Raw genomic sequence first — 144,179 nt, 5'->3', positions numbered from 1 at the left:
GATATTTGTTACATTGGCCAACAACGAACTGATGTCGGTGGCTTCTTCTTCCTCTTTGTTCGGAGGTGTGTACCTCCATGGGACTGCATGGCTGTTTTGGTATGGTAAAGGGACAGGTTTAGCTGCCGAGGGGTGTCGGGGCTTTTGCGAAGCTGCGCCCTTGGTGAAATATATCACCAAAGGTTTAGGCCTTCCAAAACTTCTCTCATCCACGGACTGCATACATATATGCTGCTCTTCTCTTCCCTCATCACCGACTTCCAGTCGACCTTGATCTATCATTCGCTGCAACAATTCCTCTACTGCCAAACATGTTTCCATGCTATGTAGCTCACCGGGATGCAACAAACAAGAGTCCTCTTTATGCCCACCGTGGGGAATCACACCTCCCTTTTGTAGGGCCTCAAAGATAAACCTCCTAGGGGTTGCCACGTCCTTTAAAGGTGAAATTCTGATACTGGGGACAGATGTCGTACCGGATGTCACGACATCACGCTTCAGAACATGCAGATTGTATTTGACTGTATGAACAGATTAAACAAGTAAATAACACAAGAGAATTGTTAACCCAGTTCGGTGCAACCTCACCTACATCTGGGGGCTACCAAGCCAGGGAGGAAATCAACTAAAATAGTGTTAGTTCGAAGATCTAACAGCCACTGTTTACAACCTTCTCACCTAACCACTACCCGTGAAACCTCTACCTAAGAGCCACTCTTAGATATGAGAACCCCTCTCACTCCCTCTCAATCACACTCCCGTGTTTACAAATAAATCAAAGACACACCAGAGATTGCTCTCTGAACAATAGAGATCAACTCTACACAAACTAAAGAGATCAACTCTACACAAACTATAGAGATCAACTCTACACACTCAGGTCCAACACTTGATGTTAGGATAACATCAAGGTGGCTCACAAAACACTCAAGTCCCAAAACTCACAAAATAACTCTTCAATCTCGGACTTGGTAGAAAACTCGTGCAGCCTTCATGTTTATATAGCAGTGTGCGTTTCTGGGCTGCAACTACTTGTGCTGGATGAGATCTATCATTTTCCTGAAAATCTGCACTTAAAGATCTAAAAGATACAGTTTGATCTTTTAGTTTTTATCTTTAATCTTTAATCTCTGAACGAACTATTCAAGTTTGTAATTCGAACTTTAATTATCTTTTAATTCGTTCCTAAAGATAGATCCCCAAATCTGTTGCTAACTGCACATTAATCTGTTAAAGATATAACAGATTTATGTGTCCAGTATTTTCGGGCCGGATGTCAGGGACATTGTATCCGACATCGTGGATCCTGCATTGTGCATTGTGCAGCAACTCCAGTATTTTCGGGCAGGATGTCCTGGACATTGTATCCGACATCGTGGATCCTGCATTGTGCATTGTGCAGCAACTCCAGTATTTTCGGGCAGGATGTCCTGGACATTGTATCCGACATCGTGAATCCTGCAGCTTCAATTCTTCATTTGACATTTCATCTTGCCTTGTGCATTGTGCAGCCCGATCTGATTCCTTGACATAACGTTGGACATCATGTGCAGCAATTCCAGCTTTCCTTCATTGTCTAAGTGCTTATGTTTTAACAAAATCTTAGCCAATCTTTTAAAACTCAGTAGAGCTAAGCACTAACAATCTCCCCCTTTGGCAAATGTTGTCTAAAACATACTTAGACACTTCCTGAGCAGGTACGAGCAGTTATGCAAGTGGGATCAGCAACTTTCATTATCAGCGTAATCAAGCACAGCGGAATTGGTAGTGGCGACAGCAAAATTCTGCAAGTTGCAAGTCGTTTCCAGGATGTCAAGACATCTCACGTGACATCAGCTTTCTGCTCCCCCTGTCTCCATGCTCTTACTGCAGCATCTTCTATCAGCTACTAGTCTTTTCCAGGATGTCAAGACATCTCATGTGACATCAGCTTTCTGCTCCCTCTGTCTCCATGCTCAGCTACTAGTAGCTTACATCAGTCATCATCAGCAGCAGCAATAAGTCTCCCCCTCAAAATCATGAATCATGCATACATCGTATCCTACTGCCATACATCATATTGCATACATAGTATCCTACTACTCAAAATCATAAATCATGCATAATACTATTACTCCCCCTTTTTAGACAGAATTTGACAAAAGTAGAATGCATGAACTTAAAGGTGCAAATATTACAGACCAATAGTAATCCATTGTTCAAAGGGACATGCCCCTATAGCCAGTAAAGGTGAAAAGCAAAAATAAAGGTCTGATGATCATGGGGTGGCTTCAGAATCATCATCTGATTCTGTATCCTCTGCTGCATCTTCCTCTTCCTCAGCTGCTTCTTCTTCTTCCTCAGCTGCTTCTTCTTCTTCCTCAGCTGCTTCACCATCATCAATGCCACTGTCTGAGAGTCTTTTGATCAGGCGTTCCAGCTCCATTTTCTTCTCTGTGGTGGCTTTGATGGTTGCTTCCAGCACCTTGCATGTGTCCTTGAGTTCAGCAATCAAAGCATCCTTGGACACAGCACCTGAAGCAGCAGCTTTCCCTGATGTCGAGACAATGTCTGGGACATGTGTCCCCTCAAACAATTTTTAATGCAGGGATAGAGGTGATTCTCTCTTCATCACAGAGTCAGTGTAGTTTAAAATATTGGGATGTTGACTCAACATAATGCCACACAATACAGTTGGGAAGGCAATGGGTAATTTGACAGCAAAGGATTCTGAATGCTTAACAGTTTGATCAAAAATATAGTTTCCAAAATTAAATTTGGACATGGTTCCAGCAGCATACAGAAATTTACCCAAACCTGTGGCAACAGTGGAAGTATGATTGGTGGGTACCCAGTTTGCAGCGCCAATCCTGTGCAGAATTGCATACTTCACACTTAGCTTCCCTGCAGAAAGCTTCCCTTTCTTTGGCCAATGCTGGACTTGTTTGGCAGTGATTTCCTTGGCAATTCGATGCTCAGACACAGCAATATCCACCACTCCTTCAGTTGGTCTGCCCAGGTATTTGTTGATTACAGCAGGGGAGAATCTAACACACTTTCCTCTGACAAACACTTTCTGATACTCATCACTCTTTCTGTTTGTTATGTCAGAGGGAATGTTGACAATAAATTCCCTGACTAGACTTTCATAGCAATCTCCCAACTTGGTGACAGTTTTCAGCAGTCCAGCAGCCTTGATGAGGTCCATGATCTCCTTGCAATCCAAGGCATCTCTTCCCAGTTCTCTTTCCAAGGCAAGTCTGCGTTGATACACAAATTTCCACCTTTCAACATTGCCAATGGAGTGGAATGAGATGTTGTCTAATGGTGCATCAGGGACATTTCCAGGCACCTTTTTCCCTGATGTCTTGGCCTTCTTGATGTCGGGAACATCTAGTTCGACATCATCATCAGAATCAGATGAGGAAATTTCTTTCCTCTTCTTGGAAGGGATTGCAACTTTGCTCCGTCTGGATGTGGTAGGAGTGATCGGAGTGCTCTTCTTCTGTGCCATAGTTTTGATTCGTCCAGACCTCTTAATGGGGGTTTTTCCCTTTCGGCTTTGTAATCTTTCTGCAATGCCAGGTGCCAACTTGTTGGCAATGGGTTCCTCATCAGATTCTACTTCTTCTAGGTCAATGAGGTCACCTGGAGCAGGTTCTGGTGCCCGTGGTGCAGGGGTCTCCTCTGTGGCTTGATCATCTTCCTCTGTTGATCTCTCTTTGCTGGGGGAAGAGAGGACTTCAGCATTTGATGTGGAAGATGTTGGAACATCTTTATCAGCATCAGGAACAGAAACATTTGGGGTGGAAGATGTTGGAACATCTGTATCAGCATCAGGGACAGAAGCATTTTTCAGAATGTTACTCACAATACTGCGGATCTTCTTGTCCATCTCCGTGTCTACTTCCCTAGGACTTGTTGCAAGGCTAGGGTTTTCAGAAATCTTCACTCCCTGTTGTCGTTTGGGAACCAATTTTTCAGGAATAGGGGCTGAACCAGGAATCATTTGTATGGGCTGGATATTGAATTCAGGTCGTTCCTGGTTTGATGGTGCTTTGGTGGATGATGGAGATGATGGTACAGAGGGTGAACCAGGAGCTGAAGTTTCTTTTGGTGAGGTAGCCATGGAGAAGCAGAGCGTTTGGAATGATTTCGTAAGTCTCTGAGAGCTGTTGGGGAATGCTGAAAACGAGATTACCACGAAAATATAAGTTTGAATGAGGAATGTAGAGGGACGTGTGAAGCAACGGTCGAATTTGTTTTGGCTCAGTAGTGAACGTGCTATTAATGTTAAGTGAGACGTTTGAGCACGTTCAGATAGCAGTAGCTGCTATAATTCCTCTAGCAGACAAATGCCCAGCTTGCCCCTCAGTTTTTCAAACTGTTTTGCATCCAATGCCTTTGTGAAAATATCTGCTATTTGTTCCTCAGTGTCAACATGCTCCAGTGTGATAACTTTATCATCAACAAGCTCTCTAATATAGTGATGTCTAATGTCAATGTGCTTGGTTCTGCTGTGTTGAACAGGATTTTTAGAAATATTAATAGCACTCATGTTGTCACAGTACAATGTCATGACATCTTGTTCGACATTGTACTCCTTCAGCATCTGCTTCATCCAAACTAGTTGTGAACAGCTGCTTCCTGCTGCAATATACTCTGCTTCAGCAGTAGATAGAGACACACAGTTTTGCTTCTTGCTGAACCATGAAATAAGATTGTTTCCCAAATAGAAACATCCACCAGAAGTGCTTTTTCTGTCATCTGCACTTCCAGCCCAATCAGCATCACAATACCCAACCAGCATTGAATCTGAACAATGGCAGTACATAATCCCATAGTCACTGGTGCCATTTACATATTTCAGAATTCTCTTTACTTGATTCAAGTGACTCATCTTAGGGTTGGCTTGATATCTTGCACAAACACCTACTGCATAGGTGATGTCAGGTCTGCTAGCTGTTAAATATAGTAAGCTCCCAATCATGCTTCTGTACAGACTTTGATCAACACTGGTGCCAGCTTCATCTTTTAACAGCTTCAAGTGAGTAGGTGCAGGTGTTCTTTTATGGCTGGCATTTTCCATCCCAAACTTCTTGACAATGTTCTTTGCATACTTGCTTTGTGAGAGGAATATGGTGTCTTCCATCTGCTTCACTTGGAGTCCAAGAAAATAAGTCAGCTCTCCAATAAGACTCATCTCAAATTCAGATTGCATCTGTTGGACAAAATGTTGAAGCATCTCATTCGACATCCCTCCAAACACAATGTCATCAACATATATCTGTGCTATCATCAAGTTTTCAGCATCTTGTTTGACAAAGAGAGTCTTGTCAATTCCTCCCTTCCTATACCCTTGCTGAGTAAGGAACTCTGTTAGCCTTTCATACCAAGCTCTTGGAGCTTGCTTCAATCCATAGAGAGCCTTCTTGAGCCTGTATACATGATCTGGATGAGTTGGATCTACAAATCCCTTTGGCTGCTCCACATAGGCTTCTTCATTCAGGTATCCATTCAGAAACGCGCTCTTCACATCCATTTGGTACAGCTTGAATTTGAGGATGCAAGCTACACCAAGCAACAGTCTGATGGACTCAAGTCTAGCAACTGGGGCGAACGTTTCATCAAAGTCTACACCTTCAATCTGAGTGTAGCCTTGAGCAACAAGTCTGGCCTTGTTTCTGGTTATAACACCTTCTTCATTGGTTTTGTTCTTGAAGATCCACTTGGTGCCAATCACATTAGTTCCCTCGGGTCTTGGAACTAGCTCCCAAACTTCATTCCTTTTGAATTGCCCCAATTCTTCTTGCATAGCATTGATCCAGAACTCATCAGTCAGTGCCTCTTTCACATTCTTGGGCTCAATTTTGGAGACAAAACATGAGTTGGAGACAATCTCAATCTCCCTTGATCTTGTAGTGACTCCTCTGTTTGGATCTCCTATAATCAGCTCCTTGGGGTGCATCTTCTGGATTCTAATGGAGGGTCTCTTGTCAGGTTGGTTGATGTTTGATTCATCTGTAGCAGAATCAGAGTTTTCTGCATTTTCTGCACTTTTAGCTGTATCTGCTACATTGTCTCCCGATGTTCTGACATCTTCTTCGACATCCTTCTTTCTTGCTGGAGTTAGATCATCAACAATCACATTGATGGATTCCATCACAGTTCTGGTTCTGGAATTGAATACTCTATATGCTCTGCTGTTTGTAGAGTATCCCAGGAATATCCCTGCATCACTCTTGGGATCCATCTTTCTCCTTTGCTCTCTATCTGCCAAAATGTAACATGGACTTCCAAAGATGTGGAAGTGCTTGACAGTTGGCTTCCTCCCTTTCCAGATTTCATACAGTGTGGTTGGAGTCCCTCTTCTAAGTGTGACTCTGTTGTGGATGTAGCATGCTGTGTTCATGGCTTCAGCCCAGAGATTATAGGGAAGTTCTTTGGCATGAAGCATGACCCTAGCAGCTTCTTGCAAGGTCCTGTTTTTCCTTTCAACTATGCCATTTTGTTGTGGTGTAATGGCTGCAGAGAACTCATGAGTGATGCCTTCAGATGTGCAGTATTCAGTAGACTTGCTGTTTTCAAATTCTCTGCCATGGTCACTCCTGATTCTCTTGATGACACAGTTTTTTTCTCTTTGAAGTCTTAGACTCAACTCCTTGAATACTTCAAAGGTGTCTGATTTCTCTCTGATAAAGTTGACCCAGGTAAATCTGGAGAAATCATCCACAACAACATAGGCATACCTCTTTCCTCCAAGGCTTTCAACTTGCATAGGCCCCATCAAGTCCATGTGAAGTAGTTCCAGCACCCTGGAAGTGGTCTGATGTTGAAGCTTCTGGTGGGACATCTTGACTTGCTTTCCAATCTGACATTCACCACAGATTCTGCCTTCTTCTATTTTCAGATTGGGAATGCCTCTAACAGCACCTTTGTCAATGATTTTCTTCATGCCTCTTAAGTGCAGATGTCCAAATCTTTGATGCCATATTTTGACTTCATCTTCTTTGGAGAATAGACATGTGGAGGAGTAACTGGTTTCTTGAGGTGTCCATAGGTAACAGTTGTCCTTTGATCTGCTGCCCTTCATTAGAACTTCACTCTTCTCATTTGTCACCAAGCATTCTGACTTTGTGAAGTTTACATTGAATCCTTCATCACACAGCTGACTGATGCTGATCAAGTTTGCAGTCAGTCCCTTCACCAGCAGTACTTTGTCCAGACTAGGAAGTCCATCATGGACTAGCTTTCCCATTCCAGTGATCTTTCCTTTAGAGCCATCTCCAAATGTCACATAGCTAGTGGAGCAAGGTTCAATGTTCACCAGGAATTCTTTGACTCCTGTCATGTGTCTGGAACAACCGCTATCTAGGTACCAATCTTCCTTAGCTGATGCTCTAAGTGAAGTATGAACAACAAGACTAACAGTCTTGTGTTTTGGAACCCACATCATCTTCCTTCCGATGTTGCTGCTTTGAGTTCCATGATGTGGATGGCCATGTAAATGATAGCAAAAGGGCTTTATGTGACCATACTTGCCACAGTAGTGACACCTCCACTTCTTTCTTTTGCTCTTTTTCTGCTGCGTTCCATGATGTCGAGACCGATGTTGTGACATCGTGGCTCCAGTGCTGTTTTTGGCAGGAACAAATCCTGTCATGGTTATTCTGCCAGCAGATTTATGATTAAACCCAAGTCCTCTCAGGTTTCCAACATTCTTCCCAAGCTGTAGCACCTCATCAAGCATATCTGAGCCTTTATTCAGCATCTTTATTGATTTGGTCATGTTTTCCAGTTTAGAGTTCAGAAAACCAACTTCTCCTTTAAGCTCAGAGATCTCCTCTTCATGTGCCTCCTTCTCAGCCTCCAGATTTGCAATGACCTTCTTTAGTTGTGCTTCTTGCTGAAGGATCTTCTCACTTTTGATGCATAGTTCTCTATAGGATATAGCAAGCTCATCAAAAGTGATTTCACTATCTGTATCACTTGAATCTTCAGCAGATTCAAATCTTCCAGTGAGTGCATTCACATCTCTGTCAGAATCACTTTCTTGTTCACTCTCTGTATCATCAGACTGACATACAGAAAGTCCTTTCCTCTGCTTTTTGAGATGAGTGGGACATTCAGCTTTGATGTGTCCATAGCCTTCACACCCATGGCATTGAACTCCTTTGCTGTGACTGGGCTTTTCATCTGACTTTTTCTGGTATTCACTACCTTTCCTGATGTCAAAAGGGATGTTCCGGACATGTGGTTTCTGCCTCCTGTCCATTCTGTTCAGCACTCTGTTGAATTGTTTTCCAAGGAGCACAACTGCATTAGTCAGACCTTCATCAGTATCCAGGTCATACTCATCTTCTTCTCCTTCATCATTGGACACGAACGCCAGGTTCTTGCTCTTCTTTTCAGTTCTATCCGAGAGTCCTAGCTCAAAGGTTTGAAGGGAACCAATGAGTTCATCTACTCTCATGTTGCAAATGTCTTGGGCCTCCTCTATTGCAGTGACTTTCATGTCAAATCTCTTAGGCAAGGATCTGAGGATCTTTCTCACCAGCTTTTCATCTGTCATTCTTTCTCCCAAGGCAGTGCAAGCATTGGCAATTTCAAGAATGTTCATGTGGAAGTCATGAATACACTCTTCCTCCTTCATCTTCAGATTTTCGAATTTTGTAGCCAATAGTTGCAATCTGGACATCTTCACTTTGGAGGTTCCTTCATGAGTGGTTTTCAGGATCTCCCATGCATCCTTGGCCACTGTGCATGTGTTGATCAGTCTGAAGATATTCTTGTCAACTCCATTGAATAGAGCATTCAAAGCTTTGGAGTTTCCAAGTGCCAATTCGTCTTCTTCTTTTGTCCAGTCTTCTTCTGGCTTCAATCCATCAGTGGGCTTTCCTTCTGTGTCCAGCATCTTGGGATGTTCCCAGCCTTTGATGACAGCTTTCCAGGTTCTGCTATCCAGTGATTTGAGGAAGGCCACCATCCTTGCTTTCCAGTATTCATAGTTGGTTCCATCCAGAATTGGTGGTCTGTTCACTGGTCCTCCTTCTTTCTCCATGTTCATCAGAATTTATCTCCCTAGATCTCACTCAGTGATTTCGAGTGCCTGCTCTGATACCAATTGAAATTCTGATACTGGGGACAGATGTCGTACCGGATGTCACGACATCACGCTTCAGAACATGCAGATTGTATTTGACTGTATGAACAGATTAAACAAGTAAATAACACAAGAGAATTGTTAACCCAGTTCGGTGCAACCTCACCTACATCTGGGGGCTACCAAGCCAGGGAGGAAATCAACTAAAATAGTGTTAGTTCGAAGATCTAACAGCCACTGTTTACAACCTTCTCACCTAACCACTACCCGTGAAACCTCTACCTAAGAGCCACTCTTAGATATGAGAACCCCTCTCACTCCCTCTCAATCACACTCCCGTGTTTACAAATAAATCAAAGACACACCAGAGATTGCTCTCTGAACAATAGAGATCAACTCTACACAAACTAAAGAGATCAACTCTACACAAACTATAGAGATCAACTCTACACACTCAGGTCCAACACTTGATGTTAGGATAACATCAAGGTGGCTCACAAAACACTCAAGTCCCAAAACTCACAAAATAACTCTTCAATCTCGGACTTGGTAGAAAACTCGTGCAGCCTTCATGTTTATATAGCAGTGTGCGTTTCTGGGCTGCAACTACTTGTGCTGGATGAGATCTATCATTTTCCTGAAAATCTGCACTTAAAGATCTAAAAGATACAGTTTGATCTTTTAGTTTTTATCTTTAATCTTTAATCTCTGAACGAACTATTCAAGTTTGTAATTCGAACTTTAATTATCTTTTAATTCGTTCCTAAAGATAGATCCCCAAATCTGTTGCTAACTGCACATTAATCTGTTAAAGATATAACAGATTTATGTGTCCAGTATTTTCGGGCCGGATGTCAGGGACATTGTATCCGACATCGTGGATCCTGCATTGTGCATTGTGCAGCAACTCCAGTATTTTCGGGCAGGATGTCCTGGACATTGTATCCGACATCGTGGATCCTGCATTGTGCATTGTGCAGCAACTCCAGTATTTTCGGGCAGGATGTCCTGGACATTGTATCCGACATCGTGAATCCTGCAGCTTCAATTCTTCATTTGACATTTCATCTTGCCTTGTGCATTGTGCAGCCCGATCTGATTCCTTGACATAACGTTGGACATCATGTGCAGCAATTCCAGCTTTCCTTCATTGTCTAAGTGCTTATGTTTTAACAAAATCTTAGCCAATCTTTTAAAACTCAGTAGAGCTAAGCACTAACAAAAGGTTTAGACCTGCACGACCTATCTGACTCAATGGCATTAACCGCTCCCCCTCCATGATTGACGAGCGGATTGGTTTTCACGTTGGGCCGATCCTCTTGGAATGTCAGCCATCCAGCATCTATCAAATATTGGACCTCGTATTTAAGGGCCAAGCATTTTTCGATGGAATGCTCCGGGGTATTCCCATGGTACTTGCAAGTTGTGTTAGGATCATACCACTTTGGGAAAGGGGGTTGGAAGATCTTCCCGGGAGTTATTACGACCAGTTGGTTGGCGATGAGGGACGACAAGAGGTCTTCATACGTCATTGGGAGTGGGGTGAATTCTTGAATTAGCCTCGGGGGAAAGCTCCTCATTGCGTTGGAATTGCCGGCCGGGCGAGTCGTGGTTGGAGTTGGAACTTTGGGGGCCTCCCTCTGGACGGGTGCCTTAGGCTGCACGGGTGCTGAATTAGAGGAGTTCCCAGTGTGAGCTGAGAAGCTCGGATGATGTTGCGCGTACTGATGTGTACCATGAGATGTCTGCGGGGGTTTGACCCATGCGGGCGTCGAAGTGACGGCGTGGGTATCTCCCTCCTTCCTTTTTGCCCCAGTTGCTCTGATTCTTTTAGCATTGGCACTTGTGAAGGAAACGTAATCGAACTTCCCTCTTTTCAACCCTACTTCGATTCTTTCCCCGATGAATACTAGGTCCGCGAAGCTGGACAGCATGTAGCCTACCAACTTCTCATAGTAAAACACTGGCAAGGTGTCTACCGTCATGGTGATCATCTCCCTTTCAACCATGGGAGGAGCCACTTGTGCTGCCAGGTCTCTCCACCACTGTGCGTATTCTTTAAAGGTCTCACCTTCCTTTTTGAACATATTCTGTAGCTGAGTGCGATCAGGAGCCATATCGGAATTATACTGATATTGCCTTAGGAAAGCAATAATCAGGTCCTTCCAAGTACGGATGCGGGAAGCTTCCAGATTAGTGTACCAAACAACCGAGACCCCGACCAAGCTATCTTGGAAAAAGTGTATTAATAGCTTCTCATCCCTAGAGTGCACGCCCATCTTGCGACAATACATCTTGAGATGGTTCTTGGGACAAGTCGTCCCTTTATACTTGTCGAAGTCCGGCACTTTGAATTTTGGGGGGATAACAACATATGGTACCAAGCAAAGATTCGTCATGTCCGCGAATGGATAGTCACCAAAGCCTTCAACAGCCCTCAATCTCTCCTCGAGGAGATCGAGTTTCCTTCTTTCTTCGGTCGCCGGGGGTGGTCCTTCTGTGGACAAGATTATTGGTTGTGCTGTGAGGTTGGGCTGAGGCAAAGTGTTGGGTGTCGGCCCCTCGGCGGGGATCGGGGGGTAGAACTCGACATCCCCTTGGGCATACTCTTGATGATCTTCGTGGACCTCGTCGGGCTGTCGAGGAGGCTCCCCTTCAAGGATGGGGGAAGAGACATGACCCGCATCATCTTGCATGATTGGCGGCGTGTAATTAGGTGGAAATCCATAAGGGTAAGCCGCCTGGTTGTATCCCAAATGGGGGTTGCTGTTGTGCCCCAGTGTGTTCCTTCCTCGTCCTACCGTGTTTGGAGGATGGTGCGCGGTAGCTAGGAGAGTTGGGTCTGCTTCGGCAGCCGAACTGACAACGGCAGCGGTGGCCACGTTTTTCTCCATGAGTTGCCTCATTCCTAACATGGCCTCCATCATGGAAGCCATTTGTTCTTTCAGAGCCGACATGTCGGCTTTCATCTGTTCCTGTGTCTCCTCTTGATCACCCATCGTTCTAGATTTGGATCTGGTGCGATAGGGATGCCTTGGGGCATGTTTAGTTATGGTGTTTTTCCTAGAAAACCCAAACGTGAGGAGTAGGTAAAAAATTATGAATGCATGCTAGGGATAGAATGCAGGGGTGATTTGATTCGCACGGACTTTTGGAGTAAAAACATGGGATAAACTCATTTTATTCAAAAAGTTTATAACTAGTCAAGATCTGAGTGACAATACAAGTTCCCTAGCGGTTTCTAATTATATGGGCCATTAAATTTATCATATGCTGACAATAGTCGAGAAGTCCGTGGATCTCCTCGGGGGCGGAGTAGATGTCCGCCATTGCTTTGGCCTTGGCTAGCAAACGGGGAAGTTCTTGACTCCCGTTCAAGGTAAGAGCAAATTGGTCCATCCACATGGTTGTCTCTTGGTGTAACGAGTCGATCACCCTTCCTCTAGCCTCCTTTTCCGCGTACACTTGGGCATACTTGTCCGCCACCCTATGCTCGTGGGCCGTGGCTAGACTTAGTTCTTCTTGGTACTTGGTGATGATAGCTAACATGTTGGTCTCTGTCTCGCATAAACGCTGAGACAAGTTTCTTTTGGTCCTTGAGCAAACAGCTAACTCTTCTTTTAAAACCATGATATGCGCTCGTGATCGGTCTCTCTCTTCCCTTCGAAGCTTGAGATCACTGTTGCTGCCCCCACAACGCTCCACGGAATTTGTTATGGCCATGCTCTTCCTTGCGAGCCCTCTTGGTTTCTTGTTCAAGGGCTTTTGTGGTAGCTACATTTTCTTCTCGTAACCCAACACACTCTTTCCGGACGTCAGTAGCAACCAACTTGAATTTTTCTTTGACAAGTCTCGCTTTTCCTAGTTCGGTTTTCAGAGCTCGGACTTCTTCATCCTCTTCCGGAGCTTCGAAGTTCTCTTCGTTGATAATATTTAACTTGGCGAGCCAATCTAAACCTCGTGTACGAACTTTCAGCCATTCATGATAACCACCAATGATGTCATTACGAATTCCCCTAAGTTCTTTATCTTTCCTTAACGGGCTTTCCCACGCCTTATGGACTCTTTGTATAACCTTGAAATTTTGCGCGCCAAAATCTCTCACAAGGAAAGGAGACAGGCTTTCTTCCGTCGGTGCTCCCCTCATGGGGTACCCTAACTGTCTTATAGCAAGTGCGGGATTTTAGTTAATGCAACCCCCCGTTCCTATCAACGGGATGTTTGGGTAGCCCCCATATGAGAAGAGAACTCCGCCCTTTCCTTCTTTCCATCGTGGAAACCAGTTGACTGTTCTGCCTCCTATCCCAGCCAAGTGTTGGTCCCAATCTACTCTTTTTTTTCGACACACGAGCGATGGCTTCGGAGCGGACATGGATGCCTTATGTCTTGTTGGAATAAGTGCGAAACCAACCATACACAAAGAGCGGGTAAACAACAGATGATCCGTGCACTACTCTTTTCGCACCTTCGGTCAAATGTGTCAAATAAGTCCGCCAAGACAGCTACCACCGGGCTCTTTTTGCTATTGTGATATGCAAGGAAAGCATCGATTGCAGCTAGGTCCACCAAACCATCCACATTTGGAAAGAGGACAACCCCAAAGATTAGCAATGCTAATACATCCATAAACGGGACCCACTCCTCTTGATTCGCCATATCTCTCGCCTTGCCTTCTAAGTACTTCCGTGGTAGGCCCACTATGCCGTTTCGAGTTTGCTTTACGCGGTCCAATCCTCTCGCCGAATCCCTGACCACAATTGCAATTTTTCTCAAAGAGGGAAGAAACCCGGAGAAAAGATATGGTTTCCTTCCCCCAAGAGGACATCCTAGAATCTCCTCAAATTCTTCAACGGTCGGTACTAATTGGAAGTCTCCAAACGTGAAGCATCTCAAGGGCTGGTCATAGTATTGGGTGAGTGATACAATGGCTTCTGTGGATATCTCTGCTATGGTCAAATCTAAGATCTTTCCGTACGCCTTGCGGAAGGCTTGCATTTGGAGAGGTCCCATCAACCGCCCCAACTCCTTAATGCTAGTGATATCTAGGCCCTTAATCTTGACTTGATAAAACCTTTTGCTAGTTTGATTTGTCCCCATGTTTACTAAAGTGAAATAAAAACCCGGTGCGAATCAAAACTCCGACATCTATCATGGGTGGAATGGATGAATGCATGAAGGAATGCACATGACACAGATGCAATTTATGAATACGGGAGCTTGGGAAATTGTCTCCTTCTTAGATACAACGTCTTGGGGTAGCAAAGTGCCCAACGTATGTATTTAAGAAGGTGACACGGACCCTCCGTTGGTTTGCCCAAGAGAGGGGATTAAGACGGACCACACACATGATGCATATGCGAAAGGTACAATACGGGGATGTACATAGTATGACAATATTCACAAACAAATATAAGCAAAAGGGTACATGACACTTATGCATGGCAGTGGAAAAAATGGAACACAGCGTGTTTGCTCCGTGCCCCTATTTAAGGGACATATATGGGAGAGAGCTAAAAAGGTTTTTAGTGATAATCCCCAAGGTGGTCATATCTCTCTTGATGGTCTCTAGAGATATCATCCTCTTCGAAGAACATACTGCAGCAGTAGGGACTACTAGCAACAATATGTTTTCAAAGAGAAAAACTCTAGATGAGGGTTCACTGTAATCAAGCAAGTCGGAGACCTAGCATGATCACAGATTCACCTCCACTCCTTATGTTCCCACGAACCCGGGTATAGGGCCCTTTTTCAACTCACCGTGTGTGCAAATAGTGTTGGTGTTTGTGTGCATCAAATGAATAAATATTTACCTCATGCATACATTTTAAAAACGCACTAAAAGCATCAAAGAGTTATATACACAAGAACATAAGAAAAATAAAGGGAAACCAACAAAGGAGGATGTCATGATAAAACATTGCACAAGATTAAATGGCCTAACTCTCAAAAAATAGTCCCCAGTGGAGTCGCCAACTGTCGCAACCTACCCTTCGGCGGGAGGGCGACGCGTGACTCGTAGGTGCGTGTTCCAAGAAAGGAATACGCGGGGAGTCGCCACCAACGTTTATTCGAGGAAAACGTCAAAAAAACCGGAAAACACGTGGTCTACGAACTTTAAGTGAAAGGTTCGGGAGTTGTATTTACGCACGGGGAAGGTATTAGCACCCCACGTGTCCGTCACACAAGACGGCAACCTTTAATCAAATGTGCAAATATGACTTCAATTTATATTCTTTTCCCTTTTTACGTTCTTATGTCTTTTTTATGCCTTTTTATGTTTTTATCTTTTTGTGGTCGACAAGGGGCGTTTCCCTTTTCTCCTACGTATTCCTCAATTGTGATGAGAAAATCAGACCTACGTAGTTCTTTTGTGAACAAAGCGTTTTGGTTAAGTTATTTTTATCCTTTTTTGCAAGATATGTTTTTATTGAATGAAAGGTCATTTTGGACCATTAGATAATCTTTCGATTCTTTTGAAAAGTGAGAAAAAAAACATTAAGAAATTGGACCATTAATTATTTCTTTATTTTTGAAAGAGATAACAAAGTTACATATTGGTTTTAGGCTTTTTAGAACTCTACACTTAACCCATAAAAGCGGAAAAGACCATTTCAAGGCGTTGAACCTTTGAAAATGATGGCTCTTTTAGGCGATGACAAAAGTTTGGTTTATGAATTGATTTTAGCCTTAGTTTCACTTTGGTTATTAGTCGATTCGATTAAGAAAGAAAAATCCCAAAGAGAAACGTCCGATTGATTTTTTTTTGTTTTATTTTACTAAAAGATATTTTTGATTATTATATTATTATTTTACCTCTTTTTGATTTCCAACGTGGTTATGACATGACCGAACGGTCGGATTTCATTTTAACTGAAATTAACGGATATTACAATTCAAATGATTGGTGGAAATTTATTTTATTTTTTGATTAGGCTAGAGAATGACTTAAGAAAATGACTAAAGCACGTCAAAAGGGTGTACGAAAAGTAAATGAAATGAAAATAAAAGCACGTGAAAACAAATGAGGACCACTAAGGGTACATAGAATGAATTAAAAAGTTCGATTTCGGGAACTTACCGGTTGAAGACCGAAGAACGATGAAGAACGAACGAAGAACGTTGAAGAACGGTTGAAAATCTTCGCGAAATCACCCACGGAAACGTTACAGAAACGTTACGGAAGCGCCTCGGCTTGGATTTTCTTCACGGAAACAATTTTTTTCACTAATTTCAAGTGATTCTCGAATTACCAAGAGGGCTGAACATTTTTTCCCTTCACTTCTCCCCCTATTTATAGCAAAATAGGGGAGAAACTTGCCACCCAGCTCGCCCAGGCGAGCTCAACTCACTCAGGCGAGCTAGGTTGCTTCCTCCAGAAGCAACCACCTTCTGGAGGAATTTTCTGGAAGGCCCAAGTGGGCCTGGTTGTTATTTGCACCCCCATTTTTACTAAATACACCCCTTGCTCTTTTTTTGGTATTTTTTTCGTAACGTTACGAAACTTTATGAATTTCGTAACGATGCTTGTTTTCTTTTCGTAATGTTACGAAACCTTACGGATTACGTAATCATCCCTTTTTTTCCTTCCGGAACGTTACGGAACTTTACGGATTGCGCACTAATACTTCCTTTTAATTCCCGGCATGTCACAGAACTTCACGGATTGTACTACAATGCTTTCTTTTGACTTCCGGCATGCCACAGAACTTCACGAATTTCCTAACGATGGGTGCCAAGTACCTCGAAGTGGTCAAACGAGGGTCGTATCCCAACAACGGATGGTCCCTGGACAAAATTAGGGTATGACACCTGGCTTCACTTCTTTTATATTGTGTCCTGTCAGACTAAGAAGAAGGATGAAGACAAAGGAAATGTGATAAAGGGTCCTATGAGACTGAGAAAGGAAGAAGGACTTCAAATGGTAGTGCGAGAAGGAGAACAAAGTACAAAAACACGAACAAAGGAGAAGAAACCTAACCTTTCATGAAAACATAGTTGCAGCATCGTAAGAGTCACAATGAGGTTGCAGCGCGTCACGACTAATGTCGACAGTGTTGTTGCAATGCCTCGAGAGGTTCCAATGCCATCGATGACCGAGTTACAGTGCCGCGAGAGGTTGCAAATTAGAGTGCCAAAGCGTTCGAGTAAGAGTGGTCAGAATGAGAGTGGGAGTGATGAGAGTGAGAGGATTCAAAGTTACTGAACTTTAGGGTTTTCGGTGCCAGACAATGATTAAAAGATCTCACAAAATCATTTTCTTAAAAAAAATTGATGTTAACGAAGTAAACTCAACATTGGTTTTTCAAAAAATCGATGTTGAATTTTCTCTACATTCTTCAATAACATCGGTTTTTTAAAAATCCAATGTTAACAAACTCGTGTTAACATCAATTTTACGAAAAATCAATGTTAACAAACTCATGTTATTTATGAGATTGCCACCACATTTTGGTTAACATTGGTTTTACATAAAATTGATGTTAACTTAACAATGTTAAAGCCATTATTTGTAGTAGTGATTTCACAATGAAAAGTAGGTCTTTTGATGTCATTTATGCATTCTCAATGCTTGTCAACCAATGGATAATCTTCCATTTGCAAAATATAACATTTATGATTAGACACAAATAATTGTAGGCATAATTCATATATAACAACGAAAGATTATAGGAAAGAATAACATGAAATAGAAGATAGTGCAAAATTTATTAAACAAATAGATAATGAATGAGAGACATTCATATATATATATATATATATATATAGAGAGAGAGAGAGAGAGAGAATTCTTGTTAGTTAAAAAGATGAAAATGTCATGAGTCCAAAACAATTGGAAAGTTGAACGGTTAAGAGTTTCCAATAACACTAAATTAGTAATATAATGGCTTAGAATTTATCAGTATCATTACCAAATAGTTATGCACATTTTTAAAGGTTAATTTGCAGAAGATGAAAAGTCAAACACTTTTATGACTAAATGAGTGAACTTACATTGGAGTATATTTAGGTGTAGAACAATAATGCATTAAACACAAGAAGAAAGATGGAAGGTCTATGCATGTTAGTTTTGGGCGAGTAAAATTTACTTGCAGAAGTAAGAAATTTCATATATTACAGGTTGTGTCGCTACTTTAACAGTAAAATCTTGATTTTTCTTCTCTAGCGTTCTCTAAGGTTGAACCACACAAACCTCTTAACTTCAATATTTTCTCTGATACCTTGTCATCCTTAATGTAGGGCTGCTCGAGCAATGCGCTCCTTAGACCTCAAGTCTTTTTCTTTTTCGCCCTTAGTGGCAAATTTGAACCAGATGTGAAACTTTTAATGAAAATTGACATGAAGACATAAATGATTATTCCATTCTTTTAATAATAATATATCAAATTATTAACCTTTAATATGTTATCAATTTAAAACTACAAATACGATTTTAAAAACAATAAAAATAAAGATGTAAGGAAATAAAGATTGAGGTTAGCGGAAAATACAAAAGAAAGAAAATTTGTATATAATATAAATGTAACATGACAAGATAAATAAATGTCACAGTGACGTAACAATTTTGTAATTACATTAAACTAGTAAGTCAAGACCTTAATACATAACATATTAATTTTAAAAAATTTCATACCCCATTTTGTGCCAGTTCCTTTTGTGCTTCCCTCTTCCTACTCCACGTGGACTCCTTCCCTTCTCCTTCTCCCTCTTAGGGTAATTTTCCCATTCACATAACACAAGCAAAATATATTTTTGTTTTGTTATCTTTTTAGATGCACAATGAAAATGTATTTTCACTGTGTGTGTTTTTTGTTCTTACCAAAAATATATTTTTGTTTTGTTTTATCTTTTTTCGTTGTCTTTGTTGAGATGCATACCAAAAATGTATTCTTATTGTATTTTTTTATGTACATTCCCATTTTTGTATAGATTTAAATTTTTTATGAATTTTTAAAAATTATTGATTAATATTTTTGTTAATAATTAATAATTTAATTTTTGCAAATTAATATTATTCTATTTTTATTTTTGTGATGAAACAAGAAGGCTTAGCAAAGTGCAACTCTGGGGGACGAAGACAGAGGAGGGAGGGCGGGGGCAATGATCAAGTAGGCGGTTGATTTGTGTTGACATTTGTATTAATTATGTATTTAACTTGTTATGTTGTATGTATAATTGTTTTTTACGAACTTATATTTTACAATTTATTTTATGGTCAGATTATATTTTTTTTCTTTATCCACTAGTTAAACAGTTCAAGTCTAGTAATATAACAAAGAATTCTTAATTAAATTCATAAAAAAAAACAACAACAAGCAACATTAACTGCTCATGTGATAATAAAAAATAAAAATAAAAATAAAAATAAAAATAAAATAAAAACACCCAACAAAATTATGATTATATTATGTTATGTAATGAATCATGATTCCGTCTTATGTTTTGAGAGTAAAAACAAATTAATTGCAGAAACATGATTTTGCGGTATATGCTCCATGGCAAAATTTTAATTTCCAGGAAAGAATATTTTCAAGAAAAGTCACCACCCATGTGCGTAGTGAGAATTCGTTCCAAAGGATACAAATTTTCAGGGTCTAGCCGGCCAGCTCCAGAACCTTCAACCACAGCGCCACGACACTCCTAAAACCCTAAACCCCTCCCCCCTTCTTCCCTCTATATACAAACAAACTAGCCACCTTTCAATTCCTTCACTCAGAAAACAGAGTTTCACATAGAAACATCACTCACCGCAAAAATGGCGACAAGAACGCTGCTGAAGCTAAAGCCAAACCTCAAACTTCCGTTACGTTTCTTCCGCAACCCCACTCTGGCCCTGACCCGACCCGTTGTCCCGCTTACCCGACCCGTTTTCCCGCTTGCCCGACCCGAATCCCCCTCGCTCGCCCTCTTCAAACCCTTCACCGTTCAGTTCCCGGGCATGATCGCAAGGCAAATGGCCACTGCGAGGTCGCCACGTGGCGCCTCAAAAAGGAACGAGGAGAAGGAGGAGGACGGCGGCGACGACGATGATGATGGTGGTGCTGATTTTGACGACGAGGATGGGTTCGATCTTGACGAAGAGTTCGACGGTTCCGATGAAAGTGACGGTTTTGATGACGAGGAAGAAGAAGAGAAACCCAAGGGAAAGAAGAAGAGATGGTGACTTTTTTTTATAAAAAATAAACTTTTAAGCTTTGCTTTTCCGGTATCTGTCATCGATTTCGGATGAATTAGGGTTTTCTCTGTTGTGTTGTTGAATTTTACTTCAATCTTTATATGTTTCCTATTTCAATGGTTTTCTTTTTGTCTATGGCTTCGTTTAAGCCCTGCAGAATCTTCATTCTTGGTTCTGTAGGGGGAAATGAAAGAGAGGTTTTTTGTTTACCATTATAGTTTTCTTTTCAAGACTATTTTTCATTTTGGGTTGGTCAAGAAACAATTTATGAAGATGGGCGATTCTTGTCATGACAATAGGTGGTGCCAATAAAAAAGACTTCGTGATGATACTACTCTCTGTTCTGTGCCACCTTTTCATGTGGGTGTCAAAATAGGTGACGTCCATTTGCAAGGCTTCTCATAAAAACAAAATCTTTTTCTAACTAAATTTTTATATAAGTTTCTATCACTATAATTTTTTATATTAATTTTTTAAATAAAACTTTTTTTTTCTACGAACTGAAAAATGACAACAATAGTTTTCTATTAAATTCTGTTTTACAACTATATTTTATTTCTACAAAATTTTAAATAAAACTATTTATCACTCTTCAAACTAAAATATGACAACAATAATTTTTTATTAACATTTTTGTATTCTTGTATCACTAGTTTTTTCTATTAAATTTTTAAATAAAACTTGATAATAATAAGTTTCTATTAAGTTTTTCTATAACTATACTTTATTTCTATTAAATTTTAAATAAAACAAGTTTTTCCTCTACAAATCTAAAAAAAAAAGCAACAATAATTTTTTATTAAAGTTTTTTCTTTTCAACTGTACTGTTTTTTACTAAATTTTTAAACAAAGCTACTTTTGCTACAAATCTTATAAATTACAACAATAATTTTTTATTAAACTTTTTTTATAACTATACTTTTTTCTACCATTTATTTCTACAACCATAGTTTTTCCTAAAAAGTAACAAAAGAAAAACCAAATATTTTCTATCTATACAAATATTACTTATATTTTCGAACAAAATATTATAGGAAATATTTAGTTCCTACAAATATTATACTTTTTTCTATGACTTTTTTCTACAACTGTTGTTTTTTCCTACAAAGTAACAAAACAAAAACCAAATATTTTCTATCTATACTAATATACTTATATTACTTATAATTTTTGAAAAAAAAATATTATACGAAATATTTAGTTCCTGCAAATATTATAGAAACAAAAGTAACAAATATGTTCTATCTATAGAAAATGGCAACCAAATGTTTCCTATAATTTTCAAACTAAACTTAGGCAACCAAAATATTTAAAAAAATTATTTAAAAATTTAGTTAGAAAATATTTTTATCAAGAGAAACCTTGCATAGTGATGCAATCACATGGATCAGAATAACATCACCATGACACCTAATTCAAAAGGTGACACAAATTAAAATGGCGTCACAATGAAAGTCTCTTCTATTAACGTTATCCATTGACAAAAATTACTTATTTTGATAAATTATTTTTTGACCAACTCAAAATGGAAAATAGTTTTAAAAAAACTATAATGGTAAAAGGAGAAGGGGGAATTTTGAAATTAAAATTAAAGATAAATAAAATGTTTGATTAGTATTTTTTTTTATTTCTTTAATCAAATCAAAGAAAATGCATCTATAAGTACCTGTAGCTTTAAGGTTTGATTTGTTGTATTGTGATTTTTGTTGGTGTGTTGGAATGAGTGAAAAAGAAAGAAAAATACTAAGAATTACGCTTGGAAAGAAGTTTGAGTGATGTAAAACCATTTCTAAAGCGAGATTTGATTTTTATTTTATTTTATCTGGAATTAAAAAAAGAATCTTTATACAGAGCAATAAAAAAACTATGTAGAGACTACAATTTTTATGGTATAAAACAGCTAAAATTCTACAATCGGTAGTAAACTACTAATTAAAAGAATTATGTACAAACTAAAATTTATAGTTTTCTAGTATAGGAACCTAAAAGGAGATAACTACATGTACCAAATGAATAGTTTAACCCATTATTTTTTAGACGGAGTCTAGGGTGGAAAAACTTGTGTTACATCAACTCATAAAAATATAAACGGCTGAATTTTATTTTTATTTTTTCTTTTCTGTTTTTCCCTAATTTGTCCTTCTCACTCGGGCCAGATGCTCCGCCTTTCTGTTCGTCTTCTTCGTTGTCGTAACCCTCTTTTCTTTTTTGTTGACGCACTTGCAATGGAAACTATGGTCAGAAAACCTTCAGCTTCTCGACGTTGACGTACGCGCTGAGGCAGATGCAGCACTCTGTCTCCTCCGTCGCACGGTTCTGCGTCGACAACGCCTGGTGCAGAACAACCGGCAGCCTCTTGATCACGTCGGGTTCGAGGTCCACCTGCTCCTGTTTCGGCGGCGACAGAGGCTGCGTGTGGTGTGGATAGACGGCGTCGAAGCGGCGGGGAAGTGACAGATCTGGCATGCGAAGACAAAGAGCGCATTAAAGAGGAGGAGGATGAAAAAGAGTTTGCATGTGGATTTCGGTGGTTTGGTCATCGAGCTCCATGTCGTAGTGCCAATTGAGTGAATCCGAGTCCCGAATCAGCATCGTGAAGGATTTGATAACGAACCAGTGATGCCGAGCAAAACGACGTCATTCTAAATCACCGCACAGAGTTATGAACAGTGAAAGGATTTGCGGGAATGGCGAGGTGGGTTTCATGGAGGAGAAGAAGTTGCAGGCGGCTGGAGGTGGTGGAAGGGAGAGCGACGAGAGAGAAGGAAGCGATGGGACAACTCTATAAAATAATAGATTAATTGGAAAAAAAAGAAAAATAGCATCCGTTGATTTTAAAGTTAATAATATATCCAACGGTGAAAATAAACTGGTGGGAAACTTGACAAAGTGAAAAATAAACTTTCTCATAAAATTAGTCTATTTTTTTTTTGTAAAAAAAAAATAGAACTAGTCTATTTTTTAACTATAATTTCACACAAGCATGTGTTCCAACAATCACTGCCTAATACTAAATTAAATTCTCCAAGATTTCCATGCTTCTAGGTTTGGAACTCATAATGACTGATATGATGCATATAATGACGGCAAATTGGGCAACTGGGTTTTTCCTCTAACCAATGCTTTATACAATCACAATGAAAAGTGTGGCCACAAACAGAGAAAACAAGGCACTCTTCCCCCTTCTTAAAATCCTCCAAGCAAATTGCACACTCACTTACACATGATGATGCCATTGCTTGGCTTCCAAAACACAATACACATCCTAACAGCTTCTTAACTTGTTGCCTCTTGCCACCCCTTTTTTCCTCAACAACCCAAAAAAGCTTATTGAAAACCCTCACTACCCTTTGGTTATTTTGTGGTGTTTGTGCATGAAAAGAGGTTCTTTCTCTCAATTCTCTCCTATCTTGCATGAACCTGCAAAGGAAGAGGGTGGTGATGTAAAGGGCTAGAAGAATGGCCACGGAAACAATGGGTGACAAAACGTAGAGGCACATGAAGATTAGTGTTGTGATGGAAAGAGCAGCAATGAAGGAAAGCATGGGAGGAGAAGGCGGTGTTGGTGATAAGAATGCATGGATTCTTGGCACCCTGTTGTTGTTGTGGTGGTTGTGGTCCATGATGTGACTGTTTGAGCACAGATTTGAAAGCTTGACATGCTTGTTCTTATTTGGATGCAACAGGGACGACATTGATTTAGGGAGATTAAATACAGTGTGAAGAAGAGTTGAGTGCCAACCAAGACTGGTTCCCACAAGTATGATTTTGAATTTTGTTGTCTATGTAAATACTTTAATGATAGATAATATTATCCAAGGAATTTTTTTTTGTTTTAATACTTTATCATTTTTATCAAATTTGTTTCTATTTAATGAAGTGTAGTTGGATTGAATGACAAAGACATTATTAAAAGATGATTTTTTTTTTCAAAATGAGATGATTGTTGTTATTTGCTCTAATATTGAATTATTGGTTTGATTGAATAACTAAAAAAATAAATCAACATTTCTTTCTTGTTTCGGGTGGATGAATTTTTTCAATTGAAAAATCTTCTATATAGATAATATGCATTCCAATTTAGAAACATCCGAGGCCAAAGTTATAAGAATTTTCTAGAATGTTAGTTAAATTTTGATGAACTCTTGAGACTTCACTTATGTAAATTTTTATAAAAAAATTACACAACGACATAGATAAATACAAAATAAAAAAATAAAAAAATGTAAAGAGATTAGAATTATAAATAGTTTAATTTGATGTATAGTGTAAGTTAAGATTTTTAGAAAGTTCACCATTAATTAGAAATAATTTTAAATATGATTTCTAGAAGAAGAATTATAAAAATAATAAACTTATTTTATAATTTATTTTTAATAAGTGATTGAAAGATAATATAATATAAGTGAATTGTAATTAATTTTTTTTATAAATATGGTGTCTTAAATGTTCTTAATTACTTTGAAAAGTAAATATTAAATAATTTTTATATAATAAATAAATTTGATTCGGCCGAATAGATTATAGAGGAAACTGTTCAGCCAGCTCAGGATCTACGCATGCAGCGGCTCTTACTATTAAAAAGAGAAGTATAATTATGTTATCTTATTAATATTTTTAAATATTTTATAAATGAATAAAGAAAACATTAATTAGTGTCATAAAGTCACTAATTAATGAAATAAAGGTATTTTTTCTATTTAAAAGTAATTATTAATACTAGCGGACATTTTTTTTTCGCTGTTCTATTTTTATTTTCTAAAGTTAATATATTTTTACAATTGGACAAATGGTATTTAGTATCCTAATAACATTCATTAAAAAATTTAAAATATAAATATTTTATGTAAAGCAAAAAATTGCGTTGTCTATGACCTTCTTTAGGCTCTCATATGATTTATATAATAAATATATTTTTTTAATTCCTTAACGTCCTAAAGAGACTGATTATCAAGACTCTTTAAAATCTTACTATACTTATTACACATGCAACAGTAAACGTATATTTTATTTTGTCCTAAAATTAATATAGATAACAATGTATATATAAGAAGATCATTTGTTACCATGCATCAAAATTAACGTCTTATATGTAAAAAATTATAAAATAAAATTTGACACTAACTAAAAAAATTAATAACACATCAAAGCAGAATTATTACAATATATCAAATTTAATACAATAGATATGTATTGGCGTAATATCTAACATTTTAAAGTTAAGTATACTTGAGAGTTTTATTTAACAATTGATCTATTATTTACAAAATTAATAATATGTGAAGTATTGTGATGATGACACTAAAAATCCACTTCCATGTTCTTTGGCAACCTCTTCGTTGAAAGTTGAAACCTACACTCATTGATAAAGGAGATTTGAGAGATAAAATAAATAAAATTAACAAACAGATCAACATTAACAATTAAGAGAGATAAATTATAACATATTGATTAGTTTTGAATTTTATAATAATAATAATAATAATAATAATAATAGATACAGTCATACAGAAAGTTAAATAAAAACAAATTAGAGAAAAGGAAATAGGTGTCTTAGATCATTAATATGTCCACTAATATTTGGTTAGAATTGTTTAAAATAACGAATTTGAATCAAACATAGAAATACTACTAAAAAATGATTATTTTATGACATATGAAACCATCTTATAATATGATAGATGACGTTTTTATAATTAAAAGAGTTAAATTTATTTTTTATGTTACATATTCTAAGACGGTTATAAGAAACCGTGTTAGAATGTACACTTGTAGCAAAATTGTAAATAAAATGAAAAAGACAATGATGGTTTTTTGTTGATAACCATCGTCATTTTTTATGCCCCTAATTAAATATATCCACTATTGACACCGCGCTACCTTCTTCATCCCTCACCTCTATCATTTATCTCTGTCACCCACTGCAACTCCGTCGTGATGACACCAAGCTCTCGCCGCCTCTGTGAGTCATGCCTTCTGTCACCGTGTTAGAGATTGCTCCCTTATAGCTAAGATGAAATAATGTCCTGTTAGGGTACCCTGATTAGGTTTGACAACACTTAGTATTTTTTTTGGTATGAGGAATGGTTTAGTTGACAATGAAATTCTGTGAGTAATGTCAAGATACAATTTTTCCTAGACTTTGAGTTGCTCACATTGTACGCATTGCTACACACCCTAGTGCCATTAGGGTAACTTCTATTTTCTTTCCATGAAGTTTTGTTTAACTAGATTCTTTGAAAATTGTAGGAGACACATGTTATCTACTTTTGTCTTTAATTTGAGCATGGGCACGCTTCACGAGCAGTTGCACTTTTAATACGGTGAGTGAATGACATCATCTTCTGACTTTCATTGAAGTGGTATTTTACCTTTGTTTTACACTTAAGTTTCCATGAGCACTAACTGTTGTTCAAAAGTTTTACATTTCATATTTGGTTCAGGGTTAGCCTTGATAGGTGTGGCATAAAATATCTTTGGTATTTGTGTGTATGGTCAATTAGTGGTCTAAGCCTCTAATGAAGAACCTGAGTCATTTTGCAAGTAGGATTGTAATATTAAGTAGGATTGTGTGTACGATAAATTTGGCCTTTGACATAATTCGAAAGTGGGTCTTTTTATAAGCTTTGCATAAGCTATTCATATAAGGTATCTAAGAGAACTTGTAATACGTATGTTAAAAACATCTTCATAGCTTTTTTTTTCAATTTTAAATAAATTGACTCGTTCAATGTTGTCCTATTATAAAGAGTTTGACAATGATTTTCACCATAATAATTCAAATATTGATTTTCATTGCAACAATACACTACACATAAACATCTCATCCCCTTACATGTCGGGTTAAAGTGATGGAACTCTCACGCCTTATCACTATTCTAGCTGGATCTCACCATGTTTATTGTACTTTCATGTCAAAAACAAATATACTGTGACATTTGACTCATCATAAACAAAGATAATTAAATTTACACCTCTTTAACTAGTGTTATTGATAATTGTTTTTTCCTCCTTGGTTGGATAATAATTTGGCCTTCACATGATTCAAAAGTGGGTCTTTTTATAAACTTTGCATAAGCTATTCATATAAGGTATCTTACAGAACTTGTAAAAATAAGTTAAAAACATCTTATATATGGATTAGTTATAATGTTAACATAAGTTCATAAGTTCTTGCTAACACTATCACAAAAACTTAACATATGATCTTAGTCATAAGATATTTTTATAAGGTCTTTTTATAAGTCCAACAAAGTTTTTATAGTAAGTTCTTCCAATTGGGACCTTAGTTATTTGATTTGAGGGTGTGTTTAATAAATTGATATTGAAAATTACTTGAATGATATGAAGTTATCTACAACTAACATGTGAATATACTCAAAATGTAGGGAGTTTTTGTTATAGGTAGGTTGTTGCCAACTTTTGTATTTTTCATCTTTGTAGGTATAAAGTTTAGTCTTCTTTGTCCTTACTTGTACCCCACTATGAATATGATTTTAGGGGGTTTTCCAATAGAATGAATGTCTGTAAGTGACATGTAAATTGGTTCTATAATTGTGCCTCCAACCCCCCCACCCCCCCCCCCCGGGGTGGTTTGTTGATGTAGCTTCATGTGGAGCTTGTAGGCCTTGGATCTTCTTCATCAATAGAGTCCTTTGCTTCTTGAAGATTAATGGCAGCAGAATGGAAATGGAAGAATGATGATTGGAGGCGCCACCTCAAGGAGATGAGTCTAGAAGAAGCTCACCACCATAGGAAGCCATGAATAAGAGCTTGAAGGTAGGAGAAGATGAAAGTAGGGAGAAGGAGAGAAGGAGCACGAAATTTTGTTCCTCAAAAGAGGTCTGAACTTGGAAGTGTTATTCTCAAATGATCAAAGTTGAAAAAAATGCACACACATAGCCTCTATTTATAGCTTAAGTGTCACACAAAATTCGAGGGAAATTTGAATTTCTATTCATATTTCACTTGAATTTGAAATTGAATTTGTGGAGCCAAAATTTCACTAATTATGATTAGTGAATTTTAGCTATGGTTCAGCCCACTAATCCAAGATCAAGTCCAAGATTCTCCATTCAGTGTGCTTAGGTGTCATGAGGCATGTAAAACATGAATGACATGCACAAAGTGTGACTATATGATGTGACAATGGGGTGTAACAAGAAAATGCTCACCTCCCCCTCTAAAATTTAATTGGATTGAGCTTCTCCCAATTCAATTAAATTTATTTCCAACCACACACATCAAATATTCACTTAATGCATGTGAAATTATAAAACTACCCTTAATACAAAACTAGTCTAGGTGCCCTAAAATACAAGGGTTGAAAAATGCTACATTTCTAGGGTACCTTACCTATATTATGGAGCCCTAAATACAATGCCCAAAAATAATGAAACCTTAATCTAATATGTACAAAGATAAGTGGGCTCATACTTAGTCCATGGGCCCAAAATCTATCCTAAGGCTCATGAGAACCCTAGGGTCTTCTCTTGCATCTCTAGCCCAATCTTCTTGGAGTCTTCTATCCAATGCCCTTGTGGGGTAGGATTGCATCATTCCCTCCCCCTTGAAAAGGATTTGACTTCAAATCCCGAGGTTCTTGAAACTCTAGGCTTTTTTCCTCAACACCTGTAAAAAGAACAAAAACATATGTATTAGTGGTATTTGGTATGTTGAAGTAAGGTAAGGTCTGAAAACCCATTTCCTGGGCATCTTCCCATGAAGGAACATGGTTCCTCACCAACTCAATGAGTGGTGCTACAAGTATAGAAAAATATGGGACAAACCTTTTGTAAAAGTTTGTTAAGTCATGGAAGCCCTAAATTTTTCTTATACTTGGTGGAGTGGGCCACTCATGAATGACCTTTATTCTCTTAGGGTTCATGGGGACCCCTTGATCACTATTTAAAAAATTAAGAAAAATAATGCAATAAAACATACCTTTTTCTATACTTTCATGTTGATTATTCCTACCAAAAAGTATGACAAACCTAAGATGTCCCATATGAGTACCTAAGTTTGTATTGAAACTAAAAATAAGAACAAACCTACCTAATGAGTCCCTATGTACACAAATCATGAAGATGTTGGGTGCACGAGTGATTTTACAAAAGAGGGTTGCACCACTCAAAACATTCATCATACCACCTATTTTAGAAATTTGGTGCCTAATAATACCTATTTTGGGCACCAACAAAGCACAAGGATTTAAGCTCTTGAAAACCAAACTTTCATCCAACAACTCCTTTACTTGAGGAATAAACTCAAGCCTAAGAGGTGTGGCAATGCTAACAAGTGTCTTTTTATAAAAGAGAAAATGTGGAGGTTGTCTAAGAGGGAAAATTTCTTTAATATTTGGCTTTATTTCAAAATACCTTTCCTTTTTAGCTAACGTCTTGGAGGAGACACTTACCTCCTTACACTCCTCCTTAACCATTAAAGGTTGTCCTTCTTCTTAGGGGTAGATCTCTTCACTAGATTCTTCCCCTTTTGCTTCTTCACTTTCACTAGAGGAAGGTGAAGTAGTAGCCTCATCTTGGCTACTATAAATGTCTTGGCCCCTCATAATCATGGTTTTCTTGGTGGGGGGCATTGAGAAGTAATGTGTCCTCTTCCAAGACATTTAAAGCACTTCATGGAGCTAGTCTTCTCTTGCATACTAGCCTTAAGGGGTTGCTTTTCTATTGTCTTCCCCTTATCATTTTTGGGCTTAGAAGGTGTCACCCCTAAGATGCCTTGACCGTGGTCTTTCTTTGGATAAGAGTGAGAGCCATAATATTTTGAAGTAGACTTCATTTTAAGTTGTTGCTCTACCCTTATTTCCCAATCTAAGTTAGCCTCTACATTGTCCTTCCCATGGAAGTATGAGAGGTTAATGTTAGCCTCTTGAGGCTTTCTTTCCTTTTCTCTCCTGTGGGAGTAAGGTCTAAGATGTGACCTATGCCTTCCTTCATAATAGTCACAAATTTCTTCACTTAGGCTCTTGCAAGAGTTATGACTACTATAGGAGGCATGTTTTTCTTTTCTTAACTCTTTTAGTATTTTCCTTCTTTCTTCTTCCCTTATTTGTTCCCTCTCATCTTGATTTATTTTTACCCTCTCTTTTCCTTTTTCTTTTCTTTCTAGTTTTTCTTTCCATAACTTGAGGGAACTCTACTCATCTAAGATTCTAGATAGAGGGTCCTTATGACTAGTATCCTCGCCATTAAAACTAGATGAGTGATGACTCATGTTAGTTCCTAAGTTATGGTTCTTTCTTGTTGGGGGTTTGTAAAAAAGGTAAAAGCTAAGGTTCCAAAAGAACTCAAGATAAGCGTGATAAGAAATAAGAAAGTACTATGCAATAACAAGATAAACTAGGTGTGACTAGTAAAGAAAATAAACTATGAAAGTAAGCAAGAAATTAAAGTGAAAGAAATGTAAACTAGGCAGATCCTAAGAGTGTTTGGATGACCTCATTTAAGGTTCCCAACAAAACACTCACTATCCTAAGGAAAAATTGTCTAAAATTATTACACACAAATGGAAGTAGGGTGACCTGTTGGAGGCTCCCAACTTACTTCCAATGAAAGGCCTTTTTGTTACAAAATTTGAAAGCAATGAAGGTAAGTAAATTCTCAATTAAAAAAATTACAAAAAGATCCTCAATTTTGGTGGTTGTTCTCTCTTTGGTGATTCACTCAATTTGGAGTGCTTCTTAGTCCAATAGCTCTTAAGGTGGTTGGTCCCTTGCTTCTTGACTCAAATTCTTCAAGGGATGGCATCAATCCTCCTTTCCAATTCCTTATATGGCAACTCACAAACAAGGAAACAAAGAGACAAGCAATAACCAAAGACCAAAAAAATTAAATGAAAGCTAAACCAATATAGTTTTAACAAGACAAATTTTCAAGGATTATTCAACAATTAAAGCAATGAAAAGCACACAAAAACAAGCTAGGACTCAAAGAGAAACCTAGAATGACTCTAGAGTAGAGTAGAAAAACTAAAAAAAAAAGACTCAAGAAACCTCTAGTTTTGGTACTTGTTTTCACAATAATTTTCAATTGAAATTTCAGAACTAAGATTGGTATAAAATAGACACCAGTTATAGAACAAATTTCGAGCCAAAACAACAAGCACACTTTCCTTTCACTTTTTTTTTCCTTGACACTGATTTTTCTGCCAACTTGTGTGATTTTTATTATTTTTTAATGTTATCCAAATCACTTGGTTCTTTTTTTTATAATTTTGGTCTAAATGTCTAGAAAATTCAGTAAATATTTCAGCTCAAAATTCGTAGTAACCAATTCCCAGTAATTTATACAAGTTTGTATGTTCAAGCTGCGAGCACCAGCGATTTCAACCTAGAAATCAAGATTAGTGTTTATGTTGCTTAAGGCTTGGATAATTACAATTTATGTTTGCTTATGCTCAATTATCTTGAATAACACAATTAAATAGAGCTTAAGACTTATTTGATTCACAAATCTAGCCACAACTCAGCACCACAACTCAACTTCATCATAGGCATCATGTAGGAAACTTAGAAAACAAAAAAAAAAGTTCAACAACAAGACTACTTCTAGGAATTGATTTAGAACATGTTATGAACTAAATAACATGCATGAATTAGACTCAAAATTCAAAAGATAGGCTAAGAATGAACATAATACATGAACAAATGTATTTAGAATTCAATCAACAAAATAAAAATTCAACACAAACTTAGAACATAATGTCACAATTATTATGACTAAACATGACTCTAAGACAACATGGATCAAGTGATTTACACTTAAATTTTTGTGCTTTTTTTCTAATCAATATTTTGGATGAAGATTTAGATCTAAAGTTTCAGCACAAGAAGATTATGACTGAAAAATGTTAGAACCTAAAATCAACACAAAAACATGATTCAAAAGTAGATTTATAAAATTTGAACCATAGAAATGCAAGAACAAGTGTAGATCTAAGATTTAATCGGTTTATTTTTTTGAATCTACTCTAAATAGCACCAAACCACAATACAATGGAGGATATACATGGAGAATAATATGAAGAACAAGGAATTAAAGTGAATTGGCCGAACAAAACGATAGAGGAAGCAAAAGAACATCACCTAGATGAAGATGCTCTTGATACCACATGACGTAGCTCCATGTGGAGCTTGTAGGCCTTGGATCTTCATCATCAATGGAGTCCTTTGCTTCTTGAAGATTAATGGAAGTAGAATGGAGATGGAAGAATGATGATTGGAGATGCCACTTCAAGGAGAAGATGAGTCTAGAAGAAGCTCACCACCATAGAAAGTCATGGATAAGAGCTTGAAGGTAGGAAAAGATGAATGGAGGGAGAAAGAGAGAAGGAGCATGAAATTTTGTGCCTCAAAAGAGGTTTGAACTTTTAAGTTTAATTCTTAAATGATCAAAGTTGAAAAAATGCACACACATGGCCTTTATTTATAACCTAAGTGTCACACAAAATTCGAGGGAAATTTGAATTTCTATTCAAATTTCACTTGAACTTCAAATTGAATTTTGTGGAGCCAAATTTTGGAGCCAAAATTTCACTAATTATGATTAGTGAATTTTAGCTATGGTTCAGCCCACTAATCTAAGATCAAGTCCAAGATTCTCCACTAAGTGTGCTTAGGTGTCATGAGGCATGTAAAGCATGAATAACATGCACAAAGTGTGACTATATGATGTGGCAATGGGGTGTAGCAAGCAAATGCTCACCCCCCCCCTCTAAAATTTAATTGGATTGGGCTTCTCCCAATTCAATTAAATTTATTTCCAACCACACACATCAAATATTCACTTAATGCATGTGAAATTACAAAACTACCACTAATATAAAAACTAGTCTATGTGCCCTAAAATACAAGGGCTGAAAAATCCTACATTTCTAGGGTACCTTACCTATATTATGGAGCCCTAAATACAAGGAAAAAAAATAATGAAACCTTAATCTAATATGTACAAAGATAAGCGGACTCATACTTTGTCCATGGGTCCGAAATCTACCCTAAGGCTCATGAGAACCCTAGGGCCTTCTCTTGCATCTCTGGCCCAATCTTCTTGGAGTCTTCTATCCAATGCCCTTGTGGGGTAAGATTGCATCATTTGTGATATGGTGTTTTTAGGAGGGACGGAAAGAAACACAAGGATAAAGAATGATTGAACTGCATTTTTCTTTTTTAAGTTGCATTCCTTCTTATAGTTGTTGGCACAAAACTCAGTTAAGTTTAGTAAGATTTATTAAAATGAATTATCGATGCTTTACCAATGTTTGACAAGCTTGACCAAGCGTGACATTAATGATTAGTGAACCATGTGCCTTAGCTCCTTATAAAACAAGTATAATGTATAACTTCGTTATAATTGCATTGTCAACATTGCATTTTCTGTCATCATACTTGATTATGATTTTTTCTTCATCCTTTTCTTTTGTTTTATATAACTTTTAGCACTTTTCTTATTTGGGTAGACTAAATGGTGTTTTGCATTGAAGGTTTGCTAACTTTTTAAAAGTTGTTCTGACAGATATGTATTGAAACCAAAATATCCTCACGATTCATTTATCAGCATGCTAAAAGGTTAGTGTTTTCAATATCAACATACTACATTATCCTGTTCTTGTCTTTTGTCTTTCTCATTTTGTTTTCCAGAACCAATGTTTCATATCAGGTCTAGCATGAGATCACTTAATACAAAACCATATTTTAGAAGAACTATACATGCATATCAATCCTCTTTTATGTAGATTTGAATATATCTTTTAGACCCACAATATATAGTATGTGAGTCAAATTCCTATGCCCAAGGCTTGCCATTTCGTTTATAATTATATTTTATTTTTGAATTTTGTGTGTATTGATTGCTTCCTATTTCCTTATGCTCCCTTTGAAAATGAACCATGTTCCCATGTTCATTGCATTGCATTTTATCATTGTATATTAACTTCCATAGTTTTATGTGGTTGGAGGATGCTCCTTATGTACCTTAGGCAAGGGAAAGACAGAGAGAATACAACTAGCGCTGCATGTGAAATAAACCAGAGAATGAACTATAGATAGTGCTTCTTTGATTTAGCGTTGTTTACAATGTAGCATATACAGTGCTTTTCCATTAAAATTGTTTATGCTGTATATATTACTGGATAACATGGTGTGGTGTCTTATTGTGTATATTGTGTTTGTTTAGATAAGAGCTATATATTAATTTCATATATATATATATATATATATATATATATATATATATATATATATATATATAACACTTTTTATAAATATATACCCCATAGCAAGAGCCCTCAGAAAGTGCTATGTAATAGGAAAAAAAAAGCGCCGCAAACAAACAAATCAGGCATTGTGAGCATTACGTAAACCAACAGCCATTCGTCTATACGCAAATGTCCTGTAAGGGCAGGTAAAAGTTGTTTTGTGCTAATCTTTGTCAGCCAAACACACTTCCAAATAGTCAAAATACCCATCTAGACAATAATAGAATGCATGACTAGAAAGTGTCTCAAGCATTTGATTAATAAAGGAAAGAAGAAGATGATTCTTTTTTAGGTGGCTTCATTCAATTTCCTATAATCAATACACATCCGCCATGCAATAGTTTTCCTTACAGCTATGAGCTATTTCTGCTATTTTCCATGATACTTGTGCCATTTTTTAGGAACACATTTCACCAGACTTACCCATTCACTATCAGAGACGGGTTTGATGATGTCTGCATCCAACAACTTAGACACCTCTCCCTTGACAACCTCCATCATGTTGAGGTTGAGCCTCCTTTTAGGCAACGACTTAGTTTCTTGGTCTTCTTTCGTATGGATCCTATGGGTGCCTATAGTAAGGTCAATACCCTTGATGTCATGAATGGTCCACCCAAATGCCTCCTTGTTGTCCCATAAGACCCTTAAAAGTTTCCCTTCTTCTATTGCATTCAAACCTGTAGCAATAACAACTGACAAAGAAACAGGGGGGTCAAGAAAAAATTATTTTAATTTGGAGGGTACGGGCTTTAACTCTAACATGGGAGTTTCCTCAATGGAGGATTTAGGATTTGGTCCACTACTCCTTCCAACTCTTCAAACCTATGATTTTTTATTGGCTTGCCATTGCTTTAAGGTTGGAGGAGAACATCAGTATTTCCTCCTTAGTAGTAAGAACTCTTTCTAGAGGATCCTCCACTCCCACACTTGAGAATGAAGATTCCACCAAAGCATCAACGGGATCTCTTACCTTAATTAAATTACAGGTAGGAAAATAGGTAGGCATTTTCACAATATTAGATTAATTAAAAACAACTTGCTCATCACCCATCTAACAGTGGGCTTACCTTGCCTAACCTTTACAACCACGTCACAACTATTGAAGAATAGACATCCTAGTATGATTGGGACATCCCTATATTCCTCCATATCGAGCACCACTAAATCATCCGGAAAGACAAACTTGTCCACCTTAACCAGCACATCCTTAACTATGCCTTTAGGATAAACAATAGACACATGTCACCCTCAAACCTATTTCCTTGAAAATTGAGTAAGGCATTAAATTAATACTTGCCCCATGTCACATGATGCGTAAAAATAATACTCGAACAACAAGTGTATCCTACGCAGTAATAACAGTGGACTAAAATTTCAGATTTCAAACCCTTGAGACTAGTTGTGTTAGAGTATTGTAAGAGATGCTTTTATTCAACTGCAATCTCGGGTAGTTATAGACATTAAGATTAGTTATGGCAATTGTCTTAGTGACATCACTTTCTGTAAATACCTAACTGTCATACCCTAATTTCGTTCGGACCATCCGTTTGTTGGGATGCGACCCTCGCTTGACCACTTCGAGGTACTTGACACCCATCGTTAGGCAATCCGTAAAGTTCCGCGACATGTCGGGAGTTGAAAGAACGTGTTAAGGCGCGATCTGTAAAGTTCCGTAACATTCCGGAAGCCAAAGAAGGGATGATTGTGTAATCCGTAAAGTTTCGTGACATTACAAAAAGAAAACAAGTATCGTTACACAATTTGTAAAGTTCCGTAACGTTACGGAAAAAGAATCAGCAAAAAAGGGGCAGGGGTGTATTTAGTAAACAAGGGGTACAAATAGCAATCAGGCCCACTTGGGCCTTCCAGGGTCTTCCAACAGAAAGCGGTGCCTTCTGTTGGAAGTAACCTAGCTCGCCTAGGCGAGCTGGGCGGCAACCACCACCCTTTTTTCCCCTATAAATAGGGGGAGGAGGGCAGAACAAAAATGTTCGACCCTCCTGGTACCTGAGAATCACTTAAAATTAGTGAGAAAAATTGTTTCCGTGAAGAAAATCCAAGCCAAGGCGCTTCCGTAACACTTCCGAGACGTTTTCGTGGGCGATTTTGCGAAGGTTTTCCACTGTTCTTCATCGTTCTTCGTTCGTTCTTCGGTCTTCAACCGGTAAGTTCCGGAAATCAAACTTTTCAATTCATTCTATGTACCCTTAGTGGTCCCCACTTGTTTCACGTGCTTTTATTTTCATTTCATTTACTTTCCGTACCCCCTTTTGACGTGCTTTAGTAATTTATTTAAGTCATTCTCTCGCCTAATAAAAAAATAAAATAAATTTCCACCGATCATTTGAATTGTAACACCTTTTAATTTCTGTTAAAATGAAATTCGATCATTCGGTCATGTCGTAACCACGTTTAAAACCAAAAAGAGGCAAAATAATAATATAATAATAAAAAAATATATCTTTTAATAAAATAATCAAAAAAATCAATCGGACGTTTTTCTTTGGGATTTTTCTTTCTTAATCGAATTGACTAATAACCAAAGTGAAACTAAGGCTAAAATCAATTCATAAATCAAACTTTTGTCATCACCTAAAAAGCCATTTTTAAGGTCCAACGCCTTGAAATGGTCTTTTCCGCTTTTATTGGTTAAACGTGGATTTCTAAAAGCCTAAAATCAACACGTAGCTTTGTTACCTCTTTCAAAAAACCAAGGGATCATTAATGGTCCAATGCCTTAATTTTTTCTCTCCTTTCAAAAGAATCGAAAGATCGTTTAATGGTCCAATGCCTTAAAAGACCTTTCATTCAATAAAAATATATCTTGCAAAAAAAGGATAAAAACAATTTAACCAACGTTGAGTTATCAAAGAACTACATAGGTTTGATTTCCTTATCACAATTGAGGAATATGTAGGAGCAAGGGAAACACCCTTGTCGACCACAAAAAGATAAAAAATATAAAAAGGCATAAAAAGACATAAGAACGTAAAAAGGGGAAGATAACACAAATTGAAGTCATATTCGCACACTTGATTAAAGGCTGCCGTCCTTTGTAACGGAGCGTGGGGTGCTAATACCTTCCCTGTGCATAAATACAACTCCCGAACCTTTCACTTAAAGTTCGTAGACCACGTCTTTTCCGGTTTTTCCAACATTTTTCCTCAAATAAACGTTGGTGGCAACTCCGCGCGTATTCCTTTCTTGGAAGACACACCCGTGAGTCTCGCGTCGCCCTCCCGCCGAAGGGTAGGTTGCGACACTAACTGTACACCTCTATTAAGTGAATGATGAAACTCTGTTGCTTCCCTTGCTTTTTCATTTTCTTATTTACATATATAAATTTCAAATAAATACCTAAATGAATGATTGGACGTTAAGCTCTTTTCTTTTAATTTCTCTTTTGAAAGCAATGGGTCAATGAAATGATACAAACAAAAAAACAAATAACATGCATAGTTATTGTCTTTGTTAACAAACAGTGTGTAACCTTAGGATCACAAACCACAAATCATACATAATAAAGGCGGGCAAGTAATGGCCATCTCATATGTATTGCTAATTAAGATAATTTGTTGTACTTTAATGACCAGTTACAAAAATGTGGTCCATTGAAAAGCCATATCTACTCCTTTTTGTCCTTTACAAATACATATATCGTCTGTGTGTTTGAATTAATTTTGTTATCACAATTGTATTCCTAGTTTTATCTTAAACAATTTGTATTGCTTGTAGGTACTACTATTTAAGTGCGTAATGAAGTTAAAGCTACCGAAGAACTTCTTGTTGCTTGATTGAACATAAACTCATCTAATTATCACTGTTGTTAATGCACTCATAGTTTCTATTACCAGCATCTTTTGAGGTATGTATGCCATTTTGACACTTATGTCGTTATTACATTTGTTGTTCATATATGAGTATTGTTTAATATTACAATTTTCTGCATTGTGAGCGAACCATAGTTCCCCGTTTGAGATTGAATACAACGATTAATACGGACAGTTTGGATTAATCATTGTATTTAATCTTGAATTGTCTATTTGAACAGTTTGGGAAGACTAATTGTTTTTAACTTAATTCTTACGTATAGGTTAAGTATGTTGTGTTAATTTTGATTAAATTTTTGTTTATTGCATATTGCGTTGTTCTCCGAGTACATAGTTGATCATGGTGAATCCATATCACCACTTTCATGTTGTGTACTTGGAGACCAATGTGAAATGCTGCCGAAATTTCATCAAATTTAACATAACCTACTTAACTTGTACGTATAAATCAAGTAAAAAAGATGTCTTCCCGAATGGGATAGGGTCACACCTTTTTATGAAAAAAGTGAGATTTTCATGCATATGAGATAATGTACCTCGTATCACAGTACACGAAATATGGATCGAAGTTGGATGAAAACAGCACGCATAACTCACAAGTATGAGAAGGGGGTTGAAGATTTCTTACAATTTGTGCAACAAAATGCACCATAAATGGGTGGAAAATATTTGTGTCCATGTGTTAAATTTCTGAATGGGAGACGACAATCATTGAATGACGTTATATCACATCTTATATGTGAGGGTATTAGTCCTACTTATACAAAATGGATATGGCATGGTGAATTACCACAAATGTCAACAATCCCTCTGACTGAGGCAGTTGATGTATCGAAGATCGCATAGAAGACAGGATACGTGATCTTGGGCAAGAGGGTTTTGGGCAAGCTCATGCACCTTATTATGAAAATTTAGAAACTGATTCTAAGAAGCCATTGTATTTGGGATGCACAACCTTCACACAGTTATAAAGGGTGTTAGCTTTGGTGAACTTGAAGGCAAGATTTGGGTGGAGTGACAAAAGCTTCACTGAATTGTTTCTGTTATTGAAGAATTTGCTTCCTGAAGATAACACCTTACCCAAGAATCATTATAAGGCGAAGAAGATATTATGTCTTGTGGGTATGGAATACCAGAAAATTATGATTGTATTTTGTATAGAAATTGGTTTGTCGAAATGCGCAACTGCCCTATATGTGGGGTCTCACACTACAAAGTGAAGTATGGCGAATGCAGTGATGATGCAACCACAAACAATGATCATCCATCAAAGGTGTGTTGGTATCTTCCAATAATACCCAAGTTTAAGTGATTGTTTGCTAATGCAGATGACGCAAAAAACCTAACATGGCATGCAGATGACAAAAAAAATGATGGATTGCTACGTCATCCAACTGATTCTCTCCAATGGAAGACAATTGATCAGTTGTATCCGGATTTTGGATAAGATCCCAAAAACCTAAGGGTTGGTCTTGCTTCCGACATAATTAATCCTTTTGGTAACTTGAGCACCAGCCATAATTCATAGCCTATTTTGCTAATGATTTACAACCTTCCTCCTTGGTTGTGCATCAAATGAAAATACATTGTGTTGTGTATGATGATAGTCGGTCCAAGATAGCCAGGAAATGACATTGATTTCTATCTTGCTCCCTTGATTGCAGACTTGACAAAATTATGGGTAGAAGGGGTTGGTGTGTATGATGGGAATCTTTAATAGAGCTCCAGGTTGCGTACAATGATATTTTGCACCATTAACGACTTTCCATCTTATGGGAATTTGAGTGGATATAGTGTCAAAGGACACCACACATGTCCTATATGTGAGAAAGACACAAGCTACATCCAACTAAAGCATGGAAAGAAGACAATATATATAAGGCATCAAAGATTTCTAAAACCTTATCACCCGTATCGGTGAATGAAGAGAGCATTTAATGGGACATTAGAGATTGATAGTGCACCAAAACCATTGTGTGGACATGAATATTTTGATTGGGTCAACAACATCATAACTATCTTTGGGAAGATAGAAAAAAAGGATGGGTCCGACAATAACATTTGGAAGAAAAGGTCAATATTCTTTGATCTTCCTTACTAGTGCGATCTACATGTATGACATTGTCTAGATGTAATGCATGTCAAGAAAAATGTGTGTGATAGTTTAATTGGCACCCTTCTTAACATTAAAGGCAAGACAAAAAATGGTTTGAAATGTTGTCAAGATTTGGTAAACATGGGTATTCGACAACAGTTGCATCCAGTATCACAAGGACATCGAATGTATTTGCCCCTAGCATGTCACACTATCAACGATAGAGAAAAAAAGTTTGTGACTGTCTAAAAAATGTTAAAGTCCCACAAGGATACTCTTCAAATATCAAGAGTCTTGTATCCATCAATGATCTGAAATTGGTTGGGTTAAAGTCTCATGATTGTCACATGTTAATGCAAAAATTGTTGCATGTAGCTGTTTGCAGTATATTACCTGACAAAGTTAGGGTTGTCATAACTCGATTGTGTTTTTTCTTCAATGCAATCTACAGCGAATTCATTGACCCTGAACAATTGGATGATTTGGAAAATGAGGCTTCCATTATCATTTGTCAATTGGAGATGTATTTTCCACTATCATTTGTTGACATTATGATTCATTTACTTGTTCATCTTGTACAAGAGATATGGTTATGTGGGTTTGCCTTTCTATGGTGGATGTATCCGGTTAAGTGGTACATGAAGGTGTTGAAAAGTTATATGAAGAATCAATACCAACTCAAAGCAAGCATTGTCGAAAGGTACATCATAGAAGAAGTTATTGAGTTTTGTTCTAAGTATATAGAAACTGGTACACCTGTCGGCCTTCCTCAAAGTCGTCATGATTGCACACGGCAAGGTAGGGGAACACGAGGATTCAATGTTGTAACCATGGATTGGCAGGAGGTCTCACAAGCACATCTATATGTACTAAACAACACAACAGAGGTTATCCCGTACATAGATGCTCACAAACAAAATGTGACAACTACTCACCCAAAGATGAACATGATGAGGGTGTTGCAAGAGCACAATAGAACTTTCATTAACTAGTTTAGAAAAACTATCTTCGCTGATGATAGTGCTTCTAAAACATTAAGCTTGTTAGTTGTTGGACCAAATCTCAATGTCCCCCCATGGATGGGTTATGATATCAATAACTATTCCTTCTACACAAAGTCACAGGATGATAAAAGTATCATGTAGAATAGTGGGGGGGAGCATTGATGCTCATTCAGATCACTTTAGTAATAGTGCATCCGATAACAATTCGATTCGAGCGTCCATGCCTTATTTTGGAGTGATTCAAGAATTTTGGGAGCTTGATTACGATGATTTTAAAGTGTCTGTCTTCAAGTGCAACTGGGTTAATGAAAATATGGGTGTGCATCAAAACAAAATGAGGCTTACTTTGGTTGACCTTGAAAAGGTTGGTTACAAGGACGAGCCTTTCATCATGGCAGCACTAGCCAAATAGATGTTTTATATCCAAGATCCGAGTGACTTAAGATGGTCAGTTGTTCTACAGGGGGAAACAAGTGGTATCCCTTACTATATTGATGCTTCAACACTTGATGTTAACGAGATGCCCACCTTTTCCCCGTAAATGCCTTCCATAAATGCTGAAAATGAGGAAAATGATGTACATGCAAATCGTAACGATCATGATGAAGGTTTATGGGAGAATACGCCTACGCTGCGGTATATACCCAAGTAATGTTTAATATATTACATTTTACAGTTGTGGTTATTTACAATTTGATACTTACATGTTGTTCTAATTACTTTGTGTTTACTGATTTTTATTTTTATTTTGGACAGGACCCTTGGCAACACCCCCAAGTTCCCTTCCACCTTCAGATGCTCCTTCAGCAACTATGTCAAGGAAGACTAGACAAACTACCCGACTTAGAAGGTTGACTGTCAATCCTACAACTGGCAGAGGATCAGGCCCCCATAAAGAAAAGTTCCATAGTTACCTGGGGGTAGTAGCGTGGGAAAAAATTTCGATAGTACATTCCAGTTGGAAAGTTGTCCCAGAATCTCTAAAGAACCTAATATGGGATGACATTTTGGTAAGTGCAGTTAAGTAACCCTTTGGGTTTCTTTTTGTTTAATTAAGTTGCAAAGGTTGTCATTGAGTAAGCGTTTGAATACAATTTTTTATTGCACGGTAAATTTGACATCACTGAAGGTTCAACTAACAAGAAAAAGGTCATGTCAAAGGGCACCACGAGATGAAGTCAATTTAAGCCTTCCCTCACCACTAAATATGTATATGCTGACAATGAGGGTCAAGATAAACATGATCCTTCTGCTAAGTATGGTCTGGATCCATAAACTTGGGAACAATTTGCAAAAAGTCAACAAACCCCTAATTGGCAAGTTTGATGTAACTAGGTTTTTGTTAAAATTTGATTTATGTTAAGTTTGTTAAATTCATTATTTAGTGGAAACTGTTTACAATTCATGACATGGAATATGGAAAAAAGCTCAGGAAATTCAAAAATTCAATGACTGCCCCCACTTACTATTTCGTGGGGTTACGATCTTCTAGAAAAAAAACCAATGGACGAGAAAAGGAAGACACGACTCCTACAAGCTGAGTTTATGAAAATTCAGCAATGACCGTCGACCCTCCATCCCCAATTGCAAGACATGTGAAGTGGAAAATGACTCGAACAAAGCGATATAGGTAGATGACATCTACAGCGGCACAACAAATCTCTGAAAAAATTGTGAGTTCATGTTATGAGTTAATTTGAATTAAAAAAATATGGTATGAAAACCATGATCTAAGTTTACAATATAACTCCTTTTTGTGGTTGTTACAAGATGATTTACAGGAATAAACGACACAGGGAAGGTTTGTTCCCGATGGTCGTGCCGACATATTGAATACTGTGCTTGGCCGGTTGGAGCATCCTGGTCATGTTCGTGTAGCTGGGACTGGTGTCACAATCAGTTAGTACTTTGGACAAGCATCACGTGGCTCCAACACTTCATCAGCAACAATCACCATAGAACATTGTTAATATTTGTTTCATAATATTACTGTAATTATTATTTTCATTAACTATATAGGATTCACACAATAATGTGTTGAAACCAGTTGGACCTGTTGAAAGGTGCAATACAGTTGCTGGAGACGATCCATTGGGAGAATTGATGAAGATCTTGTATGATGTTTACTAGAAGCCAGTTCAATTGTCGTGGGATGGGATGAAATTTGGAATTCCTAATGTACAAGCATCCTTTTTCATGACACATGCAGATCTAACTGAAATAATATCAGGTGACAAGTGTTTGAACATATCTATACTACAACTGTGGATTGTGTGAGTAAATTGAATTACAAGGTTTTTTTTATTACCTCATAATGAATATTCTTGACGATATAAAGGGTTAACAATATTGATGTCAAAAATAGGTTTATGGATGACTGGAGTACAAGCTTAGGTCATGGTTCAGTGTATAGTTTCCTTGAGCCTTAGTCTATACACAATGCTAAGGATAGACATCAAGAATGTCAACATTACATTGAAGCATGGGTCAAGGAGTCACAACGACAAGTGTACTTAGGAGCTTACTTGAATCAGTAAGTTAAATTTATGTAGTACACTCAAAATATTTTCATTATACATACCTAATTATAATTGTCGACTTTAGGGCACGTTGACAACTTGTTGTTCTGTGTTCATGGGATAATATTGTTGTTTGGTTTTGTTCTTTGAAGCCTGATATTAACATCAAAGCTGCAATTAACAGATTTTTTTAAAATTTATAATTGATTTAGTGTATAACTATTGTACAATATGTGAAAAGGATTTTGATGTTATATATGTTTATGTTATTTTTATAACAAGTGCAATAAAGACAATAACCAGTACTTTGGAACCTGCACCTCGGTGGATTGAACCAAAGGTTAGTAATTATTTAATCAATAGGTGTTTGCAATGAAGACATTTGTAACTTTGTATGGTTGGAGTGTTAAATATATTTTGTATGTTGAATTTAGAGTCATATTTAAACCGGAGGCTATGAGTGTGGATATTATGTGATGCATTGGATGTGGTGCATAGTTACTAGTGGTTTGAAGAATGAATGGAACAAGGTATATTTACTAACACAAATTTTAATTATTAGTTTGGTTAATATTTGTTAATTAATGTTTGTGGTTGTTAATAATGTCATAAGGGGACAACCTACTTGATTGTTTCCTAAGCATAGGATACTTGAAAGCCAAAAGAAACCTTCAAATTGATTATGCTGAAATTATATTTTTCTTGCAGGAAAACAATAAACCTTCAAATTGTTCGAGACTGTATATAGAATGTTAGATCATAGCTAGATTTTTAATCTCCAAAGATGGTGCATTTGTTATATAATTACTTTTTCTATTGGGATGTCTCTTTTTCTCTTACAATTTTATTTATGCTCTGGTATATTGAACACCTAGAGAATTGGCTGCTTCATTCCACTGATTTTCTCTCTTTGCCTATTTTCTTTGTCTCTCTATGATACTAAATGTAATTTCCCTTGATAAGTGATGCTATTTGTTATACATTGTGAAGGGAGTTGATAGACAAGGTTGCAACAAAAAACGGGTGTTATTGTGTCTGTCCCGACTTCTTCAATGGGGACCCTTTTGATCCTAAGAATGAGAACATGCCTTTACCTGTTTGGTTAAAAGATCATGAACCAGTTAATTCTTACTTAATGATATTGTAAATTGTTTCAATTCAGATGTATAAAAATTGTGACTTGTTTATAAACTATAACACATTCTGATGCATGTTTCTTTATTTTGTAGGAAAAAGGTATTGAAACAACAAAACCTGTTATTGAAGCCTTAAAAAGGGAAGGTGCTTCTACTATTGGAGCTGCTGGTTTTTGTTAGGGCGGTGAGTGCCTTCCAGTTATTTGGTGTTTTGATATGTTTTCCTTTGTGTATCTTGCAATTTCAGCTCACCTTAGGTATAACCTCACAGAATCTATACTAACATTTACTTTACAATTTACTGAGTATGCAAGTGATGATAAATCTTGGTATGTGTTCCTTTTATTGGTTGGATTTAATGCTCTAGTTTCCCCTTGGGACATTCTTTTTACTCTATTTTTCGTTTGGGAAAGGATGAGGACAACTTCAGGAGGATGTGAAATTTTTATTGAATATATGCATTAGCATTAGTTGACCTATACTTAATTGAAGATATGTATCACATATTGTAGTTATAAAATTAAAAAGTCATTAAAAATGAAATAAAATAAAATAGAAACCAATTATGCACATCGTGTGGTATAGTTAGAGCATGATTAGCATCCATATTCAAGAGTTGTCGAAGTCAGGGAATTTCCCCACAATTTGTTTTAAGATAGTAGGTGAAAATATGTACTATTATATTTCATTAGCTTACACATTTTTTTCCAGCGGCATCAATCATTCCCAATTTTATGTTGTCTTTCTCATATTTTAGAATCAGAAGTAGTAGCTTGTGAAAGAAAAATATATACATACACAACAAGGTTATTGCAATTGTAGATATGAACCAAATGAGTACTAAAAGGAACACATGGAAGTTTGTCATCTTGATCCTAAGTTGTTACATTAGTTGTTCCTTGGAGGAATAAGAGAAACAAGTCCTAAAACAAGGTTCTTTGCAGAGGCTATGTCTATCTCATGTGAGCAATTGAAGCTCCACTCAGGTCATTGAAGATATTTGAATTTCATTTGCTGGCTCAAAGCTATATGCATTCACACTTGAGGAGCTAAGGGAAGCAACAAACAGTTTCTCAAGGAGTAACACGCTAGGTGAAGGAGGGTTTTGATCTATTTGCAAGGGTTTTGTTGATGACAAACTTAGGTCTGGTTTGAAGGTTCAAACTGTAGCTGCGAAAAGGTTGGACTTGGATCTCCTCGAAAGGTGACACGGAGTGGCTGGTTAGTTTGCTTTCTCAACTGCCCTTTTTAACTTTTTTTTTCATGATTACTCCTCCCCCAAAATCCCCATTTCTATAAATTTAAGATACCAACATATTTATTTTCTTTACAAAATACTACTACATTTATAAATAAATATCTTAGAAGAATTAATTGAACAACATGTCATGAAAATTGTTGTTTTCAACATATTTTGTTTTCTAGGCAGAGATTATAAACCTTGCACAACTAAGGCATCCACATCTTCTCACGTTAATTGGGTACTGTTATGAGGATGAACATGGGCTTTGGATGATGTATTAATACTTGCCATCAAGCAGCTTGGAGAATCAACTATTCAGAAGTATGTCTCTTTTCTCTCTTCCACTTATCGTCCTTTAATTTTCTCATTTTTTCCTCAAAAGGGTAGGACTGTACATGAAGTTCATAAGGTCATTTGTTGTTGTATCTTTGATTATATCAATAGTAACTCACCCAAAGTCAAACATGATTACAAGATCAACCTGAATAATGACTATGAAATGATTTAGATTTTGGATGTTCTGTTCCATATGGTCCAACACACCTATAATTGTTTCGAACCTCTATGTTTTCTTTGTTTAGTGATGAGTGATTACAAATTGACAATCCAACATTTCAATGCAAAAAATTTGGAGTCTTACCATAAACCAAGGTTTAATAACAGTTTCTTTAGGTCGTTAATATGAACAAAATACTCTGCCATTTATTGCCACCATTTATAAGTCTGAGGAGGTTTCCATGCTTTCGAAAGGGGTGCAAGAACCAACCCATTTTGTGCCATTAATAGACACAGGTCAATGATAATGATTGTACAATGCAAGGATGATTCTATGGTACTTATGATTTGGATTCTGATTGTGAGGGTGGTGGAAATGGTAAACACTCTTACTACGAGGTAGTTTAGGAGAAGAAAGTTAATGTGGGAAGTTGGATGTTCAAACATAAGCTCAAGACTTCAAACAAATATCCATAGTTGATGTTGTATCTGAGAGTTGATGCAACCAGAAGGTTGTTTCTGGAGGTTACCATTATGGCACAAGGGGAATGCTTAAAATCGTATGTAGAGGCTTAATTTGTCCACACTTTGAAATCTATTTTGTAGTCATAAAATAGCAAGCTAGTTTAACAACATTCAATTTCCTTCAATATATCTGGTTTGATTGACAACAATTAACCATTTGGTTTCATGATTGAGCTTCCAGAGTCACCAAATTTTAGCGTCAGGTGGAGGTTAGATATAAAAAATGAAGGACCTAAGAGCCGGTTCTACCTTTTAGACATGGGTAGTTGCTGGAATAATAATGGTGCTCCTTGTGATGGAGATGTGCTAACTGATGTCAGTAGATATAGTGAGATGATCATTAATCCTGAAACACCAGCTTGGTGCAGCCCCATCAGTTTGGGGAACCGTCCACCCACCATTTCATATGACTCCAGAGGACAAAAAAATTTATAGAAATGACACCACCAATTTCCTCTACTCAACTTGTCACTATTACTGTGCTCCCAGTAATGCCAAACACTTGGAGCAACATGTATGCACTTGTGATCCTTACAGCAATCCTAAGGCACAAGAGATTGTTCAGTTATTTCCTGACCCTATATAGGGTGCTTATAGCTATCCCACCAAAAAAGGAGATGGTTGCGGGTGGGGGATCCAAGGATTTGGGAACTTGATATTGGTGGGATGTCAAGTAGACTATACTTTTATCAGGTCAATGATTGATTTTTGTATTTCATTGTTGTTTGATTATGTGTTTGATAAATTATTTGAATTTTTTGGTGCAGGACCCTGACCCTCCTTCTGCTAAAAGAATATGGACTTCTATTGATACCAGAACTAAGATATTTGTTAGTGCACAAGTTGAAGTAGCATAATGGACTATTAGTGACTTTGATGTCATTCTAACAGAGCCAAAGTATAGAATTCAAAAACTAGCTAGGAAGTATTAGACAGCTGATAGAGTCATAAGAGCACTTTGCATGCAATTAGTGTTGGGCTAGTACAAGAAACCTTGAACATGGCTAGTCAACCCAAACATGTCCATGGGTCATTATAAAGTGCATTTGCATTTTAGATTTTGGACCTCATCATCAAATCATGGTCGAGCTAAGTTCATAATTTTGCCCCTAATCGTGGTGGGGAATTAAAGTAATGTTATTGCGAGTGTAAATTTAAATTCTTTCCAAGAAATATACTAATGATTTTGTTTTTGTTGCATTGCACCTTAGGTTCCCAGAAATTATACCTCTAAACTTGGGAACATGCTTAGACCAAAGGATAGTGGACCAACATCTAGGTGGTTGAACCTTATTCATCAAACTTTGAACTCTAGCACAAGCTCCTCCAGTGGAGTTAATTCTCGTACATGCAATCCAAGTCAACATGTACAACAACACTATTATTGCCCAGCAGCAAAACAAATGGTGGGTATTTTTATATTGTTTGTCATTCTATTTCCATTTAAGCATTTTTGTTCTTGAAGAGAGACAATGCTCATATTAGCAGTAACATATGCCATGATCTTATGCATAGACTATTTACAAATTTGTTTATGTATTTGCTTCTTCATTGAATGATTAACCTAAAGACATTTCAAGTATATTAATTGACCCTTAATATCTTTCTTTTATTATGTGTCCATTTTTGTTACAAATTTTCAATCCAGCTTATAATTGTCCATGTATACCATTTAGTGTATAACTCAGCAACAAAATTTGTTCCTTGCTTTGGTATTTGTTTACAACTTATTTGACTATCTGTTTTTTGCACTTCTTCTGTGTTAGCAAGTGAATTATTATGCAACTAGCTAGTCATAATTAGTGCATCATTTAGATGATAAGAAATTGAAAGCCATGAAGTTCATGAAACTAGGATGTCGTCCTCATACATTCTACACTGCATAAGCAGTAAGGTGAGATATTAATCAACTCATCTATTTGATTCTTTCTTCATAGATTATGTATATTTTTTTCTTTTGGTTAATGACTATAGTATATATTTTCTTTTGTATACAGGTGAGTCTCTTTTGAAGTTTCTAGTGATCTCATAATTCAAGTTAAGGGAAGTAGATATCTTCTTCAGAAGGTATGTGAAATTGTTAATCATAGAAATTGGTCTATGTTGTTTAGTAGTGTGGCGGCATGATGTGGTGTCGAGTATGTTCAGATGATATCAAATGATATTGAGAAGGGGAACTTAATTCAAAAGCTTGAGGTTTTCTTCAACTCATGCATTCTACTAGATTTTGGCTTATCAGTAACCAATTTATTTGAAATTTGATATTCATGAACATTGTATTTCTCACAATTCAATGGTTTGATTGATGGACATCACATAAAATAAGTTACATAGTTATTGTCGAAGTGTTTGAATTCTTTTACATTATTTGTAAAAGATTTAGCGTATAACGTATTTCAATATGACATGATTTAATGATTTGAATTATTGTAAAATAGGTGTCAATGAAAGAAAAAAAAACCATTTTATGACGGTTATGACGGAAAAACCGTCTTAGAATGTTATAGCACATTCTAAGACGGTTATGTCCCCAAAATCGTCTTAGGATGTGTTACAACATTCTAAGACAAATTTGGGGACATTACCGTCTTAGAATGTAACACCTTCTAAGACAGTTTTAACTTCAAAACCGTATTAGAATATGCAACATTCTAAAACGATTGCAGAATCGTCATCGTAGAGTCTGTCACATTCTACGTATCGAAGATGAGTCATGACCAACGTAGAACATCGAATTTAACTGACATGAAAAGCCGCTTTTCTAGTAGTGAAAAAAAATATAAGTGTTAATAAAACCACTAATATTTGGTTAGAAGTATTTTATTCGACACATGTCAATCAAATTAAATAATATGATGGTGTGATGATAAATATATGATATTTTAAATTTCAATTTAATAAATCCATAATCAACATTATGTTAGACTTTTAAAACAACATGTAACTAAAAATAAATAAATAAAATCATCTAGAGTATTACTAAAGTATTTGTAAGAAATCACATGTTAAATTTAAATAAATTCATAGATACATGACAAAATTGTAAATATTACAATATTACTATTATATATATACTGTTACATATATATATATATATATATATATATATATATATATATATATATATATATATATACTGTTATATAAACAAATATTTATAGTTTGTCATAAAAGATATCAGAAATGGAAAAAAATGAATTCTTTTAAATTCTAAACGAAAGTTAAATACAAAATATAAATAAATATTTTTTCCATATTTATAACACTCCTGTATCAGAATTTTATAGATGCTGGAATTAAGTTATGAAGCAAATATACGCAGAGACACACAAAATCACACCAACGTTTTTATAATTTTAAAATTGAGAAGAAAAAAAAACAAATATCATAATTAAAAAAGAAAGAAATAATGAATTCAATATGACAAATATAAGAAAAATAAAATTGAAACGAAGCATAAATTTAAACCAAGTTTAAAAAATGTTTCTTTTTTAATTTTAAAACTGAGTTTGATTTGAAATTGAATATGATTTTAAAACTTTCCATTTTTTATTTGCAGGAGAGAAAATAAAATTGAATTTTTTTAAAAAAAAACTGAATTCTTTAAAAATAAATAAATAGAGAAAAGTGGGATAGTTTGAAATTTTTTATTTTTTTAAAATTGATTGTTTTCAAATCCTTGTTCCCATTTTAAACCATATTGATGATATTATTTAAAATAATGTACAATAAAAACTGTTTTTATTAATAAGAAAGTTTTAAAATTTTACTTAAAAAAACAGAAGGGTCAAGTAAGCTTTGAAAGTTGTAATGTTTTAGATCAGCAGTACGTAATTATGATAAAATTTGTAAAACAAAATATTTTTCAATAATAAGAAAGTTATAAAATTAAAAGAAAAGAAGAAAAAAACAGAAGGACCAACCAAGTAAGCTATATAATCGTCAATCTTTTAGTTTAACATCACGTGCTGATAAACATTTAAATAAAAGAATGACTTCAATTCAATATGACAAACATAACAATGAGGAGAAAGAAGAAACAAAATGAAAGAACAATAAGAGTAATGAAAAAAAAAAGTAACTTTTTTTAAGACATCAGATTATGCATATTAAGAAGCAATACAAACAAAAAAAAAATCATAAAAAAGCAAAAGCAAAAAGAAAATATTAAAAGATTTTAAACGAAACACGCAATTTGAAGAAAAAATTATTTTGATTTTAAAACTTCCCATTTGTTATTTTCATCGGCCACCGTGGTCTGTGAACTATCCATTAGGATGTTCATGGTCTGATTTATTAGTTTGATTTTTAGGGAAAAAAATCATCCAAATTAAATATAAAAAATATACGATTTGATTTTAATATAATACCAAATTAAACTAATCTTTTAATGTTGAGTTTGATTTTGTGGTTTTTTATTTTTTAATATATTATTATAATTTAAAATTTATTGACTAAACTTATATAATTATTATGAGAATCAAATGACACCAAAAAACCTTTATCACATAATTGACCAACACTTAATAAACTATGCTTAAGACCATTAACAAGTAAAACATTTTCTATAGAGGTAGAGGGATTCATACCTACTTTTCCAACTCCAAAAATTTTATCTTTGTTGTTGTCTCCATAGGTCACATGTCCACTATTCTTGGGAGAAATATGAGTAAACTTTGATGCATCTCCCGTCATGTGTTTGGAACAACCGCTATCAATGTACTAACTTTGCTTCAAGGAATCCTCTTCTTCGCTTTCATAGTTTTTGGCCATGAGACTTAGATTTACAAATTCATTTTCTGAATCACTTGATGAACCCATGTCATTATCTTCCCAAGTAATATATACTTTCTTACTTTATCTTTGAAGGTTTTCTTGTCAGATTTTTTCATTCTTCTTTTGAAGATTGGACAATCAACTCTTAGGTGCCTAGGTTGATCACATTCATAGCATGTTGGATTTGAGGAGGAATTTTCTCCTTTCCTCTTTGGATTGAAGTTTGTTTTTTTCGATTTCCTTTGTTCCTCAGAAAAATAGTTGTAATAAAATAATGCTTTGAAAATATATATATATATATATATATATATATATATATATATATATATATATTTGATTTATTCATTTGATAGAAAATAAGCCCATATGGTTGGAGCATTCTCGCAAAACACTGTGACCCTGACTGGTCTCCCTATGATATTACCTAGTGAGAGTGACTTGACTTATTATTGTGTGGTTTGTCTTGTCATGTACTCCTAGGCGTCCGACGAGGTTTTTCACTGACATGGTATCACATTGCATATAGGCTTGAGTCTTAACATAACTGTCACATACGCTTGCTAATTGTTTATTATGAAATTGATGTGTTATTATGTCTTGATCGGAGTGTGTGATTCTTGTGTATAGTGATTGATGATTGAAAGGTGTGATTGATGGATGAAAAGTGTGATTGATGAATGACAAAGTGATGAAATAATGTGAGATATGCTAAGTAAATTGTATTCGGCTACTATATGTTGTGTTGTTTCTCTCTAGTAGTTAGAAATGTGATAACTCACTCCCGGTTTGCTGTTTGTGTTTGGATCCTGTGATGATCTTGAACTTTGTGTTCGGGGGAGCAGATGAATAGGTGGATGACTATAAAGAACCTCAAGCTAGAGGACACGGGAACACCACGCTTTGATAGGATGTGACATTAGGATATAGGTTCTATATTAATTGTATGAGACTTAGATGACCTTCTTTGAGTCGAGATGACTTTATTATTTATTTGGACAAGTTTGAATATGATGTAGAAGAAAGTGAATGTGAGCCTTTTACCCATTTGAAAAGCTTGTATTTATAAATGTTTTAAAAATACTTTTAATTAATATTTGAATTTTTATTCCTTTATTAATATATATGTGAGGGGTAGAGGGTGTTACAAGCTACAGCTCGCATGGGTGAATTTGCCTGCACCCCTTGACTATTTTCTATAAATGGTCATGCAAATGTTGCAAAAGACATCCAGTAGCAGAGAAAAAATGTGAGAAGCTAAGGAAGTGAAGAAGAAAGTGGAAAATGAAGCCCAAGCCCTACAAAATTGTGACCGTAGATCGCATCCTTCGTCATTTCTCTTGTTAGTTTTGTGCTCTATGCAATGATCGATTAGTTTTTCTTAAGGATTGGATGTAATCTTTGGCCCTTATGTATCCCTTTTGATATTATATATGTATGAATCTTTTCTACCCATTATTGGTGATTTCATTATGTTCGTAATGCTTGATTCTATTTGATCACTAGTTTCGTGAAATTGGATTTTAAGTTTGACTGGGAAGTACTCTAGAATTTGAACTGAATGAAGTTACTCTTTACGTTACGTTGCTAGGAATAGAGCATAACATTTTGATTGCAAAAATCACGAGACTATGATTGAAATGTTGGAGTATTTACTTTATATGTGAGGGATCGATATTTAGTAAATATTCTTAGGTCTCAAGTACGAGGAATCAACTTGGGATAACTCAATGTGTGCATCAGTAATGTTAGAAAATGATTCATATATGTTAATTTTATTAGGATACTAAGGGCATGAACGATGAAATCCAATCCTACATTTTCCTTGAATTAATTAAATTTGTTATTATTGTTTTTGTAACTTTGCGTATTTCCGACGCACTAAATTCCATTGTTTCCATTATTTCCGTAAATTTCGTTATTTCATTATTTTAAATTATCTTTCATTAACTAAATAAACCCATGATATTTCAATTAAAATTGTACATAACTATTAAACTGATAACTTTTATCCGAATGAACTAAGTCAAATCCCTATGGAGACTATCTTTTTTACAAACCTGCGATCACAATTGGTACGCTTGCCAAAAGTCTAACACAAAGGCAATTACATCAGACACTAGGCAAGACCATAGCTGGTTGGATGCATCTTCAACCCAATATATTTCATGAAACTGAAAAACTAGTTTCACTAATATATTTGCCACTAGGTTCCCACTTCTCTTAGTGAAAGAGAGAGGTAATATCCTTATCCTTGGGGTCAACAACTTGCATTCTCTAAGGATCTCCACTTGGTATGAATGATCATAAGGGTTATTCCTCTTCCACGACAAGTGTTATAGTTGGTTATCAATTTCATAAGTCGTGTTTGAGAAGTAGAGATTGTGTGCTAGTTTAATAGCCCATCTGAATGCCAGTGTCTGTTAGAAGAGGTTCAAAACAGCTGGTAGTGAAAAAGGTTGTTGAAGCTAGGTGATTTCCTTCATTGTCGTGATATACGACCAAAACATGTGCCAATTCTAGCCTTGATTGAAGCATCCAAGTTGAATTTTATTTGAGAGCTTGGAGGGGGTCTCCAAACTTGATGGTTGGCTTCTGTCTTCCATTCTTGTGTTTTCTGTTTGATCCCAAGCCACTTGCCATCTCCAAGACTTGCTTTAACTGAAGCTCCATTTGCAAAAAGACCTATGTGTTCCTCCTCTTCCATATTACCCAAGCCAGTTCAAAAAAATTGCAGTTAAATATGTGTCACGAAGGGATTTCACTCTACGAATGCATGACACAAAACTCATGATCTCAGGTGTGGGGTAGAAACCAGTATTGGAAGCAAACCATATTCTTCATACATATTCACATCCTAGCAAACCATGTTCTATAGACTCTTCCTCCATCATGCACCATGGGCACAAAGGATCAACATTAATTCCTTTTTTAACCAGACTTTGTTTGGCTGGTAGGATTTGGTGGCAAGCCTTCCATATCAGATTCTGGCATTTAGGCACCATGTCAACTTTTCATATTGTGTCCCATAGATCCCTAGTAATCACACTTGATGAGCCCACATCTATTTCTTCCTTCTACATCTTTTTGTGGTATCGCGATCTCACTATGTATATTCCATCTACAATGTGGCTCTATATTAATTGGTCATTTCTCCCCACATCTGTTAGAGGAATCCTACATGTTTCTCTCTCTACCATCAATAATATCTATTTTCCATTGTTTCATTTCTTGATCAATGATATCTAAAACTAACAATGAGTTCTCCCTTTGCCTTCTCAGTGGGTCTTGAACAAGATGGGTTGGGTCAAACGACAAACATTTAACTTCAAACGCCCGTACCTAGCTCCCATTACCAATCCTCCAAAACATCCCTTCCACCATAATATCTTTAGCTAAAATGATACTCGACCAAATGTAGTTGGGGCTATTCCCTTTTATAGCCTCAAGGGGATGACATTTAGGATAACATCTTACTTTAAGAGTGTGTGCCATAAATGAATTTTCAACTGTTATCAAGCGCAACCATTGCTTTTACACAATAGCTTTATTAAAAGTTGTAGTCACTATAAACCTGAGGCCTTCCTCCTTTCTCCTCCTTGATAGTTTTCCCCATCTCATCCAATGGATCTTTCTTGTATCCACAAGCCCTCCAAGAAAAATTTGGAAATCATTCTTTCAATATCATCACAGAGTGTTGGTGGCTATTTAAAACAAGTCATAATGTATGTCGGGTTAACTGCACTACTAACTTAGTTAGAGTTTCATGTTCACTCTTTAACATAGCCTTTTCCTTCCACCCCTTTAGTTTCTTCCACACCTTCTCCCTGACAAATTGGAACACCCAAGACTTTGATCTACTAATGATAGTGGGCAAACTGAGGTATATATCATGACTCTACATCGCCTTTACACCAAGAAGCCTTGTGAGCTAATCAATTTTGGGACTAGGAACATTTCGGCTACAAGAGAATTCTGATTTTTGGAGATTGATCATCTGACTTGAGACATTTTCATAAACCTTCAAAAGAGAAGATATTATGCCAACTTCCTTCAAGTTTGCTCTAGGAAAAAGCACACTATCATCTGCAAAAAAATAAGTGAGAGATCTTTGGAGCATGTGGACATATTTTAACACCATGTATGGATTTCCTTTGGACTTCCTGTTTTTATCATAGCTAACAAAGAATCTGCACACAAAATGAAGAGGTAAGGGGACAGTCCCCTTGCCTCAAACCTCTATAAAGGTGAAAATCTCTATAGGGCTCGCCATTAATCAAAACTGAGAAAGTCACTATTAATACACACCTCATAATCATACCAATCCATCTCTGAGGAAAACCTTTTATGCTCAAAACTTTCTCCAAAAAAAGACATCTCTACTCTATCATAAGCCTTAAACATGACTAACTTGAGCGCAATATGTCCTTTCTTGCCCTTTACTTTCTTCTTCGTAAAATGGACACATTCAAAGGCAATAGTAGCATTATATGTGATCATTCTATTTGGCACAAAGGCACAATGGATTTCATCAACAGTAGGAGGCAAAATATGTTTTATCCTATTAGCAATTGTTTTCATGAGAATCTTAAAAATCAAGTTGCAAATTAGGCTAATAGGTCTAAATTCACTTGGTTGGGATGGATTCTTTTACCTTGGGGATCAAAGCAATAAGAGTCTTTTTGAGATGTGTGGGATCCTCCCTATCATTCAGAACTCTAAGAAGAAGACTTGTGACATCCTCTCCAACGACATGTACTACTACAAAGTAAGGCTTTCTACATCGGTTATTCGAGCCATTCTACATCGGTTTTCAACCGTCGTCGTAGTGAACGCTGTAAAAAGGGGAAGCCTTTTCTACGACGGTCGAAAACGACCATCTTAGAATGGTTAGCATTCTACATTGGTCGTCTCAGAACCAATGTAGAATGCATTGCATTCTAAGACGGTTTTTGACACGTGATCGTCTTAGAATGGTTAGCATTCTATAGCGGTCATCTCAAAACCGATGTAGAATGCCTTTTTTTATTTTTTTAGTTCGAGCTACACTTTTTTTTTTTTACAGAATTGGAGGTTACGTTCTTCAAATACAGTGAGCATTAAAAAATAAAGTAGTTCATAAACTAAACTACAACTTTACAAGTATTGAACAACAATAGCTATAACAAGTGAACAAACAATGATAAAAGCAGAACAAGAAAATAAAACAGGGGAATAATAACACAAGAATTGCAACAAATCTTCAAACTGCACAAACAAGGATAATAAGATCACCAACAATTGTAATCCACAAAAACAAAGGACAAAAGATTCTAACAGAGAAATAGGATAACAAAATATTCCAAACAGGCTTCAGAAACAAAGACATATCTTATGATACATTAGCCTTATTTTTTGTTTTACTCCCCAAGGTACCTGAATTGGATAGTTGCATAAACTTGTCTCCTTTTTAGTATTGTTAGGCATAGGCACGCTGCTTGCCACTTTAGAAGCAGCTGAAACAACTTTAGAGGCAGCTGAACCACTTTAGATTGATATATACTAATATACTACTAACATAAAGTAAAACTATATGTAACTTGCTCCAATGAAAGACTTCTCCATCATCAATACTTAATTTATTTTTGTCAAAAAAATAAACTTCATGCACAAAAGGTTTAGATAACAAATAATTTAAAGTAGAATTGCTACTCAATTTATGTCACAAATTCATGTCACAAACCATGAGTTAAAAAATTTATTTTTATTTGAAATCATGTATGAATGAGTTAAACTCTGGAAGCAAATATTTTTTTTGAACTTTTTCATTATCATTTTTATTTGGATAAACAAATTATATACATCAATTAGGCAACCAGATGTCTTCAATTTTATTCTAAAATAGAAAGAAACAGGTGATACAAGAAAAACAAATATTCACATTATTATTAGAAAAAAGAAACTAAAAGTTTAAAAAAACTGAATATTAAAAGCTGTTTTTTTTTTTTTCAAGGATCCTAGTTTTCTAATCCTATGTAAAAACACGCTAGTATCTATCTCACAAAAAGACTACTAACATAAATTTACTTTTTAAATTGCTGTCACCCCAATATTTCCAGCCACTTCCCTCACAATGGCATGCAACAATCATGGGGTGATGACTGACCTATCTCAAGATGAATAGTGTAAGTATTTTTTATTCAAATCAATAACACTTTACACAAGAAAAAATAATGACAAATTAAATTATTGATATGTCTATGGCTTATTATCATAAAGGATTCAAAAGGAATGGATTGGAATTATATGAATGCATGTAGCAGCCCACAAAATGTTAGAAGAGAAACGATTGTTAGGAAATAAAAAATTCAGCAAAGGTTAGACTCTCATATTATCATGAATATGGGTGCTCAATTCCATATGGAGTGTCCAAAAGCTACTTGCCTAAATGGCATGAATAAGCACAGGCCCCAATTTGGTACATACCCACTAACCATTACTTCAAAAAGCTTTCTTACTACAAACATAAGTTGTGCACACGCTCCAATTACATTTTCATCAATTCCACTGCAAAGCTGCCACATCGAAGACAAAGGTGAGAGGAAAATATGGAAGTGAATATGAATCTTGGAATCTCTTTGTTTATTTATGTTGTCAGGAAATAATTATAGGTTTGAGCAAGGTCAAGGATAAAAGAAAATATATTCAATTTGACGAAAATGTAAGTCAAAATATCATTATTTGGTTTGGATCTCACTGTAGCTTCAGGTCCATCTGTATGGACCCTAAGACAATTCCATCACTATAGGTCTATGGCCATGTCTAGCACCATTTGCACATGTCCTCCTAGTTAATCAAATGTGTCTTAGATAAACACTTTTAATTCTTCACTCATTTACAGTGCTTTTACAAGAAAATTTCTTCCAAGGTCAACATCATGAAAAGTACACCACAATCACCCCAATTTTATAAGGTAGTTTTTTTTAACGAAGAAAGAATTAAGAAAAATTTTAGAAAACATTTTTAAGAGTTTTTATTTTGCATTTATTTATTGCAAAACTTAAGACTTAATAATACACTATTCAAGAAATATTAATTTTTAAGAGTTTTTCTTTTGCATATGCCACAAGTTTTTTTAGGTGAGAAGTCAAGTTTGATCACCTCAATTTCTATGTGTAATTTTTCATTATTTTATTTTTCATGTTAAGAAGTTAAGTATAGAAAACTTGACTTCTAAGTGTATAAACAAAAAATATTTGCAAAATTACATACATAAGTTGAAGTCATACTTCTCACTTAAAAGAGAAAAAAAAAACTCATGACACATGCACCCATAATTGAAAAACGGTGACATTTGAGAAAATAATATTCAAACCTATTACAATTTCAAAAAAAAGTCAAACAAGTATGCTCAAATAAAGATCAATAACAAAAAAATCACATATAGAAAAACAAAAAATAATTTACACATTAACCCCAAACCTAATACCACCCATAGTCTAATTATCCAATCTCAAATCAAGTAGCAAGAAATGGAGTGAATACTTCATACATACCATCATATTCAAGCTAAATGAAAATACCTATTAGTCCAAATATGCATGAAACAAACATGACTCTGCCCAACTGCAATGAATGGAATACGAATCAAAATCCAAAACAAATCTCAAATACAAATCAAACCCACAAATCAAGATGAAAACCAATTTTTTTACCACCCTTATCACTAGTACAAGGCACTTTAAGCTCATGTATTCAATCCATGCTTAGCCTGTTCGCGTAACAATTAATACAGTCTTATCTTTATATTTAATATAAAAAATACTAAAAAATGTATAAAAAAAAGAAGAAGTAAAAACTGTTATATATTTATTGATATTCTTTAGTTCCTTTATTCTATTTTTTTGTAGTCTCTTGAGAAAACGAGTATCTTTAGAAATATGGCTTGACAAGTGTTTCAAGATTGATTAAAGAAATGTGAGAGGATGAAACTGCATGTGGCTGTATTAGATTACATTGAAGACAAAGGTGTCATGAGAAGAAAAGAGGGGTTGTTTTCATAATTAGTAACTAACTGTGACCACCATGTCACAAGGTGGCAACCTTGCTGTTAATAATCATGACAAATGCAGGAAGAAGAGAGTCTTTCCTTCACCTAGTTAAATATAGCATTCAGTTCCAATGCTAAATGGATTAAATCTCCAACTAAAATGGAAGAATTTGGGTCTCACAATAGTTTGATTGAGTGAAAAGAAAAGGCATTGTTTGGCATGGAGCCTTCAAAGAAAGGGACAAGTGGGGATATTACTAAAAATAACTTAAACAACTGGACTGGTAGTCCAAAACTTTTCCTTTACCCCGTACACTAAAAAAACTATGTTTTAGTTTTTTATGTCTTCATTTTAGCAACAATTTTAATTGTTAGAAAACTAATAACAGTATCTAAAACATAATTTTGTGTTACTTGTATCAGACTAAAGCAAAAGAGTTGGCACAGGTAATAGGTAAAATATAATAATTATTAATTAGGGGCAGCAAATGCAATTGAAACCAACATCATGTGTCAATAATCTAATTTCACAAGAAACTCGACAAACAAAAATAATAAGCATTGCCCTTGTAAGTTGTAAGCAACTAAAATACCTATACTGCTGGGACTGAGGAGCATCTCTATTTAATAACGTCTTCCCCACCTGTAACATGTGACTCACTGTATAAAATAGGCAATCATGAAATAGATTGGAGCAGCAGAAATTTGAACATATGCATACATAAATCTTATAATCTGAAGTGACAACAGCTATCAGTTTCTTTACCCCAAGAATAGTCGTCAATTTTCCTCTGAAGATATTTAACAATAGGAATGTGCGCCACAGGAACAACCAAGTAATGCCTAAAAGTTTCCAGGTTCAGATTGGTCATCTCAATTTAATGTCAAAATATATAAAAACAATTGAAAAATTAGTCAATCGTGAAATTAGCAAATTGAAATTGTGCATTCCACTAATTCAGGTTCCAAATTAAGATTGAAATGATATAGTATTTTGTGAGTACCTGAAAGCTGATGGATTAATGTCCTGAAAAGCAACAACCTTATCATCCTGCAATTTCAGATCACGGAATTGAATTACAAAGGAAACAAAAACTAAAAAATGAAGAGAGACAGAGACAGAGACAAAGAGAGGAACGGAGTGAAGAAGAGTATTGCTAGAGGTGGATTTGGCGGCAATCGCACAAAAAACATAGGACAGAGTAGCTCATAGCCATCTTAATAAGATTCCCATTATAGTTCTTGGCATTCTCGAGGTTTGCACCAGCTTCGTCCAGATCCCCCTTGGAAGGCCAACCGGTTCCTAAGATGTGAACCAGCAACTTCTTGTAGCCCAAGGAGTCCAACGCGGAATACACAACATCGATCTGCGCGAAAAGCATGTTATCATAGTGGAGGTTACTGGAGGGGTCCACCATCCCCTAGTTGGGTTGGAAGAGAACGTAGTCCAACGGAACCTGCTTAGGGTCCACCATCCCCTGGCCGTCGTACACGTCGACGAGGTGTCGAAGTCGCCGGACTTGATCTAGCTTTGGTCCTCAAGGACCTGGTTGGTCTGGACGACAGCCATGGAGAAATCGTCGGCGGCAAACTTTTCGATGTCGCGAAACCAGAGAAGGTCGTCCTTGCATTCTCTTTTGGTGGCGGCGGCATTACCGGAGTCGTCACCGTGCCCGAACGGCTTCCAACAGCGCACGATAAGGCTCACCGAACCTCTTTTTTTCCACTTAATAATAAGCCCTTGTTGCTCGCTCAAAAATGCTCTCACACCCGATATCAGCTGCAACTTCTGCAAATCCTCGCTCGAAAATGAGGAGTGAGGATGAAAGTGTTGGTGCACTAGAACGAGTGTACTTGTTGACCTTCACCTACACCTCTGTGGGGGTCTCCACAATGATGGAGGCGTGAAGAGAGACAGAGAGCAAGGAATTTAGGGTTTTCTAAAACTGATGGAGAGAGATTAAAAAAAAGGAGTGAAAGAAAGCCTGTTCGCATTCCCAAAGACACTGTAGTCTCACATTCTACAACGGTTCTTCAATAACCGATCTCATAATGCGCTTTCAAAGACGTTTTTAATAAGGCCGTCTTTAAAATTTTGTTGTTATTTACAAAAATGCCAACATCAATTTTGTTAGAACCACCGTAAAACCTGCGTCGTAGAATGCAACTTTTCTAGTAGTGATGCCAAAACTATTGGTAGAAAAGGGCAAGCATTCCATCCTCACCTGGCACTTTAGTAGGGCCCATTTCATGCAAAGCTTCAAAGAATTCCTCCTCGAGAAGCTTCGTTCTAGAAAATATTACATGTCAACTTCCACACATCCTTCAACAAGCCCCGCACTTCTTCCATATTTTTGTAGTAGAAGATGAGAAAAAATTAAAGAAGAAATTGGTTAAGGTTTCTATATACCTTTCCAATCTGATGTGTTGAATTCACCTTCTTGTGTTGTGAATCCTTGTTGTGAAAAAAGGTTGTATTTTTATCACCATGTGATAACTATTCTGCCCTTGACCTTTGACTCCAATACACTTCGTCCATTTTCAAACACTCATCCATATCTCTCTCTATATTTGCCTCCATCTCCATCACAACATCATTTTGGGTCATCTTTTGCACTTCTCCCAACCTCTTTTGTAGCCTACGGATATTGTTTGTGAAGTTGCCAATACGATCCTTTCCCCCAAGCATCTAGATTCGCTTTGACTTGGGCTAGGTTTTGTGTCACCCCTTGCCTATGTCTCCTTATCCTCACACCCCTTGAACAACTTCCTGACACCCCTCCTTATCCTACATTCACATTTGTTCGAACCTATACCTTTTTTGTCTCCTCCTTTGATCACACCTTTGTTGTTGAGAAACCAACATATTAAGAATAATTGGATATTGATCTCTTTGCATATTGTTCACAAAGGCCTTGTTCAGCTTTTCCTCAATCAAATCTGCACCCTTTCTCTTATTTGTCCAAGTAAACTCATAGCCTTCTATTTCTATGTCCATCAACACCTCTTGGAATTGTGATATGAGATCAAGGTCAACAACATTACCTCCACTATTTTCTCTCGGATTCAAAATCTGGCTCAATCTCCTATGCACATCCGAGGGCTATTCTCTATAGGCTTTTGGCTTTTGAGAATCTCCCACGCTTTTTATTTTGCTCAAGGAAACCATACAAAAATGTGGCTAGAAAAGCATCCCCATGCAGGCCTCTATTTATATAAGTTGAGATATGATTCGGAGACCAAGACTGCAACTCCACCTCAATTCCTTCGCTCTGCATTAGAATAATACCTCCAGCTTTCCTAGCATCTTCCAGTACCTTCACAGTCCACCGCAAACATGTGGTCAAGGCTTGTCATTCCTTTTAATATATTCAACTTCGTAGATTTCTTGCTTGGCTCCATTATGAAAGTTACATCAAGAATTTCACCAAAGAGGAGTTTTCACAAAGCTCAAATTGCACGTGGGTTCCTAGGCCCACGATAATTCCGACTTAGTTTTTTCATTGGTCGTGGCGAGGCTGCATAGCAGCTCCTGCCAATTCTCTCTTTGATTGTTTTGTTGCACTCTTTCCTTCATCATCTCCCTTCATTGTATCCACTTGCATGGCCTTCCACCTGACGCTTTCCTCTTACCACAATTTCAGCTTCTTTTTGTGGCTCTCCTAGCTATAGAGGCGCCATCCTTTTCCACCTCTTATTCAGATTCAGTGTATCCATTGTCGTCTTTATAGGATTATTATGACCAAGAAAGAAACTCTGAACCTCCTCCTCCTTTCTTTCTAAAATCTTTTTGTTTTTGTATTATTTTCATAATTTCCTTCCACTTTTCCTTCTCTCTCCTAATCCTCCAACAACATATGGTAGTTAGTGATTATGCATGTAACATATATTACATCTACACCCTGCATCTCACTTTTCTCCCCCATAACCTCCACAATTTCCTTCTTATCCTTCTTATGATTTGACATTGGCTTCTCCTTCTCCTTCTCCTTATCATCAAACAGACTAGTATGCTTGACCTTCCCATAGATGACTTGTTGTTTGACCTCGACCACTACATTTGGACGTGATGGCAAGGCCTTTAGCCATTGACCATAAGGCATACCCTCTGTGTCTTCTTCCTCCCATCTTTCTACCTTCTCCTCACATTACCTTAACAGATGATCCAACTAGCCACACATATAACATAAATTCCATCACTTTCCTCCTATACTTAACATCATCTCTCTGCACAAGGGTTTCGTTATGTTGATAGAAACCATAATACGCATGAATCTTCCTACGTACCCTACATTCTTCTTATTCGTCCCACATCAAAAACAATCACAAAGAGTTTCCAATTGTTTATGCTATTTCCTTCGTACGATATCCTAAAGGAAGACCATAAACTCTCATCCAAAATAGACTTTTGGATAAATCTACTCCGTTAGGGTTTTGGTCTCCTTTTAGATCTTGCAGCACCAACAATTAATGATCAAAGCTCCATGCTTGGACTATTATTGAAAGACCCCTTCGTAATCACCTTGCCCACCAACCAAAACTCGTCAACTATCTCCTTTACCCCCCGCCCCCTCCCCCCACCTCAATCACCACTTCTTCCTTATCAGTAAACTCCATTTCTATCCCCTTATTCATCCTTGATAATAGCCAAGTACTCACAACCCAAGAGAATCAAGGATAAAAATCAACCTTAAGTAAAACCTTTAGAGTGCTAGGTTTTCAGAAAAACCCTAACAGAGGGAGAATATCCCTATTAGTATTAAATTAACAAAAAAATTTCCTTTCGAAACACTTTTAATCAAAAACATATTTTTTCACTTCTATACTAAACTCTGATTTTCACACCTGAAATTAAATAAACAAGTCTTTTTTATCATTAAACGTGTCAAAGCATGGTACTTTAAGTGTAAAAGTTAGAATAAAAGAAGCATAAAATTTAAATACAATATGTTAATTTTTTATATTAATTTTAATTAAATTAAAATTTCACTTTGATTAGTCACCTAAACAAAATTGACGTTCCGTTAAACAAAATTGACGTTAAAAATCAATAGTTACTTTCTACTAGTATTAAGCTAGAGCTTTAATTCTGATTCAGAAAACAATTACATTTGTATTTTATTTCATCCTAAAACAAAATTGATTCGAGAGTGGAGTTCACATAAGAGAAATTTTAATTTATAGTTGCTTAGAGAGTTATTTTAAAAAGAAAAAAAATATATTCATTATGGTATTTTTGAAAAAGTGAGACAATGATAAATTAATTTCTGAAATATAAAAAATTTAAATTTAATTTCTAAATATATAAAAAATTTGATAGATTGATCTTGATTGAATATGTAAAATCAATTTGTTGTATTTTTATATATTCGGAGAATAAATTTAAATTCTACATCTTAAACTTTCAACGAAAATTGATATTTATAAAAAAAATGACAAGCTATTATTAATTCATGACAAATGATAAATTATTCCTTTATTATAATGTAGCTGTAAAATTGCAAAAAGTGAAAAAAAGGTTATGATGCCAGAAAAGAAAAGAAAAAACACTTGGGACGGGATTTTTAAATCCAAGGCAGATAGATCTGTAGACTGAAGTTAATTGTCCAAAATTCGCCAGTTAGTCACTGAGTTCATCCATTCATCCTTCGCTTATTCCTCTTGTTTGGGTCATGGCAATTTGTTCCTCACTTTCATCGTCATCGTCATCGTCTTCTTCTTCTACATCGTCCTTTGGTTCCTCGAGCACCGCGAAGGCGTGGATCATCCATGGCATTGTGGCCGGAGTGGCGATTGCTGCGGCGGTGGGTGCACGCGCTTACATGACTCGATTCAGCAAGTTTCGGAGCCGGGTCGTGGGCATCATACCCGCCCGATTCGCTTCCTCGCGCTTCCAGGGAAAGCCTCTCGTTCAAATCCTTGGCAAGCCCATGATCCAGGTCCCCCATAACACTCTCTCTCTTTTACTATTTTTCTGCAATTTTTTCCTTTAAATTATTCCTTGTCACTTTAAAATAATATTTGTTGGAGAGCCGTTGATAGTGATATGACCAAAATAGGATATGAGAAATGCTAGCGACCTCTTCTATCACACACACTCTACTTGTAGTTGAAATTTGTTGAAAATTATAAAATGGGATAAGTGTTACACTTTATTTAATGAACCTTACTTATGATCTTGTAATTTTTAGTAAATTTAAACCAATAGGAAGGAGGGTGTTGGAAAAAGTGTATTAGAGAGTGTTTACTGGCACTCCTTATAGTATATATAAGTGAGTGTGACCCTCACTGGCTGGCGTTCGAGGTCGAGTTAGATTCAAGCTCAAATCTTGAAATGGTATTAGAGTTGATTCTAGTGGTTGTTGATGGATCTATTTGGCCACCCATTATTGGATTATATGTGGATGTCTAGTACTGCAGACTATACCGCTGTTAAAGATATTCAATCCTTGATGTGAGGGGGGATGTGTTAAGAGATTTCACGTAGTGTATATAAGTGAAAGACAACCCTCACTGCATGAGCTAATTTTTGTGACTGAGTTGGCCTCAAGCCAAAATTCTAAGAATAATTGCATAAATGTAGTACGGACTCTGGATCTTTCAAGAAAATACATGCTTGGTGATTGCTTTTACAAGAAATGGAAGGTGAAGATTACTTTAGAAATAAAAAATTGGGGGATGTGTTAAGAGATTTCACATAAAATAGTAATATAGTCAAAATGGTGTATACAAGTGAAAGACAACCCTCACTGCATAAGCTAGTTTTGGTAGTTGAATTTGCCTCGAGCCGAAATTCTAAGAATGATTTCCTAAATGTAGTACAGACTTTGGATGTTCGAAGAAAGTACATGCTTGGTGATAGCTTTTACAAGTAAACCGAAGGTGAGCATTACTTTAAAAATAAAAAATTGAGTCTGTGACTCTTTTGCTTTTGTCTTTCGAAAAAGTTGCTTCCTTCTGTTTTACTCATTCGTTGTTGGACTAATATGATGAGTCAGTTCACAGTAAAGACATGTCAGTGATCTAATCAATCAGGTTTCTAGTTTGATATAGAAATTTTGGAATGTAATTCCTTTTCCTTCTAGTTGCCTTGGAGTGTGTGGTTAAGTCTATGACATTTTTGTGTAAGTTCGGACAAATTTGGACCTTCCTTTGTATGACATTTTAATACCAATTAATATGCTGATCAACACTATTGATAACTGCAGAGCTACCATGGTTAACTCTTCTCTGGCTACTATGTATGCTAAGTGTGAACCCATGTAAGAGTGGCATTTTTGTAATATGCTGTGCCTAGTTGAGTTAATGTGAAAGTGTGATTTTTTCTGTTTACATCTCTCAACTATTGTACTTGCATCACTTGTATATTTCTCTCACAACTAGCTAATTACTATTTTGTGATATAGATAGTTTCATCAGAAATTTCCAGTTGAGCAATTGGCCTTTTAGCAAACTATTCCCAGCACCTATTTCTTTTAATTTTTCGTCTCTAATGATCAAATTATGATGTAGTTTACCTTCATTGAGCTGAATTTTACAGAGAACATGGGAAAGGGCAAAGCTGGCAGCTACATTGGATCATATTGGTAGGTCTATCCACATGATCTTCCTCCAATCTGGCATTAGTAGCTTTAATGTATGTGTCTTAGCCTTTCATTGATCTGTAAGTGGTATTACAAAATATATGCCTCCAAGTGGAAGTGTGAAACTAAGATTCACATCTTATTTGTCGCATATGGCCACAGCCCATAGAGATCCTAAATTAGACATGGAGATTTTTGCTTAGAGGGTAAACAAGTTTAAAGTCTGTTTTCATATGCATGTCCAACAATATGTGTTGCTTTTGAGGGGCAATGAGAAGTCTCTCAATTTATGCACAAACACATCCTGGAAATGGACAAGTAAATGACTTCCAATTTCACCTCAGTTGTTGTTTGACTGTTTCTGCATTTGTTCTTGCATGTAAAACCTCTTGTTGGTCTTTTGAAGATCTGCCAATTTTGCATTGCTTTCCTTTCTGAATTTCTAGGTAAACTAACTCAAGAACATCATGATTTGGATGGATTGTAATATAGGGAGATTTTAGTGAACTCTGCATACATGTCATCTGGTGCTTCAAATTCAAGAAAATCAAGTAATAAACAGTTTTACAATTTGGTAGATGTGTACGAGCATGTGCACATCTAGCTAGCTTCTTTGATTTCTGACTGGTAATTTTCTCTGGTTCTAGTTGTGGCAACTGATGATGAAAAGATTGCTGATTGCTGTCGACAATTTGGAGCTGATGTTATAATGACATCAGAATCTTGCAGAAATGGTAAGCAAACTAGTTGCTTATTATATGGTATCCATTCAAAGCTTTTTTCTTCACAATGTTTCATACTCTTTATTTTGCTAGATAGGTACTGAGCGCTGCAATGAAGCCCTACAGAAGCTTGGGAAAAAATATGATATTGTTGTCAACATTCAGGGTGATGAGCCACTTATTGAACCTGAGATAATAGATGGTGTTGTGAAAGCTTTGCAGGTATGGGTTTTTTTCCCCTTAAATTTATTCTTTTCATACCATGGAAAATGCAAATATTGTTCCATTAGAAAAAAAATTAATAACTGCCTGCTTTAGTCTGTAATCGTTATGTGCATGTTTTATTCTGAACAAAACGGTGAATCAATTGTTCCAAATCACTTGTTTGATATAGCATCAGGTTATCCAGAAAATTTTCACATTGAAGTATTGTAACTTTATGGCCAAACGGAAATATCACTATATATCTATGATTATTGGATTTATATTATTCCCTTATAGTCTTACACTATCTATACCAATCCTTACAGGCAGCTCCTGATGCAGTGTTCAGCACTGCAGTCACATCTTTAAAGCCTGAAGATGCACATGATCCAAATAGAGTGAAATGTGTGGTAGATAATCGTGGTTATGCCATTTATTTTTCACGAGGATTAATCCCATTCAACAAGTAAGTTTGAAATAATTAAAGTTCAAATTTTCAATCTTAATTGTTCCTCCATTCACCAAATATCTTGTGAAATTGTTTTACATATTTTGTAAAACTGGATAAATGTTTGCATTCATACTGTAGGTCAGGAATGGTCAATCAACAGTTCCCGTATTTGCTTCATCTTGGGATTCAGGTACTAACGTTAAATTCTCTTATTTCTCTCTAGTTGGCCTTGATAACAATCATTGTTTGTGGTTCATTTGTTTGTTACCATTATCTGCTTCATTTTGAGTTAATAGTTTTCCGTCTACACATCTGCCAGAGCTACGATGCAAAGTTTCTGAATATATACCCTGATCTTCAACCTACTCCGTTGCAACTCGAGGAGGATTTGGAGCAGCTTAAAGTCCTTGAGAATGGCTACAAGATGAAGGTACCCTAAGTTATTATACAAGCACATATTATTATTTCATCCTTATCCTATTGACTTGCATGTTTTTTACTTGCTTATTCTATACTGACCTTATAATCAAATAGCCTTCAATCCAAGTATAAGGTTTGGTTGCCAACTTGCCATTAGATGCGAGTAGTCTAAAACCGTTGTATATTCAGGGTCTCTAATAAAGTTGTCTCTGTCTGACTATTGAATTAAACACTTGGTGACAGCTCTAGTTGGTATGATGCTGTTAGAAAACCCTCTATTAAGAGAGTCTAATGTTAGGAAAGAGAAATAGGGGAGCACCAGGTGATCAAGCCCCTGAGAAAAAAGTATAAGCAAATATCAATAGAAAGGGGGTTACACATCTGCAAAAGAAAGAAAAGAATAGTATCAAGATTGTAGCTACTACTAAATACTGAAACATTATTATACACTTCATCCTTGTAGTTGATGACTGTGGCTTTACTCGTCTGATCTGATGTGGGATAAATTATTTATATCATTTTTGGGCACTTTATAAAAATGTTTATTTTTATTTTCTGCTACAGGTGATAAAAGTTGATCATGAGGCTCATGGTGTTGACACTCCTGAAGATGTTGGAAAGATAGAATCTCTAATGCGTGAGAGGAACTTGTCTTGAACTCTCAGACACAGCAGTGAAATCATATGCAAATTAATCATTAGCACACCGCATCGCAAATAGAAAAAGGGTTCATTTTATTTTTTTGTTTTAGTATAAACCTTCTTGTTGCTTACAACATAGTACGCGTGTTATTATTTATAATATATTTTATTTTATAACATCGGCAGTATGACTAGGTTTCTCGGTTTCTTGTACAATTATTAATATAATATATATGTGCAGAGAATTAAAATTTTAGTCACACACATATAATGCAAGCTATGTATGCTATCAAACAAAGGAAATTAATAAAGCACAACACAAAAATATAGAAATAAGACAGCATCATTGCCTGTTTTACATCGGCTTCTTGAAAAATACTATTAATCTTCTTCTCTGATCATCTGATATATATGTATGCTGACGAGTTCCAGGGTGGGAAAGGTTAACTGGTTTCCCTACATGTCCCCGTCATTTTCTCCATCACTTCAAATTGAGAGAGACTATCGTCATTGTGTCACCTCTACCTCCATTGTAACCACCTTAATTTTTCACTTCCAATGTCGGTGTTCTCCCTTCACCTAAAAACTTGTGAAGCTATTGATGCTCAGATCTCTTCACTCCTCTGCTACCTATAGCACGTCTCACCTCTCTCGTGGTGGTTACAGCACCGAACCGATGCTAGAGCAGAAGGTTGCGGTTATTGGTGCCAGCAACAAGCTAGATTGCACAAACCCTTTTGCTTCTAATGAAGCAAAGACAAACCCTCTTTAAATCTCACACTGATTGAGAAGATACAACACACATAGGAGCTAGTGAGGGAGTTTCCTGTGTTCCGTGGATTCACCATCACCCTCGAATCCTACGAGGATGAATTGCGCACCGGCGTCGACAAGGACTCTCGACCTAACCTTCTTTGCCTACACTGTCAACAAGATTCTTGACCTAATCTTCTTCGTCTGCACTCCAAGTTTCATGTTGATTCAATGTTAATTGGATCGACTTTGATTGTTAGAGGATTGAAGCTTTTGCTTCTTGATTTTCACCTTGAACAAACAATTCGCCCGCAGTCCTAAAGGAATGCGCGATTCATTGCCAATTGCAACACGAGTGTTCATATTGTGAATCAGCGAGAATGGCTATATTCAATATGTGGTTGCTTTGACTATTATTGATATTGAGTTCTGCTGTAGTGTAGCATTTTTTGTGGATTCTAAAATAATAAGGATAATATTTAGAAGGAGGTTTTGCCATGGCAGTGAGGATTAGGGTCTCGGAGGAAAAGGGAAAATTGTGGGTGAAAGGGTCGCAGGGGGAGCGGGGCAAATCGGGGAAAAGGAGGGAAAAAAACAGAAAAGAAAAAAATATGAAATGTCTTTAGCCTTTGATGAGAAAAGCAGTATATTGTACGGTTATAATTTCTTTCCCACTGTGGGAAACCTATTGACCTTTCTCATCCTATAACTCATCATGTATGTTTTGATATGTGTCAGTGTGTGTTTGAACTTTAACAAACTTGTGAAAGAATAGTTATGAAGTCAGAATCAAGAATATCTTTGTATCATATAAAAATCTTGACTATCAAACACTAAATGTAGTCTGAGATGTAAGATGAATCAGCATAAATATTATGTGTTGACCTTTTTTTTCTTTTATCTTTTTATTTGTTTTCTAATTGAAGACTGTGAAGTACTTTTCAACAAGAGTTTTCCTTTAAGATTTTTTCTCTATATTGTTTTAGTTCTTAATGATATTTATTTGTCCTAAGACTAAGTGTGTTTGGAAGGGAAAATACAAATAATATTGAAGAAAATTTTTATACCTTTTTAATGGGATCCATAACTTTTACAGTCCGTTTTAATTAAAAAAATCTTCTATTTTAATCCATCAATTTGATTTTAAAAGATAACAAATCACAATTAAACTCATTTTGTATTTACCATTTTATTAAATAAAATATAAATTAAAATGATAAGGCACAATTTCATTATTAATAGTAAATATTTTATTATATTAAAAGTTTAAAATTTAAAGAGATAAGATTTAAAAATTTAATAAATAATACAATGAAGTAATACAAGAACTTGGTGGATTGATTTGCAAGATAAGACATGAAGATATATTTATCTAGTTTTATTTTTCTATCAAATAAAGGTGTAAATATTTAATATGGCATAATAGGAGTGACTATTTAATAAGCCACTAACTTTAAATAATTATTATTAGTCGGAGTTTATTATAATTAGGAACTCTTGGTATGCCTTAGGATAGTTATATGTATCTCATAATTTTTTTAATGAAGGAGACTTAGATTTTGATGAAATCAGAATTTAGATTTGTGCTATGTGTAAGAGAATTGTTCTCTCTTGATTCGTGTGTAGAATCATAAATTCTTATCAAAGAATTTTTATTCTTTGTGACGAATTCTTTTCAACTTATCTATCTGAAGGGATTGTGGTCTTAATCATTTACATTTCTCATTTCAATCAGTTTTTTTTTCTTCTATAAAATTTGTCTTTAACTTTTGGTCTGTTAAGATGTTGAATTGTGATCCATGAAAAATGGTTCTTATCACTTCGTATCTGAGCAGGGATTCAGCATTTTCTCTATGAATTTGCAACATGATTGTGTTTCACAATTGCATCAAAATTTGCTTTGATTGTCTCGGATTTTAGGCCTTCCAATTGTTGTTCTCGCGGGTTATTATGCTTCACACGTGATCTAGATTTTCGCATCAATGGCAATTTAATTCAAGTCCAGGTGCTTGATGTATAATTCTAATCAGAGCAATTGGTATGTGCTAGTTCAATTATTGTTTCACTTTAAAGTGGTCTAGTTGTTTTGTGTCAATTGTTTATTGGTTAATGCTTTAATTCCCTATGCCTTGCGTCATCTAATCCCAGAATTATGTTCTGTTTTGCGTAAATTTGTTTCTTAACTGTTGATTTGTGTGCACAAGTTTTATATTCATGATCTGTTTATGCGTAAAATTTTATTCTCTGATTTACATATTTTCTCGTTGTTTATGCGCTTGAATTTTGTTTGTTTAAGTGTTATTGGTTGAGTTAAATTTTAATCTTGTGTATGTTTTTTTAATTGTGTCAAATTCTACACATTGTATTCAACGTTTGTCCATAGAGTTCTTGAGAGACTTTTGATTCATAGAAATTTAGTTTGAGTGAGTTTAGGTGTTTTTGCAAATATTGTAAAGTTGAGCACTTGTCAGTAAAAAAAAGGGACTAGAAGTAAACAAAAAATATTGGAGAAAAAGTAAAAATAAAAAATAAAAAAAAAAATATGTCCTATAAAATGTCCTTCTACACTAGTACCAAATTCTTAATTTTTTTCATACATCTTTACTCATTTTGTCTCTCTTGGATACACTAGTCTCACCGTGTAATTTTGAAATTCTTATTTTGTGTTGTTCTTATTCTTGAGTCTTCTAGTTTGTCTTTCTTTGACATTCTATTTTGAGTTGTTCCTTTTATTTCTTTTAGCTTTTATTTGTTTGTCCTTTATTTTTTTTTTGGTTTTGTCTTAGAGTGTCTCTTTCTTTGGACTCTTGAGTTGAGTTTGAAATTCATTACATGTTTCACATTGAATACTATCTTCATTTGGATTTTGGAGGATTTACTTAAGAACTTATAGAGGAACATATGGAAAAAGGCAAGTGTGCACATTACATAAAAAACCTAAAAAGAGAGAAACATGAGTGGACTACCTGTTTTTATCATAGCTAACAAAGACTTTGCACACAAAATGAAGAGATAAGGGGATAGTAGGTCCCCTTGCCTCAAACCTCTATGGAGGTGAAAATCTCTGTAGGGCTCGCCATTAATCAAAACTGAGAAAGTCACTATTGATACACACCTCATAATCATACAAATCCATCTTTGAGGAAAACCTATGATGCTAAAAACTTTCTCCAAAAAAGACCTTTCTACTCTATCATAAGCCTTAGACATGACTAACTTGAGCGCCATATGCCCTTTCTTGCCCTTTACTTTCTTCTTCATAAAATGGACACATTCAAAGGCAATAGTAGTATTATTTGTGATCATTCTATTTGGCACAAAGGCACAATGGGTTTCTTCAATAGTATGAGGCAAAATATGTTTGACCCTATTAGCAACTGTTTTCGTGAGAATCTTAAAAATCAGGTTGCAAAGGCTAATAGGTCTAAATTCACTTGGTTGGGATGGATTCTTTTACCTTGGGGATCAAAGCAATAATAGTCTTGTTGAGATGTGAGGGATCCTCCCCATCATTCAGAACACTAAGAAGAAGACTCATCACATCCTCTCTGTTGCAACCTACCCTTCGACAGGAGGGCGAGGCGAAAGAAAAGTGTGCGTCTTCCAAAAAAGAGAACGCACGGGAGTCTCTATCAACGTTTATTCGAGAAAAACGTTAGAAAAACCAAAAATGAGGTCTGCAAATTTTGAAAATAAGGGTTCAGGAGTTGTTTACGCGTAGGAAAGGTATTGGCACCCCACGTGCCCGTCACAAGGAACGGGGGCCTTTAATCAAGTATGCAACATGACTTCAAAAAAATTATTTACTTTTCCCTTTTTTATATCTTTTTATTTTTGGGATCGACAAGGGGTGCCCTTGCTCCTACATATCCTCAAATGTGATGAGAAATTCAGACTTACGTAGTTCTTTAAATTGAGAAAGTTTGTATGTCCAATTGGTTTTTATGCTTTTGAAAGATTCCTTTTAAATAACAAGAACAAAAAAGGGGTCGTTAAGGCGTTGGACCTTAAACGATCTCATGTGACTTTGATGGAGTGAAATTCAGTTATGCATTGATTTTATCTTGGTTTTGTTTATTAACTTTCAATCTCTTTAAAAGACAACTTTACGGCGCTAATGATCGGTTAAAGTTAAACTTCACAAAAAAAATAAGATTACCAATGATAGAAGGAGGAGATGAATATGCACAAAACAATAAGGGGGACCCCTAAGGGTGCATAGATCACATTCAAATCTTAAAAACAAAACTAATTGATGGCTGCACGAAGAACACCGAACAAGGAACAATATAGGGATTAATCATAGTCGTGATTAGGCAGCGCCTCGACTTCATTTCCTCTTTTTTCTTCTTCTTCACTCTTATTTCTCTCAATTTCCTTCACTACTCAATGCTGGAACCCTTCCTCAGCCCCCCTAGCACGCCTATTTATATGAAAAGGGGAATTTAGGGCACTTGCAGCTCGTCTAGGCGAGCTAAGGCTTAGTCCTGAAGTCACTAGCTTGCCCAGGCGAGCTAGTTCCTTAACCCTGAAGTTGTTTGGTGGCCCAAGCAAGCCAAAGGCTAGTTTGGGCGAGCTAGGGTCCAGGAAACTGAAGAAAAATACTCTTTTGCCCCCCTTTCTTGGTATCTTTCACATTCTTGATCAAAACATTGAACAATCATTTGTTTTGTGCGATAACTGGTGTCGAACAACATAGCTCGGCCAATGAGAATCAAAACATCAGTGAGCGATAGTCCCCAGACGAAATTAGGGTTTGACAGTTGCCCCTCTTTACTTATCTTTTATTGAAAATGAAAAGGTAAGTAAAGATAAGGACACTAATTTCATTCAAGCGATCTTGCTATCCAACTGGCAACTAGCAAAAACCAAGGAAGTGAAACCTGTAAAAAGAACAAACACATCTCGACATGGAAGTATCAAAAGTATTAAGCAAATGATGTTGCAATCTTGCACAACAAAATAGGAGCCATTGAAGTCTTTGGGAATGTAAAAGATAGAAGACATTGAAGTCTTGTAATGTAAAAGACTGAAGACATTGAAGTCTTCTAAATGCAAAGACTAAACACATTGAAGTCTTGAAATGTAAAAGACTGAAGATATTGAAGTCTTGAAAAACGTAAAAGACAAAAGACATTGAAGTCTTGTAAATGTAAAGACTGAAGACATTGAAGTCTTGTAAATGTAAAGACTGAAGACATTGAAGTCTTGAAATGTAAAAGACTGAAGACATTGAAGTCTTGTAAATGTAAAGACTGAAGACATTGAAGTCCTTGAAATGTAAAAGATAGAAGACATTGAAGTCTTGTAAATGTAAAAACTGAAGACATTGAAGTCTTGTAAATGTAAAGACTGAAGACATTGAAGTCTTGAAATGTAAAAGACTAAAGACATTGAAGTCTTGTAAATGTAAAGATTGAAGACATTGAAGTCTTGAAAAATGTAAAAGATTGAACACATTAAAGTCTTTGAAATGTAAAAACTGAAGATATTGAAGTCTTGTAAATGTAAAGATTGAAGACATTGAAGTCTTGAAATGTAAAAGACTAAAGACATTGAAGTCTTGTAGATGTAAAGACTGGAGACATTGAAATTTTTGAATGTAAAAATTGAAGACATTGAAATCTTGTAAATGTAAAGACTGAAGACATTGAAGTCTTGTAGATGTAAAGACTGGAGACATTGAAATCTTTGAATGTAAAAATTGAAGACATTGAAGTCTTGTAAATGTAAAGACTGAAGACATTGAAGTCTTGAAATGTAAAAGACTGAAGACATTGAAGTCTTGAAATGTAAAAGACTGAAGACATTGAAGTCTTGTAAATGTAAAAGACTGAAGACATTGAAGTCTTGCAAATGCAAAGATTGAAGACATTGAAGTCTTTGAAATGTAAAAGACAGAAGACATTGAAGTCTTGTAAATGTAAAGACTGAAGACATTGAAGTCTTGTAAATGTAAAGACTTAAGACATTGAAGTCTTGAAATTTAAAAGACTGAAAACATTGAAGTCTTGTAAATGTAAAGATTGAAGACATTGAAGTCTTGAAATGTAAAAGACTGAAGACATTGAAGTCTTGTAAATGTAAAGACTGAAGACATTGAAGTCTTTGAAATGTAAAAGACAGAAGACATTGAAGTCTTGTAAATGTAACGACTGAAGACATTGAAGTCTTGTAAATGTAAAGACTGAAGACATTGAAGTCTTGAAATGTAAATGACTGAAGACAATGAAGTCTTGTAAATGTAAAGACTGAAGACATTAAAGTCTTGTAAAATGTAAAAAACAGGAGACATTGAATGTTGGATCAAGTGGCCTCGGAATAATTAAGAATGGGGGGTTGAATTAATTATGAACGTGTCTTGACTAATTAAAAATCTATCATTCTTAATGTTACTAGATTCAATTAGGCTTTTAATACTAAGTTAAGAAAGTAAAGAACATAAATAGAAACTTAACCAAAAGTAAAAGTGATAATTAAAAGTACACAGCGGAAATTAAAGAGTGTAGGGAAGAAGAAGACAAACACAAGATTTATACTGGTTCAGCCACAAACTGTGCCTACATCCAGTCCCCAAGGAACCTGCAATTCTTGAGATTTCTTTCAACCTTGTAAAATCCTTTACAAGCCAAATATCCACAAGGGATGTACCCTCCCTTGTTCTCTTTGAATAACCAAGTGGATGTACCCTCCACTTGAACTGATCCACAAGAGATGTACCCTCTCTTGTTCTCAGTATAACAATCCCCAAGTAGATGTATCCTCTACTTGTACCACAAAGGACCCTCCAATGTGTTGGGACAAAGAATTCTCAGGCGGTTAGTCCTTTGAATCTTTGTAAGGGGAAACAAAAGATATCTCAGGCGGTTAGTCCTTTGAAATCTTTTGCTTAAGGGGAAGGGAAGAATCAAAAGAATTCTCGGGTGGTTAGTCCTTTGAATCTTTTGTAAGGAAGAAGAGAGACACAAAAGAATTCAGGCGGTTAGTCCTTCTGTTCTTTTGGCAAAGGGAGAAGAGAATGAAAAAGACGAATAGCATAAGTTTTTGAACAAATAAATTTTCTTGGAAGAGAAAGTGCTGATAAAAACTTTTAGAAAGATGAAGAGAAATGAATCAGAAAATTTTGTAGAAAGATATTGAAAGATTGATTGAAAGATGTTGAGAGATGATGCAAAGATTGAAAGATAGATGATTGATTGATGATTGATGATGTTGAAACTCATGTCATGGTCACATATTTATAATCTCTTGATGACTCAAGTCAAAGCTTGTGACTCTTGGCAATTTCTTTAAAACTAGTCACTTAAAAAGTTGTGACTTTTGAAAAAATCTTCAGAAATAAGTCACTTGAAGAATTGTGACTTTTGGAAATGTATTTTTCGAAATCAGTCATTGGTAATCAATTGCCATTAAGGTGTAATCGATTACACATCAACAGATGTGACTCTTCATTTTGAATTTTGAAAATTAAAACGTTTAGAAGCTCTGGTAATCGATTACAAGTATTGTGTAATCGATTACACAAGTTAAAAATGATTTGAAAATGTTTTATCACAAGTTGTGACTCTTGAAATTTGAAATCTAACGTTTTAAAACACTGGTAATCGATTACTACCTTCTGGTAATCGATTACCAGAGAGTAAAACTCCTTGGTAATGATTTTGTGAAAAAAAAAACTTCTTGTGCTACTAAATGTTTTGGAAAACCTTTTTAGTACTTATCTTGATTGAGTCTTCTCTTGATTCTTGAATCTTGAGTCTTGAATCTTGATCTTGATTAATTCCTGAATCTTGAAAATTGATTCTTGAATTCTTGAATTTTGATTGAAACTTGATTCTTGAATCTTTGGTATTTGCTTACCTCTTGATTCTTTGGGATCATCAAAATAACCTTAGAAGGCATTTCTTCCACATTGAAGTTTTTGATATGTAAAAGACAAAAGACATTGAAGTCTTGTAAATGTAAAGATTGAAAACATCGAAGTCTTGTAAATATAAAAACTGAAGACATTGAAGTCTTTGAAATGTAAAAGTTTGAAGACATTGAAGTCTTTGGAAAGGAAAAGATAGAAGACATTGAAGTCCCTGAAAAATTTCACTAAAATGCAAACACGCTTTGGTAAAGAAATCAAACCCCCAAACCGATCAGAACAACACACATTTTTTTTCAAAAATAATGCGACGAAGAAGGAATGAAAGCATATAGATAGAATTTCTCACAACCAATAATGAGATTAAGACATTTGCATTTCGTTTCTAAAGGAGCATTAGAAGAAACACTGGGTCCAACCGAATAGAGGAAAACCGCACAAAGGTGTATAAAGCTTCACACAGGCAAGTGTTTCATCTTAATTCCAAATCACAGATATGTCATAAATTGTTTTTGCAAGTCATTTCCCATCAAATCAAGGATAATGTGCATAATCATCATGGATCAATAGGACTTTTTAAGGTTAGACTTGTAGGAAATTTTGGCTTTGGTTGCTCTGGTCTTTTTTTTTTTGGTGTGAGTAGGAGAGCAAGCATAAAGATTTGGTTAGTAACTTAAACGGGCGATCACTTCCTACCCCCTTATGTTTTGACCAAGTTACTATCGTTTCCCTTCCTTTTTACTCTTTACAACAACTCTATACATGGTTCAGCCATTGGTTGTTCCAAATAACTTATTTTTCTTTTCTATTTTCCTTTTGCTCTTCTCCATTTTTGATCGATTTTTCTTTTCTTTTCTTTTTCTTTTTCCTTTCTTTCTTTTTTTCTTTTCCTTTCTTATTTTTTTTATGAACATTTAACTTCCTTCAAAAATCCATGACTAACCAAAAGATGATAGAAATCCCCCTTGGAAGATACCCCTGCTCTCTTATCCTAGGGTAAGGTAGGAAACTTTCATCCTAGGTCAGGGATCTAGTAAAAAATCAAATGTCTGGCTCAAAAGGCTTGTAAATGGCAGAAAATAATGTATATCAGGACAGCTGTTTGGCCAATGGCTTAGAAAGAAGGAATGCCCAGATCACTTCCATGAATCATATGTTATAACAATTAGAAATTCATGCAAAATCAATCGTAGAATATATCCATGCGGACACTCAATATAAAATTTATGGTCATGTAATCACTAAGGCTTAGGGTTTGTTTCCATATTCAGATCAAATCAGTGTTTCAACAATTGTTCTTTTATTAGGTCCATGCAAAACATCCGAGTCTGCTTTGGTATTCAGGAAAGTCCTTCATTATTTTTATCCTCATGATACACACATTATTTTCAAAAACCCTTTTTTTTGTGTTTTGATCGGCAAAATTTTCGAAGAGTGCTGGTGATTGTTCCCTTTTAAAAGCATGTTAGTTTAGAAAAAGTTTGAAACCTAGACAAAGTTGTAATCCAAGACTACACTATCAAAAATCAAAGGGCACACGAAAATAGAAACGAAACCACGCATAAGTTCCTTCAGTTTCTTTTTTTGTTTCAAACAATCATCACAATGAAATAACATAACAAAGTACTGAAAGTGATAAATAAGATAAAGACAAGTTCACAAATTTAGAAGGTCCTGGTCGAGAGGTTCAGTCTCCTCAAAGGAAAAAAATCCATCACATTTGCCATATCTCTATCCTCCTCGGCTCCGTCTTCATCTCCTTGGGCCTCTATGGGACCTGCCCCCCTGGAAATTAGGCTTGTTCCCAGGCCATGCGACAGTGGCTCTGAACTGCTCGGGAGTAGGCTACGGGTAAGGATTGGAGTCCTAGCACTGCTGGTGCCAAATGTTTTGCCGCTTGCTGGTCAGCCAAATGTTGCATGTACGCGTGCATCTGGAGCTCCATCCTTTGCATGTGAGCTGAGATGGACTCAAGAGATGGTGGCTGATGTGGAGGTGGCGGTGGTGCGTCTGCGGCCAGCTGTTGCTGCTGGTCTTGCCCCGACTGTTGTGCCTTCCTTGGCATCTAGTACTTCTCAATGAAGGACCTGTTAATGGGGGGGCCAGATGAACTTTGTGGGCGTGACCGGTACCCTATAGAACTGACAGAGGCCTGTGATCAATGCTGGAAATCCCAACACCTTGTTGGACTTCTCTGGGTCCACTGAGTGTCTCGGAGGTGCAATACCTAAAACTGGTAGATGGCATTCGAGATAAGTTGTGCTACATGAACACTGATCTAGGTCAGGATAACGTAGACCAACTAGCATCTAGGCAGTGGGAGATCGAAATTATGATCACTGGGAAGGATGTTGTTGAGCAAAAGCGTCATCCAGATCTAAGTCAAAGTGGTCATGCTAGTGCACATGATCCACACCCGCTTCCCTGCTATGCTTCGTGCAAAATCATGTCCCGTGGAGCACAATAGCTCGCCTATGGCCTCTTCATCAAAACCTGAGACTTGGCTTCTCCTTTCAGCGTATTCACAACGTTGTCCCTCTTCTAAGATCAACGGATGCCCCAGGAATTGGTTGATAGCATCTTCATTATATAGGATCCATTGGCCCCGAACCTAGGAACGCTTATCCATAACTCCTTCTTTAGTGGGTCAGGCGTTTCCGTAGAACTCCATGACTATCTCAAGGTCATACTTAGCCATGGGCTCTGTCAGCTGGGTCCAATGCCTCCTGGCAACCTCTGCCTGGAATTCTGTGTACTCTCCTTCTGCTAGCTGAACCCATCTTTCTTTGAGGAAAGACCAATCCTTAATCGCTTTGAAATGACGCTGATGTTCCTTGCTTCGGAAATGGTGTTCGACAAACTCAATTTTCGCTTGTGGGGTTGCACTAGATCCCTCCCCTGCGGTGGCCTTCCTAGCCCTTTTAGCAGAAAGCTTCTTCGGAGCCATCGCCTACAAAGACACATCCAACTAAAATTTAGCATAAAATTTTTTTTTGCACGAAATACATAACCATATTATTTTAGTTATCCCAAGTATAGCAACCAAGAAGTTAATCAATTTTTGTGTGGTTTTTATTAATTGTATGTGATACCATACAACTAATAAAAATCACAACTCAGTGCGTATTATTTTGAAAGAAAGAATTTGATATTCTACAGCAATTCATGTGCAATGTACCCACCCTAGTGCAGCAAGTTTAGCCAAACAATTAGGCCAATTCAATCCAAACAACTTTAAGCATTCATTAGTGACTCATGTATTTGCATCTAAAGAAATGTCTGAAATTCCAAGCTTAGTTCATACTCTTGGCATTTAATTTATCAACCTAAGTTGATCATACACCTAAAATAATGGATGAACATGTGTAAAGATCATTACCCATTCAAGCTTCAAAATAACACATAGAATAGCCATTGTGACATTTCATCAAACAGTTGGTATGCGCATGTTAAAACATGTACAAATGAGAGATAAGGAGCAACATGACATGCAAATTTGTGAAAGAATCATAGATAGGCCTAGAGCCATCCATTACAGCCACCAATCCAAGCATTTTGATCATGGGTTTACACACCACTCATCTCACATACATTGCAAAGAAAACAACAATCAAAGAACCAAATATCACATGGAAAAGGTAAAATTAGATGGAGATGGCACTTACTTGAATGGGATGAAAGGAATGCAAAAAAAATGAAACAAAAGTGCACAAAGGAAGCTTGATACTGCTGCCAATGGTGGTGCCTCGTGAAGCTTTTGATTTTTGGGGAAAATGGGGTGAAATATGATTCCACCCTTCCCCTATTATTTTTTTTCGTCAGCCATGCTCGCCTAGGCGAGTTGAATTTTATTTTTTTTTTGCAAAGTTTTTGTTATTATTATTATATATATTTTTCCCTTCTAAGCCTTATAATTACGTATAAACTTTAGGTGAATTCATGAGATAATTCAAGAAAAAGAACAAATCCTAAAACTCACAACAAAAAGCATAAAAACATAAAATTAAAGAGCAAAGTTTTAGAGATACTAGGTTGCCTCCTATGAGCGCTTCTTTAACGTCTTTAGCCGGACGCGTGGTCTGTGGTCAAGGCTTTGCAATCTCATCCTCCCTAATTCTTTTCCTTGATTGTGAGCAAACCCGATTATGGACTTAGCATCTGTTGGCACCTGCTCTAATGCCTTGATAAAGGAAATGTTAACATGCAAATGTAAAAAAATACTACGAGATGCTCGTATCACCTTTCCATTTTCCCCTAGGCTTACCCAAGTTTGTGTGGTGCTGGCCATCACCCAAAATGACTCTTTATTCATTTTCCAGTTTGCAAGATACTTTGATGATAAGATGTAGATGCATGCATGTTTATGATCGAACGTTAAACGTGATAATTAAATAGGTGTTGTGATTTCCTCTTTTCGTTATCGTGTTCAATTTTACTTAACGCTTACGGCACCCCTGCTGAACATGCCGAATGGCTCCGAAATATTGATCGTGTGAGTGAGCAAGAAAACGAGAGTGTATGTCCATGCCTGACGACAATAAAAGAGTGCAAAGGACACAACACTAGAAGGAGAGATACAAATCATTAATCCACATTTATTAACGTTGCGATTATTGTTTACAAAGATAGCCTAAGATGTGGCGATCTTAATGAGTCCTTAAGGAGGCCCAAATATTGAGCCTTTGAATTTCCCCAAGTATTACACGTAATATCGCTTGATGATGTCGGAATTCACAGACAAAGGCAACTCTTCATCATCCATGTTCATGAGCAACAACGCTTCTCCTGAGAAAACCTTCTTCACCATAAACGGTCCTTCATAGTTTGGGGCCCATTTACCTCGGTGATCCTTTTGAACCTGTGATACTTTCTTCAGAACAAGGTCCCTCTCGTTGAACTTATGCAGGCACACTCTTTTGTCAAAAGCATTTTTCACTCTGCTCTGATATAGTCGCCCATGGCTCATGGCAGCCAATTTCTTACCCTCAATAAGATTTAATTGGTCAAAGCGTGCCTAGGCCCACTCTACTTCTTCCAATCCCAACTCTGCTAGGATTCTTAAAAAAGGAATCTCCACCTCAAACCGGAGCACAGCTTCTATTCCGTACACCAAAGAGAACGGGGTTGCCCTAGTAGATGTGCGTACAGAAGTCCAATACCCATGCAGTGCGAAGGGGAACATCTCGTGCCAATCCTTGTATGATACATTCATCTTCTGGACGATCTTCTTGATGTTCTTATTGACAGCCTCAACTGCCCCATTCATCTTGGGCCTATAAGGCGTGGAATTATGGTGTTGGATTTTGAAGTCCTTTCACATTTCCTTCATCACCTTGTTTAAATTGGTGGCATTATCGGTGATGATCTTTCTGGGTAACCCATATCTGCAAATTATCTCCTTCTTAATGAATCTAATCACCACATTCCTAGTCACACTAGCATATGAAGCTTCTTCCACCCATTTGGTGAAGTAATCAATGGCGACTAAAATGAAGCGATGCTTGTTTGAAGCCTAGGGTTTGATGGCCCTGATCACGTCTATGCCCCACATTGAGAATGGCCACGGTGCTGCTAACATGTTCAATGGTACAGGCAAAGCATTAACATTATCAGCGAAGGTCTGGCATTTATGGCATTTCCTCACATGAACGTAACAATCATTCTCCATAGTGAGCCAGTAATATCCCGCCCTCAAAATCTTTCGGGCCATGGCATGTCCATTTTCATGTGTACCAAAGGATCCCTCATGCACCTCCACTAGCATTTTTTCAACCTCCTTTGCATCCACACATCAAAGCAACACCATGTCATGGTTTCTTTTGTACAAGACATTCCCACTTAGGAGGAAACTGGCTTCCAACTTCCATAATGTCCTCTTGTCATTGTCAGAGGCCTCAGGTGGGTATTCCTTATCCTTAATGTATCACTTGATATCAAAGTACCAAGGTTTACCATCCTCTTCCTTTTCTATCAAACAACAATGTGCAGGCTCAACACGACATCTAAATTCGATGTATGGCAAATCTACGTGAGGGCTCACTTAGAACATGGACGATAAAGTGGCAAGGGCATCGGCCATCTGGTTTTCCTCTCTAGGAATGTGATGAAATGATATGTCATCAAAGAGTTCCGTCAATTTCCTGATGTAAGCCTGGTAAGGCACCAACTTGTGGTCTCTGGTCTCCCATTCACCTTTCAATTGATGAATCACCAATGTCGAGTCCCCATATACTTTGAGCAACTTGAACCTAAAGTCGATCACCACTCGGATCCCTAGGGCGCATGCCTCGTACTTCGCTATATTGTTTGTTCAGTCGAAACACAACCTAGCCGTGAAAGGTATATATTACTTGTCTGGCAAAACCAACACTACCCCAATCCCATGACCTAGCGCATTAGACGCACCATCGAACCACACAACCCACTTATCCTTGTCCTCATCTTCAACCTCCTCCTCAAACAAGGCCATAATATCCTCATCAGGGAGTTCTGGATGCATAGGCTGATAATCATTTAGGGTTTGTTGAGCTAGATAATCTGCCAAGGCGCTCCCTTTTATTGCCTTCTGAGTGACGTAGACGATATCGAATTCTAACAACAGAACCTGCCACCGAGCTATCCTTCCAATGAGAGCGGGCTTTTCGAAGATGTACTTGACGGGATCCATTTTGGACACCAACCAAGTAGTGCAACTCAACATATAATGTCTCAAACGGTGAGCCACCCATGCCAAGGCAAAACATGTCCTCTTATGCAATGAGTAGTTCATCTTACATGTTGTGAACTTCTTACTCAAGTAGTAAATAGCATGTTCTCTTTTTTCCGGATTCATCATATTATCCTAGCACACACCCCATCGACTCATCTAATACTGTCATTTATAGGACAATAGGTCTTCTGGGAATCGGTGGCATGAGCACAGGAGGATTCATCAAACACTGTTTAATCCTTTCAAATGCCACTTGACAATCATCGTCCCATTGGACAGACTGATTTTTACGCTATAATCTAAAAAGAGGCTCGCAAGTGGCGGTTAACTGTGAAATGAATCTCACTATGTGGTTCAACCTTCCCAAGAAACCCCGGACCTGCTTCTAGATATGTGGCTCGGGCATCTCGAGGATTGCTTTTGCCTTGTCTGATTCCACCTCTATTCCTTTCTAGCTAACGACAAAGCCAAGCAATTTTCCAGATTTTACCCCGAACGTACACTTTGCAGGATTCAGCCTTAACATGTATTTACGCAGTCGCCCGAGCAACTTCCGCAAATTGACTAGGTGTTCCTCCTCCATCCTTGATTTGGCGATCATGTCATCCACATAGACCTCGATCTCTTTATGCATCATGTCGTGGAATAATGTCACCATGGCCCGCTGGTATGTTGCCCCAGCATTCTTCAGCCCAAATGACATCACCTTGTAGCAGAAGGTCCCCCATAGAGTGATGAATGTTGTTTTTTCCATATCCTTCAGTGCCATCTTTATCTAATTGTAACCCAAAAACCCATTCATGAAAGAGAATAGGGCAAAAATGGTCGTGTTATGTGGTAAAGGAAAGTTATCCTTTGAACTGGCTCGGTTTAGATCCCGATAGTTCACGCACATTCGCACCTTCCCATCCTTTTTCGGGACTGGCACGATATTGGCAACCCATTCTGGGTACCAAGCAATGGCCAAGAAACCGACATCAAATTGCTTTTTCACTTCCTCCTTTATCTTTAGGGACATCTCGGGTTTCATTCTCCTCAATTTTTGCTTTACCGAGGAGCACTCGGGATTCAGAGGCAGCTTGTGCTGCATGATTTTCGAGCTCAAACCAGGCATATCCTGGTAAGACCAAACAAAGATGTCTTCGTAGTCTCTCAATAGAGTTACTAACTCATCTCAGACGTTCGTGGACATACAAGTGCCGATCTTGACCTCATTTTTCTCTCCACCAATGCCTAAATTCACAACCTCTGTTTCTTCTCAGTGCAGCTTCACCTCCCTTTCTTCTTGCTCCACCATTCTCCTCAAATCCGGGGGAAGTCCCCAATCCTCATTTTCTTCCTCCTCGGCTTGATTTACTAGCTGCTCAAAGTCAACATCCGAGTCCTCGATATCACTACTTTCACAGGACTCATTGTTGGATTTGCATCAAATCATTTAATCACAACGAAAATAAATATGCAGAAAAATGAAATGGACAAAAGTGCGAGAGGGAACATATCAATAAAAAGGTTGTATATTTATAATTGTGGGAACATTTAAAGAAAAAGGTATGCCCAATAAAAGAAGCAAACCCTAAAGCCTAGGCCCATTAAAAGGGTTCAAACTACTGGATTACATTGGATTTGACACAGAAATCTCGGGTCGCTCCATTATCCGCCAATTCTTCAATTCGAAACCCGGGGAGCACGGCTGCACCCAACTTGGCTAATCTTGGTTGGTTTCTTCTTCTAGCACAACAACCTAATTCTCATGCATCCAGCCCACACTGACAAAGCTTTTGCTAACATGACAGATAAAGACCCTCTCCATCTGTGGTCCCTGCCCTTGTAAATGGGCTAGGCTTCTTTCTTTCCTTTCTAAGGCGACCCTTCTCTTGTCGACATGTGTAGGCTTGTAACCCAGACTGAACCTTCCACGGTTTTCAATGAACTTCACCAAGTTTTTCGTGCCATCACCATTCCGGCCTAAACCCATTCCGGACTCATACCCATCCCTTAACATAACTCAAGCCACCATTAAGGAGGAACCAGATAAACGTGGTTGCACCGAAGGAGCCTCCACATAAGCATTGTTCACAATTTCTAGTGCTTGAAAAGATGTTTCCAATGACTCTTCCGCAGCTTCCACATAGGGTGTAAAGGATGGACAACTCACTAGTATATCTTCTTCACCCGACACTATAACTAGTTGTCCTTCCACCACAAACTTCAATTTCAGGTGCAACGTTGATGGGACCAGCCCAACAGAATGGATCCAAGGCTGACCTAGCAGGTAACTATAAGCAGGGCTTATGTCCATCACTTGGAAAGTTATCTGGCACGTGTGTGGCCCAATTTGAATCGGGAGATCGATCTCCCCTCTCACGTCACGCCGGCTACCATCAAAAGCCTTTACCACCATGGAGCTTGGCCTCATATGCGACACATCAAATGGCAGCTTATCCAATGTACTTTTGGGCATGACATCGAGGGAAAAGCCATTGTCAATGAGCACTTTGGCCACTATGTGGTCCATGCATTTGACGGACACGTGCAAAGCCTTGTTGTGTCCCCTGCCCTCAACTGGCATCTCCTCGTCGGCAAATGTCAAGTAATTGTTTGTAGTGATGTTGTTGAGTATTCCCTCGAAGCCCTCCACTAATATGTCTTGCACTACATGAGCCTCATTCAAAATTTTGACCAACAGTGCCCAATGAGGCTTGGAGTTCATGAGCAGCCCTAATAGAGAGATCCTGGCTGGAGTTTTATTCAATTGCTCAATCACTTTGAATTCACTATGTTGAATGATTCTCATAAATTCAATCGCCTCCTCAGCTGATATCTCTCTCTTGCTAAAGTCATCCCCTTCCCCTGCAAGCTTTCCAATAGGGGCCTCGTCATTCTCGGTCGGACCCGTCTTCTCCCTCTCGCCTATATCTGCCTTTGCCTTCCCCTTGTCTTTCGACCTTGCCGGTAGTTTGGGAGGAGCGAAAATGCATCCACTACGAGTCATGCCGCTAGTACCAAAAATATTTGTGATCTTAGCAGCCAGCATGCCATTCTCGACACATATGACAGACGCATTCTGCCTTCTGTTGGGCCCTTGTACGCCATATTTCCATGGTATTGCCTTGTCACTCTTGTAAAGGGAGGGTGCTGGAGTCTTTGCTATAGGGGGTTGGAAAACTCGGGGTATATGAGTGGTAATGTCCTTGGTGAAATGGATCACCAAAGGTTTAAGCTTGCTTGGGTTTTTGTCACCCAACTGCATGTATACCTCTCCTTCCTCCTTCTTTGCACTGCAGATTTCAATTTGACCCCTACTTATCAGTCCCTGCAGCAACTCCTAAGCTATTGGGCATGTTTCCACATCGTGCGATGCCCCTGGATGCATCAAGCATTGATCTCCTTTGTTACTATCAAGGTCAATTACACCGGCCTCGCGTAATGCCTCCAATATGAACCGCCTGGAAGTCGACACATCCTCTATCTGCTTCGGCTCTCGAGACTTCCATTCTTCCACTGTGTTCACCACCGAGCTTCCATGATTGGAAAGTGGGTTAGTGCTTACATTTGGACTATCCTCTTGAAATGTAAGCCATCCAACGCCAATCAAACTTTGTACCTTGTGCTTAAAGGCCACACATTGCTCGACGGAGTGCCCCAGGATGCCACCATGATAGGCTCATGTGGCGTTAGGATTGTACCATTGATGGGCTCACTACAGCCATTTGGTTGTTGAGCAAGGATGGTAGCAGGTCGGTGTTAGTCGATGAAAATGACTAACTTTTGTGTATAAAACTTGTATAAATTGTATCAAACTCTCCCAATTTATGGTTATTTTGTAATGTTATAAGTAATTTATGTTAAGTATAGGTAATAAATAATTAGTATTTTCATTTTGTGTGTTTAATAATCATTTTCTCTCAATTTCAAGTTAATTAGGTAAGCTTTGGAAAAGGCTGTTTTCACCTTCTCGCTAAGCCAATCTGCTGGCTTAGCGAGCATCCGCAAAGCGCAACACTCCTGGGCTAAGCGCGAGGAAGAATCCAGAAGAAGATGAGCTGTACAGGTTCGCTAAGCACACCACTTCATCTCTCTAAGCACACCGCTTCAGTTCATCCGCTAAGCGAGAAAGGCGCACTAAGCCAAAAATCACTAACGTGCGCTAAGCACACGAGCACGAACAAGGCCACCTATTTAAGCCTGAAATCAGATTTTGTGAAGAGAGTTTGGACTGGGATTCAGAGCTTTGCATGTCTAGGGTTTCTAGAGAGAGAAAGGTCTAAGTTCCAGAGAGTTTTGAGAGATTTTGTTGTGTGAGGATCTGTAGAGACCAGAGCTTGAAGCAGGAGCCGATTTGAGAGCTTGAGATGAGTTTGTGAGTGATTGTGAGATCCTAGAGGTGAAGGAGACATCCTCACCACTTGTATTTTTGCAATCTTTCATCTTGTTCTTCTCTTTGTTGTTAAGAAGGCTTCCTGGTATGGAAAGCTAAATCCTCTGTTGGATCTTCCCTATAGATACCTGATGTAAATATATTTCTATCTATTTAATGATGTTTTGTGTGTTCTCTGTGCTATCTTCTTTTCATTCCAGTATGTCTTTACCTTGATCATGTAGATGCATGCTTTGTTATGGTCATTCAATAGTGGAAACTGGCCTGACTCTAAAGTCCTTGATAGTGCAAGGCTGAGTAGTCGTGCTTTTACGAAGAATCGGGGTGCGATAAGTCAGTTGAGTATGTGTGTCTTAATGCGGTCCTGGTTGAGTTTAGTCTTAGAAGAGGAATCTGCGGACGAGGCTTGATCAAGATTAGGCTAAACTATCATAAGGAATCGGGGTTTAGTATCTCAGCAGACACCATAAGAACACATAAGCATTGTTAGATAGAGAATATCTTTTTAGCATCAAGCACCTATTAGGAAGACCAACGTGTTCTCTACTTGTTTTTACACATCATTTCTCTCGCGTGATTTTCTTTCTTTTTGCACAGATAGTTTATACACTTGTTCATATTCGCACCTACTTTTACACACTAGATGCCTATTAGCTGAAATAGCTTACCAAATAACACAAGTTCCCCGAGTGTTCGATACTCGGTTCTTACCGTTTTATACTACCTGTGCAATCCAGTGCACTTGCCGGAAGCCGAACAAGTTCTTGGCATCATTGTTGGGGAACTTCTTTTTATTTGGGAAGTTAGCTCATTTTTAGGTGTCTATTCTTTATTTGTTATTCTTTGATTGTTTTGTGAATATTCATTCATAAATTCTATTTGTCTATTCCTGTTTAAATGGATAACCGTTGTTCTGTTAGTATTGTATATGCATAAATCTCCCACAGGCAATTTAGTTCCTCTAGACTTAGAAATTGAAGCTACGTTGCGAAGGAACAGGGCCGAGAGGAGAAGGAAACTTCCGCAAGACAGAACAATTGCATCCATTCTTGAGGAGGAGACTCATTTCTCTGACTTATTATCACATGATTCACCATCATCAAGGGAATCTGCCACTCAATTACCTAAAGCCATTACCATGGCAGAAGAGCATGACCAGAGGATTACCCTTGAGTATTATTCAAGTAGTTTAGTACCACAATTTTTTACCAGCATTGCTCGTCCTGAAGTGCAAGCTAACAACATCAACTATCCACATTCCTTAATTCATTTAATACAGGGGAACTTATTTCAAGGATTACCTAATGAAGACCGCTATGCACACTTGGCAACGTTCATTGAAATATGTAACACTATTAAGATTGCCGGTGTACCAGACGAAGCTATTAGGCTCAGCCTTTTCTCATTCTCATTGGCAGGAGAAGCCAAGAGGTGGCTCCACTCATTCAAGGGCAACAGCCTGAAAACCTGGGAAGAAGTTGTTGAAAAGTTCCTAAAGAAATACTTCCCAGAGTCCAAGACTACAGAAGGGAAAGCTGCAATCTCTTCATTTCATCAGTTTCCTGATGAATCTCTAAGTGAAGCATTGGAGAGATTCAAAGGCTTGTTAAGAAAAACTCCCACTCATGGGTTTTCCGAGCCAATCCAATTGAATATGTTTATTGATGGGCTGAGACCACAAACCAAGCAACTGTTAGATGCTTCTGCAGGGGGAAAGATAAAACTGAAGACCCCGGAAGAAGCAACAAAGCTAATTGAGAACATGTCAGCCAGTGATCATGTCATTCAACGAGACAGAACCCACCAACCCACGAAGAAAAGATTGATAGAGCTATCATCACATGACGCGCTATTGGCACAAAACAAGTTGCTTTCTAAGCAACTGGAAATTTTAACAGAAACACTTGATAAGCTGCCAACTAAGTTGTCTATGGGTCAACCTACACACTCTTCTATTTTGTAGGTTACAGGTTGTACCATTTGTGGTGAGGCTCATGAAACACGCCAATGTACTCCCGCTAAAGAAAACACTCAACAAATTCATTATATGGGAAATCAACAACGACAAGGGTATACTCAAGGAGGATTTTCAGGCTTCCAATAGGGTCCATATAGTCAACAAGGACAGTGGAGGACACATCCTGGCAATCAGTTCAACAAAGACCAGAGTGGGCCTTCAAACAGACCAATCCAACAAGGACCTAACATATTCCAGAGAACTACTAAGTTGGAGGAGACCTTAACTCAGTTTATGCAGGTAACAATGTCAAATCATAAAAGCATTGAGTCAGCATTGAAGAACCTTGAGGTCCAGGTGGGACAACTGGCCAAGCAGATAGCTGACAAGTCATCTAGCAGTTTTGTGGCAAATACAGAATAGAATCGCAATGAGGAATGCAAAACTGTGATGACAAGGAGTAAAAGGTTTGTGGAGGTTGAGGATAAGGATAGTGTTGTGCATGAGAAGAAAACTGCTGACAAGAAAAGTACTGATGGCAAGAAAAATTAGGTTAGAGGCAAAAGTAATCAAGAAAAAAAGGAACAAATAATGGTCAAGAACACAAGTAAAGTGTCTACTATCATCATGATCATTTCTATTTCCATCATTGGGGGTGCTACTTGAGCCGCCAAATCCCTCCACCTCAGGGCGTATTCTTTGAAGGACTCATGCTCCCTTTTGCACATGTTCTGCAACAGCATTCTATCCGGGGCCATGTCGGAATTGTACTGGTATTGCCTAATGAAGGCAGCCATTAGGTCTTTCTAGGAGTGAATCCAGGAAGATTCCATATTAGTGTACCAAGTGATAGCTGCCCCAGCCAAACTCTCTTGAAAAAAATGCATCAAGAGTTTCTCGTCCTTCGTGTACGCCCCCATCTTCCGGCAGTACATTTTCAGGTGGTTATTGGGGCAAGTAGTCCCCTTGTATTTGTCAAAGTCTAGCACTTTGAACTTCAGAGGAATGATGACGTCGGGCACTAGGCACAATTCCGCCATGTTGGCAAAAGGGTAGTCTCCACTTCCTTCAATGGCCCTCAACCTTTCTTCTATGTGATCAAATTTTTCCCTTTCCACTATGGCAGGAGGCAATCTTCCCACCGAAAAAATGTAAGGGTTGAAGTTGTGGTTGTGGGCGATACTGAGGGCCCCCCGAGGTGTTTGGCTGGGGTATGCTACCAAATGCTTGCCCCTCAGTGGCATATCCAAGGTAAGGCTCAAAGTTGGCCAGAGTGTGATCTCAGGGTACTTCATGTGTCTCCCACATGGGTTGAGCGACATGTGCATGCCTAAACTGGGGTTGTTGGCTCTCAAGGGGTATATGAGCGGAGTGGTCGACGTTCTCATCGAGCACATGTACAGCATTGGGTGGTGCATAGGGAGGCAAGCCATACAATGAAAAAGGATGCTTGCTCTGGACCTACACAAAATGAGGGCCGCCTGTACTCCCCAACGCTTTGCCTCCCTGACCTACCATATCTGAGACTGGACGATTTACTTGATTGAGGCCAGATGGGTGAGTCGGGTCCACCTCAGTGGCGGTACTTGCGGAAATGATTGTAGCTGTGTTGACCTTCATCATTTTTCTTATACTCATCATAGCTTCCATCATTGTGGTCATTTGCTCTTTCATGGCTTCCATGTTGGCCTTCATTTGTTCCTGTACCTCCTCTATTTCACTCATCAATCTAGCTTTGGCATGGGTTCGGTAAAGGCGCCGTAAAGTGCATTCTTTCCTTTTGATTATAATGATTACAGTTCTGATTTCAAGGAAAGAATGCAATGAGCAATGCAACCAATGTGAAAAGAAAAATAAGCATGGATGTACGTGAATGATACATTGTTGAAGTATTGCAAATTTTACACAGGACATTCAGTAGAACATAGGGTCGAATCAATTTAGATTTTCATTAAAACAACATTGTTCATTACATCTTGTTAGAGTCAAAGTGCAACTAGAAATAAAACATGGACATCAATAGTCCTTAATTTTGTAAATTATTTAGCTCAATCATGTGTTGGCAGTAGCCAAAGAAACTACGTAAACTCGACCCATCTTCTGCCCCAACTTTTGCAAGCTAGTTACTTCCATACTTGGCCCTGACTTGATGAAACCTTTTTCTTAAAACCATGTGCTTGGTTCGACCCCATAATCCAAGGAATAGAAATTTTAATTGTCAATACTTTGACAACCTATCATAGAGATGAATGATTAGGGCACACTTATGTTATGCATGACAAATGTAATTATGAGATCGACATGAGACGCCTGAAGAAACATCCTTTCCTAGTTAACAATGCATTAGGTACCATGTTCACATGATTTTCAATCATTTTTTTAAGAGAAATGAGTGTATAATCCCAACATGGTTTGTTCATAGCTATCATCATGGTACCCAACACATTTAACTAAGAATGTGGTGTAAACTTTCATTCTTCATTGTGACTTTCTTTTTGTTCTTTTTTTTGTTTTTTTTTTTGTTTTGCAGAGGAAAATGCAAGGATCATGCATGAGTGAACATAACATGCGAACGATGAAAATATAATGTACGCAGTTGGCAGAACAAAAGCATGTTAAATGAAGATGTATGATAATGCAATGACTTATGCAAATGCAATGCATGAATATGATAAATGATAAATGCAGGAATGATATGTCCATTACGATGCCATGAAGAGATGCATGATGCGATCAAGGAACAAGCCAGAGTGAGTTTGCTATGTGCCCCCTAATTCAAAAACCTAATGGAAAGGATCCAAAAGTCCATTTCTAGTGATAACTCCCAAGGGTACTTTCATGTAACCTTATCGGTCTCTAGAGATATCATCCTCTTAGATAATACATTGTGGCGATAGGGACTATCAGCAACAATGCATTACCAAAAGAGGAAAACTCTAGATGAGGCATCACTGTTATCAAGCAAGTCAGAGATCCAGCATGACCACAGATCGACCTCCACTCCATATGGCTCACATAGACTCGGGTATAGGGCCTAATATCTCAACGTGTGTGCAAAGGTGTAGGTGCCATGTGTGCATAGAACAAAAATATTTCTAACTACGAATGTAATAGATAGGTAGACACACACCAAACACAATAACATAGCAAAGGTTATATACAAATATGGATAAAACAAAAAATAAAAGAGAAAAGGGAACATAAATAAAGAAGAAGTCATGATAAAACATTGCACACTGATCGAATGGTTTAACTATCTAACAAGGTGTCCCTAGTGGAGTCGTCATCTGTCGCAACCTACCCTTTTACGGGAGGGCGAGGCGAAAAGAAAAGTGCACATCCTACAAAAAAGATAACGTGCGGGAGTCGCCACCAATGTTTCTTCAAGGAAAACGTTAGAAAAACCAAAAAGGAGGTCTGTGAATTTTGAAAATAAAGATTCGGAAGTTGTTTACACGTAGGGAAGGTATTAGCACCCCACGTGCTCGTCACAAGGGACGACGGCCTTTAATCAAGTGTGCAACGTGACTTCAAAAATTATTTACTTTTCCCTTTTTTATATCTTTTTATTTTTCGGGTCGACAAGGGGGTGCCCTTGCTCCTACGTATCCTCAAGTGCGATGAGGAATTCAGACCTACGTAGTTCTTTAAAGTGAGAAAGTTTGTGTGTCAAATTGGATTTTATGCTTTTGAAAGATTCTTTTTAAATAACAAGAACAAAAAAAGGGTCGTTAAGATGTTGGACCTTGAACAATCTCAAGTGACTTTGATGGAGAGAAATTCAGTTATGCATAGATTTTATCTTGGTTTTGTTTATTAACTTTCAATCTCTTTAAAAGGCAACTTTGCAATGCTAATGATCGGTTAAGGTTAAACTTTACAAAAAAAATGAGATTACCGATGATAGAAGGAGGAGATGAATATGCACAAAACAACAAGGGGGACCCCTAAGGGTGCATAGATCACATTCAAATCATAAAACAAAACTAACCGAGAGTCGCACGAAGAACACCAAACAAGGAACGATGTAGGGATTGATCACAGTCGCGATTCGGCAATGCCTCGGCTTTGTTTCCTCTTCTTTCTTCTTCTTCTCTCTTATTTATCTCAATTTCCTTCACTACTCAATGTTGGAACCCCTCCTCAGCCCCCCTAGCACGCCTATTTATAGGAAAAGTGGAATTTTGGGCACTTGGAGCTCGCCCAGGTGAGCTAAGGCTTATTCCTGAAGTCATCAAATCACCTAGGCGAGTTGGTTCCTTAACCCTAAAGCTGTTTGGCGGCCCAGGCAAGCCAGAGGCTAGCCTAGGCAAGCTAGGGTCCAGGAAACTCAAGGAAAAGACCCTTTTGCCCCCCTTTCTTGGTATCTTTTGCATTCTTGATCAAAACATTGAATGATCATTTTGTTTTGTGCAGTAACTAGTGTCGAACAATGCAGCTCGGCTAGCGAGAATCAAAACATCAGTGAACGATAGTCCCCAAATGAAATTAGGGTCTGACACTCTCCAATGACATGCCAAAACTGTTGGTAGAAAAGGGCAGGCATTCCATCCTCACTTGGCACTTTAGTAGGGCCCATTCCATGCAAAGCTTCAAAGACTTCCTCCTCGAGAAGCTTTGTTCTAGAAAATATTACTTTTCAACGTCCATGCATCTTTCAACTAGCCTTGCACTTCTTCCATATTTTTGGGGTAGAAGATGAGAAAAAATTAAAGAAGAAATTGGTTAAGGTTCCCATATCACCACTCTAAACCGCGAAAAAATTAAAGAAGAAATTGGTTAAGGTTTCCCATACCTTTCCAATCACATGCCCTTCATCATCCTTAATTCTCTTTATTGAATTTGTAATGACCCGCCTCGTCGCTACGATATCACCACTCTAAATCGCGAAAATTTCAATTTTTAATTGTAAAATCTGTTAATTTTCTTATGAAAAATGAAAGTAAATTGTTCACGATATACACTCACCAAACAACACACCATTGCTTAAATGAATACATATATATATATATATATAGGTATAGTAACTCAGTACACATCATTCACATAATGGAAAGTAAATTAGTTCATACATATAATTAAATCTATGATTTACATCCTCAGTTCAAAAAAGAATTATGGAACCAGCTACGGAGAAGTTGATTAACAAAACACAACTCTCTCCCAAAATAATCTCAACGTCATCACGTCGACTTGGCGGCTCCACAAAAGAATCTCACTTCACGTACTCTACTGCTGTCATTCTGCTCCTATGAACAAAGGTTCACGGTCATCACAGGTACCAACCATACGGTACAAAAATTGCGAGGGTGAGTTTATTATAAAAGAAATTAATTCTAAAAATCAAATAACCATAATTAGTAAGAAAACATTAACAAATACCATAAGCATACACAAACATCCATTAGTCCAATATACACTCAACAAGTAGTCATCATGCATCCATAATTGCAATCAATCATGCTCAGTATGATGCATGCACCTGACCTCAACTCTCAAATGCAATGTGGTACCATTCATCAAGGAAATAGCCTAAGTGTGTCCACACGCCACTCTCACTTAGAAAAACTAGGCAGTAAGTGTCGAGGTCACCCTGTCGTGCACAGGCAACTCCCCCCCATGGTGATCAGCCTGAGTCTCAAGGGAGTTCTAAACCAAGTGACATGCTCCCAAGTACAAGTATTCCTCCTCATGAGAAACTATAAGTACATACTAACAAAGTTTATACTATTTTCATGCTATGAAACATGGGCACCATCAATGCACTAATCATGGATAATTAAAGATTCTAAGTCATCCCCCTCCAGAGATGCTTAAAACTCTTTAACCACTTTATTTCCCCTACTAGGGATATCCAACATGGTCACTGCACCTCCCATGTACATACACAGCATACATCATCACAATGACATTTTCAACATCATCAACATCTCATCTCAATGTCATTATCAACATCAACATTGTCTCATCTTAATGTCATTCTCAACATCAACATCATCTCATCTCAATATCATTCTCAACATCATCATCATCTCATCTCAATGACATTATCAACAATAACAACATCATCTCATATCAACATAATTTTCAATAACAACATCACCTCATATCAATATTATCATCAATAAAAACATCATCTCATATCAACATAATCATCACAATGAAGGCCGACATGGAAGCCATGAAAGATGGAGAATGAGTGGAGGGAGAGAGGAGAACGAAATTTTGAGAGAGAAAAGAGGGAGAATGAGGTCAGAACTTTGAAGTCTAATTTCTCAAATCATCAAAGTTGCAAAATGCACACACAAGACCTCTATTTATAGCCTAAGTGTCATACAAAATTGGAGGGAAATTTGAATTTCTATTCAAATTTCACTTAAATTTGAATTTGAATTTGTGGTGCCAAATTTTCACTAATTATGATTAGTGAATTTCAGCTATGGCTCAGCCTACTAATCCAAGATCAAATCCTAGATTCTCCACTAAGTGTGCTTAGGTGTCATGAGGCATGTAAAGCATGAAAGACATGCACAAAGTGTGACTATATGATGTGGCAATGGGGTGTAGCAAGCAAATGCTCACCTCTCCCTTAGGCTGGTCCAAAATTTAATTGGATTGGGCTTCTCCCAATTCAATTAAATTTCTCTCCCAACACACACATCAAATAGTGCACTTAATGCATGTGAAATTACAAAACTATCCCTAATACAAAGACTAGTCTAGGTACCCTAAAATACAAGGACTGAAATATCCTACATTACTAGGGTATCCTAAACTTGTGGGGTACCCCTCCCTACACTATGGAGCCTTAAATACAAGGCCCAAAAAATAATGAAACCCTAATATAATATGTACAAAGATAAGTGGACTCATTCTTAGCCCATGGGTCCAAAATCTACCCTAAGGTTCATGAGAACCCTAGGGCCTTCTCCTGCATCCTTGGCCCAATCTTCCTACAGTCTCCTAATCATGGCTTTGGTGATGGGTCCTCTCCTTGGGAGGATTGCATCATGGTGGAGATTGTGGGAATGATGAAGGAGAAAGGAGGCGTAAGAGACATGGGGCATGGAGGAAGAGATAGAGAGGAAAAAATAATAGAGAAGATATGGATGAAATATCCTAAGTGGGAGATGAAAGTTGAACAAATCTTTGCATGTCATAAGTATAGTGAATAGAAGAAGATTAGGTTGGCTACCTTAGGCTTTGATGACAAAGCACTCACATGGTGGAAGCTTGAAGAGAATGAAAAAGGGAGGATAAGAAAACCTGAGATAGCAACATGGAAAGAAATGAAGGAGTTTATGAGGAAGACATTCTTACCACCTTCTTATGAGAGAAATGCTTATGGCTAGCTACAAAACCTCACACAAGGTAGCAAGAGTCTTGAAAAATACCATAAAGCGATGATAATGACTATGAGGAGAGCCAATTTACAAGAGCCTAAAACTTTCATGGCAAGGTTCCTACGTGGGCATAATAGAGACATTCAAAGCATTTGGAGGATATGATGCATCAAGCCAAGAAAGTGGAGAAACAACTTGAGATGAAGCATTCCTACAAGAAGACCTATCACTATGACTCTTCTAGTGGTAAGGACAAGTCTGAGAAGGAGGGATCTTCCCCACCTAAGCAGCAAGGTTCAAAATTTCCAAGTGGTAAACATGTTCCTAACCCTAGCACTTCTTCTACTTCTAGGAGTAGTTCAATTAAATGCTTTAAATACTTGGGTAAAGGTCATATTGCATTACACTGTCCAAACAAGAAAACCAAAGTTTTGAGGGACAATGATATTGTCACTAGTGAGTTTTCTTCTATTAGTTCATCTAATATCTCTAGTGATAATGATAGTGGATGTGGTACCAAATGTGTAGATGATGGATTGATGATGTGTAGGAGGTTGTTGGGTATCCAATGTAAGGATAGGGATGAGATTCAAAAGAATAACATATTTCAAACTAGATGCTTGGTTCTAGGGAATGTGTGTTCTTTGATTATTGATGGAGGTAGTTGCATAATGTGTCCAACACAAGGTTGGTTGGCAAACTTAATCTTAAAACCACTCCACACCCTAATCCTTATTGCTTGAAATTTCCATGTGAAGAAGGTGAGTTGGTTGTAGAACAGCAAGTGTTGATGAGTTTTACCATTGAAAAATATAAAGATGTTGTGTTGTGTGATGTAGCTCCCATAGAAGCATGTCACATCTTGTTGGGTAAACCATGAAAAATTGAAAGAAATGTGAAACACCAAGGGAAGACCAATAAGATTTCTTTTGTACATGAAGGACATAAGATCAAACTTGCACCACTTTCACCTAAGGAAGCAAGTGAGGATTGAGTTAAATTGACAAAGAAAATAGAAGATGAGCAAAAAAAAAAGGCAAAAGAAAAAGAAACAAAAGATCACTACTTAAAAAATGATTTTTACAACGATTATAAGGGGTTTTTACGACGGTTTCAATTGTTGTTGAAGCCGCCATCGTGGAAACTGTCTTAGAAGGGTACAATTTCTAAGATCATTTTGTCCCGAAATCGTCTTAGAATGTCCTTTTTTAAAAAAAAATTGACAATTCTAAAACGGTTTTTTATAATGTTTTTTTTTTAAAAAATCAAAAAATTTGATGATTCTAAGATGATTTTCTAGATAACGTCTTAAAATATCTTTTTTTTAAAAAAATTAAAAATTTTCATATACATTTCTTCCAATCTTTCTGAGATTTCTATTCCTAGCCACATGCTATTTCAATTTCATATATTCTTATGGTCATTCATTTCACATCACAAGTTTCATAAATGTTGAAATAATATAATAATAATAAAAGAACTATTAAGCATAAACATACTGCTCTACTAGCTCATTTTGGATCTGGCTGCATGAGAAGTGTGATATTTTTTTTTTCTAGTTTTCATATTAGAATTTAATGAATGCCTTAAGGGTTGTATAATTTACCATAAATCATGCATTCTTTATGGTGATAGCACTCTAACATAAAATGACATTGAAGGGTCAAGGAGTAACCACGATAGTAATCAAATACTTCCCTTGAGATCAACTTTTCTAATCAAGGCTTTATTTATATAGTCACCGAACCAAGGAAAGTATATAGTACACAACTATCAATAAACATTAAATTTCTTACACGGTAAAGCCAGCAAGAATACACACACAAATTAAACAGTGATCAATATCAAAGTATGCCATAGTTATGTACCTATGCCACATCATTGAAAAATCCATGTTGAATAAGAGCTCTAACAACATCCCGCTTTGAAGGGACCTTCCTTGAGGAAACGATCACAGAAAAATAAAAAATTGCTCATAATATAGAACCAAAAGTAAAATGGTTATGCCATTTTATTCATATAAAAGAAGCTAAAGAGTACCAAAAAGCCAGTTATTATGTTACTGAGATGATAATCAAAAGAGCATCAAATGTTAAATTAGCATCAAATGTATGTGGACAATGAAGCACTACAAGGATTTGGTGGACTGATTTGCAAGACAAGGCCCATAAAGATATATTATCTAGTTTTATTTTTCTATCAAATAAAGTTATAAATATTTAATATGGCATAATAGGAGTGACTATTTAATAAGTCACTAACTTTAAATAATTACTACCCTTAGGAGTTCATTATAATTAGGGACTCTTAGTATGTCTTAGGACAACTATATATGTACCTCACAATTTTATCAATGAAAGAGACTTAAATTTGGATGCAATCAGAATTTAGATTTGTGCTAAATGTGAGAGAATAATTCTCTTGTGGTTATTGTGTAGAACCCTAAATTCTTATCAAAGAATTCATATTCTTTGTGACGAATTTTTCTCAACTTATTAATCCTTAGGGATTGTGATATTAATCATTTTTATTTCTCACATCGATTCGCTTTTCCTTTTCTTATACAAAAATTACCTTTAATTTTAGATCTGATAAAATGTTGAATTGTGATCCATGAAAAAACATTCTCATCACATTCAAATAATGATTAAAACTGCAATAATTATATTCATTGTATTTCAAAAGAAATAATTTTTCAATTTAATATATATATATATATATATATATATATATATATATATATATATATATCAAAATTTAACATTTAAATTAAAGTTAAATTTATAAAAAAAATGCTTACAAACTATAAAATATTATAAATAAAAACAAAATTAAACATTTAATCAAAATTCATCCAATTGATAAATTATTAAATAATTTCTAAAATTATTTCCTTAAAAAACAATGATGAATAAATAATTTAATCTCTTAATCATATTAATCCAGTTTCAATTAATAAGATATATTGATCAAAAGGAAAAAGTATATTTTTTCCCTCATAATTTTCCAAAATTCAATTATAGTCTCTATAAAAATTCGATATAATATATATATATATATATATATATATATATATATATATATATATATATATATATATATATATCTTATATTTCAACAAAAAAGCATGTTTTCAGTTTATAGCTGAAAAATTAAAATAACATTAGTTTTAATAAATATGAAGATTAAAAATTATTAATTTTTTATAAAATATAACAAAATTTCTAGATGTTTTAAAAAACTAGAAATACCTTTTAACTAGAAAAAAACACTTACTGGTTGGAAAAATCAGTTGGAAACGGAGAAACTAACTCACTAGCTAAAAACTTTTAAGTTAGTTTATTAAATCATAAGTGTTTGAATAAAATTATCTATTAAATTAACTAAAAATATAAATTTTTAGGTGTTGCAATATTAATTTTTTAATTAATTTTAAACTCTTGTAATTTTTTATTTATAGATATGTTATTTTTCTTTATATTTGTAGTTTCAATTGTTATATTTTTCATATGATATATTTTGCTATTAATCTTATACTATATCTTAAAATATCTTTAATCAAATTTAGAATAAAATAAAAGAGCACACTTAAGTAGACATTATACTTTTATTATATTAATTAGTGCAATAGTTAAAATAAATAATCTAATATAAAATTATTCAAAAATAATAAAATAAAATAAATTTAGCATATACCATTATCAATTTCATGAAGTATAATGTTGAAATAATAGATTAAATATTATAAATAATAAAATGATTAAAATAAATATTATAATATTAAAAATGTAAAATATAAAAATTAAAAAAATGTATCATCTATCGTTGTCAATACCTTGATGTATAATGCTAAAATAATACTCACTCCATATTGAAATATTAGAAGAAAAAAACTAATTCATGTCCATTAACAAAATTAGTTAACATCATTTAATTTTAATAGTTTCAATAAAAAATTAATTCATTTTCTAAAGTATCTCTAACATTTAATTTCATAAGTTAAAAAAAGAAAAGGTTATTAAGAATAAAATTCTAATTTAATGAAATATCTTTTAAAAATAATATTATTAAATATGAGAAAATTAGTTAAAACATACTTATACTTTTTTAGTCTATCATATTTTTTTTTCTTATAGTTCAGTCCAGAGGCAATATAATAAATAGTATAGTAGTCAAATTAAACAATGGAATAAGGAAATTTAATAAATATGATTAATAAAGAATAAGGATAAAAATGAAATAAATTATAAAATATAAAAACTAGATGATAGTATTTTTAAAAATATTACTTAAAAATGTTAAAAATCACAAAAAAAAACATGTTTGAATACTCAAATAAATTTGTCAATTAGTAATTATAAAGTTAGAAGTTATCTAATGAATTGTAAATAAATAATTGAGTTTGATTTTTATAAAATATATCCTTAAAAAAGAGACAAGTGTAAATAAATCTCAAATCCAAGATTAATAGTATAACCGGCATAAATAAGTAAAAAATCCTAATTACAATAATTAAAAAATAAAAATGAACTAAAATAACCTGTGGAATATAACCGGAGCAAACAAAAAATGTGGCACAATGTTTCTAGCATACATTTAAAAAAATAAAAAGAAAAAATGTATTTTATTTCCCACCACAAGTTACAAATGAAGCGAGGGTTGCACAAGTATTTAGGAGTGGTGACATGGCGAGGTTCCATTGGTGGAACCTATTGAAAATATTACTTCATCAGTTCCACCACCTCATCCTCATCCACACAACACTCCGCTCCGTTTCTCTCTTCACTCCTCTTTCCCCACACACAACACACTTAGATCTCTCAACTCAGATCTCTCTCTGCTTCCATTAATTTCACAATGGTCACTCTCTTCGACTCCCTCGCCGTCGTGCGTCTCCCCACCGCCGCCTTCTCCCCGGCTGCCACCAGCCGGACCTCCGTTTTGCTCCCGCACTGCGCCGGCCTCAGGCTCAGACCCGCCGCCGCCACGCGCTTAGTTGCGTCCCCCGCTCGCAGAATCGCTTCACGCGCCGCGCGCGTCGTATGTGAGGCTCAGGATACCGCCGTCGAAGGTCAGCTTCCATTTTTTTCTTCTCTGTTAATATTTTATTTTTATTCTTGAAAATATAATTATAAAAAAAGATTCTTCGTTTTTAGTACCGATTCAATGCATGTGAACCAACGAAGCCTGGTGGTAGATAGCTGAGTTTCTTAAGCAAGTTGTAAGGATTTGATTTCTGGTCATGTGATTTTTGAAGTTTTTGTAGAGACTGAAATAAATAATTGTTCTGAAATTAAAAATTGTTGTATTTTCAGACACCGAAAGATGAAATTAAATTTAACCTTTTTTTTTCTTCTGTGGCTTTATATTTTCGTGGCAATAAATAAAATAAAATAAAACAAATGTTGGATTTTGTTGCTTAATTGCTGATGAACTTTTAAGTTGTGATGTTGAAATTAAGTACGAAAAGAAATTCCACTTGTATGAGTTTCCCATGAAGTCCACTGTTAGAACATAAGGCTTTGACTAGCACCGCTCGACACGCATATCAACTGTTGAACCATAGCTAATTGATTGATATTTTTTTCTTTGTTTTTAAATTAATTGATTGAATATTTGATATTTTGCCTTGCTTGAGAAAGTATGAAATGCATCAATATGAAGATGGTTTGGTAGGGTAGGAAGTGATCTTGGATTGATGTGAAAATTGATTTTGATTTTGAATTGCACTGGTGTTGATAGTTCTCCTGTTTATTTTCTCATGGTAACCTCCTCATGGAGTTAATGAATTGATCATTGATGTACGGCATTGGCATACCCATTTTCAATGTTGAGGTTATTGATGGAGCATTGATGGCTTTCGTTTTTGTTGGTGTGTGAAGTGATAGTGATGTTCTCAGACATGCACATGATCCATAGGTTTTGTGTATGGAGTATGGACTAAACCTAGGTGCATAATGCGTTAGGCATTGTTGTCCAATAAAATTAGAGTTTCATCTCAATAATTAGTGTTGACCTTTTATGCCAACTTTTATTTTGCCTAAGGTGTTATGTCTAACTTTTGTCATCTGTGTATTTCCTTTGCATTGATTAAATAAATCTAGTAAGAAGGTCTATTGATTGGTTAGGTAAGTTTTTTCTCTTATTAATCACCATAAGCATAAATTAAACTGTCTATGGTTTCATAGCTAGATCTTAGCTCAGGTAAAAGAGGAGGGTTGTCAGCCAACCTAAAACTAGTCAATTTCCAAACATGGACAACTCGTGACAGATTAATCAACAAAACATAAGCATAGATTAATCAACAAAACATAAGCATAGATTGTTTGTTTGTAGTTGTTTTTTCTAATTGCAACAAACATAAGCATAGATTGTGTGCTTTTAGTTGTTTTTTTTTTTTCCATTTGCCTGCTTGTGTTTTTTTTTTTTTTATCTGGTTTGCTTGTTCTCCATTTCAGCGCAGCATCATTGTAATCAAATTCTTGTGGATACACATAATCTCTTTTTGTTCATACCCAGATAAATTTTATTTGGTTGAGAAAAATACTAACTTAAAATTTTGCTTGGTTGAGAGAAATACTAATTGAAATGAAATCATTTTGATTATTACATATTGCAGTGGCTCCTATTACTGATGCAAATTGGCAATCCCTTGTCCTTGAATCTGAATCTGCTGTTTTGGTTGAATTCTGGGCGCCATGGTGTGGTCCCTGCCGAATGATTCACCCTATAATAGATGAACTGGCAAAGCAATATGCTGGGAAGCTCAAGTGTTACAAACTCAACACGGATGAGAGCCCTTCAACCGCTACTCGGTATGGAATTCGAAGCATCCCTACTGTTATGATCTTCAAGAATGGTGAGAAGAAAGATACAGTTATTGGTGCTGTGCCCAAGTCAACATTGACTGCGAGCATAGAAAAATTCGTATGAGGTGGTAAGTAAAGAAGGCCTTTGCTGGAAGTAAAGCTGTTTTTTCCCCATTAGCTTCTTTTCTTCTAAGCCCCATGTCTCAAGTTTCGATAATTTGTTTACTCAAATGCTCATTTATGCTCCTGTACAGTTATTGGATGCTACCTAATTTTATGTTTTTAGATTATTCGAGTTACCAATATACTAAGTGAATTTGCTATTGAATCATAGCACGTTTTAAATTCATTTTACATATTTTGTACGGCTTCTGTTTCTTTTCAACTTTCACTCAACACTGGTGACATGTGGGGTATATGTGTATAAAACAAATTAGATAATTCAAATTAAATTTGTTAGGTCTCATGCAGGTTACTGTGGGTTCTAGTTGGTGACCAAATTAAATTAGATAATGTATATAAAAAGGTTTACATTAAAATCAGGATAAATGACCAATTTCGATCCTTTACTTTACACTTGCCCTTAATTTAGTCCCTATGCCATGAAATGATCAAGTTAGTTCATTATTCTGTAAATGTTCAGACAATTTAATCCTATTATTAAGTCTCTTCCGCTTTCATTAACATTTTTGGTGATGTGGCATGTGAAAGATGATGTGACAAATTCACGTGGTAAAAGTGAAAGTCACCAGTTGGGCTAGGTATGTGACTATGTGTCAATCAAATTATTAGTTGTAGTATGTGCATTTTTTAATCTTTTATTAAGTTACTAAAAAAATTGACCTTTCATTTATCTTCTTTCTTTTTACCTTTTGTGAGAGGGATTGAACAATGGGTGCTACGTTAGTTACACATCACTGGTGGACGGTGGTGTTTGGTTTGTGGTCACCGTTTTTGTTTGATTCCTCCTTGTGGATTGGAGACTGTCCTGATGAATATTTGGACTGTTCATGACCTATGTAGGGCTTAAAGTTGATATAGTGAGTTTCAAAAGGTGTTTCATTTGGTATTAGGAATAGGATTTGAGGATGGTTTAATTCCGTTTGATAATGATGAGGATCTCTTAGTTATATGTATTAAACAAAATTTACAGTTTAATGGTACATGCACATTTTTATCTTCACTATATTATTGCGAACTATTTTGTCATTATGTTATATTTATTAGGATCATTTTGTTGTTGTAGAATAAAGTATTATTATGAAATTAGGAAGAGTCTTCTTAAAATAGTCGCTATCTTTTATAAATTTTAAAATTAAAATAAAAAATACTAATAATTTAATTAAAAACACTGTTGTCTGATTTGAAACGATCCCTATACGTGGATTTATTATGTCATCAAAATTTGACACTCTGTTAACAAAAATTGATGAAACTTGTCGGTAAGATTAAATTGTTCATACATTTACAAAATTTAGACTAAATTAATGATTTTGATAATATAGGAATGAAATTGTAAGTAAATATATGGTGTAGGTATGAAATTCACTATTTACCACTAATTTTTTTGGTGCATTTTGGTTGAAGTTTGATAGATGCATCTTTATTAGAGGGTTAGTTTTATGTTAATTTAGAACAACGCTAGCTTTCAGGGGAGTTAAGGTTTAGATTGCAATATTAACTTGAAATTTGGCGTTTGCTATCTCGTTTGTCCGGCGGGTTGTGAAGAATTAATGTTTCACTTTTTTTTTTTGTGAAGAATTAATGTGTCACGTTAATTGTTCTCAAAATAGACATAAGTGACTCACTACAAATCCTTTTCCTACTCATAAAAAAAGGAGTACTAAAAAAAAAATCCTTTTCCTGAACGAAAAGGCTCAAGCATGGTCACAGCCGGTTGTAAGCAGCGTCCCACTTTGGTACGGATCTAAAAACATTAATGTAAGTATATAAAATCATATTATCATATTAATATGGATAAATACTTATTTTTGTCTTTAAATTTGTTTGATGCTGATTGTTAGGTTCCTTAAAGATAAAAAATTAAATTTATGTTCTTAAATTTATAAAAATTACAACAAATTAACCCTAGTGTTAGTTTTTTTGTTAACTCAAACGATTGTGCATGCATGTATTATTCATGTGATTTTTATGTGTCATTTACTTTATTGTCAAGTGTTAAAAATTAGATTTTTCAATGTGATTTATTAACTTAAAAATTTATTGTCATTTTAGTTCATAAAATTTAATTACTTACGAACATTTTGGTCCTTGAACTCAATATGTATTGTCATTTTTTATCTTTGAAAACACTTTTAAATTTTCAATTAAGTCTTATGTTGCATGAAATTATTAGCATAGACGTTGTGATATTCTCTCCTATTCTTTTTGCAATTTGTCATATTCTCTCCTATTCTTTTTGCAATTCTTCCATTTAAATTATATTATAAATATAAAATTAACTTATTAGTGATTATGTCACACTAGTACGTGTTAAATCTAGAACATTACTAACAAGATTCTATAAGGTTCTAAACCGGATATTCTACCCAAATTAAGTTATTATGTTATATGCTATTAATATGTGTAGAATGTTTGATTAATTAATTAATCTTTTATGAAATAATGTTAATGATGAAAAGACACTTAAAAAAAAATTGGACTCATTATAAAGATTGAGTATAAAAGGACATGAAAAATAAAAATGTTCTAATCATTTTCTTACACATCCTTCGTTGTTCAACAATTGGATATTAGAGGATATGGCTCATTATAAGTTAAAAATATATGACCTACAAAATTGAACATAAAATATAGTTCACTCATTATACTCCCAATGCAGAAGGTAATTCTCGTCTGTTGTGTTAGAATATACAACCTACAAAATTAAGTATAAAATATAATTTACCCATTATATTAATTATGTTGAAATATACAAAATAATACAATACAATAAAAGGTGAAAAAAAAATATAAATATCTAATTTTGTCTTAAATTTTGGTCGAATAAAATGATTCATTGTGTATATCTTTACTTTTTAATTTCCTCCTTAAATAAATATACTGACTTTTAAAATAAATTATTTGTTAGTATATATATACATATAATTTAATTCTTATAAAAACTAATTTAATTTTCAACATAATATTATTTTCAATTAAACGTATTGTTGTTTATCATTGTTATAATATTATTTGTTAGAATCTTAACTTAATAAAATATAATATATAAATTATAGTGATTTTAAATATAAAATATAATATTTCTTGTTTTTATAATTGACAATTATTTTTCATTCATTTTGTATTATCATAAATAGTTATCATTATAACCAAATATCATTTATTATCACTATGCTAACCATTTATATGTAGTGTGACACTTAATTAAAAATTCAAAAGTGTTTTCAGTTTCACGGACTAAAATGACAATAGGTACTTAAGTTTAAGACCAAGATGTTATTCACTTTAGAGATTAAAATGACAACACGTAGTTAATTTTAGAGACCAAATAAAAAATTCAACTTTTTGACACATGAAAATCATATGTATGACATGTGACAACCATCCATTTCATCTCATCATCGAAAGTTTCATGTAAGCTTAAGAGTTTGAGTTAACGGAAAAATGGTTGGACTACTTTGTTGCACATTTTGCAAATTTGGGGACAATTTTAGTTTTTCTTTCAAGGAGCTAACTTTTAGCGCCTAATAAATTTAAGCACAAAAATGAATATTTACCCTATTCATATTTTAAAAAATTGATAGAAAATCAATAATGTTTTTATAAAATCATATTAATATTAAAAATATTTTGAAATTTTAGGTAGCTTTTTATTATTATGGCTTAATTGCATGGTTTTCAAGTATTGTAATCGCTTAATTTTAGTCCTTCGGGTATTGTATTTGTGCAATTTTAGTCCCTTTGTTTAAGAGACCAACATTGTTCTAGTTAATATATATATGACATATTTTATGAGAGTAAATATCTTAAATGAGTGAGAAGATTAATTTTTGACGTATAATCATACATGTTAAGATTTAATGTAAGAAAATCACATGATTTTTTAAGTGATTATCCGACAATAAATTTTGACATTTATGTTTGGTTATAGAATCTACATTTAATCTTCTTACTTTTATATAATATATATTCCTCCCATATGATATGCCATATAGAAGAGGATATTTTAGGTGAGAAAAATGTTAATGTGAGAGATGAGAGGATTGGATCTTAATTTACGATTCAGATTAGATTACTCACTAAATAAAGGTCATGTGACCCCTTTCCTCTAAACCCAAACATGTCGTCTCTTCTTCTCTCACGAACGTCCCTTCCCTTCATTAAAGCGCACACATTCTTCTTCCCTCTTCTCTCCCTTCCCTTCTTTACCGTACAATTCTGTCACACCTTCCAAACTCCTTTGTTTGACAAATGGTAGGTTCAATATTCTTTCCTTTTCCTATTTTGCTATTCTAATTATCATGTTTATTAGAGGTGCTATGTCATTGGTGGAAAATCAGTTTTGTTAGGTATATTTTGTTTTTATTTTGGGATGGTGTGCTGATTCATGTATCGCATCAAATATTATGGTTTGGGGGGAGGCATGCTAGTGTGGTGTATTGTGGGTACTATTATTATATTATAGAGTAAACAACTATATATTGGAATTGTGTTGGATTATGCATAACAATCATTGAGGGAGCGGCAAATTGCAAACTGCATGTTACACTTTTTAATATATATTCTTTAATTATAGTATCCAATATATTCATATGCTAATTTTTTTTATTTATATGATCATTGTACATGTAACTGTTATGGAAGAGGTGCAAAATCCTTTGCCCCATGCCTCTTCTAACACCAACTCAACAAGTCTTATGTCACCAACACGTGTGTAACCTCTATCAAACCATTATTCACATGTTATGTTGTTATTAACAATATATTAATTTTTTTAAAATAATTTTATTTATATTATGTGTTTTTTTTAGACAAATGAATACTACTAAATGCAAATCGTGATGAAAACTTAAAGCCTAAAGTTGGACAATAATTTGAGACTTTAGACGAAGGTGAACAATTTTACACAGATTATGCCATTAATGTTGGCTTCGGTGCGCGTCGTTCATTGGAGACTAAAGATAACGAAGGGAATATACCGTGGAAGTATTTTGTTTGCTCAAAAGAAGGTTACAAACCAAATAAGAAAAAAGTGGTGGGCGAAGGCAAATTAACTGTTAAGACTAGAAGAAGGAGTCTTACTAGAGTAGGATGCAATGTAAAGGTTGTTTTCAAACGGGTAGATGATGGTAAATATAAACTTGACCTACGGAGAAACATTTTTTGAGATTAGCAAGAAAAGTTAATCCTATTCACAAGTGATTATTGTTTGCATTTAATAGAGAAAATGTTGGGGCTTCTAAAACATTTCATTTATTTAAAGAGCAAGTTGGGGCTATGAAAATGTTGGGTGTACATAGAGGGATCTCCAACATTATTCAAGAGATTTAAAAACCTTGCATAAAGATTTTGATGCACATGTTTTTATTATAATTTTAAGAGGAAACAAGAAGCAGATCCATCATTCTATTATGCACATTGATGTAGTTCCATGTGGAACTTGTAGGCCTTGGATCTTTTTTTATTAATAGAGTCCTTTGCTTCTTGAAGATGAATGGCAGCGGAATGGAGATGGAAGAATGATGATTGGGGATGTCACTTCAAGGAGTAGATGAGTCAAGAAGAAGCTCACCGCTATAGGAAGTCATGAATTAGAGCTTGAAAGTAGGAGAAGATGAGAGCAGGGAGAGGGAGAGAAGGAGCACAAAATTTTGTGTCTCAAAAGATGTCTGAATTTTGAAGTGTAATTCTCAAATGATCAAAATTAAAAAAAAAATGCACACACATGACCTATATTTATAGCCTAAGTATCACACCGAATTGGAGGGAAATTTGAATTTCTATTCAAATTTCACTTGAATTAGAAATTGAATTTGTGGAGCCAAAATTTCACTAATTATGATTAGTGAATTTTAGCTATGGTTTAGCCCACTAATCCAAGATCAAGTCCAAGATTCTCCACTAAGTGTGCTTAGGTGTCATGAAGCATGTAAAGCATGAAGGACATGCACAAAGTGTGACTATATGATGTGGCAATGGGGTGTAGCAAGCAAATGCTCACCCCCTCTCTAAAATTTAATTGTATTGGGATTCTCCCAATTCAATTAAATTTATTTTCCAACACACGCATCAAATATTCACTTAATGCATGTGAAATTATAAAACTACCCCTAATACAAAAACTAGTCTAGGTGTCCTAAAATACAAGAGATGAAAAATCCTACATTTCTAGGGTACCCTACCTACATTATGGAGCCCTAAATACAAGGCCCAAAAATAATGAAACATTAATCTAATATGTACAAAGATAAGTGGAGTCATACTTAGCCCATGGGCCCGAAATCTACCCTAAGGTTCATGAGAACCCTAGGGTCTTCTCTTGCATCTCTGGCCCAATCTTCTTGGAGTCTTCTATCCAATGCCCTTGGGGGGTAGGATTGCATCATTCTCTCCCCCTTGAAAAGGATTTGACCTCAAATCTAGAGGTTCTTGAAACTCAGGGATTCTTTCCTCAACACTTGTAAAAAGAATAAAAACATATGTATTAGTGATGTTGGGTATGTTAGAGTAGGGTAAGGACTAAAAACCCCTTTCCTAACCATCTTCCCATGAAAGAACATAGTTCCTCACCAACTCAATGAGTGGTGCTACAAGTATAGAAAAATATGGGACAATCCTTTTGTAAAAGTTTGTTAAGTCATTGAAGCCCTAAATTTCCCTTATACTTGGTGGAGTAGGCCACTCAGGAATGACCTTTATTCTCTTAGGGTTCATGGGAAGCCCTTGATCACTATTTAAAAAGTTAAAGAAAGTAATGGAATAAAACATACCTTTTTCTTTATTTTAATGTTGGTTATTCCTAAAAAAGATTTCGACAAACCTAAGGTGTCCCATATGAGCACCTAGGTTTGTATTGAAACAAAAAATAAGAACAAACCTACCTAATGAGTCCCTATGTACACAAATCATGAAGATGTTGAGTGCATGATTGATTTTACAAAAGATGGTTGCACCACTCAACACATTCATCATACCACCTATCATAGGGATTTAGTGCCTCATAATACCTATTTTGGGCACCAACAAAGCACAAGTATTTAAGCTCTTATGAACCAAACCCTCATCCAACAACTCCTTTACTTGAGGAATAACCTCAAGCTCAAGAGGTATGGTGGTGCTAAGGGATGTTTCCCTTGATAGGAGAAGGTAGAAAGATTGTTTAAGAAGGAGTGCTCTTTTGATATCACATTTTGTTGCAAAATGATTTTCCTTCTTAACAATCTTCTTGGAGGAATCCTTTTCCTCTTTTTCCTTCCCCTTGGCCTTTGAAGAGAAGGCCTTACTATCCTTCTTTTTCTTTTGATTTTCTAGTTTTTCTTCCTCATCCCTCTTATCTTTCATAGTTAGTTGATCTTTGGCCACCTATGAAGGTGTTTGAGGATGCAACACAAATTTAGTGCCAAGATGGGTGAAGGTAATCTCATTAGTTAGGCCATTGTAAATGATCTTCCTATCAAATTGCCATGGCCTTCCTAAAAGAATATGCCCTGCCTCTTTGAGAACTATATCACAATTAACTTCATCCTTATATGTCCTGATGGAGAAAGGTACCTTCACTTGTTGGTTAACTATCATTTCCCCTTGTTCATTGAGCCATTGAAGTTTATAAGGTTTTGGGTGGAGAATAATAGAGAGGTTCAACTTGGAAACTAATCTTGTGCTACAACAATTGCAACAAGATCCACTATCCACAATGAGAGAACAAGTTTTATCTAAAATTTTGCATCTTGTATGAAAGATGTTCTCTCTTTAGGATTGAGATAGATCACAAGATTGACCTCCAAGGAGCCTTCTAACTATTAGGAGGTCACCTTCTTCATGGAGGTAGACTTCCTCACTAGACTCTTCGCCCCTTACTTCATCTTCACTTCCACTAGAGGAAGGGGAAGAAGTAGTCTCCTCTTGACTACTATAAATGTCTTGACCCCTCATAATCATGGTTTTCTTTATGGGGCATTGAGAGGCAATGTGACTTCTCCTAAGACATTTGAAGCATTTAATGTTGCTCGTCCTTTCTTGGGAACTAGTCTTAGGGGTAGATTTCTCTATGGTCTTACCCTTATCTTCCTTGGGTTTTGAAGGTGCAGCCCCCAAAATTCCTTGGGCTTGGTCCTTCCTTGGATAAGAGTGAAAGCCATAAGATTTTGAAGGCTTTCTTTTAAGTTATTGCTCCACTCTTATACAAAGTTGGACTAGCTCATCTAGGTCCCTATATGGAAGGAGTTCAACCTTGTCCCTCACTTCCATATTAAGCCCACTAAGAAACCTAGCTATGCTTGTTCTTTCCTCCTCCCTAAGTCCAGCTCTTAAAAGGAGTAGTTCCATTTGTTGTCTATATTCTTCAACACTCATAATCCCTTGTCTAAGCCTTTGGAGCTTGTCCATAAGCTCTTTTTCATAGTAGGAGGGAATGTGTCTCTTCCTAAGGACACTCTTAAGATCATTCCAATACTCTACTGGAGGATCCCCATGAATCCTTTGTTCCCTAACAAGGAAAGTTCACCAATAGAGGGCATACCGTTGAAAGCTAAGGGTAGCCAATGGAACTTTTCTCTCTTCGCTAATATGATGGCAAGCAAAGAGTTGTTCAACCTTCATTTCCCAATCTAAGTAGGCCTCAACATTATCTTTTCCATGAAAATATGGGAGCCTAATGTTAACCTCTTGAGGTCTTCTATCCTTTTCTCTTCTTTGGGAATGATGTTTAGTATGTGAACTATGGCGCCCTTTATAATAGTCGCTAAGTTCTTCACTTAAACTCTTGCAAGAGTCATGACTACAATAAGAGACATGTTTTTCTTTTTTCATTTCTTTCATTATTTTTCTTCTTTCTTCCTTTCTTATTTTCTCTCTTTCATCTTGAGTTATTTCTTTCACTCTTTTTTTTTCGTTTTCTTTTCTCTCTTGTTTATCTTTCCACAACTTAAGGGATTTCAACTCATCTAATATCTTATACAAGGGGTCCTTAGGAGTAGAACCCTCACCATTAACACTAGATGAAGAATGAAGACTCATGTTGGTTCCTAAGTTATGGTTCTTTCTTGTTGGGGGTTTGAAAACAAAAGGTAAAAGAAACTATGATTGAAACTAGCCAAAATAAACATTAAAAGATGTGTGAAAGATAAGGTAAAAACTAATTGGTAAAAGGCAAGCTATCTAGGCGGTTTGATAATGGAAGGTAAAGGAAATAAGCTATGAAAGTAAGCAAGAAATTAAAGTGCAAGAAATGCAAACTAGGCGGATCCTAAAAGTGTTTGGATGATCTCATTTAAGGTTCCCAACAAAACACTCACTATCCTAAGGGAAAATTGCCTAAAATTATTACACACAAATGGAAGTAGGGTGACCTATTGGAGGCTCCCAACTTACTTCCAATGAAAGACCTTTTTGTTACAAAATTTGAAAGCAAAGCAAATTGTCAATTACAAAAAAAAGTCCTCAATTTTGGTGGCTATTCTATCTTTTGTGTTTCACTCAATTTGGAGTGCTTCTTAGTCCAATAGCTCTTAAGGTGGTTAGCCCCTTGCTTCTTGACTCAAATTCTTCAAGGGATGATACCAATCCTCCTTTCCAATTCCCTATATGGCAACTCACAAACTAGGAAACAAAGAGACAAGCAATAACCAAAGACGAAAAAATGAAATGAAAGCTAAACCAATAGAGTTTTAACAAGATAAATTTTCAAGGATTATTCAACAATTAAAGCAATGAAAATCACATAAAATCAAGTTAGGACTCAAAGAGAAACTTAGAATGGATCTAAAGTAGAGTAAAAAAAAACAAAAAAAAAACTCAAGAAACCTCTAGTTTTGGCACTTGTTTTCACACTAATTTTGAATTGAAATTTCAGAACTAAGATTGGTAAAAAATAGGCACCAATTATAGAACAAATTTTGAGCCAAAACAACAAGCACACTTCCCTTTCACTTTTTTTTTCTTTTCTGGATACTAATTTTCCTGCCAACTTGTGTGATTTTTCTTATTTTTTCCTTTTGTCCAAATCACTTGGTTATTTTTTTATAATTTTTTCCAGATGTCTAGAAAATTTAGTAAAAATTTAGACTCAAAATTTGCGATGACCAATTCTTAGTAATTTTTAGAAGTTCGTATGTTTAAGCTGCCAGCACCAGCGATTTCAACCTAGAAATTAAGAGTAGTGTTTATGTTGCTTAAGGCTTGGATAATTACAATTTGTATTTGCTTATGCAAATGTCTTGAATAAAAAAATTCAAGAGAGTTTAAGACTTATTTTGATTCACAAATACAGCCACAACTCAGGACCACATCTCAATTTCTTCATAGACATCATATAGGAAACTTAGAAAACAAAACAAAGTTCAACAACAAGACTACTTCTAGGAATTGATATAGAACATGTTATGAACTAAATAACATGTATGAATTAGACTCAAAATAAAAAAAAAAATAGGCTAAGAATGACAAGAATACATGAACAAATGTATCTAAAATTCAATCAACAGAATCAAAATTCAACACAAACTTAGAACATAATGTGACAATTATTATGACTAAACATGACTCTAAGACAACATGGATTAAGTGATTTACACTTAGATTTTTGTGTTTTTTTTCTAATCAATATTTTGGAAGAAAATTTAGATCTAAAGGTTCAGCACAAGAAGATTATGACTGAAAAATGATAGAACCTAAAATCAACACAAAAACATGATTCAAGAGTAGATCTATAAAATTTGAACCATAGAAATGCAAGAACAAGTGTAGATCTAAGATTTAATCGGTTTATTTTTTTTAATCTACTCTAAACAGCACCAAACCACAAGACAATGGAGGATATACAGGGAGAATAAGATGAAGAACAAGTAATTAAAGTGAATTGACTGAACAAAAAGATAGAGGAAGCAAAAGAACATCACCTAAACGAAGATGCTCTTGATACCACATGATGTAGCTCCATGTAGAGCTTGTAGGCCTTGGATCTTCTTCATTAATGGAGTCCTTTGCTTCTTTAAGATTAATGACAGCAAAATGGAGATGGAAGAATGATGATTGGAGATGCCACTTCAAGGAGAAGATGAGTCAAGAAGAAGCCCACCACTATAGGAAGCCATGGATAAGAGCTTGAAGTTAGGAGAAGATGAGAGGAGGGAGAGAAGGAGCACGAAATTTTGTGCCTCAAAAGAGGTCTAAACTTTGAAGTTTAATTCTCAAATGATCAAAGTTGAAAAAATACACACACATGACCTCTATTTATAGCCTAAGTGTCACACAAAATTGGAGGAAAATTTGAATTTCTATTCAAATTTCACTTGAATTTGAAATTGAATGTGGAGCCAAAATTTCACTAATTATGATTAGAGAATTTTATCTATGGTTTAGTCCACTAATCCAAGATCAAGTCCAATATTCTCCAATAAGTGTGCTTAAGTGTCATGAAACATGTAAAGCATGAAGGACATGCACAAAGTGTGACTATATGATGTGACAATGGGGTGTAGCAAGCAAATGCTCACCCCCCCTCTAAAATTTAATTGTATTGGGATTCTCCCAATTCAATTAAATTTATTTTCCAACACACGCATCAAATATTCACTTAATGCATGTGAAATTACAAAAATACCCCTAATACAAAAACTAGTCTAGGTGCCCTAAAATACAAGGGTTAAAAAATCCTACATTTCTAGGGTACCCTACCTACATTATGGAGCCCTAAATACAAGGCCCAAAAATAATGAAACCTTAATCTAATATGTACAAATATAAGTGGACTCGTACTTAGCCCTTGGGCCCGAAATCTACCCTAAAGCTCATGTGAACCCTAGGGCCTTCTCTTGCATCTCTAACCCAATCTTCTTGGAGTCTTCTATCCAATGCCCTTGGAGGGTAGGATTTCATCACATATGAGGTAGATGGTGAAGGTAGACTAAAATATGTTTTTAGGAAGATGGTATTTGTAGGAATAATTATTCATTGTTTGGGGATGTGATCTCATTTGATACTTCATATAGAACATACAAATATACAATGGTTTTTTCCCCATTTACCGAAATAAATCACCATAGACAATGTGTTACTTTTGGAGTGGGCTTTTTAGTAGATGAGAAAATTGATTCATTCATATGGTTGTTTGAAAAAATTTTGGAAGCAATGAGGGGACGTCAGCCAACTCTTATAATAATAGATCAAGACCTTGCTATGAAAATTTTTATAGAGAAGATTTTTAATTTTTCTTCTCATAGATTCTATATGTGGCACATTATGAAAAAATTTCTAAAAAAGTAGGTCTCTCTTTGAATGCTAACAAGGATTTCGATGATAATAATTTCAAGTCTTGTTTTTGGAGATCAGAGACACCAAATGATTTTGAGCCAACATAGGAATCTATAGTTAGTCTATTTATGTTAGAAAATAATGATTGGCTTTCACATATATATGATATTCAAAGCATGTGGATCTCAACTTACTTTAAAGACATATTTTTGGTTAGGATATAGAGAACAACATGAAGATCAGAAAGTGAGAATTTTTTATTTGGTAATTTTTTGAATCCTTATGTTAGCTTGATTGAATTTTGGATGAGGTTTGATTCTGCAACAGAAGCACAAAGGCAGAAGGAGTTATTGGCTCACAATAATTTGCTTCATTCCATGCCATCACTAAAGTTAGATCATAGTTTAGAGAAGCAGGGAAAATATGTTTATTCTCATGTTAACTTTTATATTTTTCAAGATGAGTTATGGATATCATGTTTATATTGTGGAGTTAAAGGTATGAAAGAGAGATGGAATGGAAAAATTTCATGTAACTGATAACAATGAAGCCAATGGTAAACTACAAGAGGTGGTTTATAATCCTTCCAATCACACTACAATTTGTTCTTGCAGAATGTTTTAGTCTCAAGGCATACTTTGTTTGCACATACTTTTTGTCTTGAAAGGGGAAGGTTTAAATGAGATATCAAGTAATTACATTGTGCATAGGTGGACTAAGTTGGGAAATAGAAAACTTATTTTGATATTGCCAACAATTTCCTAGATACGTGTTCTAAGCCAGAAAATGAGAGCAAGCAGATTTCATATGTATGGAACCACTTATTTACGTGTAAGGACAAGGTTGGACATTGTAAGGAAAAATTGTTTCTCGTGATGAATGGAGCTATGAACATTGAAAAGCAATTGATTGAGTATGAAGGGGATTCTAAACCAACTAAGACTAATGATTTGCAGGTCTTTATTGGCTCCAATATTCCTACAAATGTGGAAATTCTTCCACCGCAATTGTCCAAGACAAAAGGAAGTGGTAAGCAAATCAAGGGTGGCAAGGAGAAAGTTGTTGAACAACAACAAAAAAATGAACTCGGCTATGTAAAGCATGTGGTCAATATGCATTTCATGATAGTTGTAATTGTCCCCAAAAGTCATCTCCCTAATTTTGGTAAGTTTTCTTGTCAATTTAAGCATGTTGTCAAATTTTTTATTTATTTTCAACTATGACTTGTTGTTTAATATCGCATTTGCTGTCAAAATTTGTGTTTTTATTGTGGATATCAAGTTGGAAGAATAGGATAGGGTGTTCTTGAAGAGGGTTAGACAAAGACAATTGCAAAATATCAAGTGAAGGTTGAAATATATAGTTAAAAACATATTGGAATAACTAGTAGAATTAGGGTATTTTGTTTAGCATTTATCGTACATTCATGTTTAAAGAATTAAAACAGTTAGTTAAATTTTGAGGTTTTGGATTTGGACTAATTAAAATAATTGTCTACCTATATTTTAGTTCTACCACTATTTATTGCAAGGTGTAGTTTATAATTAGAAAACTTTTATGTCCTCTTCTTTACTATCCCTCAACTTAATATTTTTAATGAGCTAGTTTATGTTTTTAACAATTTTGGTTTTATGCTATGTGACTTTGTTGTGATTCTGCATAAATGAATATTAGGTTGGGATGAGGTTCAATGGCAGATCATCACATTAGGATTGCTTGGAGGGTGATACACATGGGTGAGTCTTAATGAAGGGAATTGCATTTGAATTATTTTGTTGCTCTGTTGGCAATCTTACAGGGAACACTTTATGTAGCATATATAGATCTTGATTAGGTACACATGGTTGGGTCTTTATGGAGGGATATGGTATTTTTGTGGTTAATTCTTGTTAGTATTTTAGGGGAATAGAAAGATAGTTACTTGTTTGGATGGTGATTGATAGTTGGGTGTAGGATGGAGGTGCAATTAGAAATATTAATTAGTAGTAGATGACTTAGTGTCCGTATAGATCTTAGACAATGAAAGGAGGAGCTTACATTGATTTTTAAAACTCATTACATTAAGGTGTTGTAAGCTTATTTATAGGGAAGCAAGGTTGATGGCATCATACCTCTAAAGATAGATTTTTCTAGACTTTATACAATAGTCTAAAATACTATCGTTTACTTAGATCCTAAATCTTTCTAGATTTTTCTTAACAATACTCTTATACTTTTTTAGTACATTTAACTTCTAGATAAATCATGAGCTTCTAGGACCTTCTTTTCTATTCTAGAAATTTGTATCATATTTTAACAATTTTGATATGTTGCAGATCATGTAATGTGTTTAATCCTGGAGTTTTGATACAACATGTAACAAACTCTAGTATCCTTCTTTAATGAAAATAAATATTAGCTCGAAATTCTTTATTTCATCTAACAATTAACTAGCTTATTTGTTAATTGTTTCATTGTTTGAGACATAATTGAAGTAAAAAAAAGGTCTTAAAAGGAAATTAAGAGAATTCAAACAATGACCTTTGAGTTAGGTAAAGGCTAGCTTCAGTCATATTTGTTGCTACTATTTTCTTGAGGATCACTGCCTTTGAATGATGTTACGTGAATAATTTCATACTATAAAACAATCTGCATGGCAGACATTAAGAAACAAAAGCATAAGCCAAACTTATATAGCAATAATTAAGGACTGATTTTAGCCTTTTTAGGTTGGTCTTTCTATTGCAGCATGCGTGTTTCAATTGGCAGGTTTCAAAATAAATATTAGCTCAAAATGGTATAACTTGATTCTTAATTTGAGAAGCACGTAAACAAAAGGCAAATCATTTAATTTGTAAGCCACTAAGTTACCCTTTTTCTTGTATAAAATAGATTGTGTTCTCCATAAGGAAAAAAATCGCCAACAATCTTAAAGTACTCCCTACAAATAATCACTGTCCCATAATTTATGCATTGATTCTCATATAATTTGCAATCATCTAGGATGTTTACATTCTATTTTTTATATCAAATAATTTTTCTTTTTATTCCACGTAGTTGCCAAAATTTCAAAACCTTACTACAACATAACTCCACTTCTCACATAATAATGATTGAACAAAAAATAACATGCCATGTGAATGAGAATTGAACAAATTTAATTGAACCAAAATTGTATTACTAAAAAAATAGAAAAGATAATAATCCAAGGCGTGCTTCTTCTCATAGAAATCACATCATGCTTTTACAAAATAAGTACATGATCACAAAAGATAATAATTGTCTTAATTTGTGTTGTTGTTCTTAGCATGGATTATTATGTAACTAGAGTTAGCTTAGTTGGTTAATTGGTTAATCTCTATGTAACTAGAGTTAGTTTAGTTAGTTGTGAGTTAGTTACTCTTGTAACTAATTATATAATAAACTATAATGACCAACTTTGTGAGCTAATTCATTCATGCTTCTTATATCTTTTTTGCTCTTTAACTTCCTCTACAAGCTTTACATTTATCCATGGCAGGCACGAGATTTATGATGGTATCAGAGCTCTTCCATTGAAAAGCTCTGTTGTGCAACTCTCTTCTCTTGCTTCTTCTTTAGTTTCCTTTTGATTTCTTCAACATGACTAACAATTCATCTTTGAAAGATCAATATCTAAATATACACAACCCATACTATCTTAATTCAGGAGAAAATCTTGCAATTGCTTTGGTTTCTCCAGTAATTGATTCGACAAATTCAACTTGTGGAGTTGATCAATGCTTACTGCATTGAGTGCAAAAAATAAATTCGAATTTCTCGATGGATCTATTCAAAGATATGCATCAAACCATACACTTCATACAACTTGGAAGAGGTGTAATAATATGGCGCTTTCTTGGCTTGTTCACTCAGTCTCACATTCGATTAGACAAAGCATCCTTTGGATGGATGATGCAAGAGACATATGGAAAGATTTGAAATCGAGGTATTCACAAGGGGATTTGCTAAGAATTTGAGAATTGCAATAGGACATGGCATCTATCAAACAAGGTGATCAAACCATAATTGATTACTTTATAAAATTGCAACAGGACATGACATCTATTAGACAAGTTACAAACATGATCCAGTGTGTTCATTTGATCCAAAGTGTATGTATGATGCTCTTACTAGTATTATGGAGAGGAAGAAACAAGATCGGGTTATGCAATTTCTTAGAAGCCTAAATTATCAATTTAACACTATTAGATCTAATGTATTGATGATGGATCCATTGCCTAGCATAGCTAAGGTTTTCTCATATGTTGCTCAGCAAGAAAGACAACTTACCAATAATGATGTAATGAGAAACACAAGTCTGATTAATGTGGTCAACACTAATTCATCTAACTCAAAAGATTTGTGCACCTAGTGTGGTAAAGACAATCACATTGTTGACAAGTGTTATAGAAATAATGGTTTTCCTCATAATTATACTTCCAGAGGAGGAAGAGGAAACCAAGGTGGCTTTGGCAGAGGGAACCCAAGAGGAAAAGGAAGCAAGCTTTGCATATATTGTGGTTTCACTAACCACACTGTAGATGAGTGTTACAGAAAGCATGGTTACCCTCCTGGACACAAGTCTCAAGGTTCAAACATCTAGTGTTGAGAAAGAAGAAGGTGATAACTCAACTCAAGAAAGGAATCCAGAAGCACAAAATGAGGATGTGAAGTTAACCTCTTAGCAATATAAAGCTTTGATGGCACTACTGCAATAGCAAAACACAATTTACATTTGAATCAAATTGGTACAGTTAACAATAAAGATAGTGTACTATCCATTACTTGTAGTGTAAGCAAGACCAGTCAAGATGAGTGGATCCTTGACTCATTTGTTTTCTTTATGCAAAAAGATAAACCATATAATTGTTAGACTTCCTAATGGTTATAAAGTCACTGCAACCCATGTAGGTAGAGTTCAATTTTCTCAATTTTTATACCTAGAGGATGTTCTATACATACCTAGTTGTCAATTCAATTTGATTTCAGTATCCAAATTAGTCTCTTCTTTGTTCTGCAAACTAACCTTCATGAATGACAAATTTTTTATATAGGATATATAGAACCTACAGAGGATTGGTACAGTTGATATGGTGGAAGGTTTTTACACACTCAAGATGGTTCCTCTCAAGCGTCATAGGGAATACAACTCCAATTCCATTATTGTCCCTATCTGTCCTAGTGTTTCTAGCATTTCAGCCTTTTCATGTAATAAATACCCATATATTTGTAGCATTTTAGACTTGGTCACCCATCTTATGAAAGATGGTTGTTGTTAAAACAATTTTATCCTATTCTTACATCAGACAAACAATTCATATGTGAGACTTGTCATCATTCAAAACAGAAAAAATTGTCTTTTCCTAGCAGTGATTCTCATTCTTCTTGTGCTTTGTCTCTTATACATGTTGATATCTGGGGCCCTTTCAATGTAAATTCTTTAAATGGTTACAAATATTTTCTCACTATAGTAGATGATTATTCAAGATTTGTTTGTGTTTTTCTTATATAAAGAATTTTATTGTCAATGTTGAAAGACAGTTTGAATCAAAAGTAAAGGTAATTAGATGAGACAATGGACCAGATTTTATTATGAAACAATTTTATGATGATATTGGCATTGTACATCAATGTTCCTATGTTGAAACTCCTCAACAGAATGAGATTGTAGAAATAAAACATGAACATACATTAAATGTAACTCGATCCTTGTTATTTTAGTCTAATTTACCATATGCTCTTTGGTCTTATGCCTTAATTTATTTTGTTGTCCTTGTTAATTGCATGCCTACCCCTTTTCTTGGAAATTGAACCTCTTATTAAAAACTACATGGAACCATCTATGATATTGAATCTTTAAGGGTATTTGGTTGTTTATGCTTTTCTAGCACTATGACAGCCAATAGAAAGAAGCTTGACTTAAGAGTTGCTACTTCTATCTTTTCGGGTTTCAAGCCACATACAAAAGTATATATCACCTTTGATCTCAAAACCAGGGTTATTTCTATCTCTAGAAATGTCATTTTCTATGAGGATTGCTTTTCATTCACTGATCAAACTAAACCAGATCCTATCATTGTCCTACCTATGCCTACTCCTTCATCTCATGTCATTGATCAGTTTGATGATTCTTCTTCAGAGTCACTAAGTGATCTTGTCATGCTTGTATCCAATGATAATTTTGATTCCTCAACCTCACAAAAATCCATTCATACATATAGAAGATCCATGAGAAAAATACACAGACCAAGTAAATATAAAGACTTCCATGTCACATATCCATCATCAACCATTGCCAATCACTCTACAGGTACTAGTCTCTATCCTCTTAGTTTTGTCCTTTCCTATACCAGACTATCCCCCTCTTATCACAATGTTGTTTCATCTATCACACAAAATGTTGAACCTCGGTCATACAATGAAGCATCTCAAGACCCTAATTGGATTGAGGCCATGAATGCAGAGATTAAAGCACTAGAACTTAATGATACTTGGATTCTTACAGATCTTCCTAAGCACAATACTACAATTGGATGTAAATGGGTGTATAAGATCAAGCACAAATCTGATGGTTCAATAGAGAGGTATAAAGCCAGGCTAGTGGCTAAAGGCTATACTTAGGTGGAAGGACAAAACTATCTAGATACTTTCACTTCAGTAGCCAAACTAACCACAGTGAGACTTTTATTGTATTTAGATGCTATCAATCAATGGCATTTCAAGCAACTGGATGTGAACAATGCTTTCTTACATGGTGATTTAAATGAAGAAGTGTACATGGTATCCCTCAAGGTATGCAGGTGGCCAGACCAAGGCTAGTTTGCAAGCTTCAAAGGTCCTTATGTGGCATGAAACAATCTAGTAGGCAATGGTCTGTCAGATTATAATCTTTTCTGATTTCACATGGATACAAACAATGTACTTCTGACCATTCTTTGTTTATTAAGCATGGTTCCAACACAATTGTTGTTTTACTAGTTTATGTTGATGACATTGTCTTGTCAGGCAATGATTTGTCTAAAATTCAAAGAATTACACATCTATTGGATAGTGCTTTCAAAATAAAGGACTTAGGAGATTTAAGGTACTTTTTGGGTTTCGAGGTAGCTAGAAGCTCTACAGGTATAAATCTTTGTCAAAGAAAAGATCCATTAGAGATTCTCAATGATGCTGGCATGCTTGGCTCTAAGCCGATGTCTACCCCTTGTAATTACACAACCAAGTTGCATCAACACTCAGGGTCTCCTCTTTCAGCAGAAGATGCTTCCTCTTATAGGAGATTAATTGGGAGATTGATCAATCTGACTAACACAAGGCCAAACATTACATATGTTGTGCAACATCTGAGCCAATTTGTTGTTGATCCCACCTTAAATCATAAACAAGCTTCTTTTCAAATTCTTAGATACCTCAAAGGGACTCAAGGTGCAGGGATTTTTTCTGTCTCAGTTGTAGTCATATGTAAACAAATGAAATAAATGATTTTTGGTGCTTTGTTCAACTAACAAATGATTTATTAAATTGGTTTTCACATCCAATTTTCTCAACTAATAAAAAAATCCAACTTGTTCTTTGTTTTTTCAATCGTACACCGTCTTCAACAATTAATCGTATACCCTTCTCCTCTTTCCCTTTGTGTTGCTCTCACCTTGCAGCACCCAATTCCGCTAAATGAACCACCTCTTTTGAAGGCACCATCTTTGGTTTCACCACGATGCAGTCGTAGACCACCATGAACACTATGATGGCATACACTTTACCGCATGATCTGACCCACCATCGTGAACATTATGGGCAAGACGAGCATATGGGCCCTCAGGAAGCGAACTCCACCACATTGATGTGGCGGTCAGCACCAGAGAGTTAGGCAAAGCGCAAAGAATATGTTGGATTTATGTCTCTGAGATCAAGAACAAGGACACGCATGAAGATGGGAGGCTAAGGTTAGGCACAAGGAAGTGTTCAACAGAGTCTGACTCGTGTGCGAAAGCACCATTCATGCTAAATTAATTAGGTCACGTGTCTCACTAACATGTTTATGCTAAAATCGTTAGATCATTACTTAATCAATGGTAAAAAATTGATGTATTTTTTTAAAAATTATACCAATATAATTTGATTTTCACACACACACACACACACACACACACACACACACACACACACACACACACACACACACACACACACACACACACACACACACACACACACACACACACACACACACACACACACACACACACACACACACACACACACACACACACACACACACACACACACACACACATATATAATATTTGGTCATCATGTGTTTAATTTTTACTCTTTAAAGCTACTATTATATATATATATATATATATATATATATATATATATATATATTGACTAAAGAAATACCATTTTCATAATTAAGTTTGTAAAATAAATCATACTTTTATAAGATTTTCTTTTAAAAGATATAGTTATGAGTTAAATAATTTGACAAAATTTAAGTTTTAGAAAATGTGTATATATATGGTATTAAATATTTGTGTTATTAATTAATTAAAAAAATCTTATATTTAAAAAAAAATTGAATGCATAACAAATAAGTAAAACAAAGTTATTAAATGATCTTATTCTTGCTTTAAACTGGAATCCAATAATTATATATCTTAATGTTGTTAAACAAGTGGCCTCAATAACTTAAGAGAGGGTGAATTAAGTTTAAAAAATTTCGCCTAATAAATTTTAATTTTCTCTTTAAATGGAATATGCAGACTTAATAGAAAAGAAGTAAAGAACAATTCATTTGATACTTCTTTAAAATATGTAAAGTAAAATTAAAATGCAATAAATTAAAGGAGTTTAGGAAAGAGAGAAATGCAAACTCAGTTTTATACTAATCGATTACCAGAGAGAAAAACATATTTTTCAAAACTGAATTTTACTTAAAAACTTTGTAAGGTGTTTTGAAAGATTAACTTAAGGTCAAACCTTTGCAAACTCTTTTAAGGGATTTTTTTAACATATGAAGGACTAATTGTTAATTGTTTCTCTTGATTTCTTGATCTTGACTTAGATCAATGTTGAATAGTTTCATCTTTTTGGCATCATCAAAAGCTTCATATAGCATATGCATCTACAATCTCCCCCTTTTTTATGATGACAACAATCTGAAAACAAGATAAACGATATACGATTTGAAATGCGTGCACTCATCCTTACTCCCCCTTAAATTTGTAATTTATGGCCTAATTTTTAGATAAAATTTACCTTTAGTTTCTCTCCCCCTTTGGCAACATCAAAAAGTCATACAAAAAATCACACTGGTATAACCGCTATCACCAATACCATCACAATTTTGTGCAAGAAGATGGGGGAGATTGAGAGATGGAGAGCTAGTCAGGGATGCAGAGAAAGCATGATGAAAAAATGATCTTTTTACAACAACAAGCTCCAACGGCCCCACGTGATGATGGACTGCAAAAATCACACCAGTATAACCACGATCACCAACACCATCAATATTTTGTGAAAAAAGATAGAGAGACCGAGAGTTGGAGAGCCAGTGAGGGATACAAAGAGAGCATGATGAAAAAAATGATGTGGAAGGAATCAATTTATAGCAAACAATGAGGAGGTAGACCAAGAAAGAGGACAAAGTTACGTAAAGATCAAATTTTAACATAAATTAGGTGAAGTCAAAAGTATGTTCTTCACGAATTCTAAAAAAACAATATAAAGAAAAGACAAATTTGTTTGAACACTTAAAAATGAATTTGGATTGTAATATAATAATAAATTATATGGTAAATTACACTTTTATTTCCTCAATTTTGGATTTATTACACCGGCATTCTTTTTCTTAGAATATATTTCTTTTGAACCCTTATAATTTCCGCTAACTAACGTCATTTATTTTGAAGTGAAAGGTCCAAATAGCCCTTCTTACTTAACCCGATAACAATATTATTGTCTCTGAAATTAAAAAAACCCCAAGTGTGCTCTGCTAGGGTTTTGTAAAAGAGGGTTTGACGATGGTGGGTGGTTGCTGGTTTGAGTTTGATAGTGGTGGGTGGCTACTTTTTCGAGTTTGGCGGTTGTGTGTGGGTGCTGATTCAAGTTCGATGGTGGCGTGTGGGTCGCCCCTTCACCGTCGGCGCTGACGTGGACCACTACAAGACCACCCTGACCACCGCCCTCGCCGTGTTGCCTGTCGCCTCCACGCTAAACAACGAGGAAGAGAAGGTGTGGTGCATCGCGACGGGAACGAGGTGATGTGGTTTCACTACTGGGGTCCAACCGAGGAGACGACTGTGCATGGCTTTGCACTTTCCCAGTAGAGGCGACGCGGCTTCACGGCTTTGGAGTGTTGGGTTTAGTCCAAGTTGTTTATTAATTTTTATCTTTTACTGAATGGCTTGTCTGGAATTTTGCTCATGATTGACATCTGGGGCTCTTTATTGTAATCTTATGATTTGGGTGCAGCAGAATGTTTGGGGTTTATATGTTGAAATTGATTTCATTTGTAAGAACAAAATTCATGTATGGTGTGGGTTAATTGAATATGTTGGATGGTGGTGAACCACACTCCTTTGATGGTTGCATATGATAGAGTTTAAGATGTCTTCTAACATTTTGCCTCTTCTTCATCTCTGATGTGTATCTATTGTTTTTATTAACTTCTGCAGGAATTGAACAGGGAAAAGTACTCGAAAGATTGGCATACCTTTATGAGCATGTAATGATTTTTCTGGATGTATAGTTGTAGTGTTTAAAGAGTTGTCTTTTTCCACTTGATTTCATGAATAAGGTTCAAATCATTGTAAACTGGCTTTTGAAGATTTGTTAGAAAGTATAAGGTTCAATATTAGCTTTGGTTCATTGGGGGAAAAGGTGTTACATTTGGGATCTTGGTTTGAAGGAAATGCAATTGGGTTTGTTTTTATTAATTACTAGTCTGTGACCCGTGGGATGCACGGATGTTTAGCTACGTTGCATAAATTTGCATTTTTTTGGTAGTAAAATTATAATTTGATTAAGAATTAAATTTATTGAAATTATAGATTGAATTTACATTGTAAAAAAATTTCACAAAATATCTAGCAGTGAGTCTATTATATTATGGTGTTTATCAATTCTGAGTCAAGAGAGTATTTGAAAACAACATATTTCCTTAACTTTGGCTGCACATTCACTTCACCTCAACAAAAATGAATGGTTTGCTGAAAACTGGCGAGAACCGGATGGTTGTGAGCTTGCCTCATTGCGAAACATGAGAACTGGTTGGGCTGTGTTTACTAATTTGGTAATTCTGCGAAATGAGAAATAATATTAAAGGCAAAAACAAACATAACGAATTTAACCCAATTGGAAACAAAATACCGTACCTTTGCTTGAATTCTTCTATATATCCAATTCAACCCAATTTTGATGCTTTTAATGAGTTGTTTATTGTTGTTGGGTACGGTCCTATAAATGGAAAAATAGGAACATAAGACGACATTTTCTAAATTAGATTTGAAATCGAAGCAACCAAAAGGAACACTGCTTCAATGGTAAGGTATTACCTTGACTCCTGGAAACCAAAGGGAACACCGCAACAAAGGTAACTGAAGAACAAAGGGAAACGACCTCAAAAAAAGCAGCAAAGTCAGCAAAGAAGGAAAACCCCCACAATAAAACACCAAACAGGCGAAAAAAGAATATACAGGAAAGAAGCACAAAACATGAACACAGACATGCATAACTCTCCACCGAAATGAACAATCACAGAATCACACCTTGAGATGAACAACTAAAGATACATAACAAGCAAAAAAGAGGTGCAGTTGCAAAGGGAAAACCAAAGCAACCAAAAGGAACACCAAAGCAAAGTTCATGCTTGAGAGGGAAGGTATTACCTTAAGTCCTCGCAATCAAAGGAAACACCGTAGCAAAGCAAACTGGAAAACAAAGGGAAACAACCTCAAAAAAATTAAAATATGTTATAGTAGTAACTTATAACAATAGATGGTGTAATGGAAACGGAGAAAAAATAATCCTCATTATTTGTCCCACTATTAAAAATAATTTTTACAATGATTGCAATATAAATAAAAGGCTCATCATTAATTTTTATATAAATTATGTATAAATTAAAATATTATTTAAGAAAATTAGTAAGCACCACAGTAAAAAAATATAAAATTATATTCAATGATTTATATTTTTTTACAGCCATGAAAAGGATAGGAAGAAAAGAAATAAAATTAAAGTATATTATAGTAACTTATAACAATAGATGATGTAATGGAGGGAGAGATAAAAAAAATAGTATTATAACAATTATTGTATAAATAATATAAAAGCATTTGTATTTAATAGCATCCCTCTTATCCCACCACCCACTATTCCTAGCCATCTCAGCATTTGGTTAAGCCCAACATTTAATAACATGAACATTCCCTTTATTTCCCATTTTTTCTCCTTACCCACCTGTTGATCCTTATCCCCTCCCTTGTAGCATAGTACTGGATAATAAGAGATCAAACAAGCTATCGAGACTTTTTTTCCTATAGCAATGTAAACATGAGCATTACCAACTTCCAACAATTCTAACTTTGTTTTGCATGAGTTAAATTGATCATTTTTATCCTTATACTAAGAGAAGTATAACAAAACATCAATTGACTTTTTCTTGATTTAATTAGCAGATAACAAAGTAACTTATTATCTTTAAATGTCAAAACTGTGCAAGTGTAAATCGAACAGTGGTATCATCAGAACCACTTGTCAGTTGTTGTCCGTCAGGACTGAAGGCAACAGTTAGTACAACTTCTACATGACCTACATAATACAAACAATTCCAACCACATGAATTCAAAAGAATATGACAATAACACAAATTCCTGCTAAATCTTCAAGAGCCAAACCACATAACTGTTTTTCATGATTTAGCATGCATAATATTTTTTTAGGATAAAAATTCTACATACACCATTGTGCCACTATATGAATGGAAAACCTATGTTTTTCAATATAGATATTGTTGGAAAAACAAAACAAAACCTTGGGAAAACCTATGTTTATGTACATAATTCAGATAGGAAAAGAATGAAATGGACAAAATATCTAGTATTTAATTAGAATATACTACCCGTTGTTGCCCATTAGGACTGAAGGCAACCGTTAGTATAACTTCCACATGACCTACACAATACAAACAATCCCAACCACATGAATTCAAAAGAATATGACAATAATACAAATTCATGCTAAATCTTCAACAGCCAAACCACATGACTGTTTTTCATGATTTAGCATGCATAGTATTTTTTTTAGGATAAAAATTCTACGTACACCAGAAATAGTAACCGTATAGCGATTCATAGGACGAATCCGAAAATAGCTTGAGGTTGAAAAACTATAGTCAATGCTTTCTTCCCTAATCCTTTTTATTTATTTTCTTATTAGAAAATAAACAAAGAAACTATAGAAGAACAATCTAGATAATAATAATAATAATAATAATAATAATAATAATAATAATAATAATAATAATGAAACAAAACCAAAATATAAGCATAAACACATTCCTATGAGTAAGAAAAATATAAGCAACTAAAATTTTGATTTCTTAATATCTACAAAAGATGAATCACTTCCCAAAGTGCATCCTTTTTTAAAGGAACCCAAAGAAACCAAACATACAATAGAAGTGGAATCTTGAAATATTTTCTCGGCTTCTGATTAGAAAACAAACAAAGAAACTATAGAAGAACAACGCCTACATAATAATAATAATAATAATAATAATAATAATAATAATAATAATAATAATAATAATAATAATAATAATAATAATGATAATAATAATAATAATAATGATAATTAAACAAAACAAAAAAATAACACAAACTAAGAGAGAGTAGAAAGAAGACATGCGCTTGTTTAAAACTTCATTTTTTCGCCCCATTCAACAAAGCAACAATTTATTTTCTGCACTTGTTTTAAAAAATTGAAATTTAGGGGTATAAATGTTGAATCTCAAGTACCTGTGAAGATGTTTAAAAGCATTTAATACAGACAACATAATATTTACATAAACCACCAAGAACAGAAAGGTGTCCTAGTAGAATACGCAACTTTGTATTCTTATTCTCAACTTCATGAGCAAAGCGCAATCACCTTTATTCTCCAACACCGCCTTGTGAATCCTATTGTTACAATCCTTGCATGGGCAAAGCGCTGTCACCTTCAGCACCGCTGTTGTAACTGTAGTTTGTCCCAAAAATCAAACCACGAAAAATCAGACAAAAAAAACATAAACACCATTTAAATTAAATCAAAATAGAAGAACCTCTATCTTCCTCTTAACTTCTCTGACAACTTCTTTGCCAAAGCTGCCACATCCATCGTGCCCTTCACCATCACCATCCCCCTCTCTCTATCTATACCCACGTCATTAACTCCTACGCCACACCATTTCAACACACGTCAATAATAAAGCACAAACAAAAAATAATGTCAAATCAATAAATAGATAAAAAAAAAAGACATTTTTATTCTTCAACACCGCCCTGTGAATCCTATTGTTGCAACCCTTGCATGGGCAAAGTGCCGTCACCTTCAGCACCGCCGTTGTTACTGCAGTCTGCCCCAAAAATCAAACCACAAAAAGAAAAAGAACCCTAACCAAAATCGCAAAAAATAGAATGAAGATGAAAAGAGAACTGTATCAAAAACAGAAAATGTAACACGCACAACACATTGCAATTTTTGAAGCAAACTCACTCCTTTGATATTGCGATTCTCTTGCTCCATTGCGCCCGCCGAAGATGTAACACACTTGCTGAGAACAACAACCACACCTATTTATTTACGAAAATAGAATTACAATATCAAAATAATGAAAACAGAAAATGGATGAAAGCCGGAGAAAGAAAAGATTAACGAAGAGAGAGAGTAATGAGCAAGAGAAAGAGATAAATGAAGGAAGAGAAGATTCAGGATTTGAGCCAGATTATTAAACGAAATTTAATGGAAAGTTGAAATCCGTCAATTAGAGAATGACACGTGGCGGTAACAGTTGAAAAATGTGAAAAAAATGAAAAGACAAAATGACCAAAAAAAACCACCCAAAGTGTCACGTGACAGCATTTTAGGTATGGGCACAATCGATTTTTCCCGAGACTTCTCTTTAGTTATAGATTTGATTAGCAAATTTGCAAAATCATTTTTAATGTATGCTGGGAAGAAGATGATGGCAATTTTGTCCAAAAAGTTCATTAAACAATCCATGTGCCTCGAATGGGCCCACTTAAGTTAACAAAACTAACACCGTTACTAACGGAAGGAGTGCGCATGCAATGGAATTCTAAAATTGAGGGAGGTTTATGTAGGATTCATGAATGGAGAGGGTGTGCACATGTAATAAGTTCAAAAGATTGAAGGGGTGGAAGTTGGACACTGCCTAAAATTTCTTCAAAGATTGCATATGGTTTTGAACCCATTGATTGACTTTGTTTAGGCACCGATAGAATAGAAAAACCTGTGGCGACTACGTGCACGTTTCAGTTTCAGTTTCAGATCAGTCTCACTGCTTTTAATGTTAGGCATCAAGGATATGTTAATTCTTGTTGTTATTTTGAAATTTAGATAGAATTAAAGAAAAATAAATTATAAAAGTTTCATGTATTGAAAAATTAAGTTTTAAACAGTACATATTGATGTATAAAATATATGTATAATTAAAAAAATGAAGTTTTAAATAAAATTTAAAATATCATGATAAAGAAATTAAATTAAATACTAGTATTTAAACACTTTGAAAGAAAGTTATGTAAAAAAATACTTTGAAAGTTTACTTTAAATTTTAATATGAAAAAAGATATATGTACGTAGAATCTCCTGTCGACGGATAAGAAGTCAGTCACACACGCAGTGTTGCGCGAAACCTTGTGTCAATACCAGGATACCAGCGGCAGTTAAAGTTTTCAAATTAGAAAATGACAAATCTTAAACATTTGGAGAGAGAACATGTCATTTCCAGTGATTTTATCTGAATTTATTCATAAAAATTACAGCTAGGGAACATAAATTTAATATAAAAATTTATACTTCATTAAAAAGGGAAAATTTAATATAAATTTATCATGATTTTTAAAAATAATAATTTAATTTTTTAAAAAATATATAAATAAATTTGACACCATACTTAAAAAAAATGAGTCTAATATCACTCGGATCAACAACTTAACGTGATAAAAGACTTTCTCATGATAAAATATAATAAATTAATGTTTAGTAAGACTCTTAATGAACTTATAAGCTCTCTTGAGTATCTTATAAGTTACTTTGACTTGAGTTTGTTTGATACATAGACTTATTTTAAAAGTTTAAGGAAAATAAGATGACATATAAGCATTAGCTTTTTTATTTTATTTTTCTCACTTTTATCCTTACTATTTTATTAAAAAAAATTTATTCTTTCATTCAATTTAAAAATTCTCTTATCTTTTTTTTTTGTTTTTTTTTTAAAAAATCCTTATATTTAATTTTACGTTCTTATACGCACATGATAATCAACTCTTCAATTGTGATTGTAACACCATTTCTTAAGGTAAGAAATATTTCAATCATATTAACTTTACAATTATTTATTGAATTATTATTTTTTATAATTATATGACTTAATTTGATTCCTTGCATAATTTTTATCTATTCAATTAGTAAAATTTAAAAATATGTGCTACTTTTAAGATGATAAGTTATTAGAAATAAAATTTAAATATTAGAAATATTAAATGTCTTTTTATGTTATTTAGACCATGTTCAGCAAGACATTCAGCTAGTTTCTACTTTCTAGCATTTTTTACCAGCTAAAAAACTTGTTTAAAAGTTTGTTTGACGATTCGGTAAACAAACTTTCTTAATAACTTTTGACATTTTTTGAAATGTTACTTGAAGTAGTGTTTTTTAAAACATAAACTTTTAATTTTTTGTATTTTCTTTCATTTCTATCTTTAATATATTTATCCATTTTTCTAGTTACACTTTTTAGTTACTTCAAGAATTAGTTTTACTGAACACTTATAATTTAATAAATTGGTTTTTTAGCTTCTACCTATCAACTAACTTTTTGAATATAGCCTTAACATTTATAAGTTAACTTATTAGCTAGTCTTACTAAACACTTTGGATTAAACTAATTAGCTTATAAGCTTTCAACTAGCTTCCAATTTTCTTAGCTCCTAGAGGCTATAGGTTTGGCAAACCTATAGCTAAAAAGTTAGCAAGAAAGCTAAAAAATTAGTTGTAAGTTAAAAAATTAATTGGTAGCTGAAAGCTGGAAACTTTTTAACTGGCTTATTAAATCATAAATATTTAGTAAAATATATGTTAAAATAACTAAAAAACATAAAATAACAAAAATGGACATATTTATATTATATTTTTATATAAATTTGAATTTTTTTTATAGATAAAATATTTTTGAGGTGTTATAATTTTAGTTTTATATAATTAATTTTAAACTCTTGTAATTTTTTTATTTTCGTTACATTTTTAGTTTCAATTATTACATTCTTTTCATATTATGTTTCTACTATTAATGTTATGCTATATCTTAAAATATTTTCAATTAAGTTTAAAATAATGTAAAAAAATACATCTAAGTAAATATTATACTTTTAGCATCTTAATTAGTCCAATAGTTAAAATCAATCATCTAATATAAAATTATTTAAAAAGAAATAGAAAATAAAATAAATCTAATGTAATAAATTAAATATTTAATTAATAAATTAAATAGTACAATGGTTAAAATAAATGATATATTATAAAAATGTGTAGGAGGAATTTGGAAAAAAATATTTATTTTATGTAAAAAGAATAATAAGAAAATTTAATAAATATTTTAAGGATAAAAAAGAATAAAATATACAAAGCTAAAAGCTACCATTTTTAAAAATACTACTTTAAGTAATGTTTAAAAAAAAACTATTTAAAAAAACTTATTTATGATAGTTAAACAAATTTTTCAGCTAATAAAAAAAATTAAAAATTAATTAAAATAACTTATTAAACACATACATAACTTATAAGATTTTAACCAACTTATTAGTTGGTTTTATCAAACATAATAGTATTAATCTTTCACTAGTTAAGATTTTCTTTATCCAACTTTTTTATTTACTTTTTTTCCTTTTTATTTTATTATTTATAATAAGAAATACACCAACCTTATACAAATTTAGGACAAGAAATTAATTTTTCAAACAAACATAACAAGAAAATGTCTCTTTAAAAATTCTAAACATCAATTAATATGATTTTTAAAATACTAAAATATTAATTATTTTAAAATAGTGTGTTATTAATAATCTCAAATTCAAACTTTTAATTATACATTTGTAATGAAAATATAGAAAAAAATAATTATAATAATAATAATTTGATTCAAATCAAATAAAATTATATTAAATATTTAGAAGAAAATATTTTTTTTTCATTCATAAATATTCAATAATATATAAATGTTAAAAAATTTATAATAACACTCACAGTGTTCAACTTAAATCCTATCCTATCTTATATAAACATGATACTAATAGAAGATATTTATCTTTTACAGCATATACTATTTTGGTTTTTTTAGAAGTTTTTAGATTTTGATTTTGTATGCCATTACAAAAAAATGGCGTTATATTATATATATATATATATATATATATATATAATGGCATTACAATTTAGAAGATATTTGATATTTGTTTTTCTGTTACAAAAACTAATTAACAGAAACAAACAAAGCCATTTATTTCTATCGATTAATGGTTAGTATAAACACATTAAATATATACATGGTACCACCACATTCCCACTCATTCTTTCCCGCAACACAATCTTCTTCTTCCACATTTCACTCTCGTCCATTGTTTCCCTCATAATCATTTTCTCTTCTATTACAATTCTCTTTCCCTTTGAAACCACTTTTTTTCTTCTTCTCTTGTTTCCTTTTATCCATTGCGTTCTTCATTTGCACTTGAATTTTCCTTAGTTTGTAAAAGGTGCGTTTTTTCTTATCTATTGGTTTGTCGTTGTTGTCGTTCTTGCTGTGATGTGTAATAATGAGAATTTTCGTTTTTGTTATGTTTTTTGGAATGAAAATTGGATTTTTTTCACATGGGTATTTGCTTTTGTTTCTTGATGTTCCTCTAAAATGGTTTGCATGCATTGAATTTTCATCTGGGGTGGCGTTTTAAGGTTTCCTTTAATGTTCTCTGTATTTGAGGATTGAATCTGCATTTGTTTTTGTTCAATTTGGGTTTCTGGGATAGGAAACTGGGAAGTGGTAATGAATAATCGTGAAATAGCCAAATTTGTGTTTAGTTTTTCCTTTCTTAAATCATTGTTTTCATTTTCATAAGGAAAAGAAAAGAGGTTTTTATTGACAGAGTTATGTCTCTTGCAAGTTCTTTACTAAAAGTTGTTTGTAAATGGTATTTCTTCGATCTAGATATTTTGTTTATTCCAAAATGAGAGACTTGCTCTTTCAAGTTGTTGTGCTAGGATCTATGAATACGTCAATTTGTTCTGTGGATTACCACGATGAAATTCCAAAATTAATTTGTTTCTTTAGCATACTATCCTATGCATAGAAATGATCATTTCTTAAGAAATTAATATTGTGAATGCATTGCTGCATAACCCAAATCTGTAAACTTGTATGTGACTTTTGTTTTGAAGAAACCTTTGGCACATCTGAGTGAATAGATATGATTTGTGATCCCCAGTTGTTACTTCAAATTGGAACAGTATCATAAATTTCTAGGTTAAATGCAAACATTTGGATCTGCCTGCAAATATTAAAGAGCTTTTTTGACATGCTCATTGGGCGTAAATTATCAATAGGAATCTTTCTTTAGTTTTAGTTCTCATTTGGATCTCTGATCTCACTTGTTATACTTCTAGATCTATTCTGTTTAACACAATTACATCTTTCTAACACTTTTGAAATCTTTAATAGGGTGTAAATTGGGGAAGAAAATTCCATGGAATCTAAATACTTTGACTCCAATGGGGAGGTCTCACTAAAGCAAAAATCAAAATCCATTTCAGCAGAGCCAACAATCTCTACTAGTGAATATGATTGCTTTGATTGCAACATTTGCATGGAATCAGCACATGACCCTGTGGTCACTCTCTGTGGCCACCTTTACTGCTGGCCATGCATATACAAGTGGCTTGATGTCCAAAGCTCCTCTGTTGAACCGTACCAGCAGCAGACATGCCCAGTTTGTAAATCAGAGATCTCTCACACTTCAGTAGTCCCCCTCTATGGCTGCGGAACATCGAACTCGGAATCCAATGCCAAGAAACTTCAGATGAGCCTGGGAATACCTCACAGGCAACCTCCTTGCAGCTTGAATGCTATGTTAACTTCTCCTCGCTCGCGGATTTCGCATCCTAGTCAGCAACTGCATCCAAGTTATTTCCAGACACAATCAAGACCATTTCATTATCAGCAGTTTTATGGAAGTTATGGTACCAATGGATTACCTTATCTTGGAGGTGCTTCTATGACTAGTTTCTTTAATACTGTGATTGATATGTTTGGGGAGATGGTCTTGACAAGGATTTTTGGGATCTCAGATGCAAATTTGTTTGCAAACCCTCTTAATGGAAGTGGAAGTTCTAGGATGAGAAGGCAGGAAATGCAGATTGACAAGTCTCTGAACAGACTATCTATTTTCCTCCTATGTTGCATCATGTTGTGTCTTCTCTTATTTTGAGGACATTTCATTTCAGACTGTATAGGCACTTATGTGCAGCTCTGAATGTTCATGCTGTTAGGGATCTACTGTAGGTTGTACCATTATGTAGATAGTAGACTTTGGCATATATTATGATTATGTTGATATTGGTCTTGTTATTTTATGATTAACTATTGCATGCATGTAATAACTATATGAAAGTTTATGTTCCTGCTCTGAAGCCAAATTTCCTATAAGCCAGATGGAGCGGTTTGTAAGAGGCTGGGTGAAGAAGAATTCTTAGAGTAACCTGGCCTCAAACGTGATCATGGAAAAATGTTCTCTCCCCTCCCTCCTTTGAATCAATTTGTATTGGAACTTGTGTATTCTTAACTAAGGCGTTTTTCATTTTGATGTGTTCATCAAAGTATGGATGTAAAGACATAAAGTGTGCAATTGGTAGATTAGCATTAAAAAAAAAGTCCTTTTGAGTTATGTAAAGTTGTTATTGGGATGTAGATAAACTACTTTAGTTGCATTTTTGTTTAGTATCATGACACATAAACTACTTAAACTGTTTTTCTTTCTGCGATAAAACTACTTAACTCGAGCTTTTGTTAAATAAGAAATGATTTAGTATGTCTCAGCGAAATTTATTGAAAGAAGTTAATAAAAATTTTGTTTTGGCAAGTTTGTTCACTAAATATATAGAAAAAAGTTAAAAAAGAACTTATAAAATATCATGAGTCACTTTTATAATTTAGAAGAAACTCTCTAAAATCTTAAACATATATTTTCCCATTCAAAAAGCATTTCTGCATACGAGGCTCCTTGTGTTAATGTTTTAGGTTCTTTGCAGATGTTTTATAACAAGTTTGCTGAGTACTTGGTGAGAAACGAAACAAATTGGATAAAATATGCGGCAGGCAAAATTAAATTCTCAAAATTAAATTTAAAAGGCCTTATTTTTATCACTATATACATCTTTTATCATATTTTTGTTAGTACATCTTTTATCAATTTAGTCCTTAAAAAGTAATCTTTATCAATTTAATTCTTATGGTCAAAGCTTTTCGAAGTTTTGCTTTCTTGTGATGTGTCGAGCAAGTTTAGAGAGATATACATTGTTTCATGTCAAGAAGCTAAAGAAGCTTCACAACCATATTCTATTGCAAATTGCAATCAACAATTCTTGTCTTCATAGAATTCTTGGCTTATTTCATACGTGTGTTTGGATAATGAAAATATTCAAAATTTTCTTTCTTCTTTTTCTTATTTTTTTCAATTCAAATTATATTTTTTCTTTATTTTTTCCTCTTAAACAAATAAAGGATAAATCTAGAAATTCTTACTTTTTTTTCATCCCTTAACACAAAATAGTTAACTTTTATACTTTGTTTGAACTAAAAGTAAAATAAAGAGGAAAGAAATCAAAAGAGAATATGTGAAAGATAAAAGTAAGATAGGAATAGACTAGAAAAAATATTTTGTTCTTATGGATAAAAAAGAAAAAAAGAAGAGAGACTACTAAAAAAAATGCTTTTCAGGACAGTTCGAAGGGATTTCTTATGACGATTTTTAATCATTTTTGAAGCCACCATCGTAGAAAGTCGTTCTCAAATTGTCTTAGAAGATAAATTTTTAAGACAGTTTTGTCAAGAATTGTCTTAAAAATTGTTTTCTGAAAAAAAAAAGATGGATGCTTCTAAGACGATTATTTAAAAAATCGTCTTAAAATGTTTTTTTATAAAAAAAAAAAAAGCAAACAAAATGAGGATTCTAAGACCGTTGACAACAACCTTTCCACTATGACTTGGATGTATAGTATTTATAAGGATTTGGATCAATTTGTGTCATTTCAACTATCAAAGAGACATTGACAACAACCTTTCCTAGTCATCATTGGCTTACAAAAGCTAGCAACTTCACTACAATATCTCACACACAAATAAAAGGAAGCAAAAGTGTTGCTCATGTATTCTCTCCTCACAACAACCAAGATTTACTATACCATTATATGTATTGATTGAGTTTACACTTTACATACAATAACAATATATACATTATGTTCTTATGTGACCTTGTTAAAACAAACTCCCAGATAAACTCATCAAAGAGGTGTTGAAAAGAGTTGATAACGCCATATGTTATTTATGTAAATAGACATTGAAACAAATCACCAACATAGTTATCCATACTTACATCTTTTGCAGTGACTGGAGCAACCAAGTGTGCCACTGAAAAATGGAAACAAGAATAATTCACCAATACAAAATTAACCAATCCCAACCATCAATGTCAAAGCAGTATCATAGTGCAGAGTAGAGTTTGAGAATTATTTACAAGTCACCTAGCCAAGTTGCAAATATAGCACAAAAAGTTGATATTAGCAAGTTCCTTGTTCCCAAAAGAAGGAAAAGAAAAGAGAGGAAACAAAAACGAATTAACAAGCAGGCACAAAAGGCCTATGCAACATAATGTTAAACTTGTTTTACAAAATAACATGCTTTATCCCAATAGAAGTAGAACCACTAAAATGAGATTAACAAGGGAAGAAGTTTGATTGGAAAACACATTATATTGTGACCAGTTTAAGAAATGAAACAAGGGATACATGAGAGGGTAATATAATCCGCAATATCCATATGTACAAAGACAGTACCTATCATGACTCCAATGCATGTCCTAATGTTATTGCCATTAATCTTCCATTTAGACCGAAGACAATTTTCAGGTTTGGAAGGTTTTTAGTGCGATTGACGGGAACAATATGCTTACGAATACTCAATTATTCTAAATTATAAATGCATGTAGAAACCAACCTGCAAATGACTAGCAACATGTTGTTTGGTCAAACCAAGAATATTCTTCACCTCAAGAATCCTTTTTGGTTGGGCCTCTGAAAAGTAATCAAGGGAGAAATTGTAAGTGCCATATAATTATTGCAAGACCAACAAAGAAATTAATTGTATAAAAAGAGAAAAAAATAAATGCTAAAGAATTAATCATACTGTCTAGCCCAACATACATCACAAGTTTGACAAATTGTTGTTACCAAAATATGAAGAGTGATTCTTTTGCTTGCTACTATGCTAGAACAAATAAAACTATGGAGAATATTGATACCAAAATATACCTGCTCACCCGGATTGATGCTAGTAGCATCCATTTCCCTATCGAACTTGGTTAAAGGGAGACCATTTGAGAAAGCACCCCACTCAATGCTAATGATCTGAATCAAGGAATGCTTTTCGCATATTAAGATGATCTAGTAGTTCATCTATAGCATTAGAACAAGATATGAAGAAATGAATGAAGGTGTGTAAGTGTTTACTAACCATTTTCCTAGAAGAAGAGACGTAGCCCTGCAACTTAGGAATGGCATTGATATGCTCAACATAGCAAGCATTGCTTCCAGTACCCAAAATGACAGCAACCACAACATCATTGTCCCAGTATTCTGCTCTAGCTAACGTTGCCATGGTATCATTCACCTATTAGGTAGGCACCATTTTAATTTTCATAACTTTGAAAAGTCCATCAAATCAAAGGGTGAACTCAACAAACGAATTAAACAGAGCAAAAACAACAAAAATTGATGAGAGACAGACAAAAAATAATTAGTTAGGTCCATAGAAAATGACCTCAACGCCGGCACCTCGCTGGTAGAAAAAATTGCATTCATTCCCAAACGTATATACTTCCAAAATCACCATTATAAATAACCAATACCACCACTTTCGATTTGCGTCACCACTGTTTTCCCTTCCCAAACTCCCAAAGAGAACAAACAAAAAATCAGAATGTCCTTCTTTACCTTCTCCATGATAGAGTCCAACCTGCCACTGTGAAGACGATGCTCTCGACAATGGCCTCGGTGGCTGCCATCTCAATGGTGGTTCACTCCATGGCAAGCGACCTCCTCCCGATGGAGATCCGTTCCTACATCACCAATGGCATCCATAACATGTTCTTGCACTTCTCCTCGGACATAACCCTAATCATCAACGAGTTCGATGACCTCGTCAACAACCAAAGCTCCTTGAGACTTGTGAAAAAGCTTGGACTTGTGAAACTCTCTAATATGTTTTGTACAAAATATGATCAAACACAAAACTCCTTGATATCTTGACACAAGATTTTCTCTATAATGTGATATTATTAAGCTCCAATTGAGAAATAAAAAATGAATTATAATAAAAAATAATAAAATAAGATGTGAATATTATCATGATAAAATGGGAACAAATTAGCATTTATAGGTTTGCAAAAATAATTTCATTAGGTCTTGCAAAATATCCTATTAATGCAAGAGATTTTTCTTTTTTTTTTTTGTCTAAAAAAAAGCAACACATATATGAAGCAGAGATAGAAACACATAGAAAAAGTCAATAAATTTTAAAAAACACAAAGAAGATGAAAAAAAATCATGTGCTTGAGCATATTATGGGAAAAGATGAAGAAGGTTTGAAAGTATAAGAAAGATGGAAACCAATAGAAGTTATTGCGCGAGTAATGGTTATTTGCAATAGAAATGTAACATAACTCTTCATTTGTAAACATAATCAACATTAAAATATATAGTAAAAGTGAAAATATAAAATAAAAATATTATTAAAATTTTTTTTGTTAAGAAAAGCTAAAGAAAGTTTTATTTATATTATAGTAGTAAAAGAAAAAATATATTTGAATTTTTTTAACAATAATAGTCATTACTAGAAAATATGGTTTTAATATCGATTATTAAGGACTTTCAACATCGGTTTTAATATCGATTATTAACCGATGTTGAAAGTATCGACTTTGAAAGTAATAACGTTAGCATTGATTTTTCAAAATCGATGTTAACATAAAAATGATAACATTAGTTTTTAAAAAATTAGATGTTGTATAGTAAGAAATAAAAAAAAAATTGTACAAATCAACATCATTTTTTACCAAAACTGATGTTAAGTTATATCTACAACATCGGTTTTTATAAAAATCGATGTTAATATATACATACA

General features: G+C 35.2%; 7 protein-coding genes, 2 long non-coding RNA genes and 2 pseudogenes across 24 annotated transcripts; 6 read left to right on the top strand and 5 right to left on the bottom strand.

The window, feature by feature from the left end:
* The first annotated feature begins 19,538 nt into the window (after positions 1–19,538).
* Positions 19,539–20,462, top strand: LOC114379722 (protein rpi-1-like). The gene has a single exon (XM_028338413.1). The coding sequence runs from the start codon at positions 19,836–19,838 to the stop codon at positions 20,241–20,243; it is 408 nt and encodes a 135-aa protein (XP_028194214.1). The 5' UTR covers positions 19,539–19,835; the 3' UTR covers positions 20,244–20,462.
* A 27,076-nt stretch (positions 20,463–47,538) lies between these two features.
* LOC114378882 lies at positions 47,539–48,078 on the top strand (annotated as a pseudogene).
* Positions 48,079–58,399: 10,321 nt separating this feature from the next.
* Positions 58,400–62,132, bottom strand: LOC114380159. Of its 14 annotated transcripts, none has more exons than XR_003659667.1 (6): positions 61,180–62,132; positions 60,942–61,018; positions 60,769–60,818; positions 59,841–59,896; positions 59,682–59,751; positions 58,400–58,700 (listed from the first exon to the last, which is right to left on the bottom strand). It is a non-coding gene; the product is annotated as an uncharacterized LOC114380159 (long non-coding RNA). The 14 variants fall into 14 exon arrangements; XR_003659669.1 differs by having other exon boundaries at positions 59,709–59,751; XR_003659668.1 differs by having other exon boundaries at positions 59,844–59,896.
* A 3,571-nt stretch (positions 62,133–65,703) lies between these two features.
* On the top strand, positions 65,704–70,452 carry LOC114378288 (3-deoxy-manno-octulosonate cytidylyltransferase, mitochondrial). The gene is made up of 8 exons (XM_028336859.1): positions 65,704–66,114; positions 67,716–67,761; positions 68,406–68,492; positions 68,578–68,702; positions 69,011–69,150; positions 69,274–69,325; positions 69,455–69,565; positions 70,120–70,452. The coding sequence occupies exons 1-8, from the start codon at positions 65,848–65,850 to the stop codon at positions 70,210–70,212; spliced, it is 921 nt and encodes a 306-aa protein (XP_028192660.1). The 5' UTR covers positions 65,704–65,847; the 3' UTR covers positions 70,213–70,452.
* Positions 70,453–84,859: 14,407 nt separating this feature from the next.
* LOC114378881 lies at positions 84,860–85,486 on the bottom strand. Its single transcript, XM_028337472.1, has 2 exons — positions 85,225–85,486; positions 84,860–85,116 (listed from the first exon to the last, which is right to left on the bottom strand). The coding sequence occupies exons 1-2, from the start codon at positions 85,484–85,486 to the stop codon at positions 84,860–84,862; spliced, it is 519 nt and encodes a 172-aa protein (XP_028193273.1).
* Positions 85,487–92,669: 7,183 nt separating this feature from the next.
* LOC114378880 lies at positions 92,670–93,251 on the bottom strand. Its single transcript, XM_028337471.1, has one exon. It carries the CDS (start codon positions 93,249–93,251, stop codon positions 92,670–92,672), a length of 582 nt encoding a protein of 193 aa, XP_028193272.1.
* Positions 93,252–103,911: 10,660 nt separating this feature from the next.
* Positions 103,912–106,380, top strand: LOC114380506 (thioredoxin-like). Its single transcript, XM_028339598.1, has 2 exons — positions 103,912–104,277; positions 105,826–106,380. The coding sequence occupies exons 1-2, from the start codon at positions 104,064–104,066 to the stop codon at positions 106,137–106,139; spliced, it is 528 nt and encodes a 175-aa protein (XP_028195399.1). The 5' UTR covers positions 103,912–104,063; the 3' UTR covers positions 106,140–106,380.
* Positions 106,381–118,623: 12,243 nt separating this feature from the next.
* LOC114378879 lies at positions 118,624–119,606 on the top strand (annotated as a pseudogene).
* Positions 119,607–129,480: 9,874 nt separating this feature from the next.
* On the bottom strand, positions 129,481–130,432 carry LOC114379196. The gene is made up of 4 exons (XR_003659440.1): positions 130,339–130,432; positions 130,006–130,069; positions 129,826–129,907; positions 129,481–129,749 (listed from the first exon to the last, which is right to left on the bottom strand). It is a non-coding gene; the product is annotated as an uncharacterized LOC114379196 (long non-coding RNA).
* A 6,857-nt stretch (positions 130,433–137,289) lies between these two features.
* On the top strand, positions 137,290–139,644 carry LOC114378511 (E3 ubiquitin-protein ligase RMA3-like). Its single transcript, XM_028337108.1, has 2 exons — positions 137,290–137,487; positions 138,447–139,644. The coding sequence occupies exon 2, from the start codon at positions 138,472–138,474 to the stop codon at positions 139,210–139,212; it is 741 nt and encodes a 246-aa protein (XP_028192909.1). The 5' UTR covers positions 137,290–137,487; positions 138,447–138,471; the 3' UTR covers positions 139,213–139,644.
* On the bottom strand, positions 138,782–143,337 carry LOC114378512 (hexokinase-2, chloroplastic-like). 3 transcript variants are annotated; one of them, XM_028337111.1, is made up of 6 exons: positions 142,991–143,337; positions 142,512–142,667; positions 142,310–142,441; positions 141,996–142,070; positions 141,376–141,410; positions 138,782–138,897 (listed from the first exon to the last, which is right to left on the bottom strand). In XM_028337111.1, exons 1-6 carry the CDS (start codon positions 142,997–142,999, stop codon positions 138,891–138,893), a joined length of 414 nt encoding a protein of 137 aa, XP_028192912.1. In that variant the 5' UTR covers positions 143,000–143,337; the 3' UTR covers positions 138,782–138,890. The 3 variants fall into 3 exon arrangements, with proteins under 3 accessions (XP_028192912.1, XP_028192910.1, XP_028192911.1); XM_028337109.1 differs by having other exon boundaries at positions 142,818–143,327; XM_028337110.1 differs by having other exon boundaries at positions 142,310–142,405; positions 142,818–143,321.
* Positions 143,338–144,179: the final 842 nt, after the last annotated feature.

Source organism: Glycine soja, chromosome 12, assembly GCF_004193775.1.
Source record: "Glycine soja cultivar W05 chromosome 12, ASM419377v2, whole genome shotgun sequence".
Lineage (NCBI taxonomy): Eukaryota > Viridiplantae > Streptophyta > Magnoliopsida > Fabales > Fabaceae > Glycine > Glycine soja.
The sequence above is the reverse complement of the archived record's forward strand: the minus strand, read 5'-3'. Positions and strand labels throughout refer to the sequence as shown.

Excerpts from the sequence above, each read along its gene's own strand:
- LOC114379722 (XM_028338413.1), top strand. The coding sequence starts at position 19,836 with ATGGCGACAAGAACGCTGCTGAAGCTAAAGCCAAACCTCAAACTTCCG.
- LOC114378288 (XM_028336859.1), top strand. The coding sequence starts at position 65,848 with ATGGCAATTTGTTCCTCACTTTCATCGTCATCGTCATCGTCTTCTTCT. Across the intron at positions 68,703-69,010 it reads GTGTTGTGAAAGCTTTGCAG|GCAGCTCCTGATGCAGTGTT; the intron begins GTATGGGTTTTT and ends CAATCCTTACAG. Across the intron at positions 69,566-70,119 it reads AGAATGGCTACAAGATGAAG|GTGATAAAAGTTGATCATGA; the intron begins GTACCCTAAGTT and ends TTTCTGCTACAG.
- LOC114378511 (XM_028337108.1), top strand. The coding sequence starts at position 138,472 with ATGGAATCTAAATACTTTGACTCCAATGGGGAGGTCTCACTAAAGCAA.
- LOC114378881 (XM_028337472.1), bottom strand. The coding sequence starts at position 85,486 with ATGGATCCCGTCAAGTACATCTTCGAAAAGCCCGCTCTCATTGGAAGG. Across the intron at positions 85,117-85,224 it reads GTGGGTTGTGTGGTTCGATG|CGAAGTACGAGGCATGCGCC; the intron begins GTGCGTCTAATG and ends CAAACAATATAG.
- LOC114378880 (XM_028337471.1), bottom strand. The coding sequence starts at position 93,251 with ATGAGAACGTCGACCACTCCGCTCATATACCCCTTGAGAGCCAACAAC.
- LOC114380506 (XM_028339598.1), top strand. The coding sequence starts at position 104,064 with ATGGTCACTCTCTTCGACTCCCTCGCCGTCGTGCGTCTCCCCACCGCC. Across the intron at positions 104,278-105,825 it reads TCAGGATACCGCCGTCGAAG|TGGCTCCTATTACTGATGCA; the intron begins GTCAGCTTCCAT and ends TACATATTGCAG.
- LOC114378512 (XM_028337109.1), bottom strand. The coding sequence starts at position 142,889 with ATGGTGATTTTGGAAGTATATACGTTTGGGAATGAATGCAATTTTTTC. Across the intron at positions 142,668-142,817 it reads AGCGAGGTGCCGGCGTTGAG|GTGAATGATACCATGGCAAC; the intron begins GTCATTTTCTAT and ends CCTACCTAATAG. Across the intron at positions 142,442-142,511 it reads TCTCTTCTTCTAGGAAAATG|ATCATCTTAATATGCGAAAA; the intron begins GTTAGTAAACAC and ends ATGAACTACTAG.